General features: G+C 44.6%; 1 protein-coding gene and 4 long non-coding RNA genes across 5 annotated transcripts; 2 read left to right on the forward strand and 3 right to left on the reverse strand.

The window, feature by feature from the left end:
• Positions 1-23,602: 23,602 nt before the first annotated feature.
• On the reverse strand, positions 23,603-25,377 carry LOC127307384 (uncharacterized). The gene is made up of 2 exons (XR_007855503.1): positions 23,972-25,377; positions 23,603-23,884 (listed from the first exon to the last, which is right to left on the reverse strand). It is a non-coding gene; the product is annotated as an uncharacterized lncRNA (long non-coding RNA).
• A 9,044-nt stretch (positions 25,378-34,421) lies between these two features.
• On the forward strand, positions 34,422-36,102 carry LOC127309539 (uncharacterized). Its single transcript, XR_007857208.1, has 2 exons — positions 34,422-34,541; positions 35,868-36,102. It is a non-coding gene; the product is annotated as an uncharacterized lncRNA (long non-coding RNA).
• A 5,182-nt stretch (positions 36,103-41,284) lies between these two features.
• LOC127307385 (uncharacterized) lies at positions 41,285-43,686 on the reverse strand. Its single transcript, XR_007855504.2, has 4 exons — positions 43,048-43,686; positions 42,146-42,239; positions 41,988-42,051; positions 41,285-41,385 (listed from the first exon to the last, which is right to left on the reverse strand). It is a non-coding gene; the product is annotated as an uncharacterized lncRNA (long non-coding RNA).
• A 9,188-nt stretch (positions 43,687-52,874) lies between these two features.
• LOC127307386 (uncharacterized) lies at positions 52,875-53,352 on the forward strand. Its single transcript, XR_007855505.2, has 3 exons — positions 52,875-52,977; positions 53,051-53,126; positions 53,204-53,352. It is a non-coding gene; the product is annotated as an uncharacterized lncRNA (long non-coding RNA).
• Positions 53,353-64,096: 10,744 nt separating this feature from the next.
• On the reverse strand, positions 64,097-66,644 carry LOC139831973 (uncharacterized). Its single transcript, XM_071821367.1, has 2 exons — positions 64,375-66,644; positions 64,097-64,267 (listed from the first exon to the last, which is right to left on the reverse strand). The coding sequence occupies exon 1, from the start codon at positions 66,310-66,312 to the stop codon at positions 65,428-65,430; it is 885 nt and encodes a 294-aa protein (XP_071677468.1). The 5' UTR covers positions 66,313-66,644; the 3' UTR covers positions 64,097-64,267; positions 64,375-65,427.
• Positions 66,645-144,179: the final 77,535 nt, after the last annotated feature.

Below are 144,179 nucleotides of genomic sequence, written 5' to 3' on the forward strand. Positions count from 1 at the left end.
AGAAGATGATAATTACCAAAGCAGAAAATTAATCGTCGGCAAGTTCATAATCTGATGAAAACCCACTCAAGAGTTGCCAGAGAAAGACATATTATTGAAACAAAAAAGACTTACAGGCTTCTTAGAAGGGGAAGTCGTAGCTGCGGAAGTCGAAGGAATTTCTTTCCCTTTGGAGAGGGAAGAAGCTGTTGAAATTTGTGCCGCTGGGCTGTAACAGGAGTCGAAGCTTCGGAAGCCGCTGGGTCCGGCTTGCTGGTGCTCGTTTTGGCCTTCTTGGGAGGGAGCTCGATGAAACCCTCACTACAAGCGTGAGAAGCCGACAATGTGAGAATCGAGTACAGATAGTCATCGTCAGAGTTTAATTTCAGAAAAAGTAGTGAGGACTTACAGATCAAAAAGATCATCTTCATCGGCAAAGCCGCCAGATGATCTCTTTGAGGGCAGTTCGTCGGCCTTCTCCACAGCTGCATCAACAAAGGCAGCACGGTCAGCGTCGTCATCATGGATCGACCCCGTTGTGTCACTTATATCGTCAGCAAGGGATTGAGGATCGATGAAAGAAGCTTCAGGGTTCATTGGATCGTCATGATCATCTTCCGAGTTTATGTTTCCTTCAGTGCGGGACTCTACAGGGACTAAAGAGTCTCTTCTTTCAAAAACATCATTCGACAGATCTTGCAAGCACTCGGGAGCTGTGGGGATCTGTCGAAGTAATTGGGTAAGAATAATGAAAATTGTGGAGAATGAAAGTAACAGGTTAACAAGTACAGGAAAAAGAGATTTACATCGGTTGGTAGATGGTCAGCGTCGAACGGAGGCTGGGGAGATATTAATGGGATTGAATCTTCTTGGCTAAAAAGAGTAAGGCGCCTAACTTCATCAAGCAGTTCCTTCTCAGATAATTCGGCAACATTCACTCTGGTCTCATCTGTGGGTCCCGAATACAACCACATCGGGTGAGCCCTAGACATGATTGGTTGGACTCGACGTTTTAAGAACACAGCTGCTACCTCGGTACCTATCATGGTTTGGCCATCGAATTCCTTGATCCGAAGGAATCTTTTGAATAATCTACCGACTGCTGGTTTCTCGTCGGGTGAAAGGATGTTCTTCCAAGACTTTTTGGGTTCGGCTTCTAGGACGTCGGAGAATTGGGGAAGCTGGGAATCGATTGCTGAAGAGTCTTTGATATAAAACCACTTCAGCCTCCATCCTTGAATGGATTCTTTCATTGGAAAGTTGAAGTAGTTGACTTCTTTACGAACAACAAACCCAACTCCACCAATTACGAAGGACCCACCACTGCAGTTGTATCTCTTCACAAAGAAAATTTTCTTCCACAGACCAAAATGAGGTTCAATGCCCAGGAATACTTCACAGAGGGTGATAAAGATGGCAAGATGAAGGATTGAATTGGGGGTCAACTACCACAGTTGTATCTCATACTCATGAAGGAGGCGATGGAGAAATTTGTGAGCAGGAAGCGAAAGACCTCGATACAAGAAAGACAAGAACATCACAGTAAAACCGGCAGGGGGATTGGGCCGCGAGGTCGCACCTGGGAGGATGACGTTCCCCTCGCCGGCAGAAATTATTCCGAGGCTTCGAGCCCTCTTCTAATTGTGCTTTGTGGTAGTGGAAACTGGCCAATCTCCGGGCATAGGCCCAGCCGCGGAGCTTTCCGACGCGGGCGGTGCCGGAGCTGGGGGAGGAGCATCTGATGTGCTTCTCCTCGATGAGCTTGGAGGAACCTTGGCGGCGGCGCCACTGCTCGTGTCATTGGCGGCGAGAGTGAGATTCTTCTTCTTCACCATCGCGAGATCTGAGGAAGATCTAGAAAACGGCGGCGGCGGCGGCGGTGCAGCAGTTGTCAACGAGGAGTATGGATGAGGAAGAAAGGGTGCGAGGAGAAAGCGTGGAGAGAGGAAACTTTACCCTTTGAGATTATAAGGAGAAAGGAAGTTTGAGAATTGAGTGGACACGTGTTAGTGCCCTCAATTTAGTAAAGGGATCTCTCTTCATCATTAAGCGCGGAAATCGAGGAGATACCTTGGTAACTGCGCAGAAGTATTGGTCATTTCCAAAACAGAACCGTGCAGAAGTGGGATGGACCCGTTAGGTCATGTCCTATCAATCAAACCGCAACAGTGGCAGCGTCATCAATGATGTCATGAAAAATATCGAGTCCATAAGAAGCATCCGAAGAAAAATTAAAACCGTCGGGTAGTACAACTTGAGTCTACGCACGGTTGCGAGCATACTTACCTAGACTCGGGGGCTACTCCCATCGGGAGCGCTGGACGTGCACCCGATATATTCCAGAATCAAAGACTCCATTGCAAGGAGAAGAGAATTTCAAGAGTATCTAAAGAAATATTGAAATATTTAGACCGTTTGGCCTAAGTCTACACTCAGTTGCAAGCACCCGCGACCAGACTCAGGGGCTACTCCCATCGGGAATGCTGATTGCACATCCGACGAAATTTTTTGCACTCCAGGATCATGCCCGGGGACTTGATTCTGTGTAGGGTAACGTTGTTTTGCCATCGGCAGTTAACCAGCAAAGCTGGGCACGTTATTCGATATCCTTTACGTATTGAATCTTGCTTGAAAAATTGAAGCCCCGGTATAAATGTATCGGATGATCCATGAAGACCTGCAGAAAGCTTCGGTAGAAGAAAGCATTCGAGTAGTACAACTTGAGTCTATGCACGGTTGCAAGCATCCGTACTTAGACTCGGGGGCTACTCCCATCGGGAGCGCTGGACGCGCACCCGATAGAAGAAGATGATACGGTACAAGGAGAACAAAACTTTGTCGGATAAAGAGAACATTCGGCAGAGGCATGCTTTAGTCTCTATCCAAAATATTTTCGGCTAGACACTCGGGGGCTACTGACGTGGGCTTTAACCTTCGGGTAACTACTATCGTATTACCCCGTGCGGCCCAATCGGAGGCCCATGAAGACACCCGAAGGCCATGTGGGCCATAGCGTCGGTTTGCAAGGTGGATTCTTGAAGAGAAAGGCAAGAAGACGAAGAATAAAAGGAAAGTTTAGAACTAGGACTCTTTGTAACCTAGTCGTATCCGGACAGATCTCTCGAGACCTGGCTCCCAATATAAGGGCCAGGAGAGGGGCTGCCGAGGACACACGCAATCTTAGCAACCATAGCCACCATAAGTCTAGAGCTAGGTCCCTGCAGAACTTAGACTCTCGATGAGATCATAGTCGAAACCTTCGGCACCCCATTGTAGCCCGATATTTTCATAATCAAGATCAGACAGGCAGGACGTAAGGGTTTTACCTCATTGAGGGCCCCTAACCTGGGTAAATCGCTCTCCTCGCTTGTTTGATAACCGATGTCTCGTGTCAGCCTACAGGATTCCATCAACCCTAAGCCCCATATGGAGGGCTTTTCCGAGGAGTACCCTCGACACGAGTGTTTTTCCCTAATCTCAAGGAATTTTGGAAACAAGAAAATAAGGGTCACATGAATATAGATCATTGGTTGGAGATTTTTGGGAAAAAGGAATGACTATTTAAGAAAGAGGTATTAGGGTTCAAGGTTGTTTCTAAAAATTTGGTGCTTAGGGTTTTAGGTGAAAAACCACACACAAGGAGAATTTAAGCACTAATACAAGCAAGGATCTATCCTATGCACACACAATGTAGCAAGAAGAAAAGTTTTTGTTGGCTCCAAATTTTCAAAACTGGAAACATGCAAAAGTTGGAAAAAGTGGGTTGTTACAGACCTTCCCCCCTTAAAAGAATCTCGTCCCCAGGATTTCGAGACTAAGAGATGCAGAGATATGGGAACTTGTTATTAAGATAATCCTCTCACTCCTAGGTCGCTTCTTCTTCCGAGTGGTTACTCCACTAGACCTTAAAGAACTTTATTTTTTAGCTGCGGGTAACTCTTACGGTTTCCTCTAGAATGCGAAGTGGTCTCTCGCGGTAGGTCAAGTCCTGGTTAAGGTCGATGGAGCGATGATCGATATTCTTGAACACTTCTGTCTTGTCAGGTAATTGAAGACATTTCCAGAGTTGGGACACATGGAAGACATCGTGGAAGTCTGACAATTCGGGGGTAGCTCCAGCTGATAAGAAACTTCTCTTCGACGGCCTAATACCTTGAAGGGACCAATGTACATTGGTGCCAGCTTTCCCTTGACATGGAAGCATTGCATTCCCTTGAGTGGTGTGACTCGCAAATAAGCAAAATATCCGGTGTTGAAAGTCACATCACGGCGCTTGGGATTGGCATAACTCTTCTAGCGGGATTGGGCAGCCTTTAGATGATCGCGGATCAGTTGGACTTGCTCTTCGGGTTGACGGAGAATATCTGGTCCAAACAGTTGGCTTTCTACGGTCTAGGACCAGTTGAGAGGGGTGCGGCACTTACGTCCATACGGGGCTTCAAAGGGTGCCATCTGCAGACTAACTTGATAGCTTTTGTTGTAAGAAAACTCGGCAAAGGGCAGACAGTCCTCCCATTTGGCTCCATACGTAAGAAAACAAGTGTGGAGCATATCCTCGAGTATCGTGTTCACTCGCTCAGTCTGACCTCCCGTATGTGGGTGATAGGCAGTGCTGGAAGAGAGCTTTGTTCCCAAAGCTTCATGTAACTTCCTCCAGAACCGTGAGGTGAACTGATGGCCTCGATTGAATACTATTGTCATGGGAACGCCATGAAGACTAACTATCCGAGAGATGTAAAGGTCTCCTAGATCACGGCCACTGTAGGTGGCCTTGACAGGACTAAAGTGGGCGACCTTGGTAAGACGACCTACAATCACCCAGATGGAGTCATGTCCACGCTTTGATCTCGGAAGTCCAGTGACGAAATCCATTCCTACTTCCCATTTCCAGACGGGAAGTTGCAGGGGTTGAAGCAGTCCAGCTGGGCATTGATGCTCCACTTTAACTCGATGACAAACGTCACATCTAGCAATAAGGAACGCAATGTCCTGCTTCATTCCATGCCACCAAAAGGTTTCCTTGAGGTCTTGGTACATCTCCGTTCCTCCTAGAGGAATGGAATAGGGAGTGTTATGGGCTTCCTCCATAATCAGCTGCTTTAAGTCTGGAAGGTTGGGTACGCACAGTCATCCATTAAACCATAGTATTCCATTTGCACCAATGTAAAATCCAGCCACTTCTTCTTTGCTCATTCGGCGCTTGATACCTTCAATAGTCTCATGACCTTTCTGGGATGCCTTGATCTGATCCATCAGGGTAGGATTAACCTCCATTGCAGCTAAGAATCCATGGCAATGTGCTCAAGTCCAAACTCTTCAAACTCCTTGTAAAGAAGGGGTTATTCGATCTTCAAGCGGGCATTCAGGGAACATGGTTCTCTACTAAGGGCATCGGCTACAACGTTCGCCTTTCCAGGGTGATAATGAATGCCGAGATCATAATCCTTGATGAGTTCTATCCATATTCTTTGAAGCATATTCAGATCCTTCTGAGAGAAAATATACTTCAAACTCTTGTGATTCGTGTATATCTCACACCGGTTTCCAATGAGGTAATGAAGCCATGTCTTGAGGGCATGAACTAGAGCAGCTAACTCTAGGTCATGAGTTGGGTAATTCATCTCGTGGGGTCGAAGTTGTCAAGATAGGTAGGCGATAACCTTGCCTTCCTGCATCAAAACACTACCAAGTCTAAGCTTGGAAGCATCACAGTAAATGTCAAAGTCCTTGGTGACATCTGGCATGGTTAGGATTGGAGCGGATACAAGTCGCTTCTTGAGTTCTTGAAAAGTTTCTTTACACTTGTTAGTCCATCGAATTTCTTGCCCTTCTTGAGCAGTTGGGTCATGGGTTTAGCTATGCTTGAGAATCCTTCAACAAATTTGCGGTAATACCCCGCTAAACCGAGAAAGGATCTCACTTCAGTTTGGTTGGTAGGTGCCTTTCGTTCCATGATGGACTTGATCAAAGAGGGGTCGACAGAGACTCCTCCGGCTGATAGGACATGGCCAAGAAATCTGACCTCCTTGAGCCAGAATTGACACTTGCTGAATTTGGCGTAAAGCTGATGTTCTCTAAGAGTGCCCAAAATGAGTCTAAGATGTTCCATGTTCTTCTTCAGTATTGGAATAGATGAGGATGTCGTCAATGAAGACTATGACAAACTTATCGAGATACTCCATGAAGACCTTGTTCATATGATTCATGAAGTAGGCGGGGTCATTGGTCAGACCGAAAGACATCACGGTGTATTCATACAACCCATAACAAGTGGTGAAGGCAGTCTTGGGAATATCCGACTCTCGAACCTTAAGTTGATGATAACCAGTGCGGAGATCAATCTTGGAAAAGACACGGTCTCCATTCATCTGATCAAACAAGTCTTCTATCTTGGGAAGGGGATATTTATTTTTGATGGTCACATCATTCAGCTTCCGGTAATCCCCACACAGGCGAATAGTACCATCTCGCTTATCCACAAACAACACAGGTGATCCCCATGGCGAGGCGCTGGGGCGGATCAAACCCTTACTCAACATGTCATCCAACTGCTTCTTTAACTCAATCAACTCTTGGGGGTTCATGCGGTAAGGTCTTTGTGTTATAGGTGCGGTTCCAGGCATTAACTCGATGATGAACTCGATATCCCGATCTGGGGCATACCGGGTAACTCTTCTGGAACACATCTAAGTATTCGCACACAACTAGGGCTTGATCGATGGTTGGTCCAGAGATACTCTTCTTGTAATAGGCTCGAGATGATGGTATGGTGGCGACATAATCCACTAGGACTCCTTCACTATTGGTTATGGTGATGGCTTTTCTGGCACAGTCAATGTGCCATTGGTATTTGGTCATCCAATCCATCCCGAGTATTACCTCTAAACCTTGGGCTCCAAGGACTATCAGTTCAGCATGAAAATATACCCCTTTGACTTCTATTGGGACTTTTTTGCAGGATAGGCAGGTATTGGCGGTGGATCCAGGTATTTGCACTAACATGGGTCGATTCATGTGGGTTGGTATCATACCACTTTCCTGAACAAAAGGTTCAGTAACGAAAGAATGTGATGCTCCAGAATCAAACAAAACTCTTGCATGTGTGGAGTGGACAAGTAACATACCCTTCACAATGCCGGGTGATTCCTCAGCTTCCTCAGCATTGACATGGTTCAGGTGTCCTCTGGCAACATTGGCTTGCTTCTTTGGGGGTGGCTTCTTCCCGGCTGTTGCACGAGCTTGGCCTTGATTGGGTCTTGGTGCATTGGGGCAGTGAGTATCATTCATTTTGGAGGGGCATTCCCGGGAGAAGAGTCCGGGCTGTCCACAAGAAAAACAGCCATCGCCTGGGGTGCGGACATTGGGGTTGTTGCGGGGGTTGTTGTTGAAGTTTCCTCCTCTGGTACGCTGAGGGGTGACTTGATGGTTGGGGTTGTTGTTGTTGGGGTGCTGCACTGGGGGTGGAGTTCTCTGTGGTTGGGGCGCCTGCCTAGGTGGGGGCTGGTTGCGGAACCTTGAGTTACTAGGTCCACCTTGCTATTGCTGCAGCCTGCACTTGCGATTTTCAAAAGCTGCCTTGTGCTTAGATTCCACCATGATAGCGGCGTCCACAAGTGCCTCCAAGTCAGGGTAGGGAACAGCCACAAGAATGCTCTGTATCTCCTCGTGTAGACCATTCAGGAAGTGATCCCTCTTCTTTTCATTGGTGTCGGTGTCCTGGGGGGCATACCTAGCCAGGGTATTGAACTTGTCAAGATAATCGAGCACACTTGTATTGTTCTACTTCAGATTGTAGAACTTGTCCCTTTACATCTTGATCAGTCCAGTTGGGATGTGGGCCTTCCGGAACTTGGTTCTAAACTCTTCCCAGTTGATCACGTGGCCTTCAACTTGCATTGCCTCCACATTCTCCCACCATGCTCTTGCGGGACCAGCGAGAAAGTGTGTGGCAAGAATAACTTTTTTGTTCTCACCAACAGCAGAAACCTCCAAGTTGTTCTCAATAGTGCGAAGCTAGTCATCGGCACCAAGTGGTTCAGTGCACTTGGAAAACACAGGCGGGTTGGTATTCTGGAAGTTTCTCAGCTTGGACCTTGGTCCTTCTTCACCATTCCCATCATTGTTGTTGTTTCCTGCGGCGAGTTGAGCGATTTGCTGCAGGGCCGCGATATTGGCTTGACTCTCAGCACGAGCAGCTTGGCGGTCTTCCATCAAGAGTCACAAGATCTGGGCCATGTTGGGTTCAGGTGGAGGTGGGGGATCTTGCTGGCTTCCAGAGCCACGACGGCGAGTGTCAACCATCTGATGATACAAAAGTATAAGGCAAGGGAAAAACGGTAGGCATGTCTCTCTATATGGGGAGGGTGTGTGGTTTATTTAACGGAAAACTTTTCAAAGACAAAAAGTGATGAACACACAAACATATCCAAAATATCAAGTTCACAACCAAGCCAAAGTCACAGCTAGACCAACAACGTACATCGTGATCCAAGGGGGATATCATAACACGATCTCACTATAGCAAGTGCTCAAACTAGTTTTCATAGTGTCGTCCTCAAACGGTGGCTCCTCAGGCTCGTCGTGGAGGAAGGCGAGGTCATCCTCATCCTCATCTAGTTTTGGAAGGGGATGAGATGGTAGAGTAAAAAAAAATCAATGTGTTTGGTAATCAGAGAGCGAGGTAAGAATTAGAAGTTTTGAAGGGATAACAATATTGGAAGTTATTCTTCCATTTACTAAAGAAGGAATTTGTTTTGTAAATAGTTTTTCCCAAGTACGGGTTTCCTAACTAACGTCCATGCTAAATAAGGTCTCCTCAAGTCAGGATGGCTCTGATACCAGCTCTGTGGGGACCCCGGACTAGTTGTCCAAAATACCCGTTATGCATTCAACTCACGATCCCATGATCAGGGTACCGTGAGCACATAACCGAACCGATAACAAAGATTACATCATCCATTACAATACCGAATTTAAAGTCTTACAACACAGTCACACGACCAAGTCTTACAAATGGTGCCACATCGGGCTGAATTCAAACCAACATAGCAGCGGATACATAATAGCGGCATCGGGCACAAGTTATGCCTTAAACCCTACAGGCAACTGACTAGGAGAACGTCCTAGGTCGCATAGTCGTCATAGAAACCTCCTTCGTCTTCATACTCCTCCTCATAGTCTGGCCAAGTAAATAGCCAGGGACAAAGCCGTGAGTACATTTGGAATTGTACTCGCAAACCATCACGAGAGAATAAGGGATGCATATATGGCACTAGCAAGGAATTAGGCGCTAATCTAAGGCAACAAAGTGAGAGATAGTTTCTCTTGGATATAGCATGTGTGGAAGAAACAATTTCTTTTGTGGATATAGCATTTCTATATCTTTGTTGAAGAAGATACTTCAAAAGAAGATAAGACATAAAACCACTAGGATGGGGTAACCCTAATTTTTCCTTCCGGCCATTCCCGTATGACCACCGAACCTTTCCCGTACCCTTCCGGTACTCCAAAAACATTTTCCTTTTTCCTTTGGAAAACCATTTCTAAAACAAAACTCAACACAGCTAAGCAACGGCCATTCCAACTGTCCATGACCGCGGACGCGGCTATTCGAATAGATTTACACTCGGTAGAGGTTGCGCACTTTCCCCACAAGAACCGATAAATCCACCGGGATTATCCGCAGCTCGACAAACAAGAGTATGCGAGTCTCGGATAATACGTCAAAGTCTTTTGCTTATCTTCCCTGGCATGGGTCTTTCCCTGTGGGCTTAACCTTCCCAGCATCCCGGCAGCACACCTCCCTATTTGAGCATGTCTCCGGCGCCACGGCATAAGAGCCCCAGTAATCGTCCGACTGTAGACAACTACAGTGTATTGCCTCCTCCAGAGCGCAACCCGGTGTCAAGGGCCATAATGACCCTCCTAGGGAGTTGTGAGGTTTCCCACGCCAGCTTCAATAAACAATGGACTAAGCCCGTGCCCACTTTAGGGTAATGTGGTTGCGTGGGTTGGTTGTTCCGGGCGAATACATAGAACCATGTGTTGTTTTCCCAAAAACTTTTCCACCATCATTTTTCCTTTCCACCATCAAACCTTCCTTTTGAAAATGCAACACCATTTCCTTTTAAACTTACACTTGGGCAAGAACAATCCTTCCCAAGGTTTTTAAAACATTTGAACAACATTTTCCGAGGGGTTCCCAACCTGTAGTTTAAGTCTTATAATCAAGGCTACAACAAGGGGCATGATGCTAATCATCAGACAACTAGTGGGTGGTAATTGGGTATCAAAGGGTATCCTACAACTAGTGAGGTGATAACAAGGTATCAATCGAGCCAATCAAACTTGGGAAGTCCAAGTTTAACAAATAGATGAATAGAATCAACACAAAGTTAATGCAATGGATAAAGAGTGTAATAGTGCACAAAAATGCAATAGGATAGAGGCATGAGATCAAAATTTGGCTTGCCTTGAGTGTCTACTTTCCCTGGTCTTCCTCAAATACTTCAAAGTCCTCTTCTCCTTCAACTCCAAAGCGTTCGAATCTAACGTCGCAAAATAAAAGAGCAAGCAACATACAATCACCACACCATTTGAAAACATAAGCAAAACAGTTAAACAAGTTTAAGTTGCAGAGGGTTTTGTTTTGCAAAGCCAAACATTTGAGTTGGTAAAACAAAAATTGGTGCAAACAAAAAGGGTTTAACTACACAAGAAATTTGGGTTCATATTCTATGTACAACACAATTCTATTAACTAACACAAAGATTATTTAAACAGAGAGTGAAAACAATTTTAGTTGAAAGCTATCAGTAAAACAAGACTAACAAAATTGGTTTCACTGAAAAATAATAAACCTAGAATTTTAAAACAAGATTGGAATCTACAGTACACATAGAGAATAAATCACATGGAACAATTCGTCGAAAAATCCTAAATATATGAGACCCCTGGCATTGGAAAGGTATTGAATTTTGTGATCCAACGCAATTTGTTTCACTGGATTTGGGTGAGTAAAACTCGAGTTATTAGCATTTGAAGCTCTCTGGTTTTTGTCACATTTTAACAGAATTTCAAAATTTTAAATGAATCAAAAAGGGCGGGAATCACTGGGCCATGCGGGGTGGAGTTTTGGGCCGGCCCAGGAGGGTTTTCTAGGTGGCGGTGGGGGAAAAAGAAAAAGGAGGGGCCCGTGGCGGGCCAAGCCGTGTATCGCCAGCGTGGCCACTTGGCCCATGCGGTCCTCGGATGGCGATCGGGCGGCCAAGCCTCGTCGTCTTCACGACGCCTAGCAGGGACGCGGGCGGGCGGCCGGAGAAAAAAGAAGAGAGGGGCCGGGGCTTACCGGCGGGAGGCTGGGGTCGGCGAGGGTAGTCCAGTGAGGTGGGGGTGCTCTGCGGCGGTGCAAAGGCTGGTCTGGCATGGATGTGTTCCTCTCCAACGACGTTTTCTCGACGTCCTTCTTCGCAGCAACTCCCATTTCTCGACATCCTTCTCTGCAGCAACTCCGGCCTAGCAGCGATGGCGGCTCCCTCCAGCGAACCTGGGCAGCAAAAGGGGTTGGGTTAGGGCTTGCAGTCTTGCAGAGGTGAGAGTGGTGCTAGTAACAAGAGGGAGTAAGGGAGTCGACGGGGGCGAGCTGCACCTCCCCGTCACCCTTGCGGTGACCATGGTGGGGCCTCCTTGACGAGCAGTAGAGGGAGGGGAGTGCTTGGGCGCCCCTAGTGGAGACTGGGGAGGTAGTGGAGAGGAGTGTGAGGAGAGGGAGTGGGCGGAGTGGCCTTTTTATAGGCGGGGAAGGGCACGGGAGGGGGTGCTGGCGGTGGCGATGGCCAATGGCTGGCGAGGGCAGGCGTCAGGGGTGACGTACGAGGGTGGGGCGGGGTGAGGTAGCTCGGAGGATGTCAGCAGGAGGGGAGGGCGCGCGGTAAGGGAGGGGAGTCGAGCGGGAGGCTTCCAGAGATGCTTTTCATGTGCGTTATTTCCTCCCTAGCTTCATTAGGTTTTTGGTTAGAGGGGGTGGGATGATGGTGCTAGGCCTGGGGTCGGCGAGGGTAGTCCGGCGAGGTGGCGGTGCTCCGCGGCGGCGCAGGGGTTGGTCTAGCGTGGACGTGTTCCTCTCCGATGACATTTTCTCGACGTCCTTATCCGCAGCAACTCCGGCCTAGCAGTGATGGCGGCTCCTTCTGGTGAACCTGGGCAGCAAAAGGGGTTGGGTTAGGGCTTGCAGAGGTGAGAGTGGTGTTGGTAACAAAATGGAGGAAGGGAGACGACAGGGGCAAGCTGCACCTCCCCGTCACTCTTGCGGTGACCACGGTGGGGGCTCCTTGCCGAGTAGCTGAGGGAGGGGAGCGCTTGGGCGCCCCCGGTGGTGTCTGGGGAGGGAGTGGAGAGGAGTGTGAGGAGGGGGAGTGGGTGGAGGGGCCTTTTTATAGGCGGAAAGGGCACAGGAGGGGGTGCTGGCAGTGGCGATGGCCAATGGCTGGCGAGGGCAGGCGCCAGGGGTGACGTAGGAGGGTGGGGGCGGGGTGACGTAGCTTGGAGGACGTCAGCAAGAGAGGAGGGCGCGCAGGAAGGGAGGGGAGGGCACGCGGGAAGGGAGGGGAATCGAGCGGGAGGCTTCCAGAGATGCTTTTCACGTGTGTTTTTTCCTCCCTAGCTTCGTTAGGTTTTCGGTTAGAGGGGGTGGGCTGATGGTGCTAGGACTTTTGGAGGGAGAGGGAGGGGTCCAGGGGGTCCCTAGGCTTGGGCCAAAGGGTTGTAGGGGCGCAAGAGCGAAGGAAGTGCTGGGCACTTTGGCCCCGGCCATGAAAAGAGAGAAGAAAAGAGAGAAAGAAAACGAGGGGGAGATGTCCTCCTAGGGTTTGCAACAAAAGAGAGAAGAGAGAGAGAGTGCAGGGGTACGTGGAGAGGAGGGTTCCATGCAATGGCATGCATGCCCATGTGACAAAATTTAGAAAGGATGGGTCAATGCAAAAGAATGGAGGAAGAAAGAAAAATAAGGGTGGTGTGGTGGTGATGATGCCACCCTAAGAGGTGGTGTCAAAAAAAAGGATGTGAGATGGGGAGTGTTTTCCCCTTATCTCAAGGAATTTTTGGAAACAAGAAAATAAGGGTCACATGAAAATAGATCATTGGTTGGAGATTTTTGGGAGAAAGGAATGACTATTTAAGAAAGAGATATTAGGGTTCAAGGTTGTTTCAAAAATTTGGTGCTTTGGTTTTTAGGTGAAAAACCACACACAAGGAGAATGTAAGCACTACTACAAGCAAGGATCTATCCTATGCACACACAATGTAGCAAGAAGAAAAGTTTTAGTTGGCTCCAAATATTCAAAACTGGAAACATGCAAGTTTCGAAAAGGTGAGTTGTTACAGGTGGCTGGTCTGCGATGCATGGACTCTGTAGCCGCGGCTCCAAACTTGGCGGCAGTGGCTTCTCCTCCAACAAGGGTCACCGAGATCCTGATCTAGCCCGTTGGGGACTGCCTACAATGATGAATGGGGGACACAACTGTCGGTGAAAAAAACTAGCTATTACTTTGGGCATGATGGATGATGGAGACATATATGCATCCTTACCATGTTGAAGGCATCATTTTTGCAATCATTGTCCTCTCCCTCGAGCTACTCCAGGAGGATCCTGAGATCTGGATCTTCTAAATCATAAGTGTGCGATGCTCGGTGCCGGCTTTGTTTTAGAGAAAGTTGTTGGTTCGAGGGGTCAGAAGCTAGAGCTTTGTGGCATCTACTACATCGACGACATCGAGTTTCGATGGTCTGGTGCCACTAGGTCTAGGTAACACGATGATGGACGTGTGCAGGGAAGTGGCGCTATCTAGCGTGGTGGAGACATCAAATGAAGGTGTGACAAGGTCAATGCCTTGATTCCTATTCTGAAGGTGGGCTCGACCCGGTGGAAGATGGTGGCGGTGACTTCTGGAGCATGTGTAATTGTGCGCACTAGTGGAATTGCTGGACATGTTTGTGATATCAGCATTGGGTGGGATGGTGAGGCCTCCAGTGTTAAAGATGATGTGCACGGGTGTAAGATCAGGGCAAACGGCCCCAAGATGGCACCCCCTTCATCAAGTCAGTAGGTGTCACTACAAGAAAAATAACCTATAGAGACATTTTTTTTGTCTCCTGGAGACATTATCCCCGCCTTTACAATTAGAGTAAAGTCGTGTGTTAAGTGTCACATAATGCCACTACGGGCAGTGTGTCGAGGGGTAAAACACACCTATAGAATGTCTTTACATATTGCAAGACATTTCGTAGAGGCACAACATATTGTCTATAGATTTTATGAAACATTAATAAGGACACTACTTATGTCATTATTCTCTAGCATAGAGAAAAAATAATTATAAAACGTTGAAAGAAATCCTCGAATTCAAGATATTTAGGATATTTTTGTACTCACCTATCAACTTAGCCTCACACAACATCTTACTAAGGCTCGTGAAGATAATCTTATCAGTCATATATTGAATGCCTCAAAATTATGTAAAGCGTCTCTACAGAATGTAAATGGTGTCTCAAACTATGTGTCTAGTTATAATGTAAGGCCACTTTAGGAAATATCTTAAAATGCCTCTATATTTTTTTGCGAGAATTTATTAAATGTCTCATAGAAGGTATTTAAACACTCATTTCATACTCAGGACAAAAATGTCTCAACTAGTGTCTCTGCAGCTAAGACACTTTACATGGTGTCTGAAAGAAGTGATTCTACATCATGAAAAGTGACTCTACATGATTATTTAAAATTTAATAGAAGAAAATCATAAAGTGCCTCTATACAAGTGCATCTACAAACAGTTTTTGTTGTAGTGTGTTGCTACAATTGACGGTAGTGAGGTGGCTCTAGGTTGATCTTCGTTTTTTCTTTGTAAAGCTATGTTAAATAAGATAAACAAATAATATTATGTGAATTATTTTGATGCAGAAGCTAGAGGTTTAACCTCCATTTCGAAGAAAAAAATGCATGAGTCAGCAGCTCAACACCAGCAAGGCATGGCGGGCAGTGGAGAATACTTGTATGTCTCATCTTCTCATGCTCTATGGAATGGTGAGATGAGAGTCCCTTACAAGATGTCATCTCCTCTCACTTAGACGTTTGAGATTTTCTTTCAGTGATTGCTAAATCGGCCAAATATCAGAAATTATAACCTTTTCAGTTGTATTTCGTCGTAAAGTCTGTCGATGTATATCCTGAAGTAGAAAGTACTTTGTACGCATCTCGATTCCATGTGATCTTATTTATTAACAGCGTGATTTTATTCCCAATGGTAGGGATTGTAGGAGATTTGGTGAAATTCTTCTTTTCATTGTCCTTAAATCTTTTTGATGCACATATGAGATTATCCCGTTTAATACCGGCTTAGTAAACAAACTATGAATAAATTTTCGGGACTAGGATAGTCCCCTCCAATCCCATTAAATACAATTCAAATAAACTTATACTCTTTCCGTCCCACGAAAATTGATATGTATCTAGACTAGACCCTATCTAATACGTAGACACGTCCAAATTTAATTTAATCAAATACAAGCATCATAAGAGGGAGAGAGTAGAAGTAAACAAGGACTGATTTTTTATTAAAAATAGGGAAATAGGGAATGGGCTGAAGGTATACCTTGAAGCAGAAGGTAATTAAGTGTGCAATCTCGTTGAAAAATTGGAAACAGAAACCGGGCGACAAAACATTTCCATATCGTTGAAGCCCTATCTCCATGCAAACTTGTGAAGGAATCAAGACAATTCTAGTAAATATGCAGAAAGAAATACGTCGATCGATCTAGTTGTAGCTACTTCAGGCAAAGCATGCCATATGCATGAGTAATTTATTCCCATACAGCGCGAGCCTTTGCCCTGACGGGCTAGATGCAAACGTTGCAGTCCAAAAACATGAATGCATTCCAAAGTTGGATGCCCAGGCGTCTATACATATACGGAGGACGTGGTCGCAACAATCAAACAACAAGAAGCTAGGGTACATCCATCTCGACGACACAAATCCATAACAATGTCTCGCCAGTATGATCGCGACAACGGGGCCTACGACGCCCATGTCCGAGGAGAATCTTCAAGGTCGGGCGCTGGCGTGATCGAAGGCAATGGTTCGGTCACAATGCCTGGTCCCGGTAGCCGCCGTGGCCCCTCTGCCGACGACGATCGTCCCAATGGCCGGACGATGAGTCTGCAACTTCTCTATACGAACTTGTCGCCGAGGGAGCGCTCCGCCGCTGACGCGCTTCTCTCGCTGAAAGACGGGGACGACCAGTGAACGCAAGTCGATCTCTGACTAGGGACTACGGGTGTCCGTGCATGCATGTTATGCACGTTAATTTCATATATGTACTTCTTTAGTTTAATTAGCTCGTCAGTTTACCTTCTAGCTCGCTCTACCTAGAATCTTGATACGTACTTTTCGATCAGTTATACTAGTTGCTCTAAGGAAATATTCGGTATTATCAAATTATTAATTGCCAGCTTTTTATGCTTCTGTATACCTTCTGATCTGTGTGTATGTGACAACTTTTCTTATCTTATCTGCGTTCCTCGTACAACTAAAGAAAATTTCCGAGGAAACAGAATATATAATACCCCTCAAATACGTACATTAATTGGGCCAACTTCATAAAGTTTGACATTGAGAATAATTTAAGATGTGGTAATATCTTATTTGCTATCCGGAGAGTTTCTAGCAGGCTCTATGCTAATTCTATGTAAAACTATAATTTATACCATCCAATGACGGTTTTAAACGATTTTGATTCTTAGATCTAGATGATATATTGCACACTCCAAACCACGTCAAACCCTAAATCTTTCGACCATGCACACGGCCGGGCATGGCACCTTACATCAATCGTACATCGGGTCTACCCTATAATTCTAGCCCTTCGGGCCTCTACCCTTGGTGTTCAAAGCAGATCAACCTCTGCAGCTTCGTAGCTATTGGTGGGGAAAATTGCTAAAAAGGGCACGTCTTCTTTGATACGTTTGTTATAGGAGAATACTAGGAAACATACCCGAGCGTTGCAACAGGAAAGAATCATTTGATAAAAAAGTTTGGCATCATCCAAATTTTATCCAAATTCGATCAATGCTCGTAAACCTGCCTTATTTCACCCTTTTCCCCATTATATCTTCAACATAGCGTAAGTCACTGTTAATTCCAATAAAAACATAAAAAAATAGACTATATATGTGTTAATCTTGATAGCTCTTTAAAAATACTTCTTTCGTTTGTACCGATATTTAAATGAGCTCTTCAATGAGCTCTCCATCTCCTTTTTGATTTTTTGATTTAGTAATTTATTGTAAGTACGATACGATACGACACAAATATCTACATATGTACAATAATAATTTATACAACATACTAAAATACAGATATTTTCCTTATTTAGATGGAAGGGTTCGTACGGATGTCGAAAGGAAATATTGAATGTACCTTATGGTTCGCTGTGTTTAAGCATTGATACGGGCTCGCGTCGAAAGGTGACTTGATAAGCAGTTCAATGGTTCTGTGACACAGTGGTGCACGTTTTACCTCCACGTTCCATGAAAAATTGCACATCCCAGCAGATTCACACTTCCTGGTCATGGCCCAATCAAAAAAGAAAAACCGGTATAACCTCCCAGCATATACAAAAAAAAAAATCACTCGCCAGTTCCCCAAACCCCTGCTTCTGATCTCTCTTCTCTCCCTCTGTTACCATAGCTAAGTTTCCCGGTCCGAATCAAACGAGGTTATTAGAGCATCTCCACTCGTTTGCCCTCCTCACGCCCAAATCCAGCGAAATTTACGGCCGGATTGGACGTAAATTCGGCGTGGGGAGGACTAGTTTCCTAGCCGCGATCTCAGGCGAAGACGACGATGCAAATTTGAAAAACGAAACCTTGACAAAATACGACTTAAAACGATTGAATTTAGACTAAATTTAATGATATTTACTATATATAGGGCGAAGTTCATACATAGAGGCCGAATTCGAATATATTTCGAATTCGGCCGGGGATAAAAATAAAACTAAATAAAACATGGCGTTCTACATGCCGAAATGGCGGTAGAACACCGTGTAGTCCTCGTCGCCGTCTCCGTCGCCGTCGCCGCCATCACCGGAAGGTGGCGCCTTGCTGCTGGTGCCCTGGCCGGGGTCTCCCCACCGGCCACCATCGTGCGGCGGGGACGGCGACGGCTAGTACCATTCGTCCTCGGACTCCTCGAGGTCGATGACGGGCACGGCGACGCCTGACGGAGGAGTCGCAGGCCGGCGGTAGCGTGCGACGTCCTCGAGGAGTCGAGCCTGCCGCTCCGCCTCCTCCTTCTCCCACTTGCCCCTCGACCAGGCGCAGGCCTGGTCGAGGGGCATGGCGTTCTCGGCGGGGACGAGGTCCTGGAGGGACCTCGCCATGACCGCCTCGAGGATCGCGGCGTCCTCGGCGTCGGCGGCCTCCTCCACCTTCACTTTCGCCAGCTTGCGCTTGCGCTCGCCGGAGGTGTCCGGTTCACGCTTGGGGCGGAGGCGTCCTCGTGCCGTCGATGGCTCGCGGATAACGATCCCGCCGCCGCGCGCGTGGTTGCTCGGCGGGGAAGGCGGCTCCGTCTTCACCGGCGCCCATGATGGCGCCGACCTGGAGATCGGCGTCGACCTCGACGCCGAACCTGACGATGAGGAACTGGCAGCCAGGCGCCGTGGCTGCCAGCTGCTTCCCCGGCGGCGGCTGGCCGATTCCCTCGACGGCGGGGGCATCGTCAGTAGGGGGAAGTTGCCGCCCTCGATGTGCTCGAGGACGGCCTCGAGCGTCCGGCCCGGCATGCTCCACCACCGCTTGCGTCTGGCGGTGTTGTTGCGCGGAGGCGGAGGCGGCGGGCCGTCGTAGGAGGCGAGCTCCTGCTCCCACTGGCGAAGGAAGTAGGAGTTCCACGCCGTCAGGTTGTCCGGGTGGTAGCGTGGCTCGGCGCGGTCGAGGTCCGACAATGTTAGTCGGACCTCCTCGATGGCGGCTTCGAGGGCGCGTCCCTGGGGCGGCGGCGGGATTGGCACGCCGCCCGCACTTAGCCGCCACCCGCCGCCGGGAGGCCTCATGTCCGGCGGGCAGGGGTACCCCGCCTGGTGGAGGAGGTGCCCCTCCCACGCGTGTAGCGACCGGCGGGGGAAGCCATTGTTGGCCGCGCCGTCTTCGTCGTTGTAGGCCATGGATCTCGCCCAGGGAAGAGGTCGAGGGAAGAGGAAGAGGAAGAGTGGTGCGACGCTTCGCGGCGAGCGGCGAGCGGGGTATTTAGGCGGGGCTGTGGAGCCGGCGATTTAATGTCGCGTGGATGCTACGCGTCCGCGGCGAGCTGACCGGCGACAGCCTTTACTGCGCACGGAAGACGATGCGCGCGAAAGACGATGCGTCTGCCGCTGATCGGCCGGGTCCGCCTCTGCGGCGAAGCCGAAGCGAAAGCGCGGGAGAGTTTTCTCGGTGTTTTGCGCGCTTTCGCTTCGTCCGGAGTCCCCGAGCGCGCCTCGGGGGTCCGGGGATGGCGTGGGCTCGCCGGATGGATTTAGGCCCAAATCCGGAGGAAAACGAGCAATCGGGGGCGCGACTGGACCGAATTTCGCCGTCCGGAGGAGAAAAGCGCTGCTCGGGGGCCTTTTCGGGGAGACGAGTGGCGATGCTGTTACTCCCATCAGCCTGCCATCCCTTCCATGGCAAGATCTGGACCTGGAGTTCATGCCGGTGATGCGCTGCACCTAGAGGCGCGAGCAAGTGTGGGATTTTAAAACGTCCGGCGGCAGCGGCCAGGACGCCAAGTATAGCAGCAGTGCAGCACCAACACGTAAGGCAACTCGACGGTCAGACGACGAACGGCAAACACGAGAACTCCGGTGAAGTTTGGAACCCCTGTGACGCTGCCGCTGGGAAGGAGGTCAAGGTGCCACGAGTTTGTCTGCCGAACTAAAGCTCTAGAATCCCTCCACTCGACCTGCGCCTCGCCGGAGGAGTGGGTGGTGCCCTCGCGGCGGCGGAGTGAAAGGGCGCTCGCGGCGAGACTCACGGGACGGACTCGGTGCTTGTCAGGTCCTGGCGTGGCTCTAGACGACGGCGCTGCAGCTCCAGACAAATCCGTCCGCGTCGCGGGCTTCATTCTTCTAGTCCTGTGCAGGGGAAACAGTCGGGAAGGGATGACACTGGGCACAGAAGGTCTGGGACTATGAAGTGGTATAAGGGACCATCTGGATCTCGACGGATAGATCGATTTTGATCTTCCATGGCAGGCGAAGTCCAGAGAATTGAAACAATTGATTTCGGTGGTAATCCTGTGCAGAGGAGAAGGACTATATATATGGACGGATTTTAGCGAGGAGTGGGCGAGATGAAGTCTGGATTGATTCGGTAGAAACTCTGGTTCGCTTAGAATGGAGTACTTTACAAACTCTCGTTCGCGTAGAATCGACTTCTTTACAAACTTTGGTTCGCGTGCGGGACAGGAGAAACGTGAGACGTAGGACGAGAAATTCATAGAACGAACCGTTTTTTACTATATAAGCGTTGGCAATATCATGTAATTTGAATAGAAAATTAGGGGAGAGGAAAGGTATAGATAGATTTTAACTTAGATGGCAGTGGTGGGTAATTTGTACCAACTTTTAGGGCAGTTTTGAATTGGACGAACAACTAAGGGAGAAAACCCTTTTGCTTTTAGTAAAAGTGCCCGTGCGTTGCATCGGGAGTAGCGAAATTTCAAATACTCCAATGAATCATACTATGTGATAACATTTCTCGTATGTTCCATCATCGACGAAGGTTTTCACATTTTCTCATATTCATGATAGACCTGTTTAATCCTAAGAAAAAGGATGGATAGACATGTTTAATCCTAAGAAAAACAAAGGTCGCCAATTAGAAAAACGATGGATATAGAGTTTTAAAATTGGTTATTTTAAAAACATTTTTTTTGAAACGGGGGCAAAAGCTTTGCCCCATTCGATTAATTAAGGAGAAAAGTTTGATAAGAAAGTCCGAACAAATAAGAAAAGTACAAGAGACTACTCTCGCGGCATGATTTGACCCAAGCGTTTAGCGCTGGCTATAACCCACAAGCGGGCCTCTCTCTTAATCTTATCTAGGATTACATCGTGGTTGGCATACTTGTTGTTGAAAACCCTTGCGTTGCGCTCATTCCAAAGCTCCCAAGTCACAAGAAGAGCTAGCGAAGAGATGGCTTTGCGGTTCGGCAAGTGGGGTCTTGTCATGTTGTGCCACCAAAGCTCGATGGATAGGCCGGCCCACCCATTGGGGGTAATGTCCGTGTTGTGCAACCACTCTACCACTTTGTCCCAAAGACGCGTAGTGAACCTACAATGGATGAAGAGGTGCGCCGCCGTCTCATTAGTTTGCTTGCATAGGGGGCATAGGCCGCAATTTGGCCAACCACGCTTTTGTAGGCGGTCGGCGGTCCAAATGCGGTTTTGAGCAAGTAGCCAAGCAAAGAATTTGGTTTTGGGAGGTGCCCAAGTCTTCCAAACCGACTTGTGGAGATAGGAAGCGACGGAGCCGATGAATTGCACCTCATAGGCCGATTTAGCGGAGTAATGCCCACTTGCCGTGAGATTCCAAGTAATGTCATCATCCAAATCATCATGAAGTTGTACCCCTTGGCAAAGAGTCCAAAGGTCGAGGAATTACGAGAAATGTGCCATGGTGAAGTCCTTGTCCAATTTGATCATGTGGACCCAAGCATTTCCATTTAGAGCAAGATTGACATTCCACCTTTTGCGCTTAGATGCGTCGAAGATGAGCGGCGCAATGTCCTTCGGTTTCCTACCCGTGAGCCAAGGGGCCTCCCAAAACGATGTTTTCTTGCCATTGCCAAGGGTGATGGTGGTCGCGGCGTAGAAAATATCCATGTCTTGGTCGGAGAAGTATTCCCATATCCCACCCAAATCTTCGATGGGTCCTTCCATTCATGCCAAGGCCACCGGAGGCGAAGTGCCGTGGCGAACTTGTCTAAGTCTTTGACTCCAAGACCTCCAAATTTATAGGGGAGGCAAACCGTTTTCCAATTGACTTTACATTTTGCCCCGGAGGTGGTTTCCTTCGCCGACCAAAGGAAGGCTCTTTGTAGCTTGTTGATGAACTTGGTAGTCCCCGGATGGATGGCGAGGGGAGTGAGGTAGTAGGTTGCTTGGGAGGTAATGACCGACTTGACAAGGGACACACGGCCGGCCGTGGTGATAAATTTACCACTCCAAGATGGGATCTTGCCGGCGCAATTGTCTTCGAGGTGTTGAAAGTCCACGCGTTTTAGTTGCCAAACCGAGAGGGGTATGCCAAGGTATCTCATGGGGAAGGACGTACGGACCACCAAAACACACAAATACTCCGACCCATCATCCTTGATTAACACTTGTCTTTTGTGGCACAATCGATGAAGGTTGCCACTGTTTCTCGTATTCATGACAAACATGATAAATTCTAATACTATAACAGTGCGAGCTCCTCACAACCAACTTTTAATACAACAAACTTGTAATAATGGTGGACGTCATCGCCATGTAAATTTAAGCTGTTGCGTGGTTCATCCCCATATTTTAATTATGCGGACTTTTCATGATGGTGGGTAGCACCTGTGTCTGATCTACATTTGATGTCTGAATGCGACCAAATAAACATCAAGATATCGCAAAAATTTACTGAAAAGAGTGAGGAAAACATTGTTTTCACGTGGTAACCATAAAGACCTGGTGCACAACAAACATCACCAACACGTCTACCACATATTACTGAGTAGATGCGTACTTCAATTGAAACCTGAAACCAACTTCTTATGCCGAAACTGAATAGATGTTGCAGTAGAGTGCGTACTTGTATGTGCTCATTTACGAACATATGAAATGATGATGCATGTGCTACCGAAAATCTAGTTTTCTTGTATTATTCAACAACATGATGTGATCAAAATCTGGAAGAGTATGTTTAAGATAAACTCAAACTGATGTTTTTCTTAGGAGTGAATCTGGTACACGCCCTTTTAGGTTTCTAGTGAATCTGATACTAACTTGTATATATATATATATATATATATATATATATATATATATATATATCGACGCGGATTTGCTACCATGGTGGCTAGCTATGCACCCATAGCCAACCGTTGGATCTGCCCCTTATGGTACTTTGAACCCCATCTAGATTTAACGGCAGTGACAGACGTTAGTTTAGAATCTTTTCTCCGAGTTACGTTTGTATTTACATATGTACTTTGGTTGGTAGAACCGTTGGTTTGGCACTTGGATAGGCCAACCATCTAGCAAACCATTTGCCAACCCTATTTCGGTTGGTCAAGCTGTTGGTTCGGTATTCGAATAGGCAAACCATCCAGCATACCATTTGACATCCAAATCAAGCACACCATTTGACAACTGAATCGAGCACCCAATTGAACCACCGAATCAAGCACCCAGATGTGCAAAACCTTCTTTCGCACTTTGAGATGACATCCACTAAAAAAACAATACAAGTTTATGAATAAATATGTAATTAAATTTGGGACCGAAAACAATACAAGTTTATGAATAAATATGTAATTAAATTTGGGACCGAAAGAATCAGTAGAACAGATTGGAAAACACTCCTTCTGCACATTCATCTGATATCCATCCAGAAATACATATTTATGAACAAATCTGAATACAAAAATTTGGGACCAAAAGAATCTCTAGTGTATGGTTGCTTGCCTGGTTGCCGTGCATACTGGGTACACAAGAAAACTAAAAAAAAGTGCAAATCTGTAAACAATTCTTTGCAATTTGACATGACAAAGTACATGTACACAAATTTTTTGGATCAGCCCCTTATGGCACTTTGAACCCCATCCAGCATGGTAGCAGATTCCTAGAAATTTTTGTACACAAAATTCCATCAGTGAGAGAGACTAGCAGATTAGGATCCAAAATTACCGGAATCAGCCAATCGTATTACACTATAGCTTCCAAAGGAAATTCCAGATCGAGCATCCAGATATGCAAATCCTTCTTCTGGACTTCGATCTGACATCCACTCAAAAATACATATTAATGAACAAATCTCAAATTGCAATTTGATATGACATTCACCAAAAGTACATGTTCAAAACAGAAAGTCTGGGAACAAATTTCGAATATACAATCAAATTACTCCGATTAATGTGTTTGGATGGCAGATTGTAAATGGGAATCTTCAATTAAATGAGTTCAGCGGACGGAAGTAACAAGAAAAACCAACCTCAAATCCACGTGCCCAATTACAGATCTTGCATCTTGCAACCAGGCCTCCCTCGCCCGTGAGAAAGAAAAGAATATTGTTCTGACAAATAAAAATGGATCCTGTGCAGATTCCACAGAGATGAAAATCAAATCATTGACTCGTGAAAAACACAAATTGATGGCTCCCTACCTCTGTGCATCCAAGAAAATTCGTGCAGAAGCAGATCGAAAAAGAAAAGGAAGATCACGAAGTGAAAAAAAATCTTGAAAAAAGGGTGGACAGACTGGGGAAGAAGCTCCGCTCGTGCCTTCCTTCCGAGCTGCAGGATGGATCACTGGTGGCCATGGCGCGAGCTGCAGCGCCAGCAACCTTGGCGCGAGCTACAGCGCCGGATCTGACAGGAGCGGGATCCAGGGGCTGGGCGAGCCGAGGGACTGACAGGAGCGGGATCAGGGGCTGGGCGAGCCGAAAAGGACGTGAAGCAAATCCATGTACTGCTAAAGTGCTAGTGCTAAACCGTAGGCCACAAATTAGGCATAGGAAATAAACTAGCACAGGAAACAAATTGGATCCGTCTGAAGCCAGAACAATTATGATCTGGATGATGGATTCATACCAAATAAAAAAGCTTCGGGGAAGGACTTGCATCTTGGTAAATCTTTATTTCAACAAAACAAATCAAGAGACTCCAGAAAAAATAAGCAAGAACGGATCTGAAATAATGGATTCGTAGGGAGGAAGGGGACGGCCGGTGGCGCGCGGTTGGAGGCGGGATTCGGGGCAGGATCCATGGCGAGTCCCTGCATCTCCACCGCGCGGTCCCCCGCCGATCTCCTCCGCGTCCATCCATACGCGGACGGGCGGGCCGTGTCAGGGAGGCGAGCATAAAGTGGAGGGGGCGGTCCGCGCTGGTGAGGAGAATCCGCGTTGAAGAACTACTCGACCATCAGCGTGGAGGTTGGATGGGTGGAGGATCAGAGGGGTCGTGGCTGTGGAGCATGCCGTGGTCGGGGGAGGAAGGCAGGAGAGTTAGGAACAGGTGGGGGAAAAAGAGAGCGCCGAGCGGTGGGTTCCTTTTCTCTGGCAACAGTGTGGGACTGCGGCATGTCGTGGACTCGTGGGTTTGGTCGCCTCGAGAGAGAGAAAAGTAACTAACGGCCGTTAAGTCGATGTGCGGTGGTGAATGCTCTATAGAGTGAATCAACGGTTAGATGCTTATGCGTAGCTAGCCACCATGGTAGCCCACTATTTTGGATATATATATATATATATCAAGAACTGATACATAAAGGAATTTTCAAGAAACTCTGATATGTGAAGGAATTTTGCAGAGCAACACTAACAGAACCTACAGCGAAATTCATTGCTATCCGAATCTTCCTTTTTCTACTGACTGATTAGGGAATTGGAAGACGAAAAAGAAGCACTGATACCTCTTACCTTGAGTGGAGCACGAGGACCAAGTTTCGGCAAAGTCGCCAAACGATGGCAAAGTCTAGGACAGGCTTTGGTCGAGGGACGCCGGAACTTGCGATTGAAAAAAACAGCACGCTTCGATGGATCCAGCAGCTAGCAGTACGGCATCTGAAGCTGCTCGCTCAGCTGGAAGAAAATAGGTATACCAAGGAAGGGGTTCTCCGCTCGGCCTCCCGATGTTATTGCGTCGGCACGCGCGGTTCGTTTCTCTTCCGGTTTTGGAAATATACGAATCGAACGAAACAAAAATTAGCTACATCGGACGAACGGACCAAACAATGGTACGAACGAAACGGACCAAACCGCGGAAACACTTCTTCTTCCTTTATTATTAGGTATAGGTATAGACTAGGACAATGGCCCGCGCGTTGCTGCGTAATAGCAAATATTGTTGAGTCCCTCTTCCGCCCGGCCCTGGCCAAGCACGCGCCAGCTCCGCACCTCCCTTCCTCTTATCGGTTTTCATCACTGCTAGCTGATATATGCTGCCCCCGTCACCTACCTCGGCGTCCCGTTCTGGCCCACCTCCCTCTGTCCCGCACGTGCTCGACCACCTCCGTCGCTCGGCAGTGCACATCGCTCTCTCTCTCTCTCTCTCTCGTCTCTCACTCCCGGCAACCAGTCAACATGCTCCGCATCATGCCCGCAGACCTTATCGTGAGTCGTGGGTCATCCTGGAGCTGCGGAGCGAGGTAGGCATGCATGCCATGTACGCATGGAGTGCGTTGTGGCAGCGTTGGGTGCTCGGGAGAGTAAGGTCAGGTGAATTGAGGAAGAAGACATATTTTTGCTGTCTAAAACGAGTTGTGGTGCGTTATATATGATTTGGTGAGAGGATAAATCAGTCGGAAGAAAAAAGATGGGATAAATCTAGATATGTGCTAGGGATGTGTGCATCACGATGCAGAAGCCGGGTATTTCCCTTTTAAAAAAAATCTAGATACGTGCTTTTTTTCCGTGGCACGGATGCACCACTGATGCCAGCGACCCACTGCATATTTTTTTGGTGAGATGTGAGCTAGCTTTCTTTTACCTGATTTTATGATTGATTAATTGATTTTGCTCAGACTCTATTTTATTGTTTTATTCCATCTGCGGCAACATGGTCAGAGACTGAGAGCATCACACATATCTGAGTCATTTCTTTTCAGCGGTGGGAGACTTCCCTTGGAATTGAGCTAGCTTACATTTGGCGATAGCTGATGCAGCACAGCTCCGCTGACCGACCGCCCTCTCTCGCGCCGGTCCTTCTGACCCGATGCCCCCACCTGTAGCCAGGCGACTATTCTCTTCCATCGGCCCGTGGGGGACGTTAATTCCTTTCCTCGTTAGATCTTAGATCTAAGAATGGTCCTGCTCTTTGTTATTTACAAGGCGACTTGTTGATGCTCAAAAACCTGACGTATATAATGCGGCTAGACTCGATACATTCTAGCGAGGTGGGACTATTCAACATGTGTTATTTTCTAGCGATGGCTCACGTGGTTAGCGTACCCTTTCAATGACGGATTGTTATCGTGCCTAGCTTCTCTCCCCACATGCGCAAATTAGAAACGTGGCTCATGGCCCATGAATGGAAGAACACATCTAGCGATTTGATGCAGAGCCCAGCAGTGCATCTACCTAGCCCAGTATGGCGCAAGCACCAAGCAGGGACAGCGCGAGCGACGAACGAAGCAAAAGTACGAACCGTTTTTTCATTAACCGGTGGCAATGGCTGTAATTTCCATTGAAAATTAGGGGTATTTCAAAAACGGACGAAAATAATGGGGAGAAACCTTACTTCCTTTATTAGTAGGTAAAGATATAGAAGAATGTCCGTGCGTTGCTACGGCTAAATAAAATTAGATTTAAGTATGTGGAGTAAGAAGTTATCTTTTAAAGTTGCACAAACAAATTAAGAAGTGCCCCAGACATTAGCTTTTAAATATTATTATTATCTCTACTTTGCAATGTAAAATGTTTTGGTAGGCTATTTTAGCTTAACAAAACTTTTTATATTTAATACCTGGGGTCTTAAAATATCATGTATTTTTTTATGAAGTGTGATATCTTTTGTGTCTTTGTTTTGGAGGAAAAACTTTGAGCAACTCGCCGTATTGTATATTGTACCCCATAAATATTTTTTACGAACACACATGTATTAAACTACTGAATTCGTATTTCACATCCCGGACAAACTAAATAGAGAAGTAAGGATTTTTGTTGTTCTCGTTGTTTGTACATTTTTGATAAAAAAACGTCTTTGAGAAATATTACATGCGCTTATTTACTTGCGATGTGTCTCCTATAGCTCATGCCAAGGTTATGGAGATCGAAATTTGTATCAGAATCAAATCTAACAATTGCTCCTATTCTGTACCATGATTTCAACTTTTCTCTGATGTTGCTAACGAAAGGTTGTTTTCTGACCACATCCACGCCTAGTCCAACAGGATCTACCTCCTGAGAACATGCACTTCTAGATCCGTTGTTAGCTGTTTGTATACTCCAAATTACAACAGCCAAAGCAGGTCCATAAATCTTAACCAGCAAAAATAACCCAAGAGTGCCCAGTCCAAGCGAGCGGTACTAAGGCCTTGTTTACTTCTCAGGTTTTTTTGGGGTTGGGAGGGGAAATTTCCGGCCCACGACGAAATCCCGAAAGTTACCGAACGGCCCGTTTACTTCTCAGGTATTTCTGGGGAATTTTCTGGCCCATCCCCGAACTTCCCGATCCGCTAAGCTTCACGCTCGCATATCCTCACCCACGAGGGTACCCCCGTGTTTCTGCTCGTGGAAACGGAGAGAGCATATGCGGATGGCTGCCACCAGTCCGCCCCTAGCGTGGCGGTTCAGTTTCTCTGGCGACTCGTTGGCGACTCACGACGGGTCCTGGAAAATTCTCCGGCGATCTGATCTGCCGGATTTCAGGTTCTCTCGTGGCTGTCCTGTAGATCCTAGTAGTGTCAACGATCTGGTCTCTTGACTTCTCTCACGAGTCGGCCAGGTCTTCGTTCTTTTGTCTCAAAAACCTAGGTCCACATAAGCCTTTCGGGTGATTCTAGGGCACCTGATCGTACACCACACACAACAACCTAGATCTGCAGTGCTCGTTAGGGGGAGAAGGAAGAGGAGGATGGAGGGCGTGGAAGGGATGATGAAGGGTCTCAAACTCTCTGAGGATGAGAGGGCAGGCGTCAAGATTGGATGGAGGGGTGGGGGAAAGATGGGTGTGGTTCATATGCAGGCCGTCGGCAAACTGCTAGCAGAGAAGCCGGCGCTTGCAGAGGCGATCGAGGATGCGCTTGGGCCAGTCTGGTGTCCAATGAAGGGGATCGACGTGAAGGATCTTGGTGAGAATATTTTTCTGTTTACGTTTCATCAGGAGGGGGGTAAGAAGAAGGCAGTAGACTCGGGTCCGTGGAGGTTTGAAAAAGATTTGATGGTAATGGAGGAGTTTGTACCAACCAAAGCACCTGATGAGTATGAGTTCAATAGGATTCCAATCTGGGTGCTGGTGTTTAAGTTACCCTGGGGAATGATGGATTATGATACAGCGGAATCCATCGGTAACAGAATTGGAGAGTTTCTGGCTGTAGATGGAATGGTCGATGGTTTGGCCATGGGGAAGTATCTTCGGATCCAAGTTCGGATGTTGATCACAAAACCACTGATGAGGGGTACAACAGTGGAAATTGCCGAAGGAAAGAGAACAATTTGGTGTCCTTTTGAATATGAGTATCTTCCAGATTTTTGCTACACATGTGGTATCATAGGACATCTGGATAGAGGGTGCTCGTTGAAGCTGAAGAAAGGAGAAGTAGCACAAAGTATGGGAGAGAACTGAGATGGCTGCCACCGGCGGATGAGCTATGGGGAGCCGAGAAGGATATGGTCTAACAACGGTAGGGGTACACAAGGAGGTCGGGAACTAAAGGGAGAGAACATGGTAGTGATAGTCAGTCTTGGAGGAAAACTGAATTTTTGTCCAACGGAAGTGGTAGAAGGGATGGAAGGGAGGAAGTGGGGGCGAGGCCGTTGAAGATCACCGATGGTGGGATGGTGAATCCAAGGAATGATCTACAGAACCAGGTTTGTGTTGAGGGGAATGTCAAGGAGGCTGAGGAGGTGCATGCAAAGGAGCTTATACTGAAGGAACCAACTTATGAGGGGGGGATGGGAAGGATGATAGAAGGGAAGAAGGCCAAATAGAGGGAGAAGCCGGAAAGGTACCAATGATTAGTGGAAGTTGGGAAGGAAGGCAAAATGGAAGGCAATTGTGATGAGGAAAGAGGCACCGAAAGTACAGGGGTGTCAGATACATCAAAGGGTGTGACTGTACGGAAGCAAAAAAAATTTAAAAAGGTGGCCAGAGATGGGGGAAAGAAGGACGAGGTGAAGAGTGCCAGTGCGGGTAAGGTGGGGGCGAAAAGGTTGGGTGAGGATATGGAGGTTGATGAGTCAAGAAGGAATAAGAAGATAAAGGATACAGATGTGGTAATGGAGGGTCTGATCGAGGAAAACCCTACAAGCGCGGGGCTGTCGGAACAGCCCTGCGGGACCCAATGATCATTGAAGGTTTTAACTGCCGGGGGTTGGGGAACGGCCCGGCAGTGCGTGGGCTTCTGGATATCCGGAAGAAAGATGACCCCGATGTCCTTTTTCTGTCAGAGACTAAACTGAAGAAGGATAAAATTGATTGGTTACGATGGAAGATTGGAATGCCGAATATGATGGTGAAGGATTGTGATGGGAAGGGAGGAGGTCTGGCATTGTTTTGGAAGAACACCATAAATCTTAGGGTGATCGGTTTTGTCTCCAAATATCACATAGATACGGAGATAACGGAGGCAGATGGTTTTGTGTGGAGATTTACAGGAATATATGGAGAACCAAAAACGGAGGAGAGGGAGAAGACTTGGCAGTTGTTACGGACATTGAAGCATCAGAACGATAAACCATGGATTTGCATTGGTGATTTCAACGAAACCTTGCATACATGGGAGAAGGAGGGAGGAGTTCCTAAACCGCAATGGCGTATGGAGAAATTTAGAGCGGCTCTGGAGTTTTGTAACCTTGATGATCTGGGGTTTATGGGTGATGCTTTCACCTGGAGAAATAATAGTCATACTGCCGAGGCATACATAAAGGAGCGTTTGGATAGAGCCGTTGCTTCACCGGAGTGGAGGAGGAGATTTCCAGCATATAGAGTGACAAATGGTGATCCCCGGCATTCTGACCATAGACCTGTAATAGTTGATACACAGGGAAGCTTATGCAAAAGGCGGGCACCGAATCGTGGCACTCTGCCAAGATTTGAGGCGAGATGGCTGGAGGAGGACGAGTGTAGGAGTTTAGTGGAGAATGAATGGACAAAAAAGATGGAGGTGGAGGGTACAGGTGTGATGGAAGGGGTTCGTGGAGTGTTGGGGGAATTATTAGATTGGAGTCGTAATGTTCTGGGGGATTTGGAGAAGAGGATCAGTAGGATGAAGAAGGACCTTGAGGCGTGTAGAAGGAAGGAAATCACTGCTGAATCTATTAAGAGGGAAGAAATTCTGAGATTTAAATTGAGTAGATTGGAGGATCAAAAGGAAACATATTGGAAGCAAAGGGCACATGCTGATTGGTTGAAAGGAGGGGATAGAAACACTAAATATTTTCATTCTTTGGCATCAGAAAGGAAGAAAATGAATCGTATTATGAAGTTAAAGAGGGAGGATGGAGTTGAGGTGGAGGAGGAGGAGGCCATGAAAGAGGTGGTGACTAACTATTTTTCCAAACTTTTTACTTCCTCTACAGGCACACGTATGGATGAATTATTGGGTCACATAGATCAAAGGGTAACAGAGGCAATGAATACAGAGCTGTGCAAAGAGTTCACATCCAGGGAGATTGTGGATGCGTTGGAGAGCATTGGGGACTTTAAAGCTCCTGGTTTGGATGGTATGCACTCAATCTTTTATAAGAAATTCTGGGATATTGTGGGGGAGAAGGTTACAGAGGAAGTGTTGGGTGTTCTTAATGGTGGCCCAATGCCTCCTGATTGGAATGAAACTTGTATTGTACTTATTCCAAAAACAACCAATCCAGATTGTATGAAAGATTTGAGACCTATAAGCCTTTGCAATGTGGTGTACAAGCTAGTCTCCAAAGTTCTTGCTAATAGGCTAAAGTTAATCCTAGACGATATTATTTCCCCAAATCAAAGTGCTTTTGTTCCAGGAAGAATGATTTCTGACAACATCCTCCTTGCATATGAGTGCACCCATTATATGAAAACCAAGAAGCAAGGGAAGGAGGGGTATGCAGCAGTAAAACTTGATATGAGCAAGGCCTATGATAGAGTAGAGTGGGAATTTTTGGAGAGAGTGATGAGGAAGCTAGGTTTTGCGGATAGATGGGTTCAGCTTGTTATGACGTGTATCACCTCGGTTAACTACCAAGTAAAGGTGAATGGTGCTCTTACTGATATCATTACACCGCAAAGGGGCCTTCGCCAAGGTGACCCATTATCACCATATTTATTTCTCCTGTGTGCGGAGGGTTTTTCTTCTATGCTGAACAAGGCCGAGTTGAGAGGAGAATTGGAGGGGATACAGATTTGCAATGGTGCCCCAAGTTTTAACCATCTTTTGTTTGCAGATGACTCATCTGCACCGATAAAAGCAAACCGCGAAAGTGCCAAGTCTCTGCAAAATTTACTACAACTTTATGAGGTGTGCTCGGGGCAAACTATCAACTTTGATAAGTCTTCAGTGATGTTTAGTGAAAATACAAGTGAAGACAGGAGAAGACAAGTCTTGACCGAATTGCACATTAGTGAGGAGGCCAAGACGGTTAAGTATTTGGGTCTACCGGTGTATGTGGGTAGATCGAGGAGTAAAACATTTGAGTATTTGTTGGAGAGGACATGGAAGAAAATACAAGGTTGGAAGGAACGGATGCTATCAAAAGTTGGGAAAGATATTCTCATTAAAGCATGTGCCCAGGCCATTCCAACTTTTGCTATGTCCTGTTTTGATCTAACAAAAACTCTCTGTGAAAAGATAAGTACGATGATATGTAGATGGTGGTGGTCGCAAAATGACAAGGAGAACAAGATGCACTGGTTGAGTTGGGATCAACTATCGAAGCCTAAGAGTGAGGGTGGACTTGGGTTTCGTGATCTGTATGGGTTTAATCTGGCAATGCTAGCGAGACAAGGGTGGAGAATGCTCATGAACCCGGAGTCTCTCTGTGCTAAGGTATTGAAAGCAAGATATTTCCCAAATTCATCGATCCTCCGGGCAACAGCAACACCGGGTATCTCTTACTCATGGAGGAGTATTCTGAAAGGTATTAATTTGCTCAAGGAAGGTCTTATTTGGCGAATTGGTGATGGGGCCAAGGTGAACATCTGGACAGATCCTTGGATTAAAAGGGAGGGTAGTAGGGTGCCAATTACTCCAAGACGCCAATGTTTACTGACAAGAGTGGAAGAACTAGTTGACCCACTTACTGGACAATGGGATGAACAGATTGTCCACGATACTTTCTGGGATATGGATGCACGCATTATTTTGGCTACACCGCTAAGGGCTGATTTTGAGGATTATCCTGCTTGGCACTTTGATAATAAGGGTATTTTCTCGGTGAAATCTGCATATAAACTTTATGTCAAGCAAAGGGATGCTGATGTGGATACAAATTCGGGTAACACATTTGGGAGCAAGTTTTGGAAGGAACTTTGGGATCTGCTTTGTCTGCCTAAAGTTAAACAATTCATGTGGAGATTAGCACATAATAGCCTTCCACTGCGTATGAATATAAAAAGGAGAGGTATTGAATGTGATACCCTTTGTGTTTGCTGTAAAAGACTAGATGAGGATGGAGCTCACCTGTTTCTGAAATGCAAAGAAGCAAAGGAGGTGTGGAGCATGCTGAAAATGGGAGATGTCCGTGATCGTATGTGCACATTGGAGTCAGCTGGGGATGTTTTACAAGAAATCATGCTTCTTAATCAGGAACAGAAGACTCTCAGCTGTTGTCTCTTATGGCGCGGTTGGCTTCGAAGAAACAAAATTAATGCGGAAGGAAAAAGGTTGGCACTTTCGGACCTTGCTGGCCAAGCAAAATATTGGGCAAGAGAATCGATGCAATGTATCAACCAGAAGAGAGAGGATACGAAGATTTCGACACAGCCTAAATGGCAGAAGCCGCCAGCTGATAAAATTAAGATAAACTTTGATGGATCCTTCTTTGCTGATCGAAGTACTGGTGGCTGGGGGTTTATTGCTAGGGATGCACAGGGTGATGTGAGAGGGGCTGGAGCAGGTCCAATCCATCATGTATCATCTGCGGTACAAGCTGAAGCTATTGCATGTGGTGAAGCAATCATGGCTGCCACCATGTGGGGGATGGGAAGTATTATACTGGAAACAGACTCCATTAATCTGGCAAAAGCGTTGATGAGCACTGAGTTTGATTTGGCTCCTGAGGGTATCATCTTCCGCGACCTACGGTCATACCTTTCTTTAAATTTTGTTTCTTCAGAAGTGGTTTTTGCACCACGTGCTTGTAATAAAGTAGCTCATGAACTGGCGGCTCTTGGCGTATCGCAGCAGAACAGTCGTACGCTGTGGGTAGATACGGTGCCAGATGATGTAATGGTTGTGTTGGCAAGCGAGTTCGCTGTGCCAGGTTAAATGGAATCATGGTGTTCCAGGTCAAAAAAAAAAAAAAACGGAGAGAGCACGCGACCGACGGCGACGGGAGACGGCGGCGGCGGGGAAAGGAGACGACGGCGGGGAAAGAAGAGCAAATCACAACGGTGCCGAAGAGATCCTCCTCCGGCGGCTGATCCCCGGTGAGTGCTCGCGCCTCCTCCCCTTTTCCCCTCCTCCCTAGGTTTTCTTGGTGTGGCCGCCGTCCGCGACGGAGCTCCGGGAGCTCGCGGCTCCGATGAGATGAGCTCGTCGGCGTTGCGTGTGTGGGCATGCCTACCATGGCCGCGCTCCCACTAGCAACCGCGGCGTTTTGGGCAAGGAAACCGCATCTCCCAGCGCGGTCGGCGTGACAGTGAAAAATTTCTTGGGTTGGGCAAGATGCGTTTTGTTCATTCCTTCTTTTGCCTCAAAGAATATAGGAACAAATAGCTTTGACAAACCATCAATTCCTGGGTGGGAGTGAACACTATCTGCCCACTGCCCTTATTACTGTTACGGTTAGTATTACCTGGTTCTGATGAACACCATACTGCCTTTTCTGCAGTCAAGTTCAGTAGAAATCACTGTTCTAGAACCTGTTTAGCCAGAGTTGAACATTACATGTTAGTGTAACTTGGTCATCACAATGCCAGTCTGGGCATGCGCCAAGATATGTGGTTTGCTAGCTTTGCCCTTTTAATCTTTGTTGATCAATGCATATCCAAATACACTGGGACATCCAAGTTGGTGCACCTAGTTACCTCTAAGATGAAGAATACAGATCATCATGATACCTAAAATGTTATATTCTGTGCTAATGCACCTAGTTGCTGCAAGCTGCGGTTCATTTTATCTAGCTGCATGCACTTTATGTGTTTGTACCATTTTACCATTTTTGTACCTTCTAATCTGACCAACTGTAAGCAAGAAATATATCCATGCATGAGTTTTTCCTGCCCCAAGAAATGACGTTACGGATGCAGTGCTGCATTATTTTATGATTCAGTTTACTGTTTACAAACCTGCAGTCTATTTGATATACGTACACAAAGGCTAGAGCTTATTAGGAAGAGGAGAGAGGAAGATGACGAGGAGTTCATTTCCTGACAGAGTAGGTGTTCACGATGCTCCCTAAACACTAGCTGCCTGCATGAGGAGGTGTCTCTAGGGGTCTTTACGCAACCCGGTCAGAGCTAGGAAGAAGATTTGAAGGATTCAAGCTTTCTTCGCATTATTAAATAGAAAATCAATCCGCATCATAAAAGTAAAGGGCGCGTTGCAGATATTGGATTCTTAGATGAAGGGTTTGGTCACGGACGTTGAGTATGCATTTGTGTGTGAGTAGTAGTTTACAAGTAGTAGTTGGTAGCTTGACAAGGGATCTAATCTGGGCTCTCTGATGAACTTAGATTGTCTTAGCTCTATACATTTGAACTATCTGTAAGCGATGTATCAGTACTAAATTCTACCTCTGCGTGTATTTCTAGCTGGAGGTCCTCTGGCGGCGGCGGTGTGGTTTCCGGCGTTTGGCGGCGAGCGCGCCATGATTTCTAATGTTCTGTCAAACTGTATGACAATAAGTTTATAGCGGCAGTTGCTCATCTGTTGGGTCGAGCAATTTATTCATGTGTGTTCTTGTTCGAGAAAATTGGATGACAAAATTGCATGACACGAAGTTTATGTTAAAGACGAAGTTTTTAATTTACTGATTGTCTATTATCACTTCCTGAAATGCAAATATTGAGTTTTTATTATGTGATCTCAATCCTCTCTTTTTTTTTTGACAAGGGATAGACCCCGAAGGGTCTAGGCGGTGCATATATTAATGACGGTGACAGTACAATTAGCAGGAAGACCCCTAGCACAGAAAGGAGCTACAGAGGTGTCCCTCACTTTTACAAAGAACAACCTGGACAGAAAAATAAAAAAGCAATCGAGTCCAAGTTCAGCACCGTCGACATTGAACAGAAGCCGTCGCCGACCATCCTCGACACCACCGGGGACGACACCACTTGGGGTGAAGAAGACGAGATTCGCCGTCGCGACTCCATGGAAGGGCCTCCGAACCTGGAGGTTGAACAAACGATGCTCCATCGGCATCCCGCAAAGCCGCCCTTCGGCTATCGGATTCGGTTGGCAAACGCTGGCCACCGATGTTGTGCTCCTACAGATGCACCTTCCCGAGCGCCGCATGATCAAAGCATGCACGGGATCACCATGCTCCTTCCTCCTTCCACCACCACGGCAACATAGAAGACCTTGCACAGCAACGCCTGCAGCTGAAATCAAACGGCAAGAAAGACCCTTATTGACGGAGCTTCCAGGAGGCCTCCTCTCCATCGTCACCGGCTCCGTCCATGGGAGCACAACGACGGACAGGAGAACCACCAGACGGCGCCAGATCTGGGTCAAGCGACCTGGAACCTTTCTCCCGGCAAGAAGCCGACAAACAGCACAAAGCTGACAACCTGCACAAGGGCAGAACTCATCAATCCTCTCATATCCCCTCTCATCCCAAAAACAAAGTAACTAGAGGTTGTGGGGAGAGTGTGGGGAAATTAGGGGAAATTAGGGGGAAAATGGGGATTGGGTGAAAGGTGGGGTTTCACCCTATCCCCTCTCATCCCCAAACCCCTAGGGGGTGGAAATACCCTAGGAGTAAACAAGGCCTGAATGACACCTGTAATACGCTCGATACAGGGGAAAGTAAATTCACAAATCGATGAGCCGGAGGAGAATGGGGCGTGTGGCTTCCCCTGTCGCCCCGATCCGGTCAAACCCACGCCCCCCTCGTTGATCGATTTCCTCGGCATCTTCTCCATCTCCGGCGCCAGCACCGCCTCGTCTTCGTCGTTCTCCTAGTGCCCGCAATCGAGCCGGGGGCCTCCGCAATCGACGCCACTGCCGTCATCTTCGTCTCCGGCCGCCCCCGTCCTCCTTCAGCCGAACGGAGAGTCCCTCCCTTTTTTGCTTCCCGGATGCTTTTTCGCCGTGGTGACCGTCGTCGTTCGCTGCAGGACCTCGCCGCCGGCAGCCCTTTGACGACCTCGGCAGCGCCGCTACTACTCGACCCCTCGCAGAGACGCGCACCTCCTGTGCCCACTCCCTCGGCCTCTCGCGCGCTACCTCGTCGAGCCCGTCCTCGACTGGTCGCCCGCCGCCGCCATCTCCCTCACCTCCAGCTCGCCTTCGTCCCCGCTAAACTCGCCCCCTTCCGTCGTCGTCTCGCACCCGCGATCAACCAGGAGCACCTGCTGCTGCTCGATGTTGCTGTTTCCCGTCGCGGCATATCTCGCCACCCCACCTCCTCACATCGAGAGTTAAAAACCTATACGCCGCGCCGCGTGCGCTTGGACCAGGCCCGCGTTTTGTTGTTTTTGTTTGTACGGTTTTTTCTCTGGTTTGGTCTGATTTTTTTGGTTTGGTCTGGCTTCAGTTTCATTCGTTTCTTTTTTAGGAGTACTTTTGTTTAAAATGCTTAGATTTTTAGAAATAGAGATTTTTGAAATTTTCATTTTTAAAAATTGTCTAACGTTTTGGATTTGAAAAATGTTTTGAAAACGTTCAAATTAGTTTGGGTTTTGAATTTTATTCGAATTTTGTATTTGTCAGAAATTGAAGTTAACTGATTTTTATTTTTGTTTAGATTTTGAATTTGTTGAAAAAATTGTATTTTGAAAACAGTCTGATAAATGAGCTGGCCCGTGGAGGAATACGGTCAAAAAAAAATACGGCAAAGTGCTGTGCTCTGCCAAAAAAAAAAATACGGTAGAGCGTAGGTGGGTGAAATTGGCAAAGTGCAGAACTGATAAGCGAGGAACGCCGCGTTAAGGGCATCTCCAACCGAGCGACCCAAACGGACGCGCTGGACCGTCCGTTTTAGGTCGTTTGGCTCGTCCACCGGACACCCGGATGTCGCGCGGACGCTCGGAGACGTCCTGCTCAATTTTTATTTCCCAACGCACCCACGACCCAAATTGGGAGCAGCTCAGGGGAGGCGAGGAGCGGGGCGGCCGGTCGCCGCGGGCGCAGCCCCGTTCGCCACCGCAGGCCCGTCGTCACGGGCGCAGCCCCGTCTCCGCCGCGCGCTGCCCCGTCTCCGCCGCGCGCTGCCCAGACTCCGGCGTGCCCAAACAGCGAGCACCCGCAGCAGCAGCCGCGCAGCAGCGCATGGCCAAAAGCAACAGCTCCACGGCGTGCACGGCGTTCACAAATCAGAAGCTTTGGCAGCACCTCGCGCGTCCGCGCCTAGCTGTGCCCAAGCACCGCCACCGGCTGCACCTCCGGCCGCGTCAAAGCTCTGGCTGCGCGTACCTGCGACCGCACCATCGCTGCGGCGCTCGTGCACCTGCTGCGCCGCTCGTGCACCGCGCTGGCTGGTGGTGAGCAGGGTGCGGTTGATGTCCGCAGCTGGTGAGCAGGCGTGCGCGCGCGACGCGGCTGGTGCGCACGGCGTTGTGGCGAGTAGTGGCGCGGCACAGGGCGTCGTCAAGGCGAGGCGCTGGCTGCGTGGCTTGCGGCGGCGGCGTGGCACGGCACGGACTGGGCGGCGTCGAGGCCAGCGACAGGCGGCCCGAGGCGCGGCACGGACGGGGTGGCGTCGAGGCGCGGCACGGGCGGCGTCAAGGCGCATGCTCGCGTCGTGGCATGGCGCGGCCTGGGCGGCGCGGGGCACGGCCTGAGGGCGGCGCGGGGCGCGGCCGTGGCGTGCGAGGGCGGCGCGGGCGCGGCCGTGGAAGGCGAGGCACGGACGGGGCGGCGTCGAGGCGAGGCCAGCTACGGGCGGCGTCGAGGCGCGGCCCGGGGCGGCATCGAGGCGCATGCTCGCGTCGTGGCGGGGCGCGGCCAGCAGCGGCCCGAGGTGCTGCAGCCAGCCACGGCGAGCTCCGCCCCGTCTTCGTCTTGCTTGGCGGCGTCGAGGTCGGCGGCGGTCGTTTCAACTCCAGCGACTTTCAATAGGGCTGAAAAAAAGGAGGCAGCGGCGGCCTTCAGGCGAGGGTGGAGGCGGAGCATGGTTAGGCGAGCTCGATTCCGGCGAGGAGCGAGGAAGGTTTCCATGGGAAAAGGCGAACGGAGGAGAGAAGGGTGGGGGCCTTGTGGTTGTGTCACTGTCAGATGGGCCAGGACGGGGACACAGGCGGATACAGTGGACGCCCGCATACGTCCGGCTCGCCCTAAAAGTCTCCCAAATTTGGGCCAGTTTTGGGTCAGGCCGGACGCTGCACCTGTCCGTTTTTAAGTTGGGTTGCCCCGTTGGGAGGAGGTTTTGTCCGAAAAGACCCAAACGAATGATTTTTTCTGCATTTGGGTCTCCCGTTGGAGATGCCCTAAGCCCATTAGCTGGCCACCACCTCCTTCGACCCATGTCAGACCACCCCATTGCACCCCGTGTCAGTTTAACAAACACACCCCTGCCTCCAATTTGTAAACGCGATGAAGTCTCACGTCCGCTCCTTCCTCATCTCAACCAGACTACCCGAAACCGAAAGCGCTGTGCCCTTCCGCTCCTTCCGGCCACCACCACCACACGCCGCCGCGCGCCGCCCTTCTTTGCTTCACACAACGCTCCAAGTCGTGGTTCAGCGCTCGGGCCTGTCAGCTGTCTCCGCCCGCTCGAGCGCCGCCCTCCCCCTTCCAGCTCAAGACCGCAGTTCATCGCTCGGGCCTCTCTCCGCCCCGATCCGATCATGGGACCTCATCCACCTCCCTCGGAGAACAACCGTACGCGCTCCCTCGTTGTCCGCTCTGATTTCGTTTCTGTTGTTTCCCATCTCTCACCATCCTTTGCTTCCATGATAGGCCATTGTCTTAATTTCCTTCTTAATCCAATCTAGTGAGGTGGCTTGTTAATTTCGGGAAAGTTGACGTATATAAACCGGCTGATTTCTTTACGATGGAGCGAGGTGGGACTATTAAACACAAAATATTTTAGCATGTCAGGCTAATACAGCATTTAGACGGGACGAATATTGCTTGCGGGGGACGAATATTGCTTGCCGCCCATTGCTTTATGCAGGTATGGCCCTGCGGCGCGATGGAGAGATCGGAGGCAACGGGCCAACCGTTACCTTACTTTTAAGCGGTGCAATTGCCCGTAATTTCATCAGATAAATAGGGGCAAATCTAAAACGGACGAAAATTTGGGGAGAAATCTTACCTCCTTTATTAGTAGGTAAAGATATAGACTAGCAAAAGAGCCCGTGCGTTGCACCGGAAGAAACAAATGATCAAACACTACAAAAGAACCATCAGTGTTAACACTTCTTCTCTTTGTCACCATCACATTTTCTCGTATTTACATAATCATCACTACTACTATTAAAAGACACAGAGAGGCAGATCCAGAACATCTACACCGTCTATTCACAGTATTGAACGGTTCAGATTTAAGTTAAAACATTGTTAGACGCCAAACTCCCACGTCCCACGCACGATTTTGGTCTAACCCAAAACAGAGCAACAGGAGACCGAAAAAAATTGCAAGACACAGAAAATTACAACCGCTGCGCACGATTTCTCCACCAGCCTGCCAATGACGCCCCCCGCACACGGCCGCACACTGCAGGCTGCCGGTGCCCTGTCCGACGCCTGAACACTGCAGGCCGCCGACGCCCTGTCCGACGTCGCCCTAGCCTAGCACTGCACAGCGCCGGCGCCCTCTCCGACCTCGCCCTGGCCGACGCCTTCGCACTGCACGCCACCGGCGCCCTGTCCAACCTCGCCTTGCCAGACGCCTTCGCACTGCACGCCGCCGGCGCCTTGCTCTGCCTCCCAGGTCGCCGCCTCCATCTGCACCCATCTGACCTCTCCCCCAGGGCATCTAACACGTCCACCACGTCCAGCTGCTCCAAGGGCAACTCCAGCACGTCCGGCTTATCCAAGGGCATCTCCAGCACGTTCCAGCTTCTCCGATTCTTCAAGGTGATTTCAACCGTGCTTTCGACTTCACTAATGCAACTGTCATAGTCATGCAACGATCATAGCATATTGTTTTCTCCTCAAAACCTGAAACAATAAATAAAAGGAACGAAAGCATTACATAGGAATTCACTGGAGAAATACATGCCAATTGATACAGTGTAATCAGTATTACTTGCAAAACTTCAGTACTAGGATAGGCAGGATCAAAACTTCAGATCTTCGTGCTAACAGATGCTTTATCAATTTAAAGAATGACTCGACTTCAGCTGAGAGGTTTGAGTGATGGCCATTTCTAACCAGAAACTCAGATACACCAATGGTTCAACATTGCTATTGCTATTAAAATTGAACTCATGCAATTTCCATCACTGTGCTACAAATGGATTTACCAACACATTATTGACATTATCAACAGTATCTTTTTGCAGACATGTCATCCTCCGAGCGCACCCCGTTTCAAGACATAACGAACGAGCAAAACAATGGTAATGAATTAAGGAAGTGGCTGCGTTCAACTCGCTTTTTATCATTGGAATATATATGTACTAATCTCCAGAAACATATGCCATACATGCAGATCCAAAAGAGGCCGAGAGACAGAGGAAGAGAGAGTGGTATGCAAAAAATAAAGAGGAAATCTCAAAACGCAGACGGCAATCACGGGAGCTTAAAAAACAGACAACGACCTTTACAGTTGGCGATAGCACAGTATGTCATACACCTGGTACTGGACAATCTGGATTCACCCAGCTGCAAAACAGAACACCTGCACGAGGTCATGTGCTCCGAACTTGTGTCATATTTTTTGTAATGCAACTATATATATGTATGCAATATGACGTACTGATTTTTTAGCTGAACTGAATTTGTAGATGTGGCTCCTGTTGGCAGACATAACTATGCATCTGACATGACTTCATCAGATTCATCGCAATTCCCTGGAGATGGTTCACTCCACCATTTAGCAGGTATGATAGTACGCGACATCATGTTTTCTTTACTATATAGATATGTTGCTCTCTAATCTTATTTGTACCAATGTTTGCATTGTCCAGGTGGTGAGTCTACTGTGGGTTGCAGTACTGTTTCTCTCGATCAACAGGGCACGTCCACTTTGCACTATGATAACTCTGGGCCAGTTACAAACAATCGGGATGAACAGATTCAACAAGGCAAAACACATCTAAGTGGCCAAAGCTGGTATTCTAGATTGTCTGTCGAGCAAAAGGCGGTTTACATACAGAGACAGCGTATATCCCGCCAGCAAAAGAAGATGGCTGCAGCCCAGAGTGGTGTTAATTGTAAAGAATTGTCTGAAAAAACAGCGGTGCCCTCACTGGTTTCACAGCATATCCCATTGAGCAACATAACCAAGACAGATGCAAATGGTACATAGCCCTGATTCGACTCAACGTTATAAAACTGGTATATGGATTAATTGTAGCATGTGTGGCTGCAGGGCTACGTTCATATGCAACCCCGGAGAGTACCGATCCTGGTGAATGCGGTATATTACCAGGAACATGCACTCCTCAGGATACACCTGCTAACAACCTCAATACTATGGTTTTTACCTATTGCCATAATCTGACTGGGCAACCTATCTGTTTTACATATTTTACTGTAGGTACTGGGGGGATTAGATATGGAGGTTCCGGCATTACCAACGATCTTACCACGGCATGCAGTGATTCAGTTATGAGCGGCGAACGTAGAACTGATTGGCTACACAGTAATTTTACTTACCTGGGAGATGTGAGATCCGTCAAAGATCGGCAAAATTTGTCCACATCTGCAGGGTTGCATTGGCAAGAGAGCTTCGCTGAAAAATGTGCATATTCTGAGAAGAAACGACAACTTGAATCCTCTGAGCGAAAGCGACAGCGTGAAAGGGAACGGTACACCTCAATGACGGATGGACAGAAGGACGTATGGTTGCACAATAACCGTGAGTATAAGAAATTGGTCCAGGAACACAAGTCACCCTTCATCAACGGATGGTGCACACCCGTCATACAAACACAACAATCTAAAAATAATCAAACAGGTATTTAGTACTCGCTGTGCAAAAGTTGTCCATTAACTTCCAATATGTAAGACTTGTTTATGCTTTTTTTTGCAGATCTTCGAGACACAAACAGTGATGATGACTGTACTACAAGCATTTTTGAGCCGGTTGAACATGGTTCTATATTTGAAGGTAAAATGAAAAAAAATAGTGCTGGCTTTTCATAAAACCTTCAAATATACAAATGTTGCCAGGTTCAAATGGGTTCAATAAAATTAACATGTTTTCAAAATAGATATAGATAATATACAAGAGGAACAAACAATACATGATGATGATGACGATGAGTGCAGGCTTTTTCGTGGAACAGGTAAATTTGGTGCATTTAATTTATTCCTATTTATATTATATTAGATTTTCTCCATCTAATTTGTTACTGCTTGTTTTGTCTTGGCAGGCGACGTGTTCGATTCATGGCGAGTCACAAGTGCTGTTCCCCCGAGTAAACAGAATGAGAATGCTGATCCTTATGACTACGTGTACCATAATCTACCACAGAAGCATCATGTTCTGAAGCCAGTAAATGACTGCGTCCACTGTGGAGCAATGAGGCTACAATATGAGGGCCCCGCGTTCTGTTGCAGAAAAGGAAAAGTCAACATAGCTACCACTGAAGTTCCTCAAGAGTTGCGTCGTCTGTTTACAAGTCAGGTCGATGCTGATGCAAAATATTTCAGAAAGCACATACGGTATTTCAACACCCACTTCTCCTTCACAAGACTTGGAGTCACCCTTGATAAGAAGGTCAGCAATGCGGCGAGAACCGGTGTGTATACATTTGTAGCACACGGGGCAATGTATTATAAGATGGATGATCTGGTGCCTGGTGGTCAAGGGCCTAGAAATCTCCAGCTCTACTTCTATGATACAGATGATACCTTGGAACATAGAGTGAAGCGATCTCCAGATCTTGATATCAATATCATACGGAAGATTCTGGAGATACTGGAGGACAACCCATATGTGCAGACCTTTAAGAGAATTGGATCTGTTCCGAATCTAGAAGAATATTGATATCCCTTAACACGGATATAAGACTGGACCAGCGAAGGTACAACGCCCCAACTGCTTCCCAGGTGGCCGCAATGTGGGTTGAAGGGAGTGACCCACAGAACACTTTTGATAGGCAAGTTGTCGTGTATGGCAAAGGGGACCGTCCTATATTTATTAGAGCTTACTATGGTTGCTATGATCCTTTGGCGTATCCATTATTCTTCCCGAGAGGGGAGACGGGATGGAATCGTCGGATACCATATGAGACACCACCTAAAGTCGCTCAAGAGGACAATGAGGATGGCACGAAACTTAAAGACTGGCAAGGTGAAGATCGGAGTTCAAATGTACATCTGGAACAGAACATAGATGAGGAAGGAGGTAATTATCCCCGTGCTTTCAACAAGTTACACATATTATTCATTATTAGTGTAGATCACCCATTAATCATTTTTAATCCATGTTCCAGATGATGAAGAGGACCAGCATGATGATGAAACCAGAGGGTCCAGAAAGTTCGTGAGCGCGAGGGAGTACTATTGCTTCAAGCTACAAGTCAGGAAAGGACTTTTTAACATTATATTGTTCGGTGCACGCGGTTTCCAGCAATGGGCAGTCGACATGTACATCAAGATGGAGACTATGAGACTTGATTTCTTCTCAAAGCCTAAGAATCAAAAGCTCATTCGTGCTGATCTATACCAGGTATCATAATGTTCTCCGTTTCCTAGGAAGAGAGCGCATCGCCGGTACGCATTTAAAATTACCGCATAATAATGGTTTGATATATTTATTTCTTAAGGGTGTTGTTGACGTCATGGATGCTGGTGAGACACGTGGTTCTCAGGTTGGTAAGAGAATCGTGCTGCCGCGGACTTTTCCAGGAGGTGATCGAGACATGCAACGAAGATTTCTTGATGCGATGGCGATAGTCCAGCGGTTTGGGAAGCCTGATTACTTTATCACAATGACTTGCAATCCGCACTGGGAGGAGATTACGTCCAGACTTGAACCCGGGCAGACACCACAAGACCGTCCAGACCTTGTGGCGAGAGTATACAGGGCCAAATTGCGAAGTATGAAGGATCTCTTGATCAAAAAAAGGTACTTTGGAGAGGTTGCTGCATATGTCCATGTTACCGAGTTTCAAAAAAGGGGGTTGCCACATGAGCACATGCTTTTGATCATGCGCTCGGATAGAAAACTAACAAACCTAGACGGATACGACAAGGTGATATCAGCAGAACTTCCTAACAAGGACAAGTACCCTCTGTTGCACTCTCTGGTGGTTAAACATATGCTACATGGTCCATGTGGTGCTCTTAGGAAAAATTGTGCTTGCATGATAGATGGTGAATGTCGATTTCGCTATCCTCGGCAATTTGTTGATGCTACGCAGCAAGGAAAGGACTCCTATCCTATCTATAGGAGGAGGCATGATGGTCACCAAGTGAAGGTCAGAGGAGCGGAGCTGGATAATAGATGGGTTGTCCCATACAACCCTGGTTTGCTTATGCGGTATAATTGTCACATCAATGTTGAAGCTTGCTCTAGCATCAAGGCAGTGAAATATTTATTCAAGTACATCTACAAAGGACATGATCGTGCCTCATTCTCAGTCGATCCAGCACTAGAGAATGATGGTGAAGTAATCAATGAGATTAAACAATACAGAGATGCTAGGTTCGTGGGGCCACAGGAGTCTATCCACAGGATTTGCGGTTTTCCAATGTTCGGTGTCTCTCCCTCTGTTCTCCAACTCCAGCTTCATCTTGAAGATATGCAGCCTATCACATTCAAAGAGGGCGATAATCTAGATGACGTCGTCAATCGGCCCTCTTCTTCCAGTACCATGCTCACTGAATTTTTCAAGATGAACCTGGTGGATCCTCATGCGAGGAACTTCTTGTACAAAGAGTTCTCGGAGTTCTACCGGTGGATGAAAGGTACAAAGAAGTGGCAAAGAAGAAAATTAAAGGGGCGGGATCATATTGGAAGAATTGTGTATGCACATCCTGCTGAAGGTGAGAGGTACTTTCTTAGAGTGATCATGAATCATGTGAGAGGTGCAACATCATTTAAAGATTTGAAAATTGTAAATGGCAGGATGTGCTCGAATTTTAGAGAATCATGTGAGCGAAGAGGTCTCATAGAGACCGACAAGTCACTTGATGACTGCTTGACTGAGGCAGCTACTTTCCAAATGCCGTATGCTCTAAGAAGGCTTTTTGCAACTATTCTGGTGTTCTGCGAGGTGACCCAAATCCGATCATTGTGGGAGAAACACCTTGAGTCAATGTCTGAGGACTACCGTCGTAACCAGTCCAACCAGGTCGCACTAGAGCAGATGGTCCTTAGAGACATTAGGGATCTGGTGCATTCCATGGGAAAAGATATTGGCAGTTATGGCCTCCCAGATTTGGATCCGGTGGATGATGAGTGTTCCAATGGAGATTCGAGAGAGGTACAAGAGGAGTTGTCGGTTAGTTTTGACAAAGAAGACATAAACATGTTTACATCTCTTAACAAAGAGCAGCGTGTTGGTTTTGATGAAATCCTCTCTCATGTTGTCAACAAAAAGGGCCAGATTTTCTTTGTTGATGGTCCGGGTGGCACGGGGAAGACATATCTATACAAAGCACTCCTTGCAAAGGTCCGTTCTCTAGGTCAAATAGCTATTGCTACAGCTACATCTGGCATAGCAGCATCGATCATGCCTGGTGGGCGCACCGCTCATTCCAGGTTTAAAATTCCGATTAGGCTCACAGATAGTAGCACATGCAATTTTACGAAGCAGAGTGGTACCGCAAAGCTGCTCTGTAGGGCATCTTTAATAATCTGGGATGAAGTTGCCATGACAAAGCGTCAAACTGTTGAGACGCTAGATAGGTCCCTCCAGGACATCATGGGATCAGCTTTGCCTTTCGGGGGAAAAGTCATGGTGTTTGGAGGGGATTTTAGGCAGGTCCTTCCCGTTGTAACACGTGGTACAAGAGCTCAAATCACTGACGCTACGCTACAGAGGTCTTATTTATGGGAGAAGATTAGGAAAATACGCCTCACGCGTAATATGAGGGCACAAACCGATCAGTGGTTCTCCAATTACCTCCTAAGAATAGGTAATGGAACAGAAGAGACGATTGGTGCTGACTACGTGCGTCTTCCGGATGACATTGTTATTCCTTGGACTGCCACCGAAGAACCAGTAGATAAACTTATTGAAGATGTCTTCCCGTCGCTTCATGATAATGCTACATCTGGCTCATACATGAGCGCACGTGCCATTCTTTCAACCAAGAATGAGCATGTGGACAATCTGAATAAAAAGATGATTGGTAGGTTTCCTGGCCAAGAAAGAGTTTATTATAGCTTTGACTCTGTCGAGGATGATGCACGAAATAACTACCCACTTGACTATCTAAACTCTCTCACTCCAAATGGCCTGCCCCCGCATGATTTGAAACTCAAAATCAATTGTCCCGTCATTCTTCTCCGGAATCTCGATCCGCACAATGGGTTGTGCAATGGAACAAGACTGATGATTAGAGCATTCCAGGATAACTCAATCGATGCCGAGATTGTTGGTGGACAACATGCTGGAAATAGAGTGTTCATACCGAGGATCCCTTTGTCGCCTTCGGAGGATATTTCACTTCCTTTCAAGTTTAAGAGGAAACAATTCCCCATCAGGTTGAGTTTTGCAATGACCATCAACAAAGCCCAGGGGCAAACTATTCCAACTGTTGGAATTTACCTCCCAGAGCCCGTATTCTCCCATGGCCAACTTTATGTTGCACTTTCAAGGGGTGTGTCAAGGCAGACCACTCGGATTTTGGCCAAGCCAAATATAGACATAGATCCCACCGGAAAAAGCACAAAGAACATTGTGTACAGGGATGTATTGGAGGGATAGAACAGGTTTGTTCATCCTTTTGGCTGGCCTTTTCTTCTTATTTAATCTTCTCATATACTGCTATTTCTCTTTTTCGGATCTATGAATATTCATGTTATGCAGCAGCTTCAACAGTTCTATGACTTTGTTATGACATAGGAGCTTTCCCACATGCCTGAAAGATTTATAAAATTCTAAAGAGGTGTACTGGTGTAATTAAACTGGATTTTAATTTACATGCTACAACAAATGCATGTGTGAGTTTGAGTTCATTTCGTTTATTATATTATTGTACATTTCAGTAGCAAATTTATTATGGTTGTGCAAAATAATATTTCTGGTTTGTTCACCTCACAAAATTTCTTTCTTGGACAGAGCTTTCTCTGTCTTGGGTGGTGCTGAATTACTCAACCTGCTTATGATGAGATGGTGACCTCACTTCGTTCGTTCCGCCGAAGTTCGTATTGCCTGAACCATGGGCCGACGACTACCTGGAATGTGTCCTATCCGTAGTAAAGCACTATATGTGATCTATGTTGCACTAAAAAAGTATCTTTCCTGTTCAGTGGATGTGAGTACGCATTGTCGCTAACTTACTATGGTACCGTCCTGGATGATGAATCTGACGTCTCGGTATTTCACTAGGAAATATCAGGTTTTGTAAATACTGCAGTGCTTGCTTATACGAGCATCCTATCTTGTTAATGGAAGCATGTTCTTTGTCTCATTGGCCTGGCTATTATCGATGTTTTTAATTTGTCTGAAGCCTACTCTGTCTTTTTTCTGAAACTGCTCCCTTTTCATCTATTTTGGCTTGTACTTATGCAAATTCAAAAGAATATTTATATCTCCGCGGTGCAGATCACACTAATGTCATGTGATTTTAGTTTTTTTTTAGGTATTCTAGCTGAATCATTTACCTTCGAGCATGGAGTTTTATTTAATGGCATTGTAAAGGCTGAAAAAATATTTGTCACCTTTTTTTGGAAGTTCAGCCAAACTAAAAATATAAATGGCAAAGTTAATTAACATAAATATAAACACGAGGAGGCCATCCCGGGCTCTCCTATCAAAGCCTTTAAATCCTACAATGCTCCCTCTTTAGACAAATAACAAAGTTGAACTCGGCAGTACCAGGAGCTAGGCCAAGATTCACCATCCTCATCAACAGATTATTTCCATTTTTCATATTTTTTTTTACCCTAGACAGTTGAACTCCCCTGGTGAAAACTTAAGTAAAACAGAAATAAACTTTCCGGTGATTGGTAACTATTGGGACATATTAAGGCCCAATCTACACGGTTAATACATCAGCAGCACTTACGCAGAAAACATAATAATTGGATCAATGACAGGCTGTAAAGAGCATCAGAGATGGGATACAACTATATTTTGAGTAGATACGCTGTCAGTTGCAGTATAATACAACAACAGGGAAAACAATTTCTGTGTAATGTTTATTTACTTGTTGAGGGGTGGCTCAGTTCATGCCAGCTTTGTTTTCAATGATAAGCGTGATAACCACAGGGATGATACTTTGGGATGTCACAAAAGCCAATTCATGGACACTATAAAACCTCTATTGGTGTATCCTGTAGTCCACTCAAAGTTGTCAAGGAATGACAAACTATCTACAAACATCAATGCCATCCTTGTAGCAAAAGGTAGTTGCATCAGTTGCAAACAGAAACGAACCTCCTCTTTGGTAATTGCTTACTGGGGTCTACGAACGGCTACATACAAAATTACTGCTTATTTTTTGAAGATAACATATTGGTGGGGTTCAGATTAGATGTGTAAGTTATCAGCAATGAAGCATTGTCTGAGAAGAACCCAGAAGGCCTTAACATATTGGTAGGGCTCGTGATTTTTTAAGCATTATATTGAGTAAACGTTGGATCAAATACATGCAGCATGGCACACCAACAAATAACGGTTCTGAAAGTTAATGTGAATACTGGATAGATATAGCATTGCTAGAAATAACTAAAGTTTAATGCACCTTGGTGAAAGCGGGCTTAATTTGTGTCAGGTTTGTTGTAAGCAGCCTCGCCGTTCAAGAAGCGTGAGAACCACATGGCTGATGCTTTAGGGTGTCGGGAGAGCCCGTTCTTGTAATCAACATAGATAAGCCCAAACCTCTTGGTGAATCCCATTGCCCAAAGTTATCCAAGAATGACCATGCAAAGTATCCACGAACATCGGCACCATCCCTGTACGTCAATAATAATCAAAATTAGTGGGCATCACTTGTTTTGACTACACGGTACCAGTTATGGGCCAAACAGAAACAGGCTTACTTTATCGCTTCTGCCACCGCACCAACATATGCTTTGAAGAAACCAACCCTCTTTGTGTCATTTAGGACCTGATCAAGAGTTGCTGATGGATCGTCCTCATCATCCATCCCTACAGAAAATAAACTATACAAGGACATCATTCATAACCAAGATTAGTTACTTCATAGTTCAGTTCACACATTTACGTCACACAAGCAAAAAATATTCGACCTTGATACCAAGTAATGGAAAAGAAAATTGTTGTAATGCCGCTATATATAAAAGCACGGTGTTAAGCCTTTGTTCATACAAATAATATTGTATTGCAAACTTGCAGTTACATTATACATGTCTGTTCTTTAAATTTTATTGTCATCTTCTAATGCATTTGTAGTATGTTTATCTTGCCAATCTGTTTTCTCAATATTCTGTGGCAGTAAGAATTCACGAATTTGGAACTCTATTACAAAGTATTAAGAAGATAAATAAGTTCACCCTATACGTATTCCATATTTTAACTAGCATGCACAGGTAAAAAAAAAACTGTGGCGAGGAAGGAAATGGTGAAGGGGATACCTGGCGCCGGCGATGGCGATGGCCTTCTCGAGCCCCCGATTCAGCGCCCCCACGTAGACCTCCAGCACCCTCATCCCCCGCTCAGATTCCGCCGAGTGAAGAGGACCCATGGTTAATAGAGGGACGGGGAGGCCCCGGTGGCGAAGGCGGGTGGCCGCGGCTGCGGATCCAGTGGAGACGGGGAGCGCCCATCCACCTCCTTTTGCCCCTCCCGCTGGGTGCCCTGGCCTTCCGTTGGCTTCAGGTCGCCTGGACGAAGAGGACGGAGGAGGTTGCCGTCCAGGCCATCGGCGGCGAGGCAGGAGAGCGGGGGTCCGGTCGATGGCGGTGGGTGGGGGCGGGGGGAGTGCCAGCGAGTACTGTGTGCGAATTTCTGTTTTTGACGGTGATGAGAGGACGACAAGGAGTGAGGTCGGCGAGTTAATCTCGGGCCTGTCGGCCATCGGGTGTGCGTGGGCCGTGGGCCGTGGACTGCTCTTGTCTCTGCTACAATTCAGAAAAAAAAATTGCCCTCAAATTTTCATTTTTAATGATTTTGAAGGTCGTTTTTGGTGAGGAATGATTATCCTTATTGAGTAAATACTAATTTATGTATCATTAAGAAATTATAATCATGCAGGTCATCGTGTGGTCTATGGATGTTAAATTTCATGGAATATTTCACGGGGGATATTTTATCCGACATTCCTGAACAGGTATATTTGCTCCATATCGCGATACTTATTCCAGGTTGTATCATTATTACTTGAAAACTAACTTTATTTACTGCTTGATTAATAGGTCAATATGACAGATTTTAGAAACAAACTAGCCGTAATTTTAGTGGATTCACATTTGAACGATGATAATATAAGGAATCGAGACTTGAAAGATGATGAAGAACATACATTTGATCCTACTGATTGTGTCATTGTGGATGGACCTCCTAAAAACAACAAAACATCGAAACTAGCGTCAGAAATTGGGTTCATCTCGCAATCATTGCTTCTGTTACCATCTGCCAATCCAACTGACCAGGAATTAATAGATGAACTTTGTCTATACATCAGCACAGTTGATGATATCCCTTCACTAGAGTAAGCAACATTTTTTTCATTTTATTGTATTGTTCTAATAAATTGCGATAGCATACTTGTAATTGTAATTGACATAATTCTTATTTTACAGGACCGAATGGGTTAAAAGTTCGAGTCCTTATCCTATTAGTCTTAATTTAAGACAAATAAGTAGCATACCAAAAATGAATGAAAATATGGACTTTAGTTGCTTTAATATGGCTGTACGGATACTGGCGTGGCACGACATCCAGCTTGCTAGGGATGTCCCAGTCCACTACATGGACTTGAACTTCTGTGTAAGTTACTATAACTACATACTAAATCTATTTATATGTGACTCATTTGTGGCATATACTAATGATTTTTATTATTATTATTATAGTTGATGTCTCAATATGCACGAGATCCAAGTCGTAGTGACTATCCTGATGTTGCTCGGTTGGCTCAGTTGTTTCTTAGCTGGCCTGACAGCAATGAGTATCATATATCTGAATGCAATATGGTAAGAATTCAATCCTTCATTCTTAAGAGTCAATTATCTGTTATAATGATTGCTATATTTTTAAATGTATCGGTGCAGATTTTATTGCCTTGGGATATTGTTGGGTTATTCCAGTTGTTCGTCTTGGATCGGCACAAAAAAGTTATCTTTTTTTTGGACCCACTTCCAATACCATATTTGGCGAAGACTATACTCAAAAATGTGGCCGATAATTTTAATCTTGCCCTCGAAGTTGCAAACCCTGCATCAAAGGATGACATAACTAAATGGGGTTGCAAGGCTCCCAAAGTTCCAACAAATCTAGACGAGTAAGAATCTTAACAATGTGCTACAATCTTAACGTATTTATTCGACCCGCAATGTAACATTATATGCATGCAGTGCTCTGTCGGGTTATTTGGTTTTTGAGTTCATGCATTCATGGTACGATGGATTGCTACATTTTCCAGTACCCACGGTGAGTATTTACACATGTTCATTTGCATACACTTTGCACATGTTTTTTTATAACAATGTTGTATAATGCATATATAGGACGGTTTTCAACTAAGGAAGCGATTTTTGGTTCACATCCTGAAGTATGAAGCAAATGAAGCTTTAAACAATATCCCAGCCATTGCACGAAGCCTTATTGATCGCATAAAAAAGTGGACCTTCAAGAAAGAACCGTCATCCGCGAATAAATAGAAGATACAATGTTGCTTAGTTATTTTATTTGTCACTCATATTTCGCCATGTATCAAGAATACATAGATGGACCTTCAAGAAGAAACATAATACATATTGTTGCTTAGTTTATGTTTTAAAGTATTTTTACAACTAATTCTAAATACATTTATGTGATTGTAAATTTTATGTAAGTGTAGATTGTGTGTTTTAGGCGCTCTCACACCTCTTAGGCATAAATGGCTCGGTAAAATACATGACAAACGATCACAATATATGTTTTCATGACATAGGACAAGACGTGCATTGCACGTGCACGCTTACTAGTAGCTAATAACATTCCAAGCCGGTCCATGCATCCACTTGTAATAGCGCAAGATGGTAATGATGGTGCGCCTCATTCTTAAATTTTATAAATATATGAATTGAAACAAATTTACAGTTACTACACACATGATATTTTTCTAAAGGTTCTAAATTTAGTAAAAAACATTTGTACAACTCACATTAATTTTATATCACAATATGCCTCGTGGGTAGCACCGGGTTAGATGATATTGGGTGCAATTATAATGTGTGAATGTATCATACATTTATTTTGTGCTTCTCTATTATTTCGAACAATCGTTAATAATTACTATATCGCTATAACAATTCGGTTTATACCCTAGTTAGGCTTGGTTGTGATTTTATTTTTACGTCATTACATTGCATGTTTTTACATGTTTTTGCTAATCCATATTAAAATTTTCAGACCCTATTTTCTTTTACTGAGTTTTATAAATCCCTCTTCCTTTTTTCATATCTTAATTGATAAAAATAAATTAATAATATTGTTTTGGATATGTTGTAAAAAAAATTTAATATGTCACAAAGTTTTGCCAAAAAAATTAAAAAAGTTATCCTTTTCTTTTTTCCTCAAACCCCTTTGTTTTATTCCATTTATTTTTATATAAAACAATGGAAAAAAGAAAATGGCCCTAGTCTACTCCGAGCCAGACCGGCCTAATCCGGCCCAAGTCGATATTTGCATGTATCCAACCCTAGGCGCCAGGAACGGAACCCGCTTGTGAGATTTTCCCTATCACATGGCGTCGGCACTCTTGCTCACGAGCTTCTGCAAATGACGAGGTCACCGAGAGCTGGACGATGTCCTCCAGCCCTAGCCATGACCATTTGGCCTCCTCTTCGGCCAATGACACGACCAGGGCGGCGGCCGTGGCCGCATCCTCGTGGTAGTCGTCCGGGAGGACCGCCTTCTGCTTGGCAGCGGCTGGAGGCGTATCCTCCATCTCGTTGTCATCCTCCTCCTCATCGTCCTCATCATCGTCTTTGTAGACGACCTCATCCTCGTTGTCGGGGACGTCGTCGCCGAGCATGAAATTCCGGTGGCCGCGGATAACACGGCACGCCTCGTGCTCTCGTCCATGCCGAAGATGAGAAGGCACGGGCTGTCCGTCTGTTCACGCGGACCGAAACGGACAGCCAAAACTATTTGGATCGGCCCGCTGAAGATATCCTAAGTAAAAGTAAAAATATAATATTTGGTGGGTGGGACCTACCAAAGTCTCAGCCTAGCCCAAACCCGAACCGTGTTTGTCTTTTGTTGTCTGGCGCGAGAAGATTCTCACCCACATAAGATTGCACGACTCCTACCAGCGTCCAGCGGCACCAGCAGCCCGGGTCTACGAATCGGCTGGATTTTTCTTCTTCCCAACACCTCAGCCGTGAAACAGGGATACAAATCCCCACCAAGCTGCCTCATTTCCCCCAAACAGCATTAATTCTGGCCGTGTGTGGCATCGATTGGCCTTCCTCTCCAATGCGAGTTGAAGAAGCAATCCCAAAGGGCAATCAGGGATGAGAATGGCCCGAGGTTGTCCAGAAAAATTCTCAATTTGTTCCATCCAGAATAATTGGTTGTGAAGATGACGGCGCCACCAGCCCTGCTGCAGCCGAGCTCACATTGATGCGTGGCTAAATGTGGCGGAGATTTGCAGCAGCAGCAGGGAGAGGCTGCGGGTCACTTTGCTGGTGGTCCGCCCTACATCGCCTCTCAGCTGGCGTGCCTCGACAGCCGTAGCTGCGCTCGTCTCCGCAGGACCGCGCGCCTCAGCAGGGGATACCGAGCAGTCTACAGCACCTGCGCGTCGCTAGTCGCCGAGTACCTCTTCCGTGCGTTGCACCGGGAGGAAAACATTCGAACACAATCAACGATAAAATATGTTAATTCTAAAAAGATTAACTTGTGACGCTCTCGCTGCACCGACTTCTAGTACCGTAGACTTGTAGAACCTGTATTAAAAATGCAGATGGTACAATTTTATAAAAAGGCCGTAAGCGGATCACGAATATGTACACACATAACCTTGTTTTTTCAAGAATTGTACCCCAAAAGATATCGCGTCGGTCCGCGATCGAATCCTTGTGCTCTGCTGCTAGGTGCAGTCGTTCCAAATGCGGAGGGTGGGGGCACTTGGAGCATTGAGACAGCGGACTCCACAACACCAGTGCTGAAGAAGAACCTCGCATGTCGGACAAACCAACTCGAGATGACAATACTTGAGCGTAGCTGGGCCAAGCTTGTGGACTAAGATAGGGGTGGCCACTTGTCGTTGTTTCGAATTCAGTGCAGAAGTCACAGTTTTCGGGGACTCCGGGATCCCCCGACACCATTTGTAAGATCCGGACCAACATCATCCTCACCCTCGCCGCCACGGCCGACCGAGAGGACGAAGACGATATGTTGGCGACCAGAAGGTCAATGGTCTCCCGGCTCATCAATGGTAGCCACCACACCCCGCCGGCAACAAACACAGCCCTCGTCGCTCCACAGCCATCTCCTCCACCACCAGTGGCAATGGCGAACCGCCCCGGCGATGGCCACTTCCCTCCACCGCCGTCTCCTCCACTTCCAGCCCGCCAGCGGCGTGAGGCACTCGAGGAGGAGGCACTCGAGGAGGAAGCCCGCCAGCGGCGTGAGGCGCAGCACGCGGCGTTCTACGCCCCTGCCTCCGCAGCTGAGGAGAACGCGATTGCAGCAGCGTGGCAGGAGCAGCAGTGCGACACCGTTGCGGCGTTCGACGCCTCGACGGGACAAGAGGCGCGACGGCGCCGGTACCGGGAGGAGATGGAGCAGCGGTGGGCTGATGAGCGCCGGCGCCAGCGCGATGAGCGGCAGGCACTGTACCGTGAACGGCGTGAGTCGATCGAGCGCCGGCGGCGTGAGTCGATCGAGCGCCAGCAGCAGGTGACGGCGGAGGAGCGTCGGCAGCGGGAGGCGGCGCTGACGGCGCTATGGGTGAGGCGGGCGGACCAGTTGGCGGCGGAGGCCGACGCGTTGGCGGCGGCGATGATGGAGGCGCCAACAGGTGTGGAGGAGGAGGCGCCAATGGAGGAGGAGGAGGCCGAGGCGGAGGAGACCGAGGTGGAGGACGACGACGACGAGTTCGAGTGGTCCGACGACGACGGGCCGCACCCGGACGAGACGGCCGATCAGCAACGCGCCCTCGTCGAGTTCTTCGAGTCGGAGAAGAAGCTCCAGGACGACGCCCGTGCCCGCGAAGAGGCGCAGATTCGTCGCGCCATCGAGCTCTCCCTCCAGGCGGCGCAGCAGGGGACGGCGGAGGACGCGCGGCGGGAGCGGCACCGTCTGGCCTGCGCCGAACGCAAGGAGAGGAGGCGCGCGCAGGAGGAGCTGCGGCGTAGGGGAGGCGACGACGGGGCGGGGCCGTCGAACGCACCGCCGGACGGTCAGTAGTCTAGGTTTAGATGAAATCTAGCCGTTTTTATTCAAACTTTGTAATATATAATCAAAATTGAATGAAAACTTTTATTTTCGTGCACAAATATTCATTTGGGGGAGGCGTTCGGGGGACGCGGCTGGGGAGCGACGTCCCCCAAAGGCGGCATGAACAAAACACGTCTCTCAAACGCTCAATCCGGCGCGGTTTGGGGAGGCGACTGGAGATGCTCTTATGCCCCTCCCCTGGTGGGAGTATAATTCAGCGAACCAAACGAATGAGCATGGGCAAGTTACTTTCGTTCTGAGGCAAGGTACTTTCGATCCTAATCAGATTTTAGTTTCTGGTTTTAGGAAAAATAATTTAAAAAGAAAAAAAGGTAAAATAGTAGGACCAGAAATCCAACCGGCAAAGCCAGCCCGAGCTCCCCCATCCCCGAATCATCTCTATCTCTCAGCTTTCCCTAAATACACATGCCAAACGCGCATACCAGCACGGACTCTAGGATCGATCCCACTCCGCCCGCCAATACACTCCGACAGAAGCCGGCCGGCCGCACAAGCCGCCTCCGCCGATGCTGGTTCTCTCCTCGCCCATTCTTCTCCTGCCACCATGGTCGCGCCGGGATCTCCGGGCAGAAACTCCTTTCCCCAAATTCGTCGTCATGCCATCAGCTTGCAATTTCAATTCTTGCGCTCCATATTTGGAGATATTTTTTTGGTTCCAAATCAGCTTGTTATAACCAGAAAATTGAGGCATATAAACTGGTGGAAATCCGTATATGCTAGCGATGTGGGACTATTAACACAAGCAGATTGTATGTGCGTGAGCCAGCACCGCAATATTTTGACCAAAAAAGCCCAGCGATGGGTGATGGCCCTGTTTAGAGCGATGAACCCATGGCGAAGCCGGGAGAATGCAATACAGGCCGTTTTACCCGTTCCCAACATAGCAGGAAGTACAGTACAGGGTCGCGATGCGTGTTAGCCTCATCCTTGCGCCGGCTTCGGGCGTGGCCTTGGATTGTGCGTGCCCGAGCGAGCCCTGGACGGCGGAGAGACGCTCTTGGAGCACGGAGACCTTGTCGGCGGCGGAGAGAGGGGCGCGGCCAGAGCGCATCCGGCTAGGACTGCGGCCGCGACTGTGGAGACAGAGCTGCGCGGATTGGCTGGGAGGAACAGAGGAAGAGAAAGTTCTCCAGTTCTTTCCCCGGCACCGCTAGTAGAGCACACGGCGCACATGATTCCCTGCCGCTTCAACTCGATTCCCTTCGCCAGACCCGGCGGTGTGGCGACGCCGGTTTCCCTTTTCTCTGCCGAATTCTTGCGCGGAGGTGGGCGTGGTTGGCTGGTTGTTGTGCGGGATGAAGCTGGCGGGCGGCGTGGGGCTTGCGGGCACGTGATGTGCGGGCAGAGGCAGTTTCGTGCAGGTCTGGCGGCGGTGTAGGGTCAGCTGCGAGCTGGAGGCGCGTGGCGCTGGTTTGCACGGGCGGGAGGACCAGGCGGGGGCGGGGCGCAGAGGTGTTGGCCGGGGCGATTGCGAGCACGCCTTGCAGCCGCTGCGTGAGGTTGGGATGGCGCAATAGCAACGAACCGTTTTATGGCAATCTGGAGTATTATGCGGTTCGGTGGGAGGGTAAAATGGTCCAAAAAATGTTGTTGACGAAAATTTTGGCAGAAATCTTAGCTCCTTTATTATTAGGTAGAGTAAATTACATATACATACCACTTTTGGGGCAACGGTTGCGAGTAGGTACCAACTCTGGTAATTTTTTCAAGTAAGTGCAACTTCTGGGGCAGATCGTAACAGATTGAGCAACTCTGGAGTTAAACGAGAATTAAGCGGGCGGTCCCACATGTCATAGCAAACGTCCGTTCATGAGCCGTTAGGGCAGGAGCAGATAAGAGAGCCGGTTCGACTCGACCAGGTGCGCCAATTGACTCAGTCGCGGCCCACCTCTCTCTCTCTCTTCTCGCTCCGGTCGATTGGAGCGCCGCCAGGACGCACCCCGCCGCGCCTCGCCGTCGCAATGCCGTCGTGGAATGACGGAGAGAGCAGCAAGGACAGCCTGCTGTCCGATTTCGACTACGGCCACGGCCTCAGCCCTCGCAAGCCGGTAAGATCTTGCCTCCCTGGTCACTTACTAGGGTTAGGGTTTGTACGATTTAGGATTTGTCGATTGAATCATAGACCTGTGGATTGAAGCTTAGATCTTGCCTCCCTGTTCCTTCTCTTAGATACCAGAAACAATTCTGGACACCGAGCTCACCGGGTACGACGATTGCGATTTGAGGTGCAACCATGATATGCCAATGTACAAGCTTGTTTGCTTCGAAGGAGAGAACACGGGCAGGAGATTTCTGGCTTGTGGATGCAAGGTTGGGAACTGTAATGCATTTTTTATATAGGCATTGCAATTTCTTATGTCTATGTTGCACAATATAGTATGACCAAAGAATATAGTACTATAACCGGAGAATGTAGCACCATATAGTATGACCACTTGCCTCTCTGTGATTTAGATAAGTGAAGCAATATAGTATGACCAGTGCTTAGTTTGTTATGACCAGATTAGTAAGCAATTTAATAAGAACAGAATTATAGTAGTATGTACTGCACCTTTTGATGGATAAAGCTACTGCCTTTGTAGGATGACTATAATTTAATAACATGGACATAGCTACTGCCTATTTAGGATAACAAGATGGATATAGCTACTGCCTTTTTAGTATTTACATGCAATTTTGTTGATGGATGTAGCTACTGTCCTCATAATAAAATATAGCTACTCCATTCATATAATAAAATATAGGTACTGCCTTCATATAATTGTTGATGGATTTTGATTGATAATATAGGATGAGGAGATGTGTGACAAGGTTGAGTGGGTAGATGGGCCATGGCCACCTCCACTGCAGAGGAGTTTGGTCAAGCTTTGGGCCATGCATGATGAAGAGAGGGACAGTAGGATACATGGTAATGTGGAGTATGCCACTAAGAATTACCAACTGACATTACAGAAAAAAGAGTTGGAGCAGAAGAATATGGAGTTGCACAAGCAAGTGGGCAATGCTCTGGAGTATGTATCAGAGATAACTTCTCATGACCTTGAGCTTGAAGTGGCAAAGAGAGAGAAGGCAGAGCAAGAAGTGATATCATTGAGGGAAGAAAAGAAGAGGCTGGAGCATGAGCTGGCAAAGAGGCCCAAGACAGATAATGAATGCTCAACTTTGGTAAAACACATGTGCTCTGCTAGTTGCTCATGTGCTTGCAGCCTTCTCTCATCATACCATACCCTAGGTGGCCTCTTCTTTGCTCTACTCTTTCTTCCTTTAGGTAGAATCATCGACAATGGCTGAAACCCATCATCATCATCTTCAGGCAGAAAACCAGGGCATTTGTCCTCATCATCAGATGGTATGAAGTCTCGCACATGTTCGACGACAACACACGAATGTGACCTTTCAGTGGGGCCTTTTCTCTTAACAGGTAGCTTCATTTTCTTCAACGGCACCTCAGTACATGGTTCAGCACCTGCTTCTTCTTCAGTTACAAACAAATCTTCAATATCTGTATCACCTTGGCAGTGTGACATTGGATCCTCTTTTTGCTTTCTCATCTCCTCCAAGATCTCATCAGCTTCAGCCTTTTCCTTCATCCTGATTTCAACAGAATCAGCTAAGTCTCCCATGTCAAATGCTGCATCATGTGTGCCCACATCTGCATCCTCATCACTATCTGACAGCTCAACATCTTCATCAACATCATAGAACTGAGGATGATTGTGTGAACCCTGCCCAACAGGATTATTACTACCAACTTGGCTATTAAACAATTGACCATCTTCATCCACGGCATACACAGGTGGCTCACTGAAATCCAACACAATTGGAGATGAATAAGTTACAATGCTAGAGCAATTATCCCCTGATGTGCTGCCTTGTTTGGTTTTTTTTAATTTCTTATCAACACCATGTAGTCCCCTCTTAGCAGTCAAGTTTAACACCTTTGTTGAATCAAAATGCAGTAGCAGCTCATATATTTTAGCATTGTTCTCAACCAATTCGATTTCACTTTGAATTCTACAGTACATAGAATCCCCAAATCCATAGCCACGGGGCTCAAGCATTGAAACTAGTTTCATGTAAGTCAGGTCATCACGGCAAATTTGGTTCTCTAGCATATCCTGACCATCCTCAAATTGTATCCTCACATCCCAAACTTCAGTATCTAGGCTACAAAGCAAATAGAAATGTCCAAATGAGTAAAATTGGACCTACAGGGTGGAGAGGAAGATACATAACATGGAGTAGAGCAACTTACCCATCTCCGACGTCGGCGTGGCTGCTTGTCCTGGTCGAGTTCGTCGCCGGGTCGTCTCCGTCCTCCCACATCTGGGCCAGGAAATCCGCCGACGAAACGCGGGCCGGCGGCCACAGGTCATCCAGCCCGTCGTCATACACTCCGCATTCTCCAGCACTCCTCCCGCCTGCGCCGCCACCTTCGCCGCCAGCAGCGCCGCCGCTGCCGCCGCCATCGCCTTCCTCCATCGCCACCGCTCGAAAAAGAAAAGGGGGGAAATAACAGAGATGGAGCCGAATCGTGCCCTAACGGCCACAGATGGAGCCGAATCGTGCCCTAACGGCTCAGCAACGGACGTTTGCTATGACATGTGGGACCGCCCGCTTAATTCTCGTTTAACTCCAGAGTTGCGCAATCTGTTACGACCTGCCCCAGAAGTTGCACTTACTTGAAAAAATTACCAGAGTTGGTACCTACTCGCAACCGTTGCCCCAAAAGTGGTACCTATATGTAATTTACTCTATTAGGTATATACTAGTAAAAATGCCCGTGTGTTGCACTGGGACACCAAAACACACAAATACTCCGACCCATCATCCTTGATTAACACTTGTCTTTTGTGGCACAATCGATGAAGGTTGCCACTGTTTCTCGTATTCATGACAAACATGATAAATTCTAATACTATAACAGTGCGAGCTCCTCACAACCAACTTTTAATACAACAAACTTGTAATAATGGTGGACGTCATCGCCATGTAAATTTAAGCTGTTGCGTGGTTCATCCCCATATTTTAATTATGTGGACTTTTCATGATGGTGGGTAGCACCTGTGTCTGATCTACATTTGATGTCTGAATGCGAGCAAATAAACATCAAGATATCGCAAAAATTTACTGAAAAGAGTGAGGAAAACATTGTTTTCACGTGGTAACCATAAAGACCTGGTGCACAACAAACATCACCAACACGTCTACCACATATTACTGAGTAGATGCGTACTTCAATTGAAACCTGAAACCAACTTCTTATGCCGAAACTGAATAGATGTTGCAGTAGAGTGCGTACTTGTATGTGCTCATTTACGAACATATGAAATGATGATGCATGTGCTACCGAAAATCTAGTTTTCTTGTATTATTCAACAACATGATGTGATCAAAATCTGGAAGAGTATGTTTAAGATAAACTCAAACTGATGTTTTTCTTAGGAGTGAATCTGGTACACGCCCTTTTAGGTTTCTAGTGAATCTGATACTAACTTGATACTGAAATCAAATGTAACGTTGCCATTGCAGAACCAAAAAAAAATACATGAACATGCATTATGTATATATATATATATATATATATATATATATATCGACGCGGATTTTCTACCAAGGGTGGTAGCTATGCATAGGATAGCAACCGTTGGATAGTGGGGCTCCAACTCTCTCTAGGTGCAGATCAAAAAAAGGGTCCGTCATCTCATGTAACGGTGTTTTGGTTCTCTGCCAGTGTAGATGTTTGGTAGTGAAATGACAAAATCAATCGGCCACGGTAACCATACCGTGTGCAAGTTGTCGTTTTTTACCTCTTTTGACAATTTGTATCGGTAACGGTAGCTTATGCCATACCGTATGCATTTTGTCATGCAAGTACTAGTAGCTACCATAGTTACATTGTTGTTTTGCTTCTAAAAACACACATTGCGACGGCTACGGTTGTCTGGTTTTGTCATGCAAGTACTAGTAGCTACCATAGTCACATTGTTGTTTTGCTTCTAAAAACACACATTGCGATGGCTACGGTTGTCTGGTTTTGTCATGCAAGTACTAGTAGCTACCATAGTCACATTGTTGTTTTGCTTCTAAAAACACACATTGCGACGGCTACGGTTGTCTGGCATTGCCAGTGAGCTATCGTCTGTGTGCGGCTGTAGTACGTGGTTAAATTGTTGAATTGTGGTTGAATGCCCAAACTATTTAAGGCACGGTTGTTATATTCGTAGCATTTTATTACATGCAGTTGATAATAAAATCTGAATGCACACTTATATCCCGGCTCGTTAGTGGTCCCCTTAAGTGAGTGCAAAACAACGTTTTTATTAGTAGCCGTGCTAGGAACAAATACAGCTGGTGTGGGGCTTCAAAACTTTCCAACATTTAGTTCAAATTTCAGCACATGTACATATATATGATCAGTTCTATACATTGCCGACCACACTTCAAACTGATCATATATATAGGTGGTTTTCAAACACATATGCCTCCAGATTTGTTGCTTGATATGTTATTTGTTTCTTGAAGTTCCAGCTTGTTGATAGGCATGAATGTCATAGAAGAACATGCTTCATTCATCCCTGTTAAAAACAAGTTTAGTACGCAGATAAGAGAGTTTAGTGCCTGTAAGCATAAAAATGACTGCAGGTAAACATAATTCTGCAGAAATTGCAGATAAAGTGAAGCAGCGATATCGATAGTAAGAAGATAATACCATAAGATGAAACGATAGTAGCAGAATGAATAAGTGAGACGCCCCATTTATGAGCTCATCTGACAACCCCTCACCACCATTGAGGATCTATGTCACAGTCCTGCACCCTGATATCTTGTCTTTCCTGATCAAATTCAAAAACTCAACAACAAACTGTGCACGTACTGTTTTTAGAGTTGTACTTTAGTGTTACTGCTTACTGAGCATAGGACAGTAGGTCAGCCATGACTGCGGGAACGGTGATGAAACAAGTCACTTTCTAAAAAAAAGGCACTTTGCGTTCCCAGATGGCTTCGGTAGCCAATTTTGCGTCAAATTGGTATTAGGACATGGCACCTCCAGCCATCAGGATGACCAAGCATGAGGAGATCCCTCCGATTTGGCACAGAGGGGCTGTATGCAGGTGTACCTGCAATAAACAAACAATACAGGGATAAAAAAAGTGCAAATACTCTAGAACTGCAGATAAAAACGATGAATACAAATCAATGTAACGAATCAGCCCATATCTTTTACCAGATGTAAAGCATATCAAAGCTACATCCCTTGGAGCCGACACAGGGTCCATCACCGTAGTTCCTCTGTAAGTTCTCTTGACATGATTAAGTGACATGACTGAAAATGATATGTTGAATACATAGGATTACAAAATACCAGTACTATATGCTGCAAAGGTTTACTTTCAAACTGACTGATCAATCCTAAACAGGGAAGGAAACATGTATCTTCTTCATCCTCTGCATAATAATCCAAAACAAAAACTTGCAGGTTCGCTGGTGCTGACAGGTCCCCCATTGCGAGGTAAAGACCAATGGTTGATAATCTCTTGCTCTCCATCAACCGGAGCGCCCATGAGCTGTAACTTCCATCAAAGATGAACGCCGATGGTCGCACAAGCACTAGCGCCTGTGTTGTCTCCTCGAAGCTCTAGATGACAAGAAAGAGAACCCCATTGTTTAATATTCCATTCTTCAGAGTAGCACATTCAGCAAAATGGCAATCAAAAACTTGTGAAGCGAGTTGGAAGATTATGATGGTGTACGGATGCTCTTGATTAGATTAGGGGAAGAAGAATGTTCTTACCCAGCGGTAGTTGAGAGGGGTGATGATTGCTCCCATGTAAGGGATGGCCAGCAAGAGAAAATAACACAACATAAGTAGAATTTCTAAAAAAAATGTAGAATTTGGGAAATCCATGAAGAAAGGGAACTCGATCTTTCAGATGAAACAAACAAAATCAACATCGCCTAGTGAAGCAAATCCTGATAAAAATTTCTACGGGACCAGTTATTTGAATGACCATGGATTTCAAAATTCTCACACAAATCAACAAGGGATTAGAAACACCAATAAAATCCCGTTTCATCATGGGACCAATTCGACAGAGGAGGAAGCAGTTCATGACACCGACATGGACAGTTTAGACGACCAAAAATAGAATTTCAGCCGTGTTTTGCACTAGTGTCCTGAACTAGCGAATCATCCACACCGATTTTTGGCACTGTTTTGAAAGCCTGCAATACCTTGCCAAAACCTGTGTGATTCCTATCGAGCAATAGCTGAACTTCTCTACTTAGAAAGAAAACAAAGGGGACAGAAAGAGGATAACGGGGGAGAGAAACACCAACCATCCTCGGCCATTACCGTGATGGCCGGAAGCACGAGAGGACCAGGTGTGCCCAGCCAGTAGAGAAGCATCAAGCAGGAGGTGCTTGGCCTCCTGATGGAGACGTGGGGAACAGCAGGCCCTGCCTCCGGCGACGGCGTGGGAACAGCAGGGGCGCTGCCACCCGGCGGCTGCACGGCGAGCACGAGGGACGCGACCTTGGCGGCGCTGCGAGCAAAAGCTTCGCGGCCTCCCGGCGGCGACGCGGCGAGCAGGACTTCCCGGCCACCCGGTGGCGGCGCGGCGAGCAGGAGCGTCACAACCTTGGCGGCGCGAATAACAGGAGCTTCGCAGCCTCCTAGCGGCAACGCGGAGAGCAGGAGCTTCGGCCTCCCGGCGGCGGCGCGGCGAGCAGGAGGGTCACGACCTTGGGGGCGCGACGAGCAGGAGCTTCGCGGCCTCTCGGCGACGGCGTGGAACCAGGAGGTGCGTGGCCTCCCTGCCGGCGCAGAACACGGTGGAGGTCGCCGGTGGTGGGATTCGCGGTGGGGGTGGCGTGGTGGGATTCGCGATGGGTGCGGGGGAACGGGCGTCGTGCAGGGGTGGACGGGAACGGCTGCCGTAGCCGTGCCGGATGGAGGACGGGCACGGGCGCCGGCCGACCTCGCCCCCGCCACGAGCCCTCCACAACCAAGCACCCGCCCGCCTCCACCCCTCTCTCCGGCCTGCACATGGATGAAGGTGAGGAGGAAGGCATCCGGGTGGTGCCTGACCACCTCCATGTGGCCCGGCAGCGCACCGACAGTGTCGGCGACAAGCTTGGCGATGTCGGCGGTGGAGACCCTCATGTCGCGGTCGAGCCAGCAGGGCCTCCTCCTGCACCATCTCGGGAGTTGCGTGCACCACCGAGAAAACCTCGGCCGAGCGCGTCTCGGGTTCCCCCATCTTCGGTGGTGCCATGGCCTCAGCAGCAGCTTGCAGGCGAGTAGTGGGAGTAGAGGCAGATTCGCGCGGCGCCGCGGGTGTGGAGGCTGCTTAGCTCTTCCTTATTCAGGTATAGTGGTACTGCGATGGTTTCAATGTGTGGGTTCTCAACGGGGCCTCGCTTTTAACTGAGGAGGCCGATGTTGATGTAGATCGATTTTTTTTAACAACGCATTGCTACGGCTGCGGTGTAGTACACGGGATTGAAAAAAAGGTGATGCCATTGGATGCTATCCACACGTAGTAAGCTAAAAAACTACCAACCGTGACCATCACTTGGTTGTTGTTTTAGCACAAAATTTGCTACGGTTTTTATGAACTGTTGGTACAATCCGCACCGTGGTATGGTTGACGTTTTGGATTTTAACCGTCCGACGCTTTTTCTATGGTACAAACCGTGCCCGTGGCTAGTTGTTGTTTTGGTATTTACAAGAGTTACGGTGTGGTTATCTAACGGAGGTGCCTGTTCGAAAACGGATGACAACCAAATGGTCTAACACCGTGTGCTCCTTTTGTACTCCCTATAGAAGATCTAATGGTTGGATGCATATGCATAGCTACCACCCATATATATATATATATATATATATATATATATATATATATATATATATATATATATATATATATATATATATCAAGAACTGATACATAAAGGAATTTTCAAGAAACTCTGATATGTGAAGGAATTTTGCAGAGCAACACTAACAGAACCTACAGCGAATTCATTGCTATCCGAATCTTCCTTTTTCTACTGACTGATTAGGGAATTGGAAGACGAAAAAGAAGCACTGATACCTCTTACCTTGAGTGGAGCACGAGGACCAAGTTTCGGCGAAGTCGCCAAACGATGGCAAAGTCTAGGACAGGCTTTGGTCGAGGGACGCCGGAACTTGCGATTGAAAAAAACAGCACGCTTCGACGGATCCAGCAGCTAGCAGTACGGCATCTGAAGCTGCTCGCTCAGCTGGCAGAAAATAGGTATACGAAGGAAGGGGTTCTCCGCTCGGCCTCCCGATGTTATTGCGTCGGCACGTGCGGTTCGTTTCTCTTCCGGTTTTGGAAATATACGAATCGAACGAAACAAAAATTAGCTACATCGGACGAACGGACCAAACAATGGTACGAACGAAACGGACCAAACCGCGGAAACACTTCTTCTTCCTTTATTATTAGGTATAGGTATAGACTAGGACAATGGCCCGCGCGTTGCTGCGTAATAGCAAATATTGTTGAGTCCCTCTTCCGCCCGGCCCTGGCCAAGCACGCGCCAGCTCCGCACCTCCCTTCCTCTTATCGGTTTTCATCACTGCTAGCTGATATATGCTGCCCCCGTCACCCACCTCGGTGTCCCGTTCTGGCCCACCTCCCTCTGTCCCGCACGTGCTTGACCACCTCCGTCGCTCGGCAGTGCACATCGCTCTCTCTCTCTCTCTCTCTCTCTCTCTCTCTCTCTCTCTCTCTCTCTCTCTCTCTCTCTCTCTCTCTCTCTCTCTCTCTCTCTCTCTCTCTCTCTCTCTCTCTCTCGTCTCTCACTCCCGGCAACCAGTCAACATGCTCCGCATCATGCCCGCAGACCTTATCGTGAGTCGTGGGTCATCCTGGAGCTGCGGAGCGAGGTAGGCATGCATGCCATGTACGCATGGAGTGCGTTGTGGCAGTGTTGGGTGCTCGGGAGAGTAAGGTCAGGTGAATTGAGGAAGAAGACATATTTTTGCTGTCTAAAACGAGTTGTGGTGCGTTATATATGATTTGGTGAGAGGATAAATCAGTCGGAAGAAAAAAGATGGGATAAATCTAGATATGTGCTAGGGATGTGTGCATCACGATGCAGAAGCCGGGTATTTCCCTTTAAAAAAAAAATCTAGATACGTGCTTTTTTTCCGTGGCACGGATGCACCACTGATGCCAGCAACCCACTGCATATTTTTTTGGTGAGATGTGAGCTAGCTTTCTTTTACCTGATTTTATGATTGATTAATTGATTTTGCTTAGACTCTATTTTATTGTTTTATTCCATCTGCGGCAACATGGTCAGAGACTGAGAGCATCACACATATCTGAGTCATTTCTTTTCAGCGGTGGGAGACTTCCCTTGGAATTGAGCTAGCTTACATTTGGCGACAGCTGATGCAGCACAACTCCGCTGACCGACCGCCCTCACTCGCGCCGGTCCTTCTGACCCGATGCCCCCACCTGTAGCCAGGCGACTATTCTCTTCCATCGGCCCGAGGGGGACGTTAATTCCTTTCCTCGTTAGATCTTAGATCTAAGAATGGTCCTGCTCTTTGTTATTTACAAGGCGACTTGTTGATGCTCAAAAATCTGACGTATATAATGCGGCTAGACTCGATACATTCTAGCGAGGTGGGACTATTCAACATGTGTTATTTTCTAGCGATGGCTCACGTGGTTAGCGTACCCTTTCAATGACGGATTGTTGTCGTGCCTAGCTTCTCTCCCCACATGCGCAAATTAGAAACGTGGCTCATGGCCCATGAATGGAAGAACACATCTAGCGATTTGATGCAGAGCCCAGCAGTGCATCTACCTACCCCAGTATGGCGCAAGCACCAAGCAGGGACAGCGCAAGCGACGAACGAAGCAAAAGTACGAACCGTTTTTTCATTAACCGGTGGCAATGGCTGTAATTTCCATTGAAAATTAGGGGTATTTCAAAAACGGACGAAAATAATGGGAAGAAACCTTACTTCCTTTATTAGTAGGTAAAGATAAAGATATATATATATTTTTACTATTAAATTACAATGAGTCATTCGTAGGTGTACGTCGTCCCCGTGCCTCGGCTTCCTTCTTTCATCCCGCGACCGCGCGTGGGCCAACTAGCAGCAGGCCCAAGAATATCACACGAAACGGTTTTTACTTAATCTATCCGTTTTGCGTTTGCCCCCGTAGCAGTAGCACTGGACATGAACCAGGCCACCGTTCCCATCAGGTGGAGGCTGGATCGCATTCAACATCGCGTCCCTGGTCGCCGGCTCCGAGGCCGGGCAGCGCCGCACCGTCCGTAGATTCTTGCAAGTAACCGGAGGTGCAGACATCCTGCTCACCTGCAAGCCGAGGGCGCCGGCACTGAAGGAAGGCCCGTCGCCAGCAGGTGTCGCGGTATCTCCGCAGGTCGAGGCCACGATCACAACCAGCAGGGCTGTCGTAGTCCTAGATTCCACCATCATCTGCAACAATAGTAGGCTTCGACCCCGCATTTTCCCTCCGGAGCAGAGCATATCAAAGGACCAAACAGCTGATACCACTTTTTTTTTTCTCATCTTGATGTTTCGATTTATATATTCCTTCGTTTTCTGCTTTGATGCTTTATACGATGACTTTATTCCTGATTAGCTCGAGGTGCACATCTCTATGTTCGACAAAATAGCTGGTTCTCTTTTTTACTTCAAAAAAAAAAAAAAAAATCAAGCTCCTTCGATGCTGCTATACATTGAGCTATGACCTATCCATCTCTTTTGTAGTTTGTTGCCCATCTTAAGGTTGTGTTAACGCCTTATAGCAAAAAACCAAGCAGGTCACTGCCATATTGCCAGTGAAAAAATCTTCGCTGTACCAAGCCATCCTGGAGTCATATTGCCTTTATTGCTTGAGACATTACCAAACACTACAGGAATGGCGACGTACGCCGAGGGCCGTGGCATACGCCGACGGCCAAATGTCAGGGCTGTCGGCGTATGGCCCGGCACGGCCAGCCAGCGAGTCTCACCCTCGGCGTATCGTTGCCGTCGGCGTAACGAAGCGCCGAGGGCAGCTCTCGGCATATGTTTGGCCCTAGGCGTAGACAGGGCTACGCCGACGGCCACCCTCGGCGTAGACTATTTGTCAAATTTGTCTAATTTTGTAAAAATCATAACTAATTCATATGATGTCAGAAAAATGCGTATAAGGTATCAAAATGTTCAGAAAAACATCCTCTATCCGTTTATGTCAAAATCATGCATATTTGAATCATGTATATCATATTAATATAGTAACAATTCAAACATTTTCTTATATGTCATCGGGTTCCCGTTTTGGCCAGATGGCGATTTAAACGAAGTCAGAAAATCCCGCGGAGCCGCATGGCGTTATTTTATGTGTCCTAGTAACCACTCCAAAAGACGGAATTGGGATACGGTAGTTATTTTGGAACACCCTCCACAAACAGGGCTATCAAGTCCGGAGTTCTATGTGTAGGGATTCGTAGCATAGAAAACAAAAAATTTCCTACCGCGAGAACGCAATCCAAGCCAAGATGCAATCTAGAAGATGGGAGCAACGAGGGGATGAACGAGACTAACCCTTGAAGATTTCAAAAGCCTACAAGAGGAGGCTCTCGTTGCTGCGGTAGACGATCACTTGCCGCTTTCAAAAGCGCGTAGAAGATCTTGACGGTGCCACAATTGGGCAGCACCTCCGTACTCAGTCACACGTTCGGTGTTGATGAAGACGACGTTCTTCTCCCCGTTCCAGCGGGCAGGGGAAGTAGTAGCTCCTCCTTGAATCCGGCAGCACGACGGCATGGTGGCGGTGGCGATGGAGATCTCCGGCGGAGCTTCGCTAAGCGTTTGCGGGAGAGGTGGAGGAGAGGGGGCTGCTAGGGTTTGGGAGAGGGGGAGGTGGCCGGCCACTATGAGGGGTGCGGCCACAATGGCTTTGGTGTGGCCGGCCCCCTCCCCTTGCTCCTCATTATATAGGTGGAACACCCAAGAGTTGGTCTACAAGTCTTCGAATAAGACCCCAAACCAAAACCTTCCATATGACATGAAACCTACCCAAGGTGGGATTCCCACTTGAGGTGGGATTCCCACCTTTCCTTGGGAGGGGGTGGCCGGCCACCTTAGGTGGAGTCCACCTGGGACTCCACCCCCTAGGGTTGGCCGGCCATGGGTGGTGGAGTCTCTCCGGGACTCCGCCTTCCAAAGTGATTTCTTCCGGACTTTTCTAGAACCTTCCATAAATGCACTGGATCATTTTCAAACTTATAAAATGACTTCCTATATATGAATCTTATTCTCCGGACCATTCCGGAACTCCTCGTGATGTCCGGGATCCCATCCGAGACTTCGAACAATACTTCAAACTCCATTCCATATTCAAGTTCTACTATTACAACATCAAACCTTAAGTGTGTCACCATACGGTTCGCGAACTATGTAGACATGGTTGAGAACTCTCTCCGACCAATAACCAATAGCGGGATCTGGAGATCCATAATGGCTCCCACATATTCAACGATGACTTAGTGATCAAATGAACCATTCACATATGATACCAATTCCCTTTGTCACGCGATATTTTACTTATCCGAGGTTTGATCATCGGTATCACTCTATACCTTGTTCAACCTCGTCTCCTGACAAGTACTCTTTACTCCGTGGTATGTGGTCTCTTATGAACTTATTCATATGATTGCAAGACATTAGACGATATTCCACCGAGAGGGCCCAGAGTATATCTATCCGTCATTGGAATGGACAAATCCCACAGTTGATCCATATGCCTCAACTCATACTTTCCGGATACTTAATCCCACCTTTATAACCACCCATTTACGCAGTGGCGTTTGATGTAATCAAAGTACCTTTCCAGTATAAGTGATTTACATGATCTCATGGTCGAAAGGACTAGGTAACTATGTATCGAAAAGCTTATAGCAAATAACTTAATGACGTGATCTTATGCTACGCTTAATTGGGTGTGTCCATTACATCATTCATATAATGATATAACCTTGTTATTAATAACATCCAATGTTCATGACTATGAAACTAATCATCTATTAATCAACAAGCTAGTTAAGAGGCTTACTAGGGACTCATTGTTTGTTTACATAACACACATGTATCAATGTTTCGGTTAATACAATTATAGCATGGTATATAAATATTTATCATAAACATAAATATATATAATAACCACTTTTATTATTGCCTCTTGGGCATATCTCCAACAGTCTCCCACTTGCACTAGAGTCAATAATCTAGTTTACATTTGTAAAGATATAACACCTTGGCCTTCTGGTGCTTTATCATGTTTTGCTCACGGGAGAGGTTTTAGTCAACGGTTCTGACGCACTCAGAAACGTATGTATTTTTCAATTCATTTGCGTCTTCACGCATCACTCATTTTCCAAATGAGTCGGCATTAAATATGTTTGTTCTTCTGGTGGAACCTTAATTCTGCGGTCTGAAATATGTCACTAATATTGTCACACACAATATAGCTTCAAAGTTCTGACACTATCGGAACTACACCAAGTTCTCAAAGAACTTCTTGACTCAACATCCTCAATCATTGTCAAAACAATGACATACTCTGCCTTCTTTTGTAGAATCCGTCACAATATTTAGAACTCTTCTAAATCTAGCATTGTGCTACCTTTTTAATAACACTTAGCCTAATTGAGATTGAAATTTATTTTTATATATGACCAAACTAATATCGGTGCAATACTTTACAGCGATTTTGTTTGTCATTACCCATATAAAACTATATATATATCCTTGGTTCTTCTAAAGCACTCAGGGATATTCTTACTGTTTATCCAATGATCATCACATGAATCATTCTGGTATATGCTCCTAACCATTTAGAGCATAGGACATCTGATATTGTACATATTATTCGTGATCTAAAATCACTCATGTGTTTTTACTCATTGAGTGTCAGATACACTCAAGTCTTGTAAAACCTTCACATGAAAAGAACACCTTCTTTATATTGAACTACTTCAATATTCATTCTATGTACTTTTTAACTTAAACTTTTATGTGTTTCAATCCATCTTCATAGATATTGACACTAAATATGTTTCAGTTCATATCCTTTCATTGAAGTTTAATTCTCAATGAAACCTTTTTAATCAATTATATAATTACATTATTTATAATCAACGATATGTCATCTACATAAAGTATTACAAATATGTCTCAGCGCTCCCACTTAATTTCTTGCAAATGCAAGCCTCTTCATCGTCTCTGATGAAATCATAACTCTTTGATCATTTCATCCGGTGAAGATTCCAACTCCGCGATACTTACTTCATTCAATTGAAGTTCGTATTCCTATCTAGTATTCCACGGACTAGCAAAACTCTTTGTTGTATCTTGTATACACCTTTAATACACACTTCTGTTAAGTAATGTATTTTGTCATCCTACTAGCATATCTCATAAAAGAAATATGTAGCGATTACTAGAATAATCCACATAGACTATAAGCATCGCTACGAAAGATCTAATCTTATCGTAGTCAACTCTTTGAACTTTGTCGTAAACTACTTTTCGACAAGTCGAGCTTATTCAAGGATATTCCATCCAAGTCCATCAATTTTATAGATCCATTTACTTTCAAAAAGTATTCATCTATCTTGGATTTCATGGCGTATAGCCATTTTAACGGAGTCAGGGCCCATCATAACTTCTTTTATTGTAGTTGGTTTATCATTGTTCAAAATCAATCCTTTGTTCACAAATCATTTATTTGATCACATACCTACAAGGTTCAATAGGTACTTTGATCTCCATGACTATAACATTTTGTAGACATGGGAGCCATGATCGTCGTGGTCGCTTCCGGAACCAATTTCGATGATGCGCTACTCTGATCATTATGCTCAGGTTCATAAACCTTATCAAGTTCTATTGTCCTCCCACTCAAATACTTCGCTAGAAAACAATTTCTTGGAAATAAGCAAGTAACATTAACAAACACTTTTGTCTTTTACTTCATAGTGGAAAGAATTCCCAATTAATTCTTTGGGATAACCAACAAAGACATTCATCCGATTTTGGTTGTAAACTTATTTACTTATGCTATGCATACCAAAATTTAAGAAAAGATTATTAGGGTTCATACCCACGCCATAACTCGTATGGTGTCATTTCAACGGATCATGATGATGCTCTATTCAGTGTAAAAGCGATAGTCACTAAAGCATAATCCACAAAAATATAATGGCATAAATATTTTATCTCATCATTGACCCAACAAGGTTTGGATACATCTCTTGGATACTCCATCATCACTATGATACTCCAAGAATCGTGAGTTGTTGAACAACTTCATAACTCTCTTAGATGTTCGCTAAAATTCGTAATTCAAATATTTCCACTATGATCCAATCATAGATATTTGAATTTTCTATTACGATGATTTCCACTTCATGTTGAAATTTATTTGAATCCATTCAAATGTTTCAAACTTCTTCCTTATCGAATATATCCACATATATACTCAATTCATTGTTGGAAGTTTTCATGAAGTAGAAGAATCTCCCGCACACAACTATGCCCAGTGAACCACATACATCATCATGTATGTTTTTCACTAAGTTAGTTGCCCGTTCAACTCTTGGCCTATGAACGGTATTTTAGTCATTCTCTTTTAGAAAAGATTTGCAAGCGCCAAACAATTCAAAAATCAAATGACTCCAAAAATCCATTTGCATGGAGTTCCTTCATGCGTTCTTCTCTAACATGACCTAAATTGCGGTTCCACAAATAAGTGGAATTCAAACCATTTGCCTTATGGCATTTTAGCGTCAGTGTTATGTATGTGTGTTTCACCATTAAAATTTATAATAACTTATCCATCGTACATGGAGTAATGTCATAATTTGAACAACTTATTGTTTTCATTTGACAAGAGCAAAATAAAAATTTATTAAGTTCTTTATTATAAATTCTAAGGGCTAGGTAGAATGTCAATGACAAACATAATAACACTTTATTATGTTCCAGACGTGCATTATTACCATATTCCTTATCAGTCACTTAGGCCATTGTATTCTTGTATTGCGTTGTATTGTATGAAATCTCATACCAACCAATCTGGTACAAATACCCAAGAATTTCATTGTGTGACCAAACTAGGAATATAACCATAACATGTATATCTTTTATATACACCTGAGCTAGACTTTCTAGTCTTTTCTTTTCTTTCTGCCAAAATATCTTTTGTAGTTTCTCTTTTGGCTTTCCTCATTATTCAGAAAAACACTTTAACATCAATAACTTCTAGGTTTGTTGGTCAAATACCAATAACCTTGAGGTTCTGAAGTTGATCATCATATGACAAGTGTTGCAGATTTCACTATTAGTAACTTTGTAATATGATGAACAATTTCACTCATAATTTTATCCATTATATCATGACGACTTTCCGATACCATGTATGCACATGCTAGGCTCGTAAAGTTTAACCTCAGTATTCGCATGTGCAAATCTGGCTTGCACCCGTTGTCTGCACACGTAGAATCTATCGCACCCGATCATCACGAGATGCTTCGAAACGACGAGTCTTAGCAACGGTGCATACTAAGGATGATCACTTCATGGATATGCGAATATCGTTAGTGCCCCAATAGTTGGAGGATTGGGACGCCTTCCGTCTTCAACCTTCATACATTCCCATAAAACTTATGAGTTTATGTAGTCTCACCAAATTATATTCTATCATCTTGCAATAAGGTCTTAGATATCACATATATCTCATACCTTGATTATTTCTGAAAACTAAATTTTTCAGCTCCTTACTTTTCAAACATATTTGAACTTCAAGTTTCACGGAGACAAGATAACTTTAGGTACTAATTGAAACCATAGCTCTTTGAATCAACAATGTGAGGTTTACTAAAAGTTTGCAATAAGACTTAATCAATTTTTGATTCTTTAACAATACGGTACCAGTCCGTAAAGTTTCTTGTCAGACTTAACAGTATGTCTATCTCAATAACAAGACTAGCGCATGGTAGAAAAACGGATGCCAATACTACAAAATTAATTCAAAATACTACTCAGACTATGTTTATGATAATTAGTTCATGTTTTAATCTAATTACTAATGAACTCCCACTTAATACAACATCCCTCATAGTTGTTAAGTGGTACACGATCCAAATCCACTACATCAAAACCGATCATCACGTGAGATGATGTAGCTTCAATGGTGAACATCAACATGTTGATCATATCATCCATATGACTCGTGTTCAACCTTTCGGTTTCCGTTGTCCCGAGGCCATGTCTGTACATGCTAGGCTCGTCAAGCAAACCCAACACTACTGCAGAATAGGTTATCAGTGACATGCTCAAAAGGCTCATTAGTGACAGGCATAGCGCTTGTCACTAATGACTAGTCACTGGTACGAGACTAGTGACAGGCAAAATGCCTGTCACTAGTATGTGCATAGTAGTGACAGGAAAAAAAAGATGCATGTCACTGATTTCGATCAAAGGCCGCCAAGCCCATTTACTGGTTTGAATTTCAATAATTATAAAATTAAATATGTTTTCCACGCATATTCCAAATAGCACAATAAGATGTTACAAACAAATGCATTTTCTAGAGATATTTCAGATAGCACAATAAGATGTTGCAAAAATGATATGCTCATATCACGCATTATGACATAATATTTACACAACTAACACACTTGACGGAAGAACTTACAATCCATCATAGACTAACGAAATATAGTTGCTGTTTGAACTCCAAAGAACAACATCACCACAATACATGTATTAGGGTCATATGCATAGCTGCAAGCTCCTTTCACTATTCTACATTTCCATCATGTTGTTGAGATGCAAATTCTTTCATTACGTATCCCTTGTATGGACCTGAATGGCACAATACACTGATGACATGCTTAACCTGATACAAACAAGAAAATAAGCATATAATTGTGAGCAATGGCACCATGTGGATAAGCACATGTTGGAGAATAAACAGATTCTAAATAAAAAATAGTGTAATAAAAAATACCTATCACTATTACTGAACAAAATACAAAAGAATATAAAGAGATTCTAAATAAAAAATCAAATAGTGGCATAAAAATTAGCTTTCGCTATTAGTGAACAAAATACAACAATTCACTAATTAACATCAGCGCAATGCAGATAGAAATTGTAAAATGTTTTGTACTCTGAAGAATTAACATCTAGCATATAAATTTTACAATCAAACCACATATGAAATATGAAACGCTTTACATGGAGACAATGAAGATAAAAATGTTAAAGCAGGTCAAGCTTGGTCAAGCTTATTCCAGTCTAAGATGCCAATGAAAGTATGAAAGGTAATGTCTTGCAAAACGCATCCCTTCAAGTGTGCATATATTCGGAGGAATAGTGGAACATGGTCCATTGCAATGTGAAGTGGAGATATAGAACATGAAAATGGAGAAGACAGTGTCCTTGGCTCACCAAGCTTAAGAAATCTTTAGAGGCGATAATGTTCCCTCTGTAGTTGTAGCCTTTAAGTAAAAATCTTTAGACGCCATGTTTATATTTGCTTGCCTCAAGCAACGGTTTGTAGAGAAATCCCCACTAAAACAGCAAGATAGCTAAATAAGAAGGAATAAAAAATTGTGAAGTGCAGAAATAAATCTCACAGAAACCATGCATCACCACTCTCAGTCGGCAATTAGAATTTCAAACTAAAGTTGGTATTCGGTAGGTTTATACCAGAATTGAAAATAAGTTTCAGAGGATGATTAGGATGATAGTAGAGAGACTACCATTCTATTCACCGGTTTGTTTTTGCCAACTCAATATGTCGTCTTTATTTCGTGCATGCAGACTCGCTGCCTCTATGTCTGCATGAACACAATTCAGCACTCATTGGTAGTGAAAAAAAAGTGGATCTTTAATGGTGATGTAGCATAAGAAATAAAACTTGCATCAATCGTTGCTTATCAAGATTCAGCACATATGGGTGAAGGAGATATGCCCTAGAGGCAATAATAAAGTGGTTATTATTTATATCTTTATGTTTATGATAAATGTTTATATATCATGCTATAATTGTATTAACCGAAACATTAGTACATGTGTGATATGTAGACAAACAAAGAAGTCCCTAGTATGCCTCTTAACTAGCTTGTTGATTAATGGATGATTAGTTTCATAATCATGAACATTGGATGTTATTAATAACAAGGTTATATCATTATATGAATGATGTAATGGACACACCCAATTAAGCGTAGCATAAGATCTCGTCATTAAGTTATTTGCTATAAGCTTTCGATACATACTTACCTAGTCCTTATGACCATGAGATCATATAAATCACTTATACCGGAAAGGTACTTTGATTACACCAAACGCCACTGCGTAAATGGGTGGCTATAAAGGTGGGATTAAGTATCCGGAAAGTATGAGTTGAGGCATATGGATCAACAGTGGGATTTGTCCATTCCGATGACCGATAGATATACTCTGGGCCCTCTCGGTGGAATGTCGTCTAATGTCTTGCAAGCATATGAATGAGTTCATAAGAGACCACATACCACGGTACGAGTAAAGAGTACTTGTCAGGAGACGAGGTTGAACAAGGTATAGAGTGATACCGAAGATCAAACCTCGGACAAGTAAAATATCGCGTGACAAAGGGAATTGGTATTGTATGTGAATGGTTCATTCGATCACTAAAGTCATCGTTGAATATGTGGGAGCCATTATGGATCTCCAGATCCCGCTATTGGTTATTGGTCAGAGTGAGTACTCAACCATGTCCGCATAGTTCACGAACCGTAGGGTGACACACTTAAAGTTGGATGTTGAAATGGTAGAACTTGAATATGGAATGGAGTTCGAATATTTGTTCGGAGTCCCGGATGAGATCCCGGACATCACGAGGAGTTCCGGAATGGTCCGGAGAATAAGATTCATATATAGGATGTCATTTTATGTGAATTAAAATGACACGGAAGGTTCTATGGAAGGTTCTAGAAGGTTCTAGAAAAGTCCGGAAGAAACCACCAAGGAAGGTGGAGTCCACATGGGACTCCACCTCCATGGCCGGCCAACCCTAGTGGGGGAGGAGTCCCAAGTGGACTCCCCCTTAGGGGGCCGACCACCCCCCCATATGGGAGGTGGAACTCCCACCTCTAGTGGGAGTCCTAGCTTGGCTAGGTTTACCCTCCATATGGAAGGTTTTTTGTTCGGGTCTTATTCGAAGACTTGGAGACCAACTCTTGGGGTTCCACCTATATAATGAGGGCCAAGGGGAGGGGGCCGGCCACCTCAAGCACCACCAAGGTGGCCGCACCCCATAGTGGCCGGCGCCCCCCTCTCCCCAAACCCTAGCCGCCCCGCTCCTCCACTTCCCGCATGCTTAGCGAAGCTCCGCCGGACTTCTCCACCACCACCGACACCACGTCATCGTGCTGTCGGATTCAAGAGGAGCTACTACTTCCGCTGCCCGCTGGAACGGGGAGGTGGACGTCATCTTCATCAACAACCGAACGTGTGACCGAGTACGGAGGTGCTGCCCGTTCGTGGCGCCGAAACCGATCGTGATCAAGATCTTCTACGCGCTTTTGCAAGCGGCAAGTGAACGTCTACCGCAGCAACAAGAGCCTCATCTTGTAGGCTTTGGAATCTCTTCAAGGGTGAGACTCGATACCCCCTCGTTGCTACCGTCTTCTAGATTGCATCTTGGCTTGGATTGCGTGTTCGCGGTAGGAAATTTTTTGTTTTCTATGCAACGTTATCCTACAGTGGTATCAGAGCCGTGTCTATGCATAGATGGTTGCACGAGTAGAACACAATGGTTTTGTGGGCGTTGATGCTCTTGTTATCTTTAGTTTGAGTACTTTGCATCTTTGTGGCATAGTGGGATGAAGCGGCCCGGACTAACTTTACATGACCGCGTTCATGAGACTTGTTCCTCGTTCGACATGCAACTTGTATTGCATAAGAGGCTTTGCGGGTGTCTGTCTCTCCTACTATAGTGAAGATTCAACTTACTCTTCTATTGACAACACTAGTATCACCGTTGTGGTTCATGTTCGTAGGTAGATTAGATCTTACTCGAAAACCCTAAACCACGTAAAATATGCAAACCAAATTAGAGACGTCTAACTTGTTTTTGCAGGGTTTGGTGATGTGATATGGCCATGATATGATGATGAATATGTATGAGATGATCATTATTGTATTGTGGCAACCGGCAGGAGCCTTATGGTTGTCTTTAATTTTCATGTTGAGTAGTATTTCAAAGTAGTTGTAATAGTTGCTACATGAGGTGAACAACCATGAAGACGGCGCCATGAACCTTGACGCTACGCCGACGATGATGGAGATCATGCCCGTTGATGATGGAGATCATGTCCGTGCTTTGGAGATGAAGATCAAAGGCGCAAAGACAAAAGGGCCATATCATATCACATATGAACTGCATGTGATGTTAATCCTTTTATGCATCTTATTTTGCTTAGAACGCGACGGTAGCATTATAAGATGATCCCTCACATTAATATCAAGATAATAAAGTGTTCTCCCCTCGTATGCACCGTTGTAACAGTTCCTCGTTTCGAAGCATCTCGTGATGATCGAATGTGATAGATTCAACGATTCACATACAACGGGTGTAAGCCATGTTGCACACGCGGAATACTTGGGTTTGCTTGACGAGCCTAGCATGTACTGGACATGGCCTCGGGACAACGGAAACCGAAAGGTTGAACACGAGTCATATGGATGATATGATCAACATGTTGATGTTCACCATTGAAGCTACATCATCTCACGTGATGATCGGTTTTTGGTGTAGTGAATTTGGATCGTGTACCACTTAACAACTATGAGGGATGTTGTATTAAGTGGGAGTTCATTAGTAATTAGATTAAAACATGAACTAATTATCATAAACATAGTCTGAGTAGTATTTTGAATTAATTTTGTAGTATTGGCATCCGTTTACTACTATGCGCTAGTCTTGTAATTGAGATAGAAATACTGTTAAAATCTGACAAGAAACTTTACGGATTGGTACCGTATTGTTAAAGAATCAAGAATTAATTAAGTCCTATTGCAAACTTTTAGTAAACCTCACATTGTTGATTCAAAGAGCTATGGTTTCAATTAGTACCTAAAGTTATCTTGTCTCCGTGAAACTTGAAGTTCAAATCTGTTTGAAAAGTAAGGAGCTGAAAATTTAGTTTTCAGAAATAATCAAGGTATGAGATATATGTGATATCTAAGACCTTATTGCAAGATGATAGAATATATTTTGGTGAGATTACATGAACTCATAAGTTTTATGGGAATGTATGAAGGTTGAAGACGCCAGGCGTCACAATCCTCCAACTATTGGGGCACTAATAATATTCGCATATCCATGAAGTTATCATCCTTAGTATGCACCGTTGCTAAGACTCGTCGTTTCGAAGCATCACGTGATGATCGGGTGTGATAGATTCTACGTGTGCTTACAACGGGTGCAAGCCAGATTTGCACATGCGAATACCAAGGTTAAAACTTTACGAGCCTAGCATGTACAGACATGGTCTCGGAAAGTCGTCATGATATGATGGATAAAATTATGAGTGAAATTGTTCATCATATTACAAAGTTACTAATAGTGAAATCTGAAACACTTGTCATATGATGATCAACTTAAAGTAAGAACCTCAAGGTTATTGGTATTTGACCAACAAACCTAGAAGTTAATAATGTTAAAGTGTTTTTCTGAATAATGAGGAAAGCTAAAAGAGAAACTGCAAAAGATTTTTTGGCAAAAAGAAAAGAAAATACTAGAAGGTCTAGCTCAGGTGTATATAAATGATATACATGTTATGGTTGTATTCCTAGTTAAGTCACACTATGAAATTCTTGGGTATTAGTACTATAATGGTTGGTATGAAGTGTCATACAAAACAACGCAATACAAGAATACAATGGCCTAAGTGACTGACAAGGAATATGATAGAAATGCACGTCTGGAACAAAATAAAGTGTTATTATGTTCGTCGTTGGCATTCTATCTAGCCCTTAGAATTTATAATAAAGAACTTAATAATTGTTATTTTGCTCTGGTCAAATGAAAACAATGAGTTGTTCAAATTATGACATTACTCCATATATGATGGATAAGTTATTATAAATCTTAATGGTGAAACACATATACATAACACTGACGCTAAAATGCCATAAGGAAAATGATTTGAATTCCACTTATTTGTGGAACCGCCATTTAGGTCATGTTAGAAAGGAACGCATGAAGGAACTCCATGCAAATGGATTTTGGAGTCATTTGATTTTTGAATCATTTGGCGCTTGCAAATCTTTTCTAAAGAGAATGATTAAAATGCTGTTCATAGGCCAAGAGTTGAACGGGCAACTAACTTAGTGAAAAATACATGATGATGTATGTGGTTCACTGGGCATAGTTGTGTGCGGGAGATTTTTCTACTTCATGAAAACTTTCAACAATGAATTGAGTATATATATGGATATATTCAATAAGGAAGAAGTTTGAAACATTTGAATGGATTCAAATAAATTTCAGCATGAAGTGGAAATCATCGTAATAGAAAAGTCAAATATCTATGATTGGATCATGGTGAAAATATTTGAATTACGAGTTTTAGCGAACATCTAAGAGAGTCATGAAATTGTTCTACAACTCACATTTCTTGGAGCATCATAATGATGATATAGTATCCGAGAGATGTATCCAAACCTTGTTGGATCAATGATGAGATAAAATATTGATGCCATTATATTTTTTTTGTGGATTATGCTTTAGTGACTACCGCTTTTACACTGAATAGAGCATCATCATGATCCGAAGAAATGACACCATACGAGTTATGGCATGGGTATAAACCCTAATAGTCCTTTCTTTAAATTTTGGTCTAAAAGTTAACAACCAAAATCGGATGAATGTCTTTGTTGGTTATCCCAGAGAATTGATTGGGAATTCTTCCCACTATGGAGACAAAGACAAAAGTGTTTGTCAATGTTTCTTATTTCCAAAAAATTGTTTCTAGTGAAGTATTTGAGTGGGAGGACAATATAATTTGATAAGGTTTATGAACCTGAGCATAATGATCAGAGTAGCGCAGCATCGGAATTGGTTTCGGAAGCGGCCACGACGATCATGGCTCCCATGACTACAAAGTGTTTTAGCCATGGAGATCGAAGTACATATTGAACCTTGTAGGTATGATTTACTTTGTGATCAAATAAATGATTTGTGGACAAAGGATTGATTTTGAACAATGATAAACCAACTACAAACAAAGAAGTTATGATGGGCCCTGACTCCGTTAAAATGGCCATACGCCATGAAATCCATAATAGATGAATACTTTTTGAAAGTAAATGGATCTATAGACTTGGATGAAATATCCTTAAAGAAGCTCGACTTGTCGAAAAATTGTTTACGACAAAGTTCAAAGAGTTGACTACGATAAGATTAGATCTTCCGTAGCAATGCTTATAGTCTATGTGGATTATTCTAGTAATCACTACATATTTTCTTTTATGAGATATGCTAGTAGGATGGCAAAATACACTACTTAACAGAAGTATGTATACAAGATACAACCAATTGTTTTGCTAGTCCGTAGAATACTAGATAGGAATACGAACTTCAATTGGATGAAGTGAGTATTACGGAGTTGGAATCTTCACCAGATGAAATAGTCAAAGAGTTTTTGATTTCATCAGAAATGATGAAGAGGCTTGCATTTGCAAGAAATTAAGTGGGAGCGCTGAGACATATTTATAATACTTATGTAGATGACATATAGTTGGTTATAAATGATGTAATTATATACTTGATTAAAAGGTTTCATTGAGAAATTAACTTCAATGAAAGGATATAGACAGAAACAAATTTTGTGTCAAGATCTATGAAGATAGATTGAAACACATAATAAGTTTAAGTCAAAGTACATAGAATGGATATTGAAATAGTTCAATATAGAAATATTAAGAAAATGTTCTTGTCATGTGAAAGTTTAACAAGACTTGAGTGTATCTGACACTCGATGAGTAAAAACACATGAGTGATTTTAGATCACGAATAATATGTACAAAATCAGATATCTTGTGCTCTAAAATGTTATGAGCATATACCGGAATGATTCATGAGATGATCATTGAACGACAGTAAGAATATCCTTGAGTACTTTAGAAGAACCAAGGATATATATATAGTTTTGTATGGAGAAATGACAAACAAATCGCTGTAAGGTGATTTCACCGATATTTGTTTTGTCACATATAAAATATAATTTCAATCTCAAATTAGACTAAGTGTTGTTTAAAAGTAGCACAATGAGCTAGAAGTTGTCTATGCTAGATTTAGAAGAGTTCTAAATATTGTGACGGATTCTACAAAAGAAGGCAGAGTATGTCATTGTTTTGACAATGACAAAGGATGTTAAGTCAAGAGGTTCTTTGAGAACTTGGTGTAGTTCCGACAGAGTCAGAACTTTGAAGCTATATTGTGTGTGACAATATTAGTGACATATTTCAGACCGCGGAATTAAGGTTCCACTAGAAGACCAAACATATTTAATGCCGACTCATTTGAAAATGAGTGATGCGTTGAGACGCAAATGAATTACAAAATACATACATTTCTGAGCATGTCAGATCCGTTGACTAAAGCTCTCCCTAGGGCAAAGCATGACCAACACCAGAATGCCATAGGTGTTAGGTATATTACAATGTAATCTAGATTATTGACTCTAGTGCAAGTGGGAGACTGAAGGAGATATGCCCTAGAGGCAATAATAAAGTGGTTATTATTTATATCTTTATGTTTATGATAAATGTTTATATATCATGCTATAATTGTATTAACCGAAACATTAGTACATGTGTGATATGTAGACAAACAAAGAAGTCCCTAGTATGCCTCTTAACTAGCTTGTTGATTAATGGATGATTAGTTTCATAATCATGAACATTAGATGTTATTAATAACAAGGTTATATCATTATATGAATGATGTAATGGACACACCAAATTAAGCGTAGCATAAGATCTCGTCATTAAGTTATTTGCTATAAGCTTTCGATACATAGTTACCTAGTCCTTATGACCATGAGATCATATAAATCACTTATACCGGAAAGGTACTTTGATTACACCAAACGCCACTGCGTAAATGGGTGGCTATAAAGGTGGGATTAAGTATCCGGAAAGTATGAGTTGAGGCATATGGATCAACAGTGGGATTTGTCCATTCCGATGACCGATAGATATACTCTGGGCCCTCTCGGTGGAATGTCGTCTAATGTCTTGCAAGCATATGAATGAGTTCATAAGAGACCACATACCACGGTACGAGTAAAGAGTACTTGTCAGGAGACGAGGTTGAACAAGGTATAGAGTGATACCGAAGATCAAACCTCGAACAAGTAAAATATCGCGTGACAAAGGGAATTGGTATTGTATGTGAATGGTTCATTCGATCACTAAAGTCATCGTTGAATATGTGGGAGCCATTATGGATCTCCAGATCCCGCTATTGGTTATTGGTCAGAGTGAGTACTCAACCATGTCCGCATAGTTCACGAACCGTAGGGTGACACACTTAAAGTTGGATGTTGAAATGGTAGAACTTGAATATGGAATGGAGTTCGAATATTTGTTCGGAGTCCCGGATGAGATCCCGGACATCACGAGGAGTTCCAGAATGGTCCGGAGAATAAGATTCATATATAGGATGTCATTTTATGTGAATTAAAATGACGCGGAAGGTTCTATGGAAGGTTCTAGAAGGTTCTAGAAAAGTCCGGAAGAAACCACCAAGGAAGGTGGAGTCCACATGGGACTCCACCTCCATGGCCGGCCAACCCTAGTGGGGGAGGAGTCCCAAGTGGACTCCCCCTTAGGGGGCCGGCCACCCCCCCATATGGGAGGTGGAACTCCCACCTCTAGTGGGAGTCCTAGCTTGGCTAGGTTTCCCCTCCATATGGAAGGTTTTTTGTTCGGGTCTTATTCGAAGACTTGGAGACCAACTCTTGGGGTTCCACCTATATAATGAGGGCCAAGGGGAGGGGGCCGGCCACCTCAAGCACCACCAAGGTGGCCGCACCCCATAGTGGCCGGCGCCCCCCTCTCCCCAAACCCTAGCCGCCCCGCTCCTCCACTTCCCGCATGCTTAGCGAAGCTCCGCCGGACTTCTCCACCACCACCGACACCACGCCGTCGTGCTATCGGATTCAAGAGGAGCTACTACTTCCGCTGCCCGCTGGAACGGGGAGGTGGACGTCGTCTTCATCAACAACCGAACGTGTGACCGAGTACGGAGGTGCTGCCCGTTCGTGGCGCCGAAACCGATCGTGATCAAGATCTTCTACGCGCTTTTGCAAGCGGCAAGTGAACGTCTACCGTAGCAACAAGAGCCTCATCTTGTAGGCTTTGGAATCTCTTCAAGGGTGAGACTCGATACCCCCTCGTTGCTACCGTCTTCTAGATTGCATCTTGGCTTGGATTGCGTGTTCGCGGTAGGAAAATTTTTGTTTTCTATGCAATGTTATCCTACAATGGGATGGTTACAAAAGTTCGGGTTGTAAAGTACCTTATGTCAGTCTGCCGAGTTGTTCGTCATATCTCCAAGACCAAGAGCAACTAGGACACAGGATCAGCTGAATTCACAGTTTATAATGAAGGATACGAATATGCAAAAAAAAGCATATACGTACTAATTAGAGAGATTTAAGATCTAGAACCAGATCGGTTGTCGAGGAGGCGCCTCAGGCAGACGACGGCGGAGGCACGGGCCAGTCTTTGTCCGTGAGGAGGCGGTGACGTACTGACGTGTGGAGTGTAGGTTATGGGGCAGGGGTGTAGCCTGTCATCGCCCAAGCCGGCCCCGACACCATCCCCATCTCCACTGCAGCCGCCGGCCCCATCGTTGCCGCGCCGGGAGACGGCACCGCGGCGGCGGCGGCCCCTGGGAGCGCCCGCGCTGCCGCCCGGCTCGGAGGCCAAGGGAGGCAGCGCCTTCACGCGGTCCTTCGTGGTCTATTTACTGCACTATTCCGTGTAGGTGCATCCGGCGCAGTCGGCGTCGGTGCCGTCGACGGGGCTGGAGGTCGACGGGTTCGCGTGGGGAGGCGGCGGCGGTTAGCGGATGGGACGATCGTGATTGTGCGGGTGGTTTCTTCTCTGTTCGCATGCCGTGGAAATTTCGTCCGCACTCCATCTGCCTATATTTGGTAGGAGCCAAAGGAAATCAAATCAAATTTTCGTGAGACATAAACGTAGGAGCCTGCAGCTACAACGCCAAGCGCAAACCAAGGCGCTTAACAGGATATGTTTTCTGCGCGCTGATAGCTTTCCGCCGCTGGGCCAAACCGTTTTGCACAGGAGAAATAGGCGGAGCCCTCCGCGACTCACTTGCGTTGATCTTGAGAAGATCCAATTTGTTAGATTTATGTGTGCGGTTAAATTTAATTAAGTGAGAAGAGCCTAGATGAGGCATGTTTGTTGTCAGTCGGTTGGTAAAAAAAAATTGTTGTCCAGTGACAGGCATTTATAGATGCGTGTCACTGATATATTTGCTCTTTCAGCCCCTCCTCTAAAACTTTCCTAGTGACACTCTCTTTTATGCGCCCGTCACTAATGTGTTTGTACCAGCGACGGGCTTATATGAGCCTGTCACTAATGTTTGTACTAGTGACAGGTAAAATTGTGCCTGTCACTAAATGGCCGGCAGCTATAAGCCTTTCTGCATTAGTGCAAGTATTCCGCGTGTGCAACATGGCTTACACCCGTTGTATGTGAACGTTAAGTCTATCACATCCGATCATCACGAGATGCTTCGAAATGACGAATTATATCAACGGTGCATACGAGGGGAGAACATTTTATTATCTTGATATTAATATGAGGGATTATCTTATAATGCTACCACGCGTTCTAAGAAAAATAAGATGCATAAAGGATTAACATCACATGCAATTCATATGTGATATGATATGGCCCTTTAGTCTTTGCGCCTTCGATCTTCATCTCCAAAGCACGGATATGATCTCCATCATCAACGGGCATGATCTCCATCATCGTCGGCGTAGCGTCAAGGTCCATGGCGCCGTCTTCATGGTTGTGCACCTCATGTAGCAACTATTACAACTACTTTGAAATACTACTCAACATGAAATTTAAAGATAACCATAAGGCTCCTGCCGGTTGCCACAATACAATAATGATCATCTCATACATATTCATCATCACATCATGGCCATATCACATCACCAAACCCTGCAAAAACAAGTTAGACGTCTCTAATTTGGTTTGCATATTTTACGTGGTTTAGGGTTTTCGAGTGAGATCTAATCTACCTACGAACATGAACCACAACGGTGATACTAGTGTTGTCAATAGAAGAGTAAATTGAATCTTCACTATAGTAGGAGAGACAGACACCCGCAAAGCCACTTGTGTAATACAAGTTGCATGTCGAGCGTGGAGCAAATCTCATGAACGCGGTCATGTAAAGTTAGCCCGAGCCGCTTCATCCCACTATGCCACAAAGATGCAAAGTACTCAAACTAAAGACAACATAAGCATCAACGCCCACAAAACCATTGTGTTCTACTCGTGCAACCATCTATGCATAGACACGGCTCTGATACCACTGTAGGGATTCGTAGCATAGAAAACAAAAAATTTCCTACCGCGAGAACGCAATCCAAGCCAAGATGCAATCTAGAAGATGGGAGCAACGAGGGGATGAACGACACTAACCCTTGAAGATTTTCAAAGCCTACAAGAGGAGGCTCTCGTTGCTGCGGTAGACGATCACTTGCCGCTTTCAAAAAGCGCGTAGAAGATCTTGACGGTGCCACAATTGGGCAGCACCTCCGTACTCGGTCACACGTTCGGTGTTGATGAAGACGATGTTCTTCTCCCCGTTACAGCGGGCAGCGGAAGTAGTAGCTCCTCCTTGAATCCGGCAGCACGACGGCGTGGTGGCGGTGGCGATGGAGATCTCCGGTGGAGCTTCGCTAAGCGTTTGCGGGAGAGGTGGAGGAGAGGGGTGATGTCTACGTGTGCTTCTATTCTTGTAGACAGTGTTGGGCCTCCAAGAGCAGAGGTTTGTAGAATAGCAGCAAGTTTCCCTTAAGTGGATCACCCAAGGTTTATTGAACTCAGGGAGGAAGAGGTCAAAGATATCCCTCTCAAGCAACCCTGCAATCACGATACAAGAAGTCTCTTGTATCCCCAACACACCTAATACACTTGTCAGATGTATAGGTGCACTAGTTCGGCGAAGAGATAGTGAAATACAAGTGGTATGAATGAATATGAGCAGTAGTAACGGCGCCAGAAAAGTGCTTGCTGGCATGCAGTTGATGGTAGTAATATTGCAGGAAGTAAACATGCAGCAGAACACTAAACAAGCGGAGTTTGCAGTATTGGAAATAAGGCCTAGGGATCATACTTTCACTAGTGGACACTCTCAACATTGATCACATAACTGAATAAACAAATACTACTTTCTCTACACTCTCTTGTTGGATGACAAACACCATTCATTGTGTAGGGCTACAAGAGCACCTCAATGCCGGAGTTAACTAGCTCCACAACATTCGATGTTCATATTTAAATAACCTTAGAGTGCATGATAGATCAACGCAATTATACCGAGTACTAACATAGCATGCGCCTGTCAACATTAGCTATGAAAGGGGGAATAGATCACATCAATACCATCATAGTAATAGTTAACTTCACAATCTACAAGAGATCACAATCATAACCTACGCCAAGTACTACATGATGCACACACTGTCCACATTACATCATGAAGGAGGAATAGACTACTTTAATAACATCACTAGAGTAGCACATAGATGATATTCAACTAGATCACAAAGCTCATGATCACATAAAGATCACATGGGAGAGAGAGATGAACCACATAGCTACGGTAGAGCCCTCAGCCTCGGGGGAGAACTACTCCCTCCTCATCATGGAAGACAGCAGCGGTGATGAAGATGGCAGTGGTGTCGATGGAGAAGCCTTCCGGGGGCACTTCCCCGTCCCGGCGGCGTGCCGAAACAGAGACTCATGTCCCCCAGATCTTGGCTTCACGATAGCGGCGGCTCTGGAAGGTTTCTCGTACCGTGGCTTTTCCGTCTCGAAGATTTAGGTCAGGGACCTTTAAATAGGCGAAGAGGCGGAGTCGGAAGGGTTACGGGGCGGTGACACAGTAGGGGGGCGCGGCCCAGGCCCTGGCCGCGCCGCCCTGGCGTGTGGTGGCCCTGTGGCCCCCCTCTGCTGGCTCTCGGGTGTTCTGGAAGCTTCGTGGAAAAATAGGATGCTGGGCATTGATTTCGTCCGATTCCGAGAATATTTCCTTACTAGGATTTCTGAAACCAAAAACAGCAGAAAACAGGAACTGGCACTTCGGCATCTCGTCAATAGGTTAGTTCCGGAAAACGCATCAAAACGATATAAAGTGTGAACAAAACATGTAGATATTGTCATAAAACAAGCATGGAACATAAGAAATTATAGATACGTTTGAGACGTATCAAGCATCCCCAAGCTTAGTTCCTACTCGCCCTCGAGTAGGTAAACGATAACAATGATAATTTCTTAGGTAACATGCTACCAACATAATCTTGATCAACAATATTGTAAAGCATATGAGATGAATGCAACGATTCAAAGCAATGGTAAAGATGATGATTAAACAACTGAATCATATAGCAAAGACTGTTCATGAATAGCACTTTCAAGACAAGCATCAATAAGACTTGCATAACAGTTAACTCATAAGCAATAAATTCTTAGTAGAAGGCATTGAAGCAACACAAAGGAAGATATAAGTTTCAGCGGTTGCTTTCAACTTTAACATGTATATCTCATGGATAGTTGTCAACATAAAGCAATATAACAAGTGCAATAGGTAAACATGTAAGAATCAATGCACACAGTTTACACAAGTGTTTGCTTCTAAGATAGAAAGAATAGGTAAACTGACTCAACAATAAAGTAAAAGATAGGCCCTTCGCAGAGGGAAGCATGGATTACTATTTTTGTGCTAGAGCTTTTCATTTTGAAAACATAGAAACAATTTTGTCAACGGTAGTAATAAATCATATGTGTTATGTATAAGATATCTTATAAGTTGCAAGCCTCATGCATAGAATACTAATAGTGCCCGCACCTTGTCCTAATTAGCTTGGATTAACACGGATTATCATTGCATAACATATGTTTCAACCAAGTGTCACAAAGGGGTACCTCTATGCCGCCTGTACAAGGGTCTAAGGAGAAGGTTCGCATTGGATTTCTCGCTTTTGATCATTCTCAACTTAGACACCCATACCGGGACAACATAGACAACAGATAATGGACTCCTCTTTTAATGCTTAAGCATTCAACAACAGGTAATATTCTCATAAGAGATTGAGGTTTTATGTCCAAACTGAAACTTCCACCATGATTCATGGCTTTAGTTAGCGGCCCAATGTTCTTCTCTAACAATATGCATACTCAAACCATTTAATCATGAAAATCTCCCTTACTTCAGACAAGACGAACATGCATAGCAACTCACATGATATTCAACAAAGGTAAAAGTTGATGGCGTCCCAGAAACATGGTTACCGCTCAACAAGCAACTTATTAAGAAATAAGACACATAAGTACATATTCTTCACCACAATAGTTTTTAAGGCTATTTGTCCCATGAGCTATATATTGTAAAGGCAAAGAATAGAAGTTTTAAAGGTAGCACTTGTGATAATCCAAATTTTTGAATTACTAAATAATTTTAGTTAAATGCTAATTTGCCTGTATATTTTATTTTGCTTAATTAAATATCCTTACGTTTGATATCTGCATGTAATCAATATTAGCTAAATGAGTCAGTGGTATATTCTAGCTAGAGCCATCGAGTAGTACCACTAGTTGTAATACATGAAGTGAGAAAACGAGTTGGATCTTAATATGCTTGCATGTACTGTGTACCGTTGCTAGTAGTACAAAGTTAGTACAAGTTAATCATGAACTGCAACGTGTCTCCATACTAGAGGTGCTTGTGCTGTGTTGGCAAGCTAAAAGAGCTGAGTCGGCATACTAGCATCAGTGCATGTTGGCCAGCTCGAAGTTGTAGTTAGCTTTGCTCATTTGCTATTGCTTGGAGTCTTGGACGTCGGCACCATTTCTGTACGCAGCATGCCGAAGCGTCTAAGCGGCAGGCGGCGAGATATTTTACCCAGCTTGAGCGGTTTAGATATTTTGATAGCCAACCGACGTTCTCCCTTATAAATAGCTAGCTCCTTTTGCTGCTCACTTCCGGACACAACCCGGCCAACCAGAGAGTAGAGAGCGACGCTGGGAAGATTGAGAGATAGAGAGCTAGAGATACTAGTGAGAGTTAGGGCTAAGATCAGGATGAGATAGTAGTGAATACATGTATCGTGGAGGAGCTGAATAGAAGGAGATGCTGCCAAAGTCTCGAGTAGAGCCGATCCTTAGAGGGAGGACAGCACTATTTATACTGCCATCCGCGCTTATGTTTGCCGGTTTTCGTTGAAGATTATATTATCGATCTGCTATTTTTAATTAAGGTAAGCTGCTTTATACCCTTCATGTATTTTTGTAGAATACATATTGTTGCTAAATACATGATATAGTAGTTGGTAGATGGTATCGGAGATATTCGTGGGCTAATTCGCCGGTGTCGTTACGCGGTGATGGATCCGCTGGAGCCACCGGTACGAATCGGGCATTAGTGCGAATATCGTTAGAAAGTGATCAACATGAGAGATACATGTTTTTATAAGAGCAAACTTGGTGCTACGAAGGTAAACATATTGTACCGGTCACAGTTCAGGTATGGGACTGTCTGTGTTCTCCGTTGGGGACGGCCTCTGTTCGGGAACGTGTCGGTGATGGATCCGTAGGAGCGACCGGCATCAGTAGGTCAGAGTGTCCGGGTCTTAGCGGGTATAAGAACACTGCTTGACTAGCGCAACCTAGTCAAGACTGTCGATGTCGGAGTACGTACCCCTCTGCAGAGTGTAAAAGTGTGAATTTCACCCCTGTGATTCCCGGGTTGGGAAACTTACTTTCATGTGTGGCACCATGCGTTTTTAAATTGCCTAATTACTTAACCATCTTTTGTTTTTTTAGAAAAGCATTTCTATTTTACATCTTATATGATTGTGTATAATCGGTTTGCTGAGTATGACTTGTTGTACTCATCAGCTCCCCTATGTTTTTTAGACACAGATGTCATTATTGAAGAAGACCTCGTCGGCGGAGGTTTAGGCACAACCAGCGGGTGGGAAGCGATATAGAGAATCTAGTTGTAATTCCTATTTAACTGTAAAGAAATCTGTAAAGATGTGTAGTTGAGCTTCTCGAGATCCACTGTGCTGGTTTAAGCCTGCAATTTTAGCCTTGCGCGAGTATAAGCCTCTCGGTTTATAGGCGCGCGGCGGCTGTCTCGTCCAGGACCGGTCTCGGGGCGTGACAGTTAGAGGCTTATACTCGCGCAAGGATAAAAATGCAGGCAAAAATCATCACAGTGGATCTCGAGAAGCTCAACTATTCAACATTTTATAACTTTCTTTACAATTACACAAGAATTACAACTAGATTCTCTAATTCGCTTCCCACCCGCTGGTTCCGCCTAATCTTCGATCGACGAATTCTTCTGCTGCGCAACTCTGATAAAAACATAGGGGAGCTGAGGTGAGTACGACAAGTCATACTCAGCAAACCGATTATACACACTCATATAAAAGGTAAAATAGAAATACTTTTCCAAAAACAACAACATGTGGTTAAGCTATTAGTCAATTTAAAACGCATGGTGCCACACATGAAAGTAAGTTTCCCTACCCGGGAATCACAGGGGTGAAATTCACACTTTTACACTCTGCAGAGGGGTACTCCGACATCGACAGCCTCAACTAGCACCACACAGGCACTAGAGGAGCAGAGCCCTTTGGCCCACTAGAACCCGGACACCTGAACCTACTGATGTCGATCGCTCCTACGGATCCATCATCGACATGTTCCCGAACAGGGCCGTCCCCAGCGGAGAACTCAGTCAGTCCCATACCTGAACTGTGACCGGTACAATATGTTTACCTTCGTAGCACCAAGTTTTATCTTATAAAAACACTTGCTGTTATTTCTCATGATGCTCACTTTCCAAAATCATACTCATGCTAAATACCCGGTTCGTATTGGTGGCTCCAGCGGATCCATCACCACATATCGACACCGACGTATTAATCCACAAATACTTCAGCGGAAAGTTCACATATCTCTACCAAATACTATATCATCAATTCTAACAGCAAAATATATTCTACAAAATATATGAGATGTATAAAACAGCTTGCCTCGATCAGGAGTATATCTTGGTGGTATTTGATAAACCGAAACGACTATACTCTCGACAGTACTACCACTAATCTCCATGTCTACACGTCGACTCTCCTCTACAACACCATCGCCTCCAGATACACTTAGGCCACTACCTCTCACTAACTAGCTAGAGCTCATCTCTCTCTGGCTTGCTCTATATTTCTTTCAAGTAATGTACTTTGGAATGGCAAAGAAATACCATGTGGTAGGTAGGTATGGTGGACACAAATGGCATGGATTTTGGCTCAAGGATTTGGATGCACGAGAAGAATCCCTCTCAATACAAGGCTAGGCTAGCAAGGTTGTTTGAAGCGGACTCAAGTATAAAACGGTGCAGCAAGACTCACATATGAACATATTGTAAGCATTATAAGACTTTACATCGTCTCCTTGTTGTTCAAACACCTTAACCAGAAAATATCTAGACTTAGAGAGACCAATCATGCAAACCAAATTTTAACAAGCTCTATGTAGTTCTCCATTAATAGGTGCTAAGTACATGATGAAAGAGCTTAAACATGATCTATATGAGCACAAAAATTACCAAGTATCAAATTATTCAAGACATTATACCAATTACCACATGCAGCATTTTCTGTTTCCAACCATATAACAATGAACGAAGCAGTTTCAACCTTCGCCATGAACATTAAGAGTAAAGCTAAGAACACATGTGTTCATAGGAACCAGCGGAGCGTGTCTCTCTCCCACACAAGGATGAACTTATTCAAACAAAACAAAAACAAACACGAACAGACGCTCCAAGTAAAGTACATAAGATGTGACCGAATAAAAATATAGTTTCAAGAGAAGAAACCTGATAAGTTGTCGATGAAGAAGGGGATGCCTTGGGCATCCCCAAGCTTAGATGCTTGAGTCTTCTTGAAATATGCAGGGATGAACCACGGGGGCATCCCCAAGCTTAGACTTTTCACTCTTCTTGATCATAGTATATCATCCTCCTCTCTTGACCCTTGAAAACTTCCTCCACACCAAACTCAAAACAAACTCATTAGAGGGTTAGTGCATAATCAAAAATTCCACATGTTCAGAGGTGACACAATCATTCTTAACACTTCCAGACAATGCACAAAGCTAGAAAGTTAATGGAACAAAGAAGTCCATCGAACATAGCAAAACAGGCAATGCGAAATAAAAGGCAGAATCTGTCAAAACAGAACAGTCCGTAAAGACGAATTTTACAGGGGCACTTAACTTGCTCAGATGAAAATGCTCAAATTGAATGAAAGTTGCGTACATATCTGAGGATCACGCACGTAAATTTGCAGATTTTTCTGAGTTACCTACAGAGAATTCTGCCCAGATTCGTGACAGCAAGAAATCTGTTTCTGCGCAGTAATCCAAATCTAGTATTGACTTTACTATCAAAGACTTTACTTGGCACAACAATGCAATAAAATAAATATAAGGAGAGGTTGCTACAGTAGTAACAACTTCCAAGACTCAAATATAAAACAAAAGTGCTGTAGTAAAATAAACACATGGGTTATCTCCCAAGAAGTGCTTTCTTTATAGCCATTAAGATGGGCTCAGCAATTTTAATGATGCACTCACAAGAAATAAGAGTTGAAGCAAAAGAGAGCATCAAGAAACAAATTCAAAACAAATTTAAGCCTAACATGCTTCCTATAAAAAGAAATCTTGTACACAAATAAATTCATGAAGAACAAAGTGACAAGCATAGGAAGATAAAACACGAGTAACTTCAAAATTCTCAACATGAAGAGGGGAAACTTAATATTATTAAGATGCATATAACCATGTTTCCCTCTCTCATAATAACTTTCAGTAGCATCATGAACAAACTCAACAATATAACTATCAAATGAAACATTCTTATTCTCATGCATAAAATAATTAGTACTCCCAACATAAGCATAATCAATTTTATTAGTTGTAGTGGGAGCAAATTCAACAAAGTAGCTATCATTATTATTCTCATCAAGTGTAGGAGGCATAGTATAATCATAATCAAATTTACTCTCCATAGTAGGCGGCATCAAAAGACCACTATCATTATAATCATCATAAATAGGAGGCATATCATAATCAACATAAACTTTCTCCTCAATACCCGGAGGACTAAAGAGATCATTTTCATCAAAACCGACATCCCCAAGCTTAAATTCTTCCATAGCATTAGCAACAATGATGTTCAAAGCATTCATACTAATAACATTTCCATTAGCATGCATAAGTTCCATGGGTTTTTTAATTTTCTCTTCAAACACATCATGTCCTAATTCAAGATAAAGTTCATAAAGATCTCTTATTTTGTTGTTGTCTTCCATTAAGCCTTACTAGTGTAAAACAAGAAACCAAAAGATGCAATTGCAGGATCTAAAGGAAATAGCTTCGAGCACTTACAACGGCAACGGAAAATAACTTAGTTACCTGGGACCGGAGTATGAGTGCCTTTTACCTTTCCTCCCCGGCAACGGCGCCAGAAAAGTGCTTGATGTCTACGTGTGCTTCTATTCTTGTAGACAGTGGTGGGCCTCCAAGAGCAGAGGTTTGTAGAACAGCAGCAAGTTTCCCTTAAGTGGATCACCCAAGGTTTATCGAACTCAGGGAGGAAGAGGTCAAAGATATCCCTCTTAAGCAACCCTGCAATCACGATACAAGAAGTCTCTTGTGTCCCCAACACACCTAATACACTTGTCAGATGTATAGGTGCACTAGTTCGGCGAAGAGATAGTGAAATACAAGTGGTATGAATGAATATGAGCAGTAGTAACGGCGCCAGAAAAGTGCTTGCTGGCGTGCAGTTGATGGTAGTAATATTGCAGGAAGTAAACATGCAGCAGAACAGTAAACAAGCGGAGTTTGCAGTATTGGAAATAAGGCCTAGGGATCATACTTTCACTAGTGGACACTCTCAACATTGATCACATAACTGAATAAACAAATACTACTTTCTCTACACTCTCTTGTTGGATGACAAACACCATTCATTGTGTAGGGCTACAAGAGCACCTCAATGCCAGAGTTAACAAGCTCCACAACATTCGATGTTCATATTTAAATAACCTTATAGTGCATGATAGATCAACGCAATTATACCGAGTACTAACATAGCATGCGCCTGTCAACATTAGCTATGAAAGGGGGAATAGATCACATCAATACCATCATAGTAATAGTTAACTTCACAATCTACAAGAGATAACAATCATAACCTACGCCAAGTACTACATGATGCACACACTGTCCACATTACATCATGAAGGAGGAATAGACTACTTTAATAACATCACTAGAGTAGCACATAGATGATATTCAACTAGATCACAAAGCTCATGATCACATAAAGATCACATGGGAGAGAGAGATGAACCACATAGATACGGTAGAGCCCTCAGCCTCGGGGGAGAACTACTCCCTCCTCATCATGGAAGACAGCAGCGGCGATGAAGATGGCGGTGGTGTCGATGGAGAAGCCTTCCGGGGGCACTTCCCCGTCCCGGCGGCGTGCCGGAACAGAGACTCATGTCCCCCAGATCTTGGCTTCGCGATGGTGGCGGCTCTGGAAGGTTTCTCGTACCGTGGCTTTTCCGTCTCGAAGATTTAGGTCAAGGACCTTTAAATAGGCGAAGAGGCAGAGTCGGAAGGGTTACGGGGCGGTGACACAGTAGGGGGGCGCGGCCCAGGCCCTGGCCACGCCGCCCTGGCGTGTGGTGGCCCTGTGGCCCCCCTCTGCTGGCTCTCGGGTGTTCTGGAAGCTTCGTGGAAAAATAGGATGCTGGGCATTGATTTCGTCCGATTCCGAGAATATTTCCTTACTAGGATTTCTGAAACCAAAAACAGCAGAAAACAGGAACTGGCACTTCGGCATCTCGTCAATAGGTTAGTTCCGGAAAATGCATCAAAACGATATAAAGTGTGAACAAAACATGTAGGTATTGTCATAAAACAAGCATGGAACATAAGAAATTATAGATACGTTTGAGACGTATCAAGGGGGCGGCTAGGGTTTGGGAGAGGGGGAGGTGGCCGGCCACTATGAGGGGTGCGGCCACAATGGCTTTGGTGTGGCCGGCCCCCTCCCCTTGCTCCTCATTATATAGGTGGAACACCCAAGAGTTGGTCTACAAGTCTTCGAATAAGACCCCAAACCAAAACCTTCCATATGACATGAAACCTACCCAAGGTGGGATTCCCACTTGAGGTGGGATTCCCACCTTTCCTTGGGAGGGGTTGGCCGGCCACCTTAGGTGGAGTCCACCTGGGACTCCACCCCCTAGGGTTGGCCGGCCATGGGTGGTGGAGTCCCTCCGGGACTCCACCTTCCAAAGTGATTTCTTCCGGACTTTTCTAGAACCTTCTAGAACCTTCCATAAATGCACTGGATCATTTTCAAACTTATAAAATGACTTCCTATATATGAATCTTATTCTCCGGACCATTCCGGAACTCCTCGTGATGTCCGGGATCCCATCCGAGACTTCGAACAATACTTCGAACTCCATTCCATATTCAAGTTCTACTATTACAACATCAAACCTTAAGTGTGTCACCCTACGGTTCGCGAACTATGTAGACATGGTTGAGAACTCTCTCCGACCAATAACCAATAGCGGGATCTGGAGATCCATAATGGCTCCCACATATTCAACGATGACTTAGTGATCGAATGAACCATTCACATATGATACCAATTCCCTTTGTCACGCGATATTTTACTTGTCCGAGGTTTGATCATCGGTATCACTCTATACCTTGTTCAACCTCGTCTCCTGACAAGTACTCTTTACTCGTACCGTGGTATGTGGTCTCTTATTAACTTATTCATATACTTGCAAGACATTAGATGACATTCCACCGAGAGGGCCCAGAGTATATCTATCCGTCATTGGAATGGACAAATCCCACAGTTGATCCATATGCCTCAACTCATACTTTCCGGATACTTAATCCCACCTTTATAACCACCCATTTACGCAGTGGCGTTTGATGTAATCAAAGTACCTTTCCAGTATAAGTGATTTACATGATCTCATGGTCGAAAGGACTAGGTAACTATGTATCGAAAAGCTTATAGCAAATAACTTAATGACGTGATCTTATGCTACGCTTAATTGGGTGTGTCCATTACATCATTCATATAATGATATAACCTTGTTATTAATAACATCCAATGTTCATGACTATGAAACTAATCATCTATTAATCAACAAGCTAGTTAAGAGGCTTACTAGGGACTCATTGTTTGTTTACATAACACACATGTATCAATGTTTCGGTTAATACAATTATAGCATGGTATATAAACATTTATCATAAACATAAAGATATATAATAACCACTTTTATTATTGCCTCTTGGGCATATCTCCAACACTATGACTTTTAGGGGAAACGAGTAGGAAACGGTCCGTGACACCGCATAGTTTGTCGGAACGAGGCCATATTTAGCACGTGCGTGGTCCCTGGGATGGGAAGCAATGCCCCGGAAGCGGATTTCCAATCCGACCCATGGCCGATGGTTTTTTTCATTTTTGGGGTGCCAAAACGGGTTTTTTTTGTGAAGCAGCTACATGGGGCGTATTTTTGTATTGCGCGAGACCTCCGCGTAGTAGTAGGACACCGCCTTCGCACCACATATCACATGCCATATGTGCGTGCTAGCTATCTGGGAATCCCTGCGGCTTCCTGTTGTGTCCCGCTGAATCCGCTGGAAAGTGACCGGATTTGAACTAGGGGTACACTTTCCGTGGCTCAATAAATTCCGGGAAAAATGTTTTTAGGTCTACAACTCATCACTTTATGTGCTAAATTTTTTCCGTTTAGTGCGATGGTGAACGGGTGCACCAGCACGCTCGGTACGGCCATACCGCATCTCCTTGGGGGCCCGTTTTGGCCGGATGGCAATTTAAACTAAGTTAGAAAATCCCTTGGAGCCGCATGGCGTCATTTTATGTGTCCTGGTAACCACTCCAAAAATTGGAATTAGGATACGGCAATTATTTTGGAAAACCCTTCACAAACAGAGCTATCACGTCCGGAGTTCTATGGCTTTTAGGGCAAATGAGTACGAAACGGCCTGTGACACCGCATAGTTTGTCGGACCGAGGCCATATTTGGCACATGTGTGGTACCTGGGATGGGAAGCAAGGCTCCGGGAGCGGATTTCCAATCCGACCCATGGGTGATGGTTTTTTCATTTTCGGGGTGCCAAAACGGTTTTTTTTTGTGAAGCAGCTACATGGGGCGTATTTTTGTATTGCGCGAGACCTCCGCGTACTAGTAGGACACCGACTCCGCACCACATATAACATGCCATATGTGCGTGCTAGCTATCTGGGAATCCCTACGGCTTCCTACTGTGTCCCGCCGAATCCGTTGGAAAGTGACCGGATTTGAACTAGGGGTACACTTTCCGTCGCTCAATAAATTCCGGGAATAATGTTTTTAGGTCTACAACACATCACTTTATGTGCTAAATTTTTTCCGTTTAGCGTGATGGTGAACGGGTGCACCAGCGCGCCCGATACGGCCATACCGCATCTCCGTGGGGGCCCGTTTTGGCCGGATGGAAATTTAAACTAAGTTAGAAAATCCCTTGGAGCCGCATGGCGTCATTTTATGTGTCATAGTAACCACTCCAAAAATTGGAATTAGGATACGGCAATTATTTTGGAAAACCCTTCACAAACAGAGCTATCACGTCCGGAGTTCTATGGCTTTTTGGGCAAATGAGTAGGAAACGGCCTGTGACACCGCATAGTTTGTCGGAACGAGGCCATATTTGGCACATGTGTGGTCCCTGGGAAGGAAGGCATGGCCCCGGGACCGGATTTCCAATCCGACCCATGGGCGATGGTTTTTTCATTTTCGGGGTGCCAAAACAAGTTTTTTTTGTGAAGCAGCTACATGAGGCGTATTTTAGTATTGCGCGAGACCTCCGCGTAGTGGTAGGACACCGCATCCGCACCACATATCACATGCCATATGTGCGTGCTAGCTATCTGGAAATCCCTGCGGCTTGATACGTCTCCGACGTATCGATAATTTCTTATGTTCCATGCTACATTATTGATGATATCTACATGTTTTATACACATTATATATCGTATTTATGCATTTTCCGGCACTAACCTATTAACAAGATGCCGAAGAGCCAGTTGCTGTTTTCTGCTATTTTTGGTTTCAGAAATCCTACAAAGGAAATATTCTCGGAATTGGACGAAATTAACGCCCAGGGTCCTATTTTTGCACGAAGCTTCCAGAAGACCGAGGGGGAAAGGAAGTGGGGCCACGAGGCGCCGCCACACTAGGGCGGCGCGGCCCAGGCCTTGGCCGCGCGGCCCTAGCGTGTGGGGCCCTTGTGTGGCCCCCCGCATTGCCCTTCCGCCTACTTAAAGCCTTCGTCGCGAAACCCTCTGTACCGAGAGCCACGATACGGAAAACCTTACTGAGGCGCCGCCACCAATCCTATCTCGGGGGATTCAGGAGATCGCCTCCGGCACCCTGCCGGAGAGGGGAATCATCTCCCGGAGGACTCTTCATCGCCATGATCGCCTCCGGAGTGATGAGTGAGTAGTTCACCCCTGGACTATGGGTCCATAGCAGTAGCTAGATGGTCGTCTTCTCCTTATGTGCTTCATTGTTGGATCTTGTGAGCTGCCTAACATGATCAAGATCATCTATCTGTAATTCTATATGTTGTGTTTGTCGGGATCCGATGGATAGAGAATACTATGTTATGGTGATTATCAATCTATTACCTATGTGTTGTTTATGATCTTGCATGCTCTCCGTTATTAGTAGAGGCTCTGGCCAAGTTTTTACTCTTAACTCCAAGAGGGAGTATTTATACTCGATAGTGGGTTCATGCCTCCATTAAATCTGGGACAGTGACAGAAAGTTCTAAGGTTGTGGATGTGCTGTTGCCACTAGGGATAAAACATTGATGCTATGTCCAAGGATGTAGTTGTTGATTACATTACGCACCATACTTAATGCAATTGTCTGTTGTTTGCAACTTAATACCGGAAGGGGTTCGGATGATAACCTGAAGGTGGACTTTTTAGGCATAGATGCATGCTGGATAGCGGTCTATGTACTTTGTCGCAATGCCCAATTAAATCTCACTATATTTATCATATCATGTATGTGCATTGTCATGCCCTCTTTATTTGTCAATTGCCCGACTGTAATTTGTTCACCCAACATGCTATTTATCTTATGGGAGAGACACCTCTAGTGAACTGTGGACCCCGGTCCTATACTTTACATCGCATACAATCTACTGCAATACTTGTTTTACTGTTTTCTGCAAACAATCATCTTCCACACAATACGGTTAATCCTTTGTTACAGCAAGCCGGTGAGATTGACAACCTCACTGTTTCGTTGGGGCAAAGTACTTTGGTTGTATTGTGCAGGTTCCACGTTGGCGCCGGAATCCCTGGTGTTGCGCCGCACTACATCCCGCCGCCATCAACCTTCAACGTGCTTCTTGGCTCCTCCTGGTTCGATAAACCTTGGTTTCTTTCTGAGGGAAAACTTGCTACTGTCTGCATCACACCTTCCTCTTGGGGTTCCCAACGGACGTGTGTCAACTGCACGCATCACGGCTTCCTGCGGTGTCCCACCGAATCCGCTGGAAACTGACCGGATTTGAACTAGGGGTACACTTTCCGTCGCTCAATAAATTCCGCGAAAAATATTTTTAGGTCTATAACACATCACTTTATGTGCTAATTTTTTTCCGTTTAGCATGTTGGCGAACGGTGCACCAGCGCGTCCGGTACGGCCATTTCGCATCTCCCGAGGGGGCCGTTTTGGCCAGATGGCAAGCTGGACGTCATATTTGGATTAATCTAATTTTTAGGTTCAAATGATGATATGGATGTTATATTTAGATTCCTCTCATTTTTCTGATCGATTTAGACATATTATTTGTGGAATTTCGATTTTTCGATTTAAAGATATTAATTATTCCATATTAAATAGAAAAAAAACCAAAAAATAAAATCATTTTATTGTTATTTGAATTCAATGTTATTATTCATTGTTACTTATATATTCATTGTTGTTTACTTAAGTAATTTTTTAGAATTCAAAAATAAAGAGTTGTGACATCACGGTCCAAGGGTTAATAGGGTTGATAGGCTATTTTTATCAGTAAGGTGTCAATTCTTTAAGGGAAGCTCATCCGAATGGAATCAAGAAGTTAAGCGTGCTGAGATTGGAGTAGTGTGAGGATGGGTGGCCGGCTGGGAAGTTTAACCTTGATTGTAATTTGACCTAGGATTAAGTGTACTTAGAGTTAAAAGTGTATGGGTGAAAGATAACAAGTAAAAAAAGAAAAAAAAATAGTGTAAAAAAAATTAAAATTTGAAAAATTTATAAACTCTATGCGGACGGCAAACCCCTCGGCATATAGTTTTTTTTCGAATTTTTTTTTGATTTTTTTTTGGAAAAATGAAAATTCAAATTTTTAAAATTTGTATGCCGACGGTTTTGCCGTCGGCGTAGCGTGCTACGCCGAGGGCCGGGCTACGCCGACGGCAATATTGTCTATGCCGAGGGACCTAAACGCCGACGCCATACGCTGAGGGCTGCCATCGGCGTAGCCTACGCCGAGGGCCAGGCGTGGCTATGCCGAGGGCAGCTGGCCGTCGGCGTATGCGTCCATTCCTGTAGTGAAACTGCAACCTATATTCTGTTTACTCAGCAATTGCATGTATCAAATGACGGAGACGCTCGACCCTTATTAGGAAAGTGAGGACGACCCATTGAGCTGTCGGCAAATCACAAACTCAAATGCAAGATTGAAAAGGGAGGATTGAGAATTTTGGTGCCTTAGTCTTTGATGTCTATCTAATTGCCGCGACGTCAAAGGTTCCGAAGGATCTATAAGATCTATAAGCCCTCTCACTACGAACCTGAATTTCAGTAAGTTGGGCTCACTGAGGAAGATAAGCTTTTCATAGCAGAATGTAATGGCCTTTGGAATATGATGAACAACCAATGTGCAGTATCGATGGTGTGGCCGCCCCTCCCTGACCTAGCCACCGCCCCTCCACCCTCCCAGCGCCACCGCCGCCCCTCCCTCCTTCCACCACCGCCCCTCCCATCCCCTCTCCTCCCTTCCCACCTTCGCCCTGGGCTGTCTCGCGCGAGGCGGCTCCGGGCGACGATCCAAACCCAAGAAGAGGCGTCCCATCTTCCTCCTCCTGGCCACTGCCGCCGTCGGGGTCGGCGGTGGCGGCCGCGTCCAGCTGCCAAAGGCAGGGGCGGTGGTGGCGCGTCCATGGACTCCCCTTCGCGCGGAGGCGGGGTCTTCCAGGGGTGGCGACGGTGGACGGCGGGTCTGGTGGCGGTGGCCTTTGGCTACTTCACCTAGATCATGACGGGAGACGCGGTGGTGTGGCGGAACTCGGCGGGGAAAGGGCAGCAGTGGGATCGCTCCTGACCTCCACCGGCCGGGTTGGAGGAGGAAGATGGACCGTGGTTCCCAGCCATGGCGGCGGCGTGGGGGCCAGCCGTTCCGGCTTTCATGGTGGTGGTCCTAAGGTTCTTCTTTCGCGAAGATGAAAACGTTCCGGATGCCGATCTTTCTTCATCTAGCCGGAGTGATGAGTTCCGGAAGGCTCCGACAGCGAATGGAACAGTGCATCTTTTGCTTGGAGTTCACCGGATCGGGTGGTATTCGGTCGCGCGCACCCATGTTTTTATTCCGACCATTTGGTTCCGGAGGGAGCGGCGTGAAGCTCTATTCTGTGTTGACATCAAGAGACTTTGGTCCATGGTGAAGTCAGAAGCAGAGAATTTCATGAAGGCGGGATTGGGGGATTAGCTAAAGAATGTTCAAGTCTCCGCGATGTTGAGGAACTTGCTTGGTGTTCCGGGATTCGTAGCAGTGGTATGAAAGTGGGGGCGGCAGCACAGGTGAAGTTCAGAGTCCTACGTTTCAGGGTGAAAACCCAAGGTCTGGCCTTAATTGGTTGTGCCTGGCAATGATCTTGTTGGAGGCATTGTTTTGAGAGTTGGAACTATCTTCAGGATGAAAACCTAAGATCTTTGATCGGGAGACGATGACGCTGGTGCACTGTTCCCTTCTTGAAGGCACCGCTTTTGGAGAGTCTGTATTTCAGGTGTTGTCTAGGGGGTGGATGGATTACTGTTGCTAGGCCTATGATACTATAGCGGGACTTTTCTTTCTTAGTTTTCTTTTTTTTTGGCCGTGTGCATCCGTACTACCATTAGGGTATTGCGTTGTTGCAGAGGCTGGGTGTAATTCGTATCTTTTGATATTAATATATTTCCTTTATAAAAAAAATGTGCGGCATCGATGATAAGAAAAAAACCTAATATCTGACAGCAATCTTGGATTGATCTTCAGAATCTAAAATTGCCTGATTTAAATAAGTGAGTATAGAGAGATTAGCATATTAAAATGTGTATATTATATTTTAGGCCTACGATATACGTGAATAGCCCGTAGCAACGCACGGGCACTCAACTAGTATATATATATATATATTTTTTTTTAGAAACACAGTACAAACTTATATATATATATATATATATATAGGACATATTCATACTACACCCGGGTGTAGTTACACCCACGCGTGTTTCTCGTAATCTAGAGAGTATCTATCATACCGGAGAGTATGTACATGTAGTATGAAGTATATTAGACTATTTTGATAGTATATATAATACTTTGTAGGCAGTATGTACATTTTTTTACGTAGACTCATTTTTACGTATACATATGCATGTATTTCGGCTATATAGTGCAAACTACATGCTCACTTGCATTTTTTTCACCAAACTTGGTTTAGAATATCTTAGATATAGTGTATGAACATACTCAAACCGATAAAGTATGGTACATACTTCCGTATGGTAGTATATGAGACATGGGTGTAGTTACACCCAGGAGTAGGAAGTATTTATCCTATATATATATATATATATATATATATATATATATAGGTCTGCTATTATCGAACCGGTTCGAGAATAACTATTCTCGAACCCTTTCTGAACTTCCCGGTACATGGATCTGAACTTCTTCTTCCGTGAATCTGAACTTCCCGACGGACTTCAATATTGTACAGGGCGAACTTCCGAAACTTGATTCTAGTTTGAAGTGAACTTCAGAAAATATAGCGACCTTCCGTCGCATCTGAACTTCTCTGGAACCACTTGTGAACTTCTCGACGGAATACCAGAATTGCATGTTCGTGCGGACACTATTTTCATGTTGATTTTCATACCGCTTATCGGATTGATGCATGCAATATACCGTTGGATTCGCATGGAAATTTCGCAACTTTTTCATGTTTATTGTTTTCCCAAATTCTGTATTGTTTAAAACTAATTTTAAATATAGAAAACAACGTTTTCGCGGATTTCTCTATTTTCGTGCAGTTTTGGGGTTCTAGTTTTCAAACAGTTTATCGGACCGATGCGTATGATATACCATTGGAAAGCTATTGACAAGGCGCACCTTTTTCATGTACAACATCTTTCCAAATTCTCTGTGGTTTAAGAGCAGATTTGAAAATACGTGATTCCGCTTTTTTAACTTCTCGGTTTTTCAGATCGTTTTTGGGGTCTTATTTTCGAACCACTTGTCGGAATGTTCCAAATGTTATTGCGTTGGAAAGATATTGACTAGGTGCACCTTTTTCGTGTTAAAGGTTCTTCCAAATTCTATAGGTTTTAAGTTTAATTTTTGAAATACGCAAAAGCGAAGATAACGCCGATACGAGAATATTTTTGAAATTGGCTCATCTAGATTGATTAGGTGTGGTATTGTGGTGTGTTGGGGTATTAATAGAGTTATATGATTGCTAATTGTATGTGGCGTTGGTCAATTTACGCAATCAGATGCCATATGAATGATTTCTATGCCTATGATTTCCGCCCATAAAAATAGAGTACGTGAAATTTTGCTCAAATATGGAAGTGAACTTCTCGATATCAGTTAGTGAACTTCTGGTCGTGGTATAAAAGTTTCATGAATATCCAAAGTACATGAGTTGCTTCAATATGTAAGTGAACTTCTCGATATTTGTTAGTGAACTTCTAGTCGGGGTATAAAAGTTACATGAATATTCAAAGTACATGAATTGCTCCAATATGGAAGTGAACTTCCTCCGAAGCTCCAATAAGCGTGTCAACAGAATACTCACTTTGAATGCTCAAATAAGTGTGTATTGAACTATTTTTTGTTGTTGTAATGAACTTCCTCCGTTGTCCTAGTGAACTGGCGTACACATATGTAACCTAAATCATGTAATTCCCTGTACATGCATTAACAGAAACATATCATGGATGGCAAAATTGAACTTTCCAATTGCATTACTGAGTTTCCGCAATAAAATTTAAACTAATAATTATTAGTACTTCTCCACAACTAAACAGAAAAAATTGCGACATGTTCAAGACTAACTTTTTCTGGCAATTGTGCTAAACTCGTAGCACATTTAATGTGAACTTCCAAGTGAAAAAGTACCAATGCACCTGGGAAAGAAAAGTGAACTGTCTGGAGCTAACCAAGTGAACTTGACAACCAAAGGTAAAGTGCACATAATAGCAAAATCAAAGAGTGAAAGTACTGTAAACGAAGTGCAAGTCACAGGAATACATTTCCAATCATAAAACACTCAATCTGTAAATGAAAATCACACACACACATAGCAGCCACAAGTTCATAGTTACACAGGTCATTGAGCAAGTTCGCAAACCAGCTGCTGCATCTGTTTTCACAACCCAGCCAGACGCGGTTCGCGAGTAAATTTATACTCAATACGCTAGCAAGTGACCTTGAAACAGCAGCCCAGCTTGTCACCATCATTTCTGTTGTACGCAATAGCCAGATTAGGCGTAACATACTCGTATAATCTTCAACAATCTTCATTATATTATCTGAGGCTGATATACCATCTGTTCGTTTGGGTTCCTCAAATTCACATGAGATTTTACCTGAAACAACAAGATGCCTGTCAGTCACTTTCTGATAACTCTATGCTAATAATTACATCTAGCTCCACTAGCATCAGCATGCGCGTGTAGGTTCAAATAGGAAACATAGCATATATATGAGTTGAGAGATTTAAAGTTTAGACCATTTAGTGCACTTCTCAAAAACATGGATTACGCCTTCTCTGAGAAATATCCAAACTTCTCCACGAACAAACTAGTATTTGATGATAACATATATACTTTGGTATAACCGAACTGCTCACAGTTAACATGTGAACCGCCCAGTGCTATGAAAGACACAAGCAAGTACGGTCAAAATAAAATCAAAAGAGTGAACTCCATATGAGAATAGAGCGAACACACATACACACAGCTAACCTAAGAAGAGTGAACTTTTCAGGAACAAATAAGTGAACTTCTCCATAGCAAAGAACAAATAAACCACATATGAATTAATTTTATTTGTATAAATAGAGATGCTATTTTTTCTAGATTGGCTGACAGTGAACTTATGGCAAAGCTTTCACCACAGAAATAAAACTTCTACAAAATGATATGTAAACTTTTCTTCGTAAGCAAAATGAACCTCTACATTTTATTTCTTTCTTGCTTGTGGTTTTAACTAAAAAGGTAGACAGAATAAACTTCCTGATAATAAAGACGAACTTCCTTTTTCTGAATAATGTGAACTATACTAGTCCATACTTAGGTTGAACAAGCGAACTTGCATTTTTAATAAAAGCGAACTTCAGTCTATGAAACAATAAATTTTCAAACAAAAATTAGTAAACTTCATATGTGAACTAGGTGAAATTGTTTTTATGTGCAGCTAATGCATCAATGGAAACTGCACGACGGCTAATACATCAGCAGCATCCAACAGCATATCATGAGCAATGATGAACTGTACCACAACATATTTGCTACTGTACTGTTTAACTGAACGTTTTTCCCCTCACGCAGTGAACTTACCCTAAAAAGAGATGTGAACTTCATAGCCAGTCAGTTGCAAAAACATCTCAGCCTAACGAGGAACTTGGTGTGCACTGATGTTCACCAACCCGATGCGGAGGTAGGTGCGCCGAGGGATGTTCACCAACGCCCATGCGAACTGCAGTGCTCCACAATTATATCCGAACTTCTAGTTTTCTACATCTGTACCATCAACAAAGAGTAACTTTTCAGCATATCAATGGAGAACTTCCACGTGGTACAACCATAAAAGTCAGTAACGAATAATGTAAAGAGAAAGTGGAAATATGCAAGTCAGAGACGAGATTTTCAAGTTATAAATGAGATGACAATAGTAAAGATTCTGATTCAGTAGTGTTTCTTACATGTACGAACAAAGGGCATCATAAGGATAGTAGTGGACACCAGTATATTCTCAAAAATAAAAGAAAACAATACATAGTGCTCTCATACAACAAAACAACACAGAGAGTGGAAAGGTGCAATCGATAAAGCTTGAACTAATGTTACATCGCTGAATATCATAGGAGAACACATAATTTATATCAATGATTTCAGTATATGATGTCTTAACACAATGCAAAAAAAAGCCATGTTGAACATATGGTAGAAAATGCCAAGCAACCAAGTGAGGAGCAAACCACTCTATTAGAAAGTGACAGAAAGGTCACAATAACTGCTGACAAACTACACTTCCTGACAGGATAAAACTAAATTTTCACATAGAGAATAGGTGAACTTCCTCACGAGGGCGATGTGAACTTGCTGACAAAATAATTGACGAGGCGAATTCACGGGAAAGAAGAGGCGAGCTTCACAATATAGTTGATGTGAACTTCTACCATGTGCACCTGTAAAAAGACAGAACAATAAATTGTGAACTACAGTTTGTCCGCTTATGTTATCTCTGTAAATTTTACATATATAAATAGTGAACTTTCAAGTGCATACAGATTGAACTTCATAGTAAAACAAATACAAAATCCATGTGCGGCCAGAACTTCCTTTTAAAGAATGAACTCCTAGTGAATACCAAACAAAATCCTATCAGCGGTTTAGAGCAGCGCCTATTTTTTAACTTCCCTGCAGATTGGTATTGCTTTATTAATTTCTGAACTACAGTTTTCTGTTTTTTACATGGTAAACTCTAATGCACTCTTGGATTAGTATTCGATCACTTTTGGAGAAGCAAACTGTTTTCATATTAAAAACATTTACTGAGCACAAACTATTTTTATAAGTTCTGGAAAATGCTAAAAATGCTTTTGCCATCAGGAGCCCCAAAGGTCCTGCCATACAGATGATACAATTTATTATCTAGGGCGCACTGTAGTGACCTCAAAAAGAAATGGTATAGCATAAAGCTAGATACAGTGTTACACTCGCAGAACAACATAGGTATCAACATTGATTCACAAGATACATTTGAGTTTCAGCACATTATAAAAAGCAAGTGAACTTCACCTCATAGACGAACTGAACTTTTATCAATTAAAGTAGTGAACCTCAGAACCACACTGTTTATTAATTAACTAGAATTCCATGTACTTGACTGAACTCTGTGGTAGGAAGGAAGTGAACTTCAGACTAGAATTTTTTTAACTTCCAATTGTGTGTTATTACATCATCATGAACACAGGATTGAAAATTTTGATGGTCTTTGCCTAAGAAGCGGTGACAGAAAAGACAACTTGGCTGAGAAAGATAACAACGCATTCCTATACGCAATCCACTCTTTTCCGTCATCTACTGCCAACAACACCAGGAGGAACTGCAAACGACCACCACGACGAGCGTATTTGAGCAAACTAGTCGATTTTAACAAGTGTATTTCTCAGGTCTAACGAGTGAACTATCATCGGTGATAAATTTTACAGGAATTGTAGTTTTTTACAAGAATGTTTTTTCGTGAGAGAACAAACAACATATAGCTATGTAGTGAACTTTCTTTCTTTCTTCAGAGCGCAGCTATATTTACTTTTACAGTGTTTTTTGCACATAATTTTCCAGTGGTACTTCACAGGCAGAAATAAGAAAACTTGCCAGGCTTACGAAGTGAACTGTGGGAAGAAATAGCTTTAAACTTTTCAACATAACAAATAGAACTCCCAAATCGCTGCAAGTACTACTCCAAAATTCAAAGGTGGCTGAACTTCCTGGCGCACACCGCAATTTTATCTCTTATCTATCGGCAGTATAGAACCCAAGATACAAAACAATATAAGTAGAAGTTCATGTCAAATCACATGCCCCTCTACTCCCTATATCTAACTAAAATCCAAGCTCTTAACACATTTTTTCCTTCGGTTGTGAACTGAGAAAGAAAGCTACCAACTAAAAGTGCTTCCAGTATCAACGCACTAATTGGGAAATTAAACCCCCACTCTAGTAAACTTAAAAAAAAAGTAAACTTCACGTTCTTGTGGAATTGAACTTCTTCCCATCAAACAAAAGTAAATTTTAAAACCATAGTGCCGTATTCAGAAAACAACAACTTCCAGCACATGCAAAGTGAGCTTCCAGAAAAAGTTAATGAACTTCTGACAAAATTGGATTTCACGTACTTTAAACAAATAGAAAGCCTTCATATATATGATGGACTGATCTTAGTGACAGCACATACCTTAGCATTTTTTGCGCCAGGATGGTAAGCTCTCTGTAGTCTTTTGAGGGATTCAACATGATGGACTGATTCGCCTGTGAACTAAAGAATTTCAGAGGCATGATGCACACCATAGACTGATCTTCGGAAGAGCACAAGACTGAACTTCACAGTTTGCTTTTTGTGTGATTGATAGCTAGCGATTAACAAGACACCTGAAATATGGAAATATTACTATGTTGAGGAGTTCACTTTTCTGCACGAAGTAGAGTACGTGAACTTCAAAAGGAAATTTTGAACCCTCACTGGCTACTATGGTAATAAAAGCATCACACCCGTTGCTATTCTAAAACAGATATACACACACGTTGCAAAAATACCAGGAGATTGACGTCAGTGGACGCCCGCAGCGGCAATTTTGAATTCCAACTTGCCGTAGCGCTTCTGAATTCCAGCGACGGTGTGATGGCGCCTGGCAAATTCTTTACCGTAGTAGTTTAGCTCTGAACTAGGTGCAGTTCTGAAATGAAACATCATAAGTTCAGAACTAGCAAGGGTTTAGCACAACTACATGATCGGTTCTTTTGTGCCACAAAAGATAGAGAAAAAAAATACACAGGCATATAAGTTCACATAGTAGAAGTGAGCTCACTTTTTAGACACAAAGAAGTGAGCTCCTATGATAAAACATGTGAACTTTGCCAGCGTTGTAGTGAATTTAGTGACTTCAAAATGTGAACTCCGTTGACAGTGAAGAGAAAGAGAAAGAGCAGTCGGTAGTTCACTAATCCGACAGATATATGAACTTTCAGCATAACACACATAGCCCATAGCAGATAGCACTGCATCAGCTCAGAGGAATTACACTGCAAGCAGCAGTTTACAAACCATCCATCAGCAGAATAGTCCTTTCCTACCATTCCAAAGCATCAGCGTCTATTTTTATTTGTATTACTGAACACATATACAAGAAGAACCGACACCTCTTTATCCATGCAATGCAAGGGAAAAATCAAACACCAGATCCCTGCAAGATCATGAATTGAACCTTTTTATCTACAAAAAGTGAACCCCGCTGCTGTACCAAATGAAATTCTCATAAATATAAAAGCTAACTCCACATTCTTCTTTTTTTTAACTGGTTCTTAACGTGTTCTCTTAAGTGAAGCTATCCGAGAAACTAAATGAACTCGCGAAAAATATGAAGTGAACTGCCTCTTTTGAATAATGTTAACTTCTCTTTGTATTCACAAAACTTATCTACTGCATTTTTATTTTGCTTTCATGAATAGAAAAATGATTCTCACAGCCATATCAACAAGCACATAGGGAGCACCAAACTTCTATCAGAAAACAATATCATTTTGCATTTTTTTTTGGTCAAAACTACTCTGCATCACAGGGAAAAGTTTAACACGCAAATAGATCACGGGAGAGAGAGAGCTGCGAGTGCTGTTTTTTTTCATGCCTTGCTTGCTAGGAGCTACTTTGCTAAGAGCACTAACTGATGTTCAGAAACGGCGAGCAACAAGTTCAGAACAGAAGTTAAGTGGAAAGCACAAGTAGAAGATGTCAAACCTGGCGGTTAGCAACATTCCGGTCCTGGCCTAATTGGACTGCTCCATGATGTCAAAAAATAATCGACTTAACTGCCCGTAGATGAGAAGTGAGCAGCCGTTCTTACCTGTCTGTCGAGGCTGAAAACTGCACAGCAGTTGAAAACTGAACATCGCTAGGTGAACTCCCAGGCGGCTCACATTCGAGCTGCAGGGAAGGGGAGGACCGCGCGCCAGGTGCAGTGGATTGGAGCAGTGGCGCGCGAAGCTGCAGGGGATGGGGTGTGCTGCTCAGGTGCTGCAGGGGAGGGGATTTGGCGATGCGCGAACTACAGGGGATAGAATGGGTTGCTCAAGAGCAGCAGGGGAGGGGATTTGACGGTGCACGAGGTGCAGGGGAGGAGATCGGCGGAGTGCGAGCTGGGAGGAGGGGCGCCGCCGGCTGGTAGGTCGCGAGAGGTGGCGCTGGCGGGGAGCACCCGGCGCCGGCTATACGTGGGATTCGGGCACGGGGTTGGTGGAAGATAGGGGATTCGGTGCCGGCCGCCGGGAAGAAGGTGCTGCGCCGATGTGGTGCTACCACCAGTGAAGAAGGTGAGGCGGGGATTCGGTGCCGGCCGCCGGGAAGAAGGTGGGGCAGGAGTTGGGACTGGCCGCTGGGAAGAAGGCGGGGCGGGAGTTTGGGCCGGCCGCCGGGAAGAAGGTGGGGCGGGAGTTGGGGACGGGCGGCGCGGTTGGGAAGAAACTGGGAAGTTCACAGGCCGACGTCGGTGGGTTTTCTCACGCCGAGTTGGTTCGGGAGTTTATCGGTGGTTCGACTCGGCGTGGACCAGGGGGTTCGAGAATAAGTATTCTAGAACCCTCTTAAGGGGGGTTCGAGAATAGTTGGGCTCTATATATCTTTACTATTAAATTGCAATAGGTGGCTGCCTGGTGTCACAAACGGGCCAAAAAAAAATTCTCTAGGCCCGCCATCTCTAGGCCCAATATCTCCTAATATGGCCGGCAGAGAGGATCTGATCTAACGTTTCCCCTAACCTCCCGCTCTCTCCTTGCTTCCTCCAACAAAACATAATCCCCGCGCCCAGGTCGAGGGATCCCAGCGATGGCCGAGTCTCCAGCGGCGAGCCACAGGGAGGAGGAGGCCAGGAGTATGCGAATTGAGGTGTCCCACGCAGGCGGCAGCGACCGGCCGTGCAACAGTTCTTAAAGATGTGTCCTGCTGTTTTTTTGCATGTTCGCTGTCGGCCCACCCTCCTTCTTTCCTCACTCTATCATGCTCTCAGCACCAGGACTATGATTTCGCCGCGAGAGGACGATGCTTCTACAAGAATACTGATTCCGATCGCTGGCAGCAACCGCACAATCGAAAGTTGGGACGCCTGTGAATATGGGCTGCGTTGCCAGCTGCAAATGCAATGTCCGTAGTTCAGGATCATAGTGGTCGTCGGGGCAGGCACATGGCCGGCCAGAACGGAAGTATGTTTCTAGCGATGATGTTGGCGATGATGTTCGCCTGTGAACATGGGCTAGCGATAGTGTTGGCCGTCTCGCAACAACAATGAGCGGGCTTCTGCTTGTACCTCGCAAGGTGAAGGAGCAGGTGAAGTCGTTGAATCAAGAAACGATGCAGACCACCAGATGGAAGTAGGAAACAATGGAGAAAGCTAGATGGGAGCGTCTCTAATTCTCCTAGCCTGGCCAGATATGACGATTTGAACTATGTCGAGATAAACTGAGGAAGACACCACTATAACTGAACACGGGAAGAAACTGTATTTAGATTTTATGACCATAGACTCATAGGAATAGCACCTGACAAAGCAGCAGCTAGCACAACATGCAGCTAGCTGCGGGGGAGAGAAAAACAGGACGCACACGGCCATGTGGGCGATGCATGCAACTGCAACAGAGGAACCTGGCAAGCTGCTACTGCTCTCCTATCTGAAGTTATGCCTTATTTTTGCAATGTTCCTGTTCTAGAGAGTTTGCTCGTACCTTCAACAGTTCTCAATCTGCCTACCGATCATAGAGGAGGTGTAATATTTTTTAATCATGTGAGGGGCTATCTTCCAGTGCGGTAATTGGATCTGAATTTCAGAATATCTATAGTATGTCAACACTCCTCTTTTAATTGTGCAAATCAGCTGCCATGTTGATTTTTGTGAGACAATATTGAAGGGATAAGCGAGCAGTTAAGAGATGATCCAGTTCTTGTGCCAGTGTGCACTTCTTTCGAGAAAACTACTGAAGTCCACCTCCTCATGTTTGGTACAAAATGTGCTATTCAATATTTAGGGTGGTATTTCACTATTCATTATTCAATAATCAGACTGGGTATTTGGGTCAGATTTTGTTTTTGGCATGACTGCATGAGTGAACTTACACAACATATGCAACAAATCTGGTTCAGCAAAAGATTAGAGCTGCATTAATCATATAATTTGTTCTTTCAGCTAAACACACTTTAGTCCAGCGCTAATGAGCTGCATGAATGTAGTCCATATATATTGCAAGCATATATTTCTAAATTGAGCGTATGCAGATGTCAATATGAATTATATATCACAAAAATCAGAAACTTCTTATTGTATAAATAAATGCAGTTGCATTTCCTTCTACCTGGTAGTAGTCGCATAATATACATCCTTTTCCATGGAGATAACCAAATATGCATTATGATTCATTGTTTTATTTGGTAAAATAAAATATTTAGCTCCATTGTTGTTTATAAGAAATTGTAAATTTGTCCTCGTAACAATTTTCACCAATAACATACTATCGGCAAGGTATGTCTCAAAAAAGATTCAATTAGAATTACTCACTCCGGTACCGGTATGGTTTACAAGTTTTCATGTGGTTTAAGATAACTCTAACATTAGTTTGGTTAATAGAATATGAATTATATGTCACAAAAATTATCCTATTGAAAACTTTTTAAAAATATGAATAACATATTATGCCTTTTATTTAAGAAATTTATGATTAATTAAAGTTCTTTAAAACTGCATGCACAACTATTAAAATATACCGGAAGGAGTAACCCGTAGCAACGCACGGGCACTTTTGCTAGTATATATATATATATATATATCGTTACTATTAAATTGCAATAGGTGGCTGCCTGGTGTCACAAACAGGCCAAACTATTATTATTTTCGTAGGCCCAACATCTCTCGGGAATCCCCATTGAAAAGCCCAAGTCGCAATCCTCTACGAACTGGTTCGGTTCACAGAGGGCAAGCTCGGTCGACCACGTTCCGATTCGATTTCAGAAAGGCAAGATTTCCAACTTTCCCGTGATGTTCCGCTAAAAAAAAGTCCCATGATATCGTCAAGGCATGCTCGGTTTGGGTTCTTCCTCTCTCCATATGCCTCCCTGCCGCTCCGGGACGAGCTGCATGAATTATGAACGTCCCACGGTGTGTATATCCCGGAAAGCTGACGTGCTTTCCCACTTGACGCCGAGTCTTGGTCTGCGGCGACACTCGACGGATTGGGTGGCATGGCCTTGCCCCATGAGATGGCAGCTCGGTGGCCACGGAGCTGCACAGACGCTATAGAGAATCGGCGACCGGACGCTGCCGCTCGCGACGGCAGCCAGGGCAAGGTCACTGGGAAACTCATCGCCGTCTGCAGCTTAGCGCCGCTGTCATCACCATCTCAGAAAGCCGCCACGTCTGGGAGTGACGAGGAGGAGTGAGGACGTACGCCTCCCCCTCATGCGCTCTGCTCCGCCCAACACCAGTGGCATGTTGGGCTACAGGAGATCAGCTCCCTGAGGCAGCACCGCAGCAGACAACTTTTTCAAAATTGTTGTTTCTCTTATGCGTCCCAAATCCAGCCACAAACGGGATTCACATCATCACATGTGATGCTATCCATGCTATGTTATTTGATTTGAGCCAAATTTGCTACCCGTGTCGATTCAGTGGCTCAGGCGTCAAGTGGAACAAGACGAAAAGAGAGCAAAGCACAAGAAAAATAAGAAGAGCGGTTCTGCGAGGATAAGAAAGTGATATCAAAATTTAGACTGGCAAACTATGGTACGCACACCGCTTCGCCTTTCAGAAAAGGGCATACTGACTAAGCCACTCAATACGTTATTGTTAATAGTCCAATATTTAATGCAAAGTTTCAGGCCATTTTTCCATGTCACTAAATTTTTTGAAAAAAAAAAACCAGTATGATTCTATTAGTAACTTGATTTCACATGATTTTCACCATTAAATGACCGTCATGTCAATTTTACTATTACACAAGAAAATTAATTAATGTGATTTCCACAAGTCATGATAGTTCGATTCAATTGACTTAAATATTTAAACATACAAAAGGTTCTTCATTTGATTATTTTTGGTAATGTTGTCCAATGATTTAGTGTGGCGTTCTAGCAACGCAAGAGCTCTATGGATGTTTTGATAAAAATTATTTTTCCAAAATAGCATTAGAACTAGACACTTATTTCATTCAAGGAAACACATAGGGAAATTGAAAGTGAATATTTCACAGATCACAAATTTCTAAAAACCGAGAACTATCAAGTAGACACGGGTCGGGCTGCGACATGAATGAATCTACCCAGTATTGAAATGAAAACAAAATTAACGTATAAAAAGGACTCGAATTCCTCGAATGAAGCCCCGGCTTAATTGCAAGTCCTTGCGCTCTACATGTTGTGTTGAAGCGTCCTGGTAACCATGCAGTCATATTTTTAATGTGATGTAGATAATTTTCGCTCTTTCGCAGCAACGCGCGGGCATAGTGCTAGTATTATATTATTATATATATATAGGGAGAAGCGTTTCCGTGGTTTCGTCCCGTCCACAGACGCGCTTTCGTCCGTCATGATTCCTTCCTATGTCGCATCGTCTGGATCTCCCAGAAGGCTCTCTCGAACGAAATAACTCCACCTCGATCCTGTTTAGGATAACCCCGTCCGAACCAATGACAAATCCACGATACTCACGACTTCTCCCGAAAGAAGAGACCACGGAAACATCCAGAGATCAACGATCCAAATTTTGGAATCCTATATAAGACTACACGACTCCGATCAAATAGCACATCACATCGTGGAACGGCAGCAGGTGGAATCGAAACTTTTCATGGTGAATCAAGTCGTACCTGAACGCGATCTTCCTGAAGACTCTAGCGGGCTAGACCATCGTGATAATTAAGAAAATACTATATAGCCTAACGCGCATTAATCGAGCAGCTGGCCAGCGGCGCCAGCTCGCCATGGCCAACGACAACGAGTGCTCCGACTACTACGAGGGCGAGGTGGGGTTGGAGCTGCACGAGGACGACGATGGGTTGCTCGAGGAGGCCACCCCGGCGGCGGCTCAACATGACCAGCGAAAACTGAGTTCTATAACTACTACTTGACCCGTTCAAAGTGGGACTGGAGCCGACATAAGTCGATGAGGAACGCACTCGATCTAACACCGGCCAGGGAGTCTGTTGCGTGAGTTTCCTGGCCGACTGTGGCTGTTCTTCCATCGTGATCCACTTGAATTTTTATCGAAAGTGAACGAGCTCTTTCGTGTGCCTGGTTCTTGATTGCATCCTGCCAACGTACCTACGAGGATGAGGTGCGATCTGAGCCGAACGGGGACAACGCGGGGCTGCTCGCAAACATGTCCAGCCACAAGCCGGCAATGAACGCGCTCGATCCAACACCAGCCAGGGAGTACGTTGCCTGAGGTTCCCGACCGGCCGTGTCGATCTGTTCCTCGGTCGTGATCTACAGGAATTCTTATGAGAGGTGAACGAGATGTTTTCTAGTTCTTGATTGTATCCTGCCACCGTGCCCACAATTTCTTGACCTCTCTTCGTTTATTGCCGCTGCAGCCTGCAGCAGTTCGTGAGGTCTAGGACACGCTGGGTGGACAAATTAATCTTTCCTGCAGGGACGTGCAATCTAAAAGAAGCCATGGAGATTGATGCTCTCCTACGTGCGCCCCCTGGAGTAACAACACAAGGAAATTCAAGTCAATGAAACGCATACATCCCACAATCAGTTCAAGCCTTTGTCCCATCTGGCCGTCGGCCGCCCTGGTTTCAATGGATGAGCACGTCTGCAAAAATGAAGCAGCTGCAGCGTGCTGGCGTCCCAATTGATCAAGTACTGCCACCGTGCCGATCTGCTAGAACTATAACTAATTCCTGCCAAGGAACAGGAATATTAGTTCGTGATGGCTGATATAATCTGCAGCATGAGTTGTGGCTTGTGATTTTGAAAGAGGATTTATTTTTTTAATCCTGACAGGCACATAAATTTTTTCGTCGGCTTCATTTTGAGAAATTTTATGGAATTGGATCGAAGAATATAAAGGCTCTGGCGGGATTTCTTCGTCTATCCCACGGTCCAGCTCCTTATTCAACATGCAACTCTGACGCTTTTTCAACAACTTCACATTCCAGTCAACTAGAGAGAGGAGTCCTACTCCATATCGCTAGGGTCCATCGGCCCAGTGAACCAGAGAGACGAGTTAGTCGCCGTGCAGGCTGCCCTGATTCAAACCACCCTATACGCCGTGCTGCATGCAACAGAGAATCAAATGTCCAGCTCATATTGCCAAGGTCTTGATCAGGTAGGATGGGGTGTGATTGCTCGTGGTTAGTTAGTTGTTTGGTCCATATACACCATATAGGGTGTGCATGCAACAGAGAATCAATTTAAGCTCGGACGTGCATGGCCAAATATGAGTGTTTCATAGATATTTGTTTCTTTTATTTAGTAATTTTTTTTATCTATACACCATATAGGTAACTGATGGAAAAAGGAGCTTTATAACCGATCTGTTCATCTTGGCTTTAGCTGGTCAATGCTTTTACTTGGTTTTCTATTTCTATATTCAAATGATGTGATGGTTTAACAATGGGGAAGATACTTAATTCAATGATTGGAATATTGGATATACTTTAGGGTAAACTTGAAGTCGCATATTCTGGCTTTCACAGGATACTTCTGTTGTTTGCTCTTCCGCGCCCCATTTTTGTTATTTGCCGTTTTGTCTCTCCCGAATGAAGGAAAGAGGAACATATGTTAGAAGATGCTATGTTTTTCTTCTGCTTTCCAGAATATCAACATTTAAGGTACATATATAAATTTTAATGAATCTAACAACATCATAGTTTTTATTTAACTACCTTTTGTATTTGCTCGGGTTCTTTTTCAGAGGGTGACATATGGCGAAACCTGTCTGATTAGGCGACTATAATTGCGTGAAACCAAAGATAATTTATACGGTATGGAATCAAAATGTACGTGAAATTTAAGATGTTTGTAATGGTAATTTTAGGCACATGAAAGAACAAGTGGTATTCTTAGATGGGGTAAATGCTTTTGTGTCTCGCTGAGCATATGTCATTTACTTTTGATGAACCTTCAACATGTTTCGTGGGACGAAGGGAGTATTATATGCTCATGTTTTTAGCTTGGATGGATAACTAAGTCCCATAGAAACACACAAGAAACCAACAAGACGGCGACGAACCGATTGGGACGATCGGGACAAATGAAAATCTTCCTGGCTGTGAGGTGCGATTACATGACTCGGATTCAAATAGATCTGCTTCTTTTGTGGTGCATGTTCTCAATTTTGTTTGTGGATTGATCATGCTCCTTCAGCTTCGGTGCTCCACATGCCATCCTGCTTTTTTTTCAACATCGATCACTTCATGATCTAGCATATGACAGTTTACAATTAGGCAAAAATGTGATATTCTTTGAAGATGGCATAGAGAAAAGGTGTCATCTTGGTAATTTTTTTCTCCCGGTGCAACGCACGGGCACTTTTGCTAGTAGATAAAAATAAACAAGCAGAATTTTATGTCGATGCCACCTTTCAACTTACAAACGTCTTACCCTTCCAGCACCAAAGCCAAAAAAAAGTGTTTTCATACACATGTTTGAGATACCAATTATAGTAATCTTTTTGATAAATACGAGTGTCCTGCCAACGAGGAGTTGAGAGAATTGGAAGGTGAAAGTGGCGTAAAGACAGCTATAGATGTTTCAAAAATTTATATGAGTAGTATTATTTGTTTACATCAAATATTAGAGAAAGTATAATAGTGGGCTTATACCTACTTACGTGATATTTTTTACTATGTGGAGGAGACACTAGTAGAAAACATGGCTTTGGTTTTTTGCTATAAAGAGCATTAGCACCGGTTGTAGTACGAACCTAGACTAAAGGTTGCATTAGCACCGGTTCGTGCGACCAGGATGCCGCAGGGTACCATCAGAGCATTAGCACCAGTTCGTGCGGGATCTTTAGCACCGGTTCGTGACACGAACCGGTGCTAAAGGCTTGTCGCCAGGCACGTGGAAAACGCGAAACCTTTAGCACCGGTTCGTGACACGAATCGGTGTTAAAGGTAAACATTAGCATCGGTTCGTGACACAAAATGGTGCTAAAGCCCCCCTTTGCCTATATATTCAGCTCACCCCCAGCTAACCCTCACTCAATTTTTTCTTGGTGGAAGGTGTGAGGGTTGTGTGCTTGTTTGCTTTTCTTTCCCATGCACATGAGGTGCTCGAAGAAATGTCTGAGAGAATGATGCCGCTTGGTTTCACATAAAAAAAATGATATGAGGTGCCGGAGCAACACTTAAGCTTTCTCCTCTTTCTTTCCTCCTCGATCAAGGTAAGCAACTTTACCCTTTTCATTTGTACAGTGGTTATTTCACTATTTATATTATGTGTTTTGTAACGGTTTTTTGATAAACTTAATTATATGATGTAGATGAACCGGCAGCAATCGATGTACGTTGACCGATGCCTACCAGAGTTCACTGCAGGCCTGAAAGATTTTCTTCGTGTGGCTGAGAAAAACCCGCATGCGGATGGTTTTATGTGTTATCCATGTGTTGATTGCCGGAACTTAAAGCAATACCGTCAATGGCAAGTCCTTCACTCCCACCTGCTTTGGAAAGGTTTCATGCCCAGCTATAATTATTGGACCAAGCCTGGAGAAAGAGGGGTTATGATGGAAGACAATGAAGAAGAAGAGGATGATGATATGTACCCTAACTACGGTGATACTGCAACGGGGCATGATGAAGATGAAGAGGCAGGGGAAGTTGAAGATGAAGAGGCATCAGATGAGCCCGTTGATGATGATCTTCGTCAGGCCATCGTTGATGCACACAGAGAAGCAGAAAGTGCAAACGAGAAGAGGAAGTTAAAGGGCATGTTAGATGATCACACTACTAGAAAGAAGGCTTATTAGTGGCGCACCACTTTTGCCTATCAGTGGCGCACCGAGGTGCGCCACTACTATCACGCCACTGCTAACTGTTAGCAGTGGCGCACCTGTGGTGCGCTATTGGTAATCTAAATAGGAGTGGCGCACCACACTGGTGCGCCACTGCTAACATATAGGGTGCGCCCCTAGGTATTGATAAGGTGCGCCACTGCTGGTTACTTTGAAAGAGGCATGTGCTGATAGGGTGCGCCACTAGGTATTGATAAGGTGCGCTACTCCACTGCTGGTTACATTAAAAGAGGCAACGTGGCCTGGTGGCATGCGGTACTGAATGCTTTAAAAAAGGTAACGTGTGGTGACACTAAATGCACTTTTATTATCAATCAGAGGTATTACAGGACCTAAATAAAAAAATACAATCAAAATCACTACACTTCGTAACTAGGACCCTAAAAAGAAAGAAAAAAACGCAATCGAATCCCACTCAGCTCCTCCGCCGGCACCACGCAGGACTCGACGGCGGCCGTGGAGAGCGTGGCCGCGAGCTGCGTGTCTGCGAGGGAGGCAAGAGGGGCGGTGTCGAGGACAGAGAACTGCTGCCGAGGACGTAGGCGAGGGCGGCCTCGACGTGGGTGTCTGCTGCATCTTCTTCCACGGATCTCTGGCATGTACCGCCCCCACGGCCGCTTCCTCAGGCGCCTCGCTTCACCGCCGACCCTTGCTCCGGCGCCATTGTCGGCGACCCCGCCGCCCGAACGCGAGCAGCAGTAGGCACCGGCTGAGGGCAACCGGGAGCTGGAGCGAGCCCCGACCGATGGACGCGGAGCGACGAGGCGAAGACGGCCGATACGGGATGTGCTCATCGAAGATGGAGTCGAGGACGCCGCGAGTACCGACTACAGGCGCGAGTACCCGTTGAGGCCTGCGCGAATACCGGCCACCAGCACGAGTACCAGGGCACCAGAGGCCGCCACGAGTACCCACCAACGGCGTGAGTACCTGCCGCGGTGGAGGCGTGGTGCTTGTGCTCGTCCGCGACAGCGACGAGCGTGGTGAGCTCGTGGTGCAGGTTGTCCGCGATGGCGGTGGCCGTTTTGTTTTCGGCGAGTCGTAGGAGGTTGCGGCCGGCGCGGCGGATCTTGAGAAGAGAGAGGGAGTGCGGTGGGTGTGGACTGTGTGGTGTGGTGGGTGGGTTGGAAGAGAGAGGGAGTTTGGTGGGTGGGTGGGGCATGTGTGACTAGTGTGGTGGGTGTGTGGGTGTGCTTGGTGGGTTGGAAGAGTGGGTGGCAGGCTGGCAGCGGGTGCGTGGCATTTTGTTTCGGTGAGTGGCAGGATGGGGTCGGGGATGTGCAGGCACGTGGTGCTGCTTTCCAATAGCGCACTGGCACGGTGCGCCACTCACAGGACTTACCAGTGGCGCACTACACGTAGGTGCGCCATTGCTACCCAAAATAGCAGCGGCGCACCTAGGTGTAGTGCGCCACTGGTAAGTTTAGCTGGTATGGTAAACCAAATTTAAGAATAGCAATGGCGCATATTGGACATGGTGCGCCACTGGTATTTTGCTAGTAGTGGAGCACCTGTTTGTGGTGCGTCACTGCTATATAGCAATGTCGCACAAAAAAAGGTGTGCACCACTAACATCATTCCTATGGCTAGGATGTTTCCTAGTAGTGTCACAAAAAAAGTTGTATCCAAATTACGAAGATGGCAACACAAAGCTCGGTACCACACTGGAGTGGCTGCAATGGAAGGCAGAGGCTGGTATATGTGACAAGGCATTTGAGAAGTTACTGAAAATAATGAAGAAGAAGCTTTGAAAGAATAACGAATTTCCTGACAGTACGTACGAAGAAAAGAAGGCTCTCTGCCCTCTAGGATTAGAGGTGCAGAAGATACATGCATGCATTAGTGACTGCATCCTCTACCGCGGTGAGGAGTACGAAAATTTGGAAAAATGCCCAGTATGCACTGCACTGCGGTATAAGATCATGCGAGATGACCCTGGTGATGTTGAGGGCGAGCCCCCCAGGAAGAGGGTTCCTACCAAGGTTATGTGGTATGCTCTTATAATACCACGATTGAAACGTCTGTTCAGAAACAAAGAGCATGCCAGGTTGTTGCAATGGCACGAAGACCGTAAGAAAGACGAGATGGTGAGACACCCCACTGATGGGTCGAAGTGGAGGAAAATCGATAAAGAGTTTCCGGACTTTGCATGTGACGTGAGGAACTTAAGGTTTGGCCTAAGTACAAATGGCATGAATCCTTTTGGGGAGCAGAGCTACAGTCATAGCAACTAGCATGTAACCCTATGTATCTATAACCTTCTGCCTTGGTTGTGCATGAAGCGGAAGTTCATTATGATGCCAGTGCTCATCCAAGGCCCAAAGCAACCCGGCAACGACATTGATGTGTACCTAAGGCCATTATTTGAGGAACTATTACAGTTGTGGGCCAAACCAGGTGTACATGCGTGGGATGAGAACAAATAGGAGCCATTTGACCTACGAGCGTTGCTTTTCGTGACCATTAATGATTGGCCTGCTCTTAGTAACCTTTCAGGATAGAAAAACAAGGAATACAATGCATGCACGCACTATTTAGATGAGACTGAAGGTGTATATTTTGATAAATGTTAGATGGTTGTGTACCTGGGGCGTCGTCGATTTCTTCCAAAGAGGCACCCCGTCAGAAAGAAAGGCAAGCATTTCGGAGGTGAGGCAGATCACCGGGAGAAGCCTGACCTCCGTACTGGTGATGCATTACTTGATATGGTCAAGGACATAAAAGTAATCTTTGGAAAGGGTCCTGGTGGTCAATCTGTTCCGAATGACGTCGCTGCCGGAAACGCACCCATGTGGAAGAAGAAATCTATATTTCGGGAGCTACCCTATTGGAAATACCTAGAGGTCTGCTCTTCAATCGACGTGATGCACGTGATGAAGAATCTAATTTGCGTGAACCTGCTAGGCTTCCTGGGAGTGTATGGGAAGACAAAAGATACACTAGAAGCACGGGAGGACCAGCAACGTATGAAGTCCCAAAAAACAAGCAAAAAAAGAACAAGATGGATACAGGGTGTCAGTTAAATCCTGCCAGCTACGCTCTTACCAAAGTAGAGAAGGAAATCTTTTTTGAAGTCCTTTATAGTATCAAGGTGACGTCTGGCTTCTCATCAAATATAAAGGGGATTATAAATATGGCAGAGAAAAATTTCCAAACCCTGAAGTCGCATGACTGCCACATTATTATGACGCAGTTGCTTCCGGTTGCATTGAGGGGCTTCTGCCGGAAAATGTTCGAATACCCATTGTGAAGCTATGTGCATTCCTCAATGCAATATCTCAGAAGGTAATCAATCCAGCTAGTCTTCCAAGGTTACACAAGGATGTGGTGCAATGTCTTGTTAGTTTTGAGATGGTGTTTCCACCATCTTTCTTAAATATTATGACGCATCTCCTGATTCACCTTGTTGAAGAGATTGACATCCTCAGTCTTGTATTTCTACACAATATGTTCCCCTTCGAGAAGGTCATGGAAGTCTTAAAGAAATATGTTCATAACCATTCTAGGCCAGAAGGAAGCATCTCCAAGGGCTATAGAACAGAGGAGGTTATTGAGTTCTATGTTGACTTTATTCATGACCTTAAGTCGATTGGTGTTCCTGAATCGCGGCATGAGGGAGCTAAGTGGTAACGACACGCTTGGAAAGAAATCAATGGTATATATGGACGGGATTTCTTTCACTCAAGCACACTACACAGTTCTACAAAGTTCCACCTTGGTGGCCCCGTATATCACCGAACACAAGAATATTGTACGCTCCCAACACCCGGGGCAGTCAGAAGACTGAATTACACATAAATATATGCAGACTTTCGGCGGTTGGCTGCGAACACATCTCATGAATAACAACGATGTTGAAGATCAGTTGTACTTGTTCGCCGAGTCACCATCTTCGACTATACTGACTTTCCAATGGTACGAGATAAATGGAAATACCTTATATACGATCGTCCAAGATAAAAAGAGCACCAACCAAAACAGTGGTGTCCGCATTGATGAAACAAACAACAATGGGGAAAAGGACACATATTATGGTTACATAGAGGAGACATTGGAACTTGACTATGCACCTTCTTTTAAGAACCCTTTGTTTCGGTGCAAATGGGTCAAGCTGGATGGAGTAGGGGTAAAGGTAGACCAGTTGTACGGAATGATAATAGTGGATCTCAACAATCTTGGTTACAGAGACGAACCATTCATCCTATCCAATGATTTGGCTTAGGTTTTCTATGAGAAGGACATGTCCTCGAGATCGAAGAAAATAAAACATAAGCAAGTGAGCTCATCTGATGAGCCAAAGCGTAACATAGTTCTTTCAGGGAAAAGAAACATCGTCGGAGTCGAGGACAAGACAGACATGTCAGAAGATTATAATAAGTTTGGTAAAATTCCGCCCTTTGCTTGTGACGGTAAAGCACACGTCCGTTGGGAACCCCAAGAGGAAGGTATGATGCGTACAACAGCGAGTTTTCCCTCAGAAAGAAACCAAGGTTATCGAACCAGTAGGAGATGAAGATCACGTGAAGGTTGTTGGTGAAGGAGTGTAGTGCGGCGCAAGACCAGGGATTCCGGTGCCAACGTGGAACCTGCACAACACAATCAAAATACTTTGCCCCAACTTAACAGTGAGGTTGTCAATCTCATCGGCTTGCTGAAAACAAAGGATTAAACGTATGGTGTGGAAAATGATGTTTGCTTGCAGAAAACAAAAGAGAACAATGATTGCAGTAGATTGTATTTCAGATGTAAAAGAATGGACCGGGGTCCACAGTTCACTAGTGGTGTCTCTCCAATAAGATAAATAATATGTTGGGTGAACAAATTACAGTTGGGCAATTGACAAACAGAGAGGGCATAACAATGCACATACATATCATGATGACTACTATGAGATTTACTTAGTGCATTACGACAAAGAACATAGACCGCCATCCAGCATGCATCTATGCCTAAAAAGTCCACCTTTTGGTTAGCATCCGCACCCCTTCCAGTATTAAGTTGTAAACAACAGACAATTGCATTAAGTACTGTGCGTAATGTAAACAATACAAATATCCTTTGACAAAGCATTGATGTTTTATCCCTAGTAACAAAAAAACATCCACAACCTTAGGGGTTGCTGTCACTCCCCCAGATTCAATGGAGACATGAACCCACTATCTAGCATAAATACTCCCTCTTGGAGTTACAAGTATCAACTTGGCCAGAGCCTCTACTAGCAACGGAGAGCATGCAAGATCATAAATAACATATATGATAGATCAATAATCAACTTGACATAGTATTCCATATTCATCGGATCCCAACAAACACAACACGTAGCATTACAAATAGATGATCTTGATCATGATAGGCAGCTCACAAGATCTAAACATGACGGCACAAGAGGAGAAGACAACCATCTAGCTACTGCTATGGACCCATAGTCCAAGGATGAACTACTCACGCATCAGTCCGGAGGTGGGCATGGTGATGTAGAGCCTTCCGGTGATGATTCTCCTCTCCGGCAGGGTGCCGGAGGAGATCTCCTGAACCCCCCAAGTTAGGGCTGACGGCGGCGGCGTCTCTGGAACTGTTCTGGTATTCTGGCTCTCGGTGTTAGGGTTTTCGGGGACGAAGGAATAAATAGGCGAAGGGGCAGAGTCGGGGGAGCCAGGAGGCTCCCTCCCCACATCACGGCGTGGGGGGCCCCACTGCCGCGCCACCCTATGGTGTGGGCCCCCTGCTGGCCTTCCTCGACTCTTCTTCGGTCTTCTGGAACACTCCATGGAAAATAGGGCCGTGGGCTTTTGTTTCCTTCCAATTCTGAGAATATTTGTAAACTAACTTTTCTGAAATCAAAAACAGCAGAAAACAGGAACTGGCACTGTGGCATCTTGTTAATAGGTTAGTCCCAGAAAATGCATAAAAAAATTATAAAGTGTGAATAAAACATGTAGGTATTGTCATAAAACTAGCATGGAACATAAGAAATTATAGATACGTTGGAGACGTATCAAGCATCCCCAAGCTTAGTTCCTACTCGCCCTCGAGTAGGTAAATGATAAAAAGAATAATTTCTGAAGTGACATGCTACCAACATAATCTTGATCAACACTATTGTAAAGCATATGAGATGAATGAAGTGACTCAAAGCAATGGTCTATAGTTTGCTAACAAAAAAGATAATGACTAAACAACTGAATCATATAGCAAAAACTTTTCATGAATAGTACTTTCAAGACAAGCATCAAAAAGTCTTGCATAAGAGTTAACTCATAAAGCAATAGATTCTTAATAAGAGGTTTTGAAGCAACACAAAGGAAGATTTAAGTTTTAGCAATTGATTTTCAACATGCATATCTCATGGATAATTGTCAACACAAAGTAATATAATAAGTGCAATAAGTAAGCATGTAAGAATCAGTGCACACAGTTGACACAAGTGTTTGCTTCTAAGATAGAAAGAAGTAGGTAAAATGACTCAACATAAAGTAAAAGAAAGGCCCTTCGCAGAGGGAAGCAGGGATTAAATCATGTGCTAGAGCTTTTCAAGTTTTGAAATCATGTAGAGAGCATAAAGATAAAGTTTTGAGAGGTGTTTGTTGTTGTCAACGAATGGTAGTGGGCACTCTAACCCCCTTGTCAAACAGACTTTCAAAGAGCGGCTCCCATGAAGGACGTTATCTCTACCAGCAAGGTAGATCATCCCTCTTCTCTTTTGTTTACACATGTATTTTAGTTTTATTTATAGATGACACTCCTCCCAACCTTTTGCTTTCACAAACCATGGCTAACCGAATCCTCGGGTGCCTTCCAACATTTCACATACCATGGAGGAGTGTCTATTGCAAAATTAAGTTGCTTACTGATAAATCAGGGTAAAACATGTGAAAAGAATTATTAATGAAAGTTAATTAATTGGGGCTGGGCACCCCGTTGCTAGCTCTTTTTGCAAAATTATTGGATAAGCGGATGTATATGCCACTAGTACATTGGTGAAAGTCTGCCCAACAAGATTGAAAGATAAAACACCACATACTTCCTCATGAGATATAAAACATTGACACAAATAAGGAGTAATAAAGTTTTGAATTGTTTAAAGGTAGCACATGAAGTATTTACTTGGAATGGCAGAAAAATACCACATAGTAGGTAGTTATGGTGGACACAAATGACATAGGTTTTGGCTCAAGGTTTTGGATGCACGAGAAGCATTCCCTCTCAGTACAAGGCTTTGGCTAGCAAGGTTGTTTGAAGCAAACACAAGTATAAACAGGTACAGCAAAACTTACATAAGAACATATTGCAAGCATTATAAGACTCTACACTATCTTCCTTGTTGCTCAAACACTTTTACCAGAAAATATCTAGACCTTAGAGAGACCAATCATGCAAACCAAATTTCAACAAGCTCTACGGTAGTTCTCCACTAATAGATTTAAACTACATGATGCAAGAGCTTAAACATGATCTACTTGGGAGCTCAAAACAATTGCCAAGTATCAAATTATTCAAGACAATATACCAATTACCACATGAAGCATTTTCTGTTTCCAACCAAATAACAATAAGTGCTGCAGCTTTCAGCTTTCGCCATGAACATGAAAAATAAAACGAAGAACACAAGTGTTCAAATGAAAAAGCGGAGCGTGTCTCTCTCCCACACAAGCATGTTAGGATCCGATTTATTAAGAAAACTTAAAATAACAAATGAAAATAAAAGCACACAGACGCTCCAAGTAAAGCACATAAGATGTGACGGAATTAAAATATAGTTTCACTAGAGATGACCTGGTAAGTTGTCGATGAAGAAGGGGATGCCTTGGGCATCCCCAAGCTTAGACGCTTGAGTCTTCTTGATCATATTATATCATCCTCCTCTCAGCTAGGCGCAGAAAGTGTGAATCAAGTATTATCAAGAGATGAAGCATCAACATCATAATTTGTTCTAATAATAGAATCATAAGGTAACTTCATTCTCTTTCTAGGGAAGTGTTCCATACCTTTCTTAAGAGGGAATTGATATTTAATATTTCCTTCTTTCATATCAATAATAGCACCAACGGTTCGAAGAAAGGGTCTTCCCAAAACAATAGGACAAGATGCATTGCATTCAATATCCAAAACAACAAAATCAACGGGGACAAGGTTATTGTTAACCGTAATGTGAACATTATCAATTCTCCCCAAAGGTTTCCTTATAGAATTATCAGCAAGATTAACATCCAAATAACAACATTCCACAGGTGGCAAGTCAAGCATATCATAAAGTTTCTTAGGCATAACAGAAATACTTGCACCAAGATGACATAAAGCATTACAATCAAAATCATTGACCTTCATTTTAATGATGGGCTCCCAACCATCTTCCAACTTCTTAGGGATAGAAGCTTCAAGTTTTAATTCCTCTTCCCTAGCTTTAATGAGAGCATTTATAATATGTTTTGTAAAGGCCAAGTTTATAGCACTAGCATTAGGACTTCTAGCAAGTTTTTGCAAGAACTTAATAACTTCAGAAATATGACAATTATCAAAATCAAAACCATTATGATCTAAAGCAATGGGACCATTGTCCCCAACGCTTTGAAAAATTTCAGCACTTTTATCACAAACAGTTTCAGCAGTTTCAGGCAATTTTGCATGCTTTGTAGTAGAAGTAGAAACATTACCAACACCAATTATTTTACCATTGATAGTAGGAGGTTTAGCAACATGTGAAGCATCAACATTACTAGTGGTGGTAATAGTCCAAACTCTAGCTATATTATTCTCTTTAGCAAGTTTTCTCTTTCCCACCTAGCATGCAATTCAGCCATCATTCTAATATTGTCATTAATTCGAACTTGGATAGCATTTGCTGTAGAAAATGACTTAGTATCTTTAACTTCATTAGGCATAACTTTCAGTTTCAAAAGATCAACATCAAGAGCAAGACTATCAACATTAGAAGCAAGAACATCAATTTTACTAAACTTTTCCTCAATATATTTGTTAAAAGCAGTTTGTGTACTAATAAATTCTTTAAGCATGACTTCAAGATCAGAGGGTACACTCCTACTATTGTTGTAAGAATTACCATAACCATTACCACTATTAGAAGGATATGGCCTATAGTTGTTGTTACCAAAATTATTCCTATAAGCATTGTTGTTGAAATTATTATTTTTAATGAAGTTCACATCAACATGCTCTTATTGAGCAACCAATGAAGCTAAAGGAAAATTATTAAGATCAACATGAGATTTACCATTAACAAGCATAGACATAATAACATCAATCTTATCACTCAAGGAAGAGGTTTCTTCAACAGAATTTACCTTCTTACCTTGAGGAGTCCTTTCAGTGTGCCATTCAGAGTAGTTGATCATCATATCATCAAGAAGCTTTGTTGCAGCACCCAAAGTGATGGACATAAAAGTACCTCCAGCAGCTGAATCCAATAGGTTCCTCTAAGAAAAATTTAATCCTGCATAAAAGGTTTGGATGATCATCCAAGTAGTTAGTCCATGGGTAGGGAAATTCTTTACCAAAGATTTCATTATCTCCCATGCTTGGGCAACATGTTCATTATCCAATTGCAGCGTGTCTTGATCTCCCCGGCAACGGCGCCAGAAAAGTAGCTGCTTAATTGTGACGGTAAAGCACACGTCCGTTGGGAACCCCAAGAGGAAGGTATGATGCGTACAACAGCGAGTTTTCCCTCAGAAAGAAACCAAGGTTATCGAACCAGTAGGAGATGAAGATCACTTGAAGGTTGTTGGTGAAGGAGTGTAGTGTGGCGCAACACCAGGGATTCCGGTGCCAACGTGGAACCTGCACAACACAATCAAAATACTTTGCCCCAACTTAACAGTGAGGTTGTCAATCTCACCGGCTTGCTGAAAACAAAGGCTTAAACGTATGGTGTGGAAAATGATGTTTGCTTGCAGAAAACAAAAGAGAACAATGATTGCAGTAGATTGTATTTCAGATGTAAAAGAATGGACCGGGGTCCACAGTTCACTAGTGGTGTCTCTCCAATAAGATAAATAACATGTTGGGTGAACAAATTACAATTGGGCAATTGACAAATAGAGAGGGCATAACAATGCACATACATATCATGATGACTACTATGAGATTTACTTAGGGCATTACGACAAAGAACATAGACCGCCATCCAGCATGCATCTATGCCTAAAAAGTCCACCTTCGGGTTAGCATCCGCACCCCTTCTAGTATTAAGTTGTAAACAACAGACAATTGCATTAAGTACTGTGCATAATGTAAACAATACAAATATCCTTAGACAAAGCATTGATGTTTTATCCCTAGTGGTAACAGCACATCCACAACCTTAGGGGTTGCTGTCACTCCCCCAGATTCAATGGAGACATGAACCCACTATCTAGCATAAATACTCCCTCTTGGAGTTACAAGTATCAACTTGGCCAGAGCCTCTACTAGCAACGGAGAGCATGCAAGATCATAAATAACATATATGATAGATCAATAATCAACTTGACATAGTATTCCATATTCATCGGATCCCAACAAACACAACATGTAGCATTACAAATATATGATCTAGGCAGCTCACAAGATCTAAACATGATGGCACAAGAGGAGAAGACAACCAACTAGCTACTGCTATGGACCCATAGTCCAAGGATGAACTACTCACGCATCAGTCCGGAGGCGGGCATGGTGATGTAGAGCCCTCCGGTGATGATTCCCCTCTCCGGCAGGGTGCCGGAGGAGATCTCCTGAACCCCCCGAGTTAGGGTTGACGGCGGCGGCGTCTCTGGAACTGTTCTGGTATTCTAGCTCTCGGTGTTAGGGTTTTCGGGGACGAAGGAATAAATAGGCGAAGGGGCAGAGTCGGGGGAGCCAGGAGGCTCCCTCCCCACATCACGGCGCGGGGGGCCCCATTGCCGCGCCGCCCTATGGTGTGGGCCCCCTGCTGGCCTTCCTCGACTCTTCTTCGGTCTTCTGGAACACTCCATGGAAAATAGGGCCGTGGGCTTTTGTTTCGTCCAATTCCGAGAATATTTGTAAACTAACTTTTCTGAAATAAAAAACAGCAGAAAACAGGAACTGGCACTGTGGCATCTTGTTAATAGGTTAGTCCCAGAAAATGCATAAAAACATTATAAAGTGTGAATAAAACATGTAGGTATTGTCATAAAACTAGCATGGAACATAAGAAATTATAGATATGTTGGAGACGTATCACCCTTCACAGTGAACATTGACCCAACCATCACGTTAAATGTTGAAGATGCTCCATGTTTACGGTCGAAGCGATCATAATGTATTATTATCCGGTACCTTGAGCTCATATTGTGAAGGATTATTTGTGATGTCTGCAATTTTCCAAGTTTAATATTTTTCCTTGAAACTATGACACATAATATGACAGCACGCAAAGGTTTCGCATTGTTTGGATCGTTTTTCAATTTTTTATGCTCGTTTCAAACTATATTCAAAACGGCTGGGATGAAGATCCTTCGCTCGGGGGGGAGTTTCGCTAAACTTGCACTGGATCTCTGATGAAATAGCATGTTGTGAACAGAAGAAAGATTTTTACAAAAAATCTTGAGCATTATATCCTGTACCTGTAGTTCAAATCTGGCCGGCCTCCTCCCGATTCGGCAGGAATTTGTCTTTTTCATGAGGGGTGAACGGAAAGGTTCTATATAAACCTGTTGGGAAATTATCCATCTTAGGTGGTCTATTATTTTTGAAAGATGTGTTGATACCAATGTGAAACTTTAATTTGGTGGTCGCTTCACAAAACACCCCGTTTCGACACCTCGAAAATGGAAAATGGCTTTTTCATGCGATGAAAAGGAAAACTTCCTCCTGCAACATTGTAAGACATTCCAAGATGCACATGTGTGCACAATATGGGCACGTTATCACAAACTATGCCGCGATTCAATAACATTGGTCGTTTGACCTAAATGCCATGAAACCTCGAACGTGATAGCTCATGTTGTGAAGGATTTTTTGTGATGTCTGCAATTCTCCAAGTTTAATATTTTTCCTTGCAACTATGACACAAAATATGACAACACGCGAAGGTTTCGCATTGTTTGGATCGTTTTTGAATTTTTTATGCTCGTTTCAAACTATATTCAAAATGGAGGGAATGAAGATCCTTCGCTCGGGGCGGAGTTTCGCTAAACTTGCAATAGATCTCTGATGAAATAGCATGTTGTGAACCCAAGAAAGATTTTTACAAAAAATCTTGAGCATTATATCCTGTACATGTAGTTCAAATATGGCTGGCCTCCTGCCGATTTGGCAGGAATTTGTCTTTTTCTTGAGGGGTAGAAGGAAAGGTCCTCGAGGCGAGCTTCCAAAGATGTCCTAGGGCGTGTGCACCAACGACATCTTCAAGAAGCTCCGCCACGGGAGATTTCCCAATCCGTTCACCAATACTGTTAGAGGAGATGGAGGCTTCCAGGGCCTTGTGGGAAATTTTTCTAAGGAGGAGCTTCCGAAGATGTTGTAGGGCGTGTACACCAACGACATCTTCGAGAAGCTCCGCCACGGGAGATTTCCCAACCCGTTCACCAACATTGTTAGAGGAGATGGAGGCTTCCAGGGCCTTGCGGGAAAAAATTTCTGAGGCGGAACTTCCGAAGATGTCGTAGGGCATGTGCACCAATGACATCTTCGAGAAGCTCCGCCATGGGAGCTTTCCCAACCCGTTCACCAACAATGGGGAAAAAGCTCCCTACCTGCTTCTTGAGCTGCTTGCGATTATCGACGCTCCATTTATAGGCCCGACGCTGCTTCATCCTTCATCTTGTTCCTCCGATAGGGCGTCATGTGCTACATGCCTAATCTCGCCGAGTAGTGCGTCCACGCACGCGTCCTTATCCTACCGACAACTTTAGTCCCGGTTGGTGGGTTCAACCGGGACTAAAGGTTGCCCACCTTTAGTCCCGGTTGCACCAACCAGCCGGGACTAACGGCAAAATGGTTGGTGGGTGCAACCGAGACTAAAGGTTGCCCACCTTTAGGTATAATTTTTTATTATTTGGTATAGTTATAATTTATAGTATTTTATTAGTTCTAATTTAGAATTTAGAATTATTTATTAGTTATAGCTATAATTTATAGTATTTTATTGTTACTTATAATTTGTAGTTATTTATTAGTTATAGTTATAATTTTATATTGGGTTTTAGGTATAGTTTTTATTATTTGTTATAGTTATAATTTACAGTATTTTATTAGTTATAATTTAGAATTTAGAATTTAGAACTATTTATTATTTATAGTTATAATTTATAGTATTTTATTGTTACTTATAATTTGTAGCTATTTATTAGTTATAATTATCATTTTATTGGTTTTTAGGTATAGTTTTTGTTATTTATTATATTTATAATTTATAGTATTTTTAATTATAATTTATAATTTATAATTATTTATTTGTTATAGTTATAATTTATAGTATTTTATTATTACTTCTAGTCTATCGTTATTTATTAGTGATATTTATAATTTTATTGATTTTTAGGTATATAGTTTTTATTATTTGTTATAGTTATATATTATAGTGTTTTATTAGTTATAATTTAGAATTTATATTTATTTATTAGTTGTAGTTTATTAGCTATAATTTTATTTGTTTAAAATTTCGGGAAAGATTGGAATCTAAAATTTTATTTGAAAATATAACCTTTAGCACCGGTTCATGGCTGGAACCAGTGCTAAAGGGTGCCCTTGGCGCCACACAGAGGTGGGCCGAAAAACAACCAGTGCTAAAGGGTCTTTACCAATGGTTCCAGCCACAAACCGGTACTAAAGGTCCAGCCCCTTAAATACGCGCGCCCCTCCTCTTCTTCCCCACAGATCACAATGAAAACGGCTAAGAACTCAATCGCGCGAGGAGAAATTCGACGCCGGTAGGCTGCCAAATTTTTCCGCCGCCGTTGCACGCGCTGCCGCCTGGCGTCTGCGCCGCCGCCTCCTCTCCGCTCGTCGGCCTCCTCTTCCGCTCCATCGACCTGCGCTGCCACCTCCTCTTCCACTCGGTCGACCTACACGCCGCCGTCGCCGTCCGCGCCGTCGCGCGCCTCTCTCCTTCGACCCGGCAGCCGCAGCAAGGTGAGGATTTTTTATTTAGTTAATTAGTTAGTTTATTTTAGTTAGTTGAATATTGTTAGTTATATATAGTTATTTTGCTAGTTTTATTACTCCCTCCGATCCATATTAATTGACTTCAATATGGATGTATCTAGAACTAAAATGTGTGTACATACATCTATATTAGAATCAATTAATATGAACCGGAGGGAGTAATTTGGTTTATTTGTTATAGTTTATTTGTTAGTTTATATTAGGTATATATTAATTAGTTATAGTTTATTTGTTAGAGCCCAACTATTCTCGAACCCCCCTTAAGAGTGGTTCTAGAATAGTTATTCTCGAACCCCCTCAACCAACCGAACCAACTGTGAAGCGAACTTCCACCCCGCCCCACGCGCCGCCCACCTCCCGCCCGCCGCGCACGACGCCCACCTCCCGCCCCGCGCGCCTCTCATCTCCCGTCCCTCGCCGCCCGCAACCTGACCTGCACTTCGCTGTCTGCCCGTGACCCGTCCTACACGCTGCCACCGCCGACCTCACGGTCGGCGCACCGCTGGCCGCGTACTGCCCTATCGACCGGGCGCCAGAATTCACCGGGCGCTCGACACAGGGAGTCGACCGATGCCTGTTGCCAGAGCTCAGTTCAGTCCATGTGAGAAAAATTAATAAAATCTCTAGAGTACGAAAAACAGGAAGTTCACATCTACAAAGACTCGGTAGTTCAGATCTGCAAAACTTGGATATTCACATACACAAAATTTGTTTGGAAAATTCTCCAGATTTAAAAAAATCAGGAAGTTCACATCTGCAAGACTTGGTTCACACTCGCAAAAATTCAGAAGTTCACTTTCGCCGAATTCAGAAGTTCAGAAGGCTACTGCATAACTAAACATGAAAAATTAGAAGTTCACTTCGAACGCAATAGAAGTTCACATAAGTTTTGGAAGTTCACTTCGAACAAAAGACAAACACAACTCGGAGGTTCAATTCGAACAGGTGGAAGTTCGCAAAAAAAATTCAGAAGTTCACTTGCCACCATCGGGAAGTTCACTTACCTCCGTACTAGAATTTACTCCCCGTATAGAAGTTCATATCTGAAATGGAAGTTCACTCCTTGCAACGTTGAGGTCCATCAGGAAGTTCAGATGCAGATACGAGGAAGTTCAGATTTGTGTCCAGAGAAGTTCAGATGCGACGGAAGTTCGCTATATTTTTTTGAAGTTCACTTCAAACTAGACTAAAGTTTCAGAAGTTCGCCCTGTACAATATTGAAGTCCGTCGGGGAGTTCAGATTCAGGGAAGAAGAAGTTCACATCCATGTACCGGGAAGTTCAGAAAGAGTTCGAGAATAGTTATTCTCGAACCGATTCGAGAATAGCAGACCTATTATTTGTTATTAGTTTATATATTATATAGTAATTAGTTTATATTTAGTTTATATATTAGGTATATATTAGGTATAATATTTTATATTAGGTATTAGTTGGTTTATATTAGTTTATATATTAGGTATATATTAGTTAGTTTGGCTAGGATTAACCCTAAGTAATTGTCGTGAGCTAATAGAGGACTTTCTTGCATAAGATAAGTAAAGCTAATGAAATCTCTAAAAATATTGTCCATACAAGTAGGACAACGCAATAAACCTTATATTCTGGATTTTTCTCAAAGAACTTGGTAGAGCAGCGTGTCAGAGAGGAGGACGAGCACGTCCGCCGTTACATGTATGTGATGGAAACCATGTATCGGACCGGATGGGCGGTTATGCAAGGATCCCATATCAGCTATGATCCGGTTGCTGTTTCGTATCTTTGGATGACAACCAGGAGGGGCTCAGCACCCGGTCGACGTTGAGAGGCGTACTTTTGTTGTAGCGATGTATTAGGATTAAATAAAAAAATGGACCCGAGCTATATGTGTAACTCTAATCTTTGATCATGTATTGAGCATTATCCTTAATTAGTAGCTATATATATGTGTAACTCTAATCTTTGATCATGTTTTGAGCATTATCCTTAATTACTGGTTCTTTGTGCATTAGAATAACTTGTCAGTCTTGGCAGAAGCTATGGAACGAGATCTGAAAAAGGAATACATCGTCGAGGATATTATCCGTGTTGATGACGATGTCACCTCTCTTTATTCGAACCAATCTGGTGAGGGAGACGAGCAAACCCGTGGAGATGGCTCTGGTCAGGGAGATGACATCAACGCTCCCGATGGGAGTAGTCCCCCGAGTCTAGGTACGAATGCTTGCAACCGTGCGTAGACTCAAGTTGAACTACCCGACGGATTTAACTTTCCTTCGGATGCTTCATACAGACTTAACACCTTTCATGACATCATCGTTGACATCGCCACTGCTGTGGTTTGATTGACGAGACGTGACCTGACGGGTTCACCCCACTTCTGCGCGGTTCTGTTTAGGAAATGAGCAGTACTTCTGTGCAGTTAACAAGGTGTCTCCTCGATTTCCGCGCTTAATGATAAAGAGAGAGATCCATTTTAATAAATCGAAGGCAACGACACGTGCCCACTCAATTCTCAAACTTCCTTTTACTTTATCATCTCGAAGGGTAAATTCTCGCCTTTCCACATTTTCTCCTCGCATCCTTTCTTCCTCATTCATCCTACTTGCCCACAACCGCTGCGCCGCCGCCGCCGCTTTCTAGACATTCTTTCAGATCTCGCGATGGTGAAGAAGAAGAATCTTACTCTCGCCGCCAGCGCCACAACCGGTGGCACCGCCACCAAGGTTCCTCCGAACTCATCGAGGAGAGGTGCATCAGACGCTCCTCCCCCAACTCCGACGCTGCTCGCGCCGGAAAACTCCACAGCTGGGCCTGTGCCCGGCGATTGGCCGGTTTCTACCACCCCGAATCGCGACGAGAAGAGGGCCCGGAGCCTTGGAATAATTTCTACCGACGAGGGGAACGTCATTCTCCCAGGTGCGAGTTCGCGGCCCAATCCCCCTGCCAGTTTTACTATGATGTTCTTATCCTTCTTGTATCGAGGTCTTTCGCTTCCTACTCACGAATTTCTCCATCGCCTCCTTCGTGTGTATGAGATCCAACTGTGGCAGTTGACCCCCAATTCAATTCTTCATCTTGCCATCTTTATCACCCTCTGTGAAGCATTCCTGGGCATCGAGCCGCATTTTGGTTTGTGGAAGAAAATCTTCTTCGTGAAGAGATACAACTGCAGTGGTGGGTCTTCCGTCATTGGTGGAGTTGGATTTGTCATCCGTAAAGAGGTTAACTACTTCAATTTTCCAATGACAGAATCCGTTCAAGGATGGAGGTTGAAGTGGTTTTATATCAGAGCTTCATCAGCAATCGACACCCAGCTCCCCCAATTCTCTGATGTTCTGGAAGCCGAGCCTAAGAAGTCTTGGAAGAATATCCTTTCACCCGATGAAAAACCAACAGTCGATAGATTATTCGAGAGATTCCTTCGTATCAAGGAATCCGATGGCCAAACTATGATAGGTACCGAGGTAGCTGTTGTGTTCTTAAAACGTCGAGTCCAGCCAATCATGTCTAGGGCCCACCCGATGTGGTTGTATTCGGGCCCCAAGGATGAGACCAGAGTAAATGTTTCTGAGTTATCCGAGAAGGAGCTCCTCGATGAAGTTAGGCGCCTTACTCTCTTTAGCCAAGAAGACTCAATCCCGCTAATATCTCCCAAGACGTCGTTCGAAGCTGACCATCTACCAATCGAGGTAAATCTTTTCTTCGTGTTCTCATTAACTTGTTTCTTCCAATCTTCACAGTTTTTATTATTCTTACTCGATTACCTTGACAGACCCGTACAACTCCTGAATGTTTGCAAGATTTGTCGAACGATGCTTCGGAGAAGAGAGACTCTTCAGTCCCCGTAGAATCCCTCACTGAAGAAAATATAAACCCAGAAGATGAACACGATGATCCAATGAATCCTGAAGCTTCTTTCATCGATCCCCAGTCCCTTGCTAACGATATAAGTGATACAGCGGGGTCGATCCATGATGACGACGCTGATCGCGCTGCCTTTATTGATGCAGCTGCGCAGAAGGCCGACGCGCTGCCATCAAAGAGATCATCTGGCGGCTTTGCCGACGAAGACGATCTTTTTGATCTGTAAGTCCTTACTACTTTCTCTAAAATCAGACTCTGATGATGTTCATCTGTACTCGATTTTCACTTTGTCAATCTCACACCCTTGTAGCGATGAGGGTTTCATCGAACCTCCTTCCAAGAAGGCTAAAACGAGCACCAGCAAGCCGGACCCAGTGGCTTCTGAGGCTTCAGCTCCTGCTACAGCCCCAGTGGCTCAAATTTCGACAACTTCTACCCTCTCCAAAGGGAAGGAAATTCCTTCGACTGCCGCAGCCACGACTTCCCCTCCTGAGAAACCTATAAGCCTTTTCTGCTTCAATAATATGCCCAGCTCTGGTAGCTCCCGAGTGGGTCTTCATCAGATCATTAACTTTCTGACGATTAATCCTTTGTTTAATAATAGTCATCTTTTCCTAATTCCCCAGGATTTGCGAGCTATTATCTCTTCTCTAGAGGCCTTCGCCTCCCAATATACTTCTCTTGAAACTGATAAAGCTCGGCTGCAAAAGGACATCGAGTCTTCTTCTTCAAAGCTGGAGGGCACAATTAAAATTGCTGCCGAGGCTCGCCAAAATGCTGATTCCTTGAAGGATGAACTCGAGAAGCTGAAGAGGAAGCTGAGGGACAACGAGACATCAAGGCTTGCTGCCGAAGCTCAAATGAATGAAAAGGATGATCTTCTCCGCCAATCTGTTTTGGCCTTGCTCAGTAATTCTCATTTGGCTTTCTTTTCAAGTTTCCCTTTATCGATTCAGTTTATAGTTAACAAACTCTTCCTTTTCGTTTTTTGCAGAAGTTGCCAATATCCCTGCTGAGGCTTTGGACAAGCTCCCGAACAATTCTCCTGCAAATACTTTGTCGTTGACCCTTGAGTCTCACAAGCTTGTTCAAGCCCTCCTCCAGAAGAATAAAGGAGCCCTGGCGAGGATGCACTCGATGATCTTTCCCAAGATCGACCAGATCAAAACTCTAGAACAGCTGACTGATGCTTTTGCCGTCAACACGAAAGAAGTTATCGAGGTATTCAAACGTACTTCACGCACCTACGGCGCCCTCTTAGCTTTTCAGCTTTTGATGGGTCATGGTTTCAAATCCGATATCGAAGAAATGTCCAAGGAACTGCCAAAGGACCAAGATGGACGACTTGTTGATTTGAGTGACTTTAAAAGCCCAGCACTTAAGTGTGCCCGCCAACTTCTTGAGTTGGTCGCGGCAAAGAAATCATCCACTGGACCAAGTTTGTCAAACCAGACCCAAGCTCCTTGACTTCATTTTTGTAATCTTGCTTGGTTAAAACAATTTCATGTTATAAGACCTTTGTGATTGTAACAAATTTCGTACTGGCAATGTTGCTAGTACCCTCCTGTTATAATTCTTTTATTTGCACGCTCCCGATGGGAGTAAATTCCAATGATGATCCCATATAATCCATTGTGCTCTTAATAACTTTTTGCAGGTCTTTCATGTACCCTCGTTTACCGACGATTCTTCAGGTGCTTCTTCTAAGAATGATCGACTCCAACGCATGAAGGATGGAATCGCTCAGATGGAAAAGGATATGCGCAGTACTTATTCCTTGGCCACTATTATCAGGAAGAAGAATGAACTGGTGTTCGGCGCAGAAAGCTATGCTCTTGCTGAATTGCATAAGGCCACAGAAAGTTTGAACTGTAAGTGCTCTTAACTTCCTGTTCCTTACCTTTTATAAATAGTCTTGATGACCCACAAGTATAGGGGATCGCAACAGTCTTCGAGGGAAGTGAAACCCAATTTATTGATTCGACACAAGGGGAGCCAAAGAATATTTGTAAGCCTTAACAGCGGAGTTGTCAATTCAGCTGCACCTGGAAACAGACTTGCTCGCAAGAATTTATCAGTAGCAACAGTTTTATAGCAGTAGCAGTAGTGAAATATAAGCAGCAGTGTAATGAAGACAGCAGTAGTGATTATAGTAAACAGCGGGATTAAAATACTATAGGCATAGGGATGGATGAACGGGCGCTGCATGGATAAGAGAACTCATGTAACAATCAAGGCAGGGCATTTGCAGATAGTAATAAAGCAGTATCCAAGTACTAAACAACCATAGGCATGTGTTCCGTGTATAGTCGTATGTGCTCGCAATGAGAAACTTGCACAACATCTTTTGTCCTACCAGCCGGTGGCAGCCGGGCCTCTAGGGAAACTACTGGTAATTAAGGTACTCCTTTTAATAGAGTACCAGAGCAAAGCATTAACACTCCGTGAACACATGTGATCCTCATATCACAGCCTTCCCCTCCGGTTGTCCCAATCTCTGTCACTTTGGGGCCTCTGGTTCCGGACAGCAATATGTGTAAACAACTTGCAGGTAAGATCATAAAACAATGAATATCATCATGAATCAATAACATGTTTAGATCTGAAATCATGGCACTTTGGCCCTAGTGACAAGCATTAAGCATAACAAGTTGCAACAATATCATAAAAGTACCAACAACGGATACTAGGCACTATGTCCTAACAATCTTATGGCTATTACATGAACAATCTCATCCAATCCCTACCATCCCCTTCAGCCTATAGCGGGGGAATTACTCACACATGGATGGGGGAAGCATGGATGGTCGATGGAGAGGCGTCAGTGGTGATGATGGCGATGATCTCCTCCAATTCCCCGTCCCGGCAGGGTGTGATGTCTGCGCCCCCCTCCTTTTCCTGTAGACAGTGTTGGGCCTCCAAGAGCAGAGGTTTGTAGGACAGCAGCAAGTTTTCCCTTAAGTGGATCACCCAAGGTTTATCGAACTCAGGGAGGAAGAGGTCAAAGATATCCCTCTCATGCAACCCTGCAACCACAAAGCAAGAAGTCTCTTGTGTCCCCAACACACCTAATAGGTGCACTAGTTCAGCGAAGAGATAGTGAAATACAGGTGGTATGAATATATATGAGCAGTGGCAACGGCACCAGAAAAGTGCTTTGCCCAGGACAGTAAACAAGCAGTAGTAACACAGTAGTAGTAACACAG

This window comes from Lolium perenne, chromosome 6 (assembly GCF_019359855.2).
Source record: "Lolium perenne isolate Kyuss_39 chromosome 6, Kyuss_2.0, whole genome shotgun sequence".
Lineage (NCBI taxonomy): Eukaryota > Viridiplantae > Streptophyta > Magnoliopsida > Poales > Poaceae > Lolium > Lolium perenne.

Bases quoted from the DNA above. Each gene is read 5' to 3' on its own strand.
- LOC139831973 (XM_071821367.1), bottom strand. From the start codon at position 66,312: ATGAGGGTCTCCACCGCCGACATCGCCAAGCTTGTCGCCGACACTGTC.